At 38.0% G+C, this 144,179-nt stretch overlaps 1 protein-coding gene across 3 annotated transcripts; it reads left to right on the top strand.

Annotated features, from left to right (window-relative positions):
• Positions 1–27,206: 27,206 nt before the first annotated feature.
• Positions 27,207–120,578, top strand: SACK1B (scaffolding CK1 anchoring protein B). Of its 3 annotated transcripts, none has more exons than XM_089333106.1 (5): positions 27,207–27,336; positions 48,668–49,171; positions 100,438–100,602; positions 101,567–101,691; positions 117,795–120,578. In XM_089333106.1, the coding sequence occupies exons 2-5, from the start codon at positions 48,716–48,718 to the stop codon at positions 120,091–120,093; spliced, it is 3,045 nt and encodes a 1,014-aa protein (XP_089189232.1). In that variant the 5' UTR covers positions 27,207–27,336; positions 48,668–48,715; the 3' UTR covers positions 120,094–120,578. The 3 variants fall into 3 exon arrangements, with proteins under 3 accessions (XP_089189232.1, XP_051710587.2, XP_089189233.1); XM_051854627.3 differs by lacking the exon at positions 27,207–27,336 and adding an exon at positions 27,615–27,791; XM_089333107.1 differs by lacking the exon at positions 27,207–27,336 and adding an exon at positions 28,306–28,415.
• The last annotated feature ends 23,601 nt before the right edge of the window (positions 120,579–144,179 follow it).

Raw genomic sequence — 144,179 nt, 5'->3', positions numbered from 1 at the left:
ATTACTTAAATAAGTAACAAGAATGTGTTTCACAGATAATGTGATTGTAGATGTGATGAATTGACAGTGATAATGTTGGACATGGAGAAAGTATCAAAAGTAACAATGAAATTGTTTCTCAAATCATCTTAAACTAATGACAGAAACAAAAAATATACATCAATTATACATCTCTACAGTGATGTATAACAACATCGTCGCACTGATGAGGGCATATGTAGTAAGTCATATGAGTATTTGAGGGAAAGGCATTCCAAGTATAAGAAATTACATTGTGCAAAGGCACTGAGATGTGATTTAAGTGCATTAGTAAAGCAAGAGATATGTGTATGTAGAACAATTAGTGAGTATGGCCTGAAGAGAGGGAAGTTGGGACAAAAAAAATAAGAGAAGTAGGGGGCCGGCGCTGTGACTCACTTGGTTAATCCTCCATCTGCCGCACCTACATCCCATATGGGCATGGGGTTCTAGTCTCAGTTGCTCCTCTTCCAGTCCAGCTCTCTGCTGTGGCCCGGGAGGGCGGTGGAAGATGGCCCAGGTGCTTGGGCCCTGCACCCGCATGGGAGTCTAGGAGGAGCACCTGGCTCCTGGCTTCAGATCGGCGCAGTACCAGCCAGAGAAGCCATTTGGGGGATGAACCAACGGAGAAAAGACCTTTCTCTTTCTCTCTCTCTCTGTCTATAATTCTACCTGTCAAATAAAAATAAAATAAAATAAAAAAATAAGAGAAGTAATCAAAGGCAAATTTTCATAGGACTTTGTAGGCTATCATAAGTACATAAAATGTCACTCTGAGTAGAATGAAATACCTTTAAAGTTTTTATGATGCCAGCAGGGATACCTTCCTACCATATCGGAGTGCCTGCATTCAATGTCTGGCTCCAACTGCTGACTCCATCTTTGTGCTGATGAGGATCATGGAAGGCAGCAGTGATTGTTCAAGTAATTGTTACAGCTGCTCATGTGGCAGATCCATATTGGGTTCAGGGCTTCTGACTTCAGCCACATGAGGGGTCCATTGCAAGTGTCTTGGAAATAAGCCAGAGGATAGAAACTCTGTCTCTCTCCCTTTTCTCTCTCTTTCTCTCTTCCCTCCCTGTCTCTCTGTCTCTCAATCTCTCAATAAATATATAATTTTTAAAAAAATTTTGTGATGACTAATGATATGAGCAGATGCATTTTTTTAGCTTTCACCATTTTTAACTTTTATTTAATAAATAAAATTTCCAAAGTACAGCTTTTGGATTACAGTGGATTTTCCCCCTCATAACCTCCCTCCCACTCACAACCCTCCCATCTCCCGCTCCCTCTCCCATTCCATTCACATCAATATTCATTTTCAATTATCTTTATATACAGAAGATCAATTTAGTATATACTAAGTAAAGATTTCATCAGTTTGCACCCACACAGAAACACAAAGTGTAAAATACTGTTTCAGTACTAGTTATAGCATTAAATCACATTGAACAACACATTAAGGACAGAGATCCTACATGAAGAGTAAGTGCACAGTGACTCCTGTTGTTGACTTAACAAATTGACACTCTTGATATGGCGTCAGTAATCACCCTAGGTTCTTGTCATGAGTTGCCAAGGCTATGGAAGTCTTTTGAGTTCACCAACTCCAATCTTATTTAGACAAGGCCATAGTCAAAGTGGAAGTTCTCTCCTCCCTTCAGAGAAAGGTACCTCCTTCTTTGATGGCCTGTTCTTTCAACTCACTGGGATCTCACTCGCAGAGATCCTTCATTGAGGGTTGGGGTTTTTTTGTTTTGTTTCATTTTGTTTTGTTTTGTTTTGTTTTTGGCCAGAGTGTCTTGGCTTTCCATGCCTAAAATACTCTCATGGGCTCTTCAGCCAGATCCAAATGCCTTAAGGGCTGATTCTGAGGCCAGAGGAACAGATGTATTTTTAAAATTTCTCTCTGGCTGCTCTTTGAATATAGAAAAGAGCAAATAGACCAGCTAAGAGGCTTTACAATAATTAAGGTGATGATTTCTTTTCATTTATACAGAGACTAGGTTTGCGGATGGTTGTTCTTCCTGAAAACAAATAGACATCCTGAAGAATACACTACAACAAAGTGTGGTAGAAACTGCTTTACTCTCTCAATGTCTTCTCTTTCCTTGTTCCCTGGAAACAGAACCCTGACATTTAGCTTGACACATTGCTGGGAAGATTTTCATACTTCTTCACTTCACTTATAGTCAGGTATAGTCAAATGACAAGGTTCTGGGCCAAGCAAGATTTAAATAGAAAATTTATACAAGAATTTCTGGAAATATTTCTTTTTTTTTTTTTTTTTTTTTGACAGGCAGAGAGGACAGTGAGAGAGAGAGAGAGACAGAGAGAAAGGTCTTCCTTTTTCCGTTTGTTCACCCCTAAATGGCCACAGTGGCTGGTACGCTGTGGCACGCCCACTGCACCGATTCGAAGCCAGGAGCCAGGTGCTTCTCCTGGTCTCGCATGGGGTGCAGGGCCCAAGCACCTGGGCCATCCTCCACTGCACTCCCTGGCCACAGCAGAGAGCTGGCCCGGAAGAGGAGCAACCGGGACAGAATCCAGCACCCCGACTGGGACTAGAACCTGGGGTGCCAGCTCCACAGGCGGAGGATTAGCCTATTGAGCCGCGGCGCCAGCCCTGGAAATATTTCTTATAGGGTGAGGTAACCCCTTTTTTGGATTTTCTTCCCTCTTTGTTCTTCAAAATGCAGATTGGCACTTAGATAAAGTACCCACATTAGTTAGTAAAGCAATTCTCTAACAGGATTAAATAATGAAATAGTAGGAAACTTGGTCTCTGAGATATGTGGTTGTTTTGTTTTGAATTTCTGTCTTCTTCATAGCACTACTGTGCATTTTTATTACGTATTATGGTGGAATATGAGCTTCATTTCACATGAAGGCAGGCTGACCAATCATTGGCTTTTGTAGTTGTATAAGTGGCCAGGATTTAGAAGTAGCATAATTATTGTTAAGTGATGTGATTCAAGACTTTACTTTGATATGTTAGTTTTACATGCGACTATATTTTCAAGTAGAACTATGATGGAGGCTTGTGACAAATGATTTTTCAGTTCAAGGGCAAGAACTGTTCTGGAAATACAATTACAGACTTGAAACAGATGATTTAGGGAATAGCACAGATAAAGAAGAGGTCAAGACTGAGCTGAGGAACTCTGATGTTTGCAAGTCCAGAGGATGATAAAAATTAGCTACAGAGGCTTGTACGTTATAGGGTCATGTTTCCAAGAGGAACAGAATAGGGTCACCATTGTGGCCACCACTTGTAGCATCGTATATAGGAGTGCTAACTCCAGTCCCAGATGCTCTGTTTCCAACCCAGCTTCATGCTAATGGGTTTGGAAAAACAGCAAAGGGTGGTCCAAGTGCTTGGGCCCCTGCCACTCATGAGTGAGATCCAGCTGATCTCCTGGTTTCAGTCTGGCTCAGCCCCTGTTGTTGTGGCTGTTTGGGTAATAAATATTCTCTCTTTCTATCTCTGTCTCTCTCTCTCTCTCTCTCTCTCTCTATATATATATATATATATCACTGTGCCTTTCAAACAGATAAATAATTTTTTTATAAAAAGAGACTTGATTAATCTAAATGCTATTGATAGATCCTGCTAAGTAAAAATCAGGAACTGACCATAGGATTTGGCAATATAAATGATATCAATAGGCTTATCAAGATCTGTTATGAAGTGTAGTGTCAATAGGAGAAGGTTGGGACTAGAGAATTCTGATAAAGACAGTGCTTTTTTTGAAACTTTGTTTGAAATAGGAGGAGTTTCATGAGATAGATTTGTAAAATTTTCTTATAGATGAGAAATATTATAACACTTCTAAATGTTCATGTGAGAGATTCAGTAGCGAGGATCTGTTGAAGTGATGTAGCTGGAAATAGAGGAAACCAAATCCTATGTCTGAGGGATTAAATTGAATGAACATGAGTTGGAGCTGACCTTTGTCATGAGTGAGAACAGTCATGTAAAACATAGAGCGATATTTGTTTAATGCATTTGTTTAGTACTTGTTTAGTACTTCTGGAATGTTGGGCATTTTCTTTTTATATCATTGATCTTTCAGTAAAATAATCACCAAAGTCATCAGCTAAGAATGAAAGAGATACTACTAGAGTTTTAGGGCAAGGTGAAAAGAAGGGAAACAGGAAAAAGTAGGGAGATTAAATTGAACCAAGAAAGTGTAGTGGAGGAAAGTTGTATTAAGAGTTGCTGGAGTTGGCTGGCGCCGCAGCTCAATAGGCTAATCCTCTGCCTGTGGCGCTGGCACCCCAGGTTCTAGTCCTGGTCGGGGCACCGGATTCTGTCCCAGTTGCCCTTCTTCCAGTCCAGCTCTCTGCTGTGGCCCGGGATTGCAGTGGAGGATGGCCCAAGTGCTTGGGTCCTTCATCTGCATGGGAGACCAGGAGGAAGCACCTGGCTCCTGGCTTCGGATCAGCGCGGTGCGCCGGCCACAGCGCGCTAGCCAGAGTGGCCGTTGAGGGGTGAACCAATGGAAAAGAAAGACATTTCTCTCTGTCTCTTTCTCTCACTGTCCACTCTGCCTGTCAAAAAAAAAAAAAAAAGAGTTGCTGGAGTTGGTAATCATACATGTAAACTGAGACCAGTCCAAATGTGGTAGATTTTTCTCTAGTTGTATTCTCTCCTTGAGTGTAGCTACAGAATAGAGAATTATATTCACCCAGGATTGGGCATTTGGCCAGAAGAATACAATGGAAGAGAGAAGGAATAGAGAGTATATAAAAAGAAAGGATTGTAATAATGGACCTGGGATCTATACAAGATAGGACATTGGTGAGAAATAAGAGAAGGCGTGAAAGAGGAGTGTTAGACTCAATGAAATGAAGGTCTTCTGGGGTTTAAATTTTAGGCATCTGAAGTCTAGTGGGAAGACTAATCATAATGAAAATAGTGATTAGAGACCATAATGCTTAGAATTAACACTATGGGGGCCAGAGCTGTGGCATAGTGGGTAAAGCCACCATATGCAGAACCTACATCCCATATGGGCACCTGTTTATGCCTCAGCTACTCCACTTCTGATCCAGCTCCCTGCTAATGTGCCTGGGAAAGCATCAGAGGATGTAACAAGTTCTTGGGTCCCTGCACACACATGGGAGATCCAGAAGAAGCTCCTGGCTCCTGGCTTCGGATCACCTTAGCTCCAGCTATTGTAGCCATTTGGGGAATGAACCAGCAAATGGATAATCTTTCTATTCTCTCTCTCTCTCTCTCTCTCTCTCTCTCTCTCTTTTTCTTTCTGTATCTGTGCCTTTAATAAATAAATCAATCTTTTTAAAAAGAATTAATGTTATGAAGATGGCATCATTATTAGTAATGGCAAAGTATAGGATATGGCCATGGGAGTGGTTATGTGATCATGGGAGGAGTAACCTGGGGTAGGTTGAAGATTATTAGAGAAAAAGTAAAACACAGCAACAACAAAAAATCCTATTTACCAGGGTCTTGAAAAGATGGTGTATGGATATTGTTCCTCACCAAGAATTAGAGAGCAAACCAGTTGCTAGAACCAAGAGATCTGAGAGAATAATGAAGTCAGTATATGACAACAGGAGTAAGAGACAACAGATGGCCAATGTCTTCATGGCCTTCTTAAAACTGTAGTCTTAGGTATGTGAACACACCAGAAACTTAAGATTATCCTTAGTTTGATATAACATTAATTTACATGTTTTTTTTTGTTTGTTTGTTTGTTTTTTGTTTTTGTTTTTGTTTTTTTTTTTTTGACAGGCAGAGTGGACAGTGAGAGAGAGAGACAGAGAGAGAAAGGTCTTCCTTTGCTGTTGGTTCACCCTCCAATGGCCGCCGCTGCAGCTGGCGCACCGCGCTGATCCGATGGCAGGAGCCAGGAGCCAGGATCCAGGTGCTTTTCCTGGTCTCCCATGGGGTGCAGGGCCCAAGCACCTGGGCCATCCTCCACTGCACTCCCTGGCCATAGCAGAGAGCTGGCCTGGAAGAGGGGCAACCGGGACAGAATCCGGTGCCCCGACCGGGACTAGAACCCGGTGTGCCGGCACCGCAAGGTGGAGGATTAGCCTATTGAGCCACGGCGCCGGCTTAATTTACATGTTTTTATGAAGTGCTCACAATATACCAAGTACCAAAGGAAAAATAAAGGTGAATAAGATGTTACAGTTGCTGATACCAGAAAATCAATCTAAAAGAGGAGACAAACATGATCAATCTAGAGAAGACAAACATGAAAAAAAAGGTAATTCATTTTAGCAGTGTGTCAACATTAACAACATGATTGCATATTTGTGATAAATTGTTCAAATGAAAATTTTCTTTTTTTTTTTTTATTTGACAGGCAGAGTTAGACAATGAGATAGAGAGACAGAGAGAAAGGTCTTCCTTCCATTGGTTCACCCCCCAGATGGCCGCCACAGCTGGCGTGCTGCACCAATCTGAAGCCAGGAGCCAGGTGCTTCCTCCTGGTCTGCCATGCGGGTGCAGGGTTCAAGCACTTGGGCCATCCTCCACTGCCTTCCCAAGCCACAGCAGAGAGCTGGACTGGAGGAGGAGCAACCGGGACTAGAATCCGGCGCCCATATGGGATGCTGGCACCCCACGCAGAGGATTAGCCAAGTGGGCCACGGTGCCAGCCCCGAAAGTTTTCTGGATCACATATGAGGCACACCAGGTTGAAAATTAAAGTTATACCCCCCTTACATTGATTTCTATCCAAAATATGTAGTCAGTATTACTTAAAAGTGTACAAAGTGCAATGGAAGAGACAATGATTTATTATATTATAGCCCTATTAAATTACATTATGGTAGGTCATGCCATAGTTAAGATTCTCCAGGGTTAATTTTTTCCCAGACTTTTTATTTAGGCTCTCAAGTGAGTTCTGTTCAGCTAGGGGCAAAGTTGTTCTTTCATGTTACATCAAATTGTCTGAGTCATGTAAGCGTTTGTTTAACGTTTAAAGTCAGAGCGTCAGCTAAAAAAATATCAGGGGAAAACAAAACTAGATACTGAAGACAGCATAAACTTTTATCTCTTTGAACATATTTACAAGGTGTTTTCTGAGAACTTAAAAACATGCTCAGTGTAAAAAAGACAATGAATTTTTTTATTTCTGTTTTTTTTTTTAATCAAATAATAGTACATGTTCGAATAACTCATAATACTACTTGATGGCTGGTATTTACATCCCAGTAACAGCCATGCCATGCTAATGAGTAACTGATTCAAAGAAGAGAATTGTTACCTTCCTGGGATTTTCCTCATCTTTTTGGTTGGAAGTTTATTGTGATATCACAGTTTACTTACAGGAACTCAATATCTATTGATTATTTAATTTGATGTAATAACTTCCCTAAATAAAATTTTCAGATAAATATGAACTATGTTAGTAACAATATTTATCATCTTATATTAGGTGTAGTAATAGTATCTATTTTATAAGGTTATAGTGAATATTAAATGATTCATAAAAACCTATGAAAGTGTTCACTTACATGTTAGCTAACATTGTTATTATTGCTATGGTAATCATCATTGCAACTATTCAACTGTTTTATTTTGAAATATCTAGTTGCAAGTTTACAGAATCTAAATAGTATTTCAGGCCCAGAATGAAACTTGTTTACATTTACAAAGACAGAGGATGAACATAAGGCCAAGAATGGAATTGTGCCTCAGAAGGCAAGGAAATTGGAACTGGGAAAGCCAGAAAAATTCTACTTCCCTTTCTTGTTTATTTCTGTATACTGTGTCCATTTTTCTATTGCCTAGAATAACTTTCTCTGATTCTCTTCTGTAAGATTGTGCTTCCTGTCACACGTCATGATCGACCAGTTGACTCTGAATCCCATTTCTATATAGGAGAGAAAATGGTGTCAGTTAAACCTTGTTCAGTAATCCCCTGACCTTCCTAGGACTGAGAAAGGGCTGATATCATTTTAAAATGATGCCAAACTCATTCTTCTGATGTTTGGTATCATTTCTACAGAAAGGAGCATTCTTGTTAATATTGCAAAGAAGACCTGATACATCCTGCTCTTGATTGCTCAGCATAGAATCCATGCATCATTTTTACATAATATTCACTTTCAATTAACTTTGAAGTATTCTACGTGTTTCTTTCCATATATCCAGTGATAGCCTATTCATAATTCCAATAATTTATGCACAGCAGAAGACTCAATTACTCCATAACTGAATGAACCTGAATTTGTTTTGGTCATAGGCCTACACAGAGTCACGTGTTATATTAAGAAAATGTAATTCTATCTGTGGTCAAGTCTATGCAATGTATTTACCTCTGATGCTGGGGTATATTGATGGAGACAAAGACATACTCTGTGGCTGACAACCCCAATGGAACCATACAAATCAGGAAAGACTGACTCCACAAAGGTAGAAGTGCTGGGGTGGGCATCAGGGCACTGTGAATTAAGCAGCTGCTTGCAACACCTGCAATGGTTTGAGTCCCATGCCTCCTCATCCAATCCAGCTACCTGATAATATGTCTGGGAATGCAGTAGATGATAGCCCAAGTGCTTGGATTCCTGCCAGGCAGATGGAGTTCTGGGCTTCTGACCTCAGCCTGAACTAGTATTTGGTGGCATTTCAAGAGTGAACCAGTGGATAGATGATCTCTGTCTCTCCCTTTCTCTCTCTCTCTCTCTTTTTTTTTTTTTTTTTTGACAGGCAGAGTGGGCAGTGAGAGAGAGAGAGACAGAGAGAAAGGTCTTCCTTTGCCATTGGTTTACTCCTCAATGGCCGCTGCGGCCATCCTCCACTGCACTCCCAGGCCACAGCAGAGAGCTGGCCTGGAAGAGGGGCAACCGGGACAGAATCCGGTGCCTCGACCGGGACTAGAACCCAGTGTGCCAGCGCCGCAGTCGGAGGATTAGCCTATTGAGCCGTGGCGCTGGCCTCATTGTTTTTTAATACATAAACAAGCAAAACTTTTTAAAATAAAAGATAGAAATACTGATAAAATATTTTCTGACTCATTGCTATAATTCCAATCCCATCTGAACATTATTAATGTTCATCTAGCAAAGCATAATAATTACAATTACCACCAAATTTACAAAAGCCCTTCTCCAAAAAGTTAATAAATTAATAGAAACTCCAGATAACACATCTGTGGATGTGTATTCCCCTTGATTAAGTGCAAATGTGGTTCTCCACGTTGTATCTAACCATCCACCATCTAACAATCCCCCATGAGAACTGCAGGGAAGAAAATGGCAACTGCAACAGCCAGCTATGAGTCTTAGTATAAATCATTTTATAGGAAGGTGTTGTAAGGACCCCAGGCTTGTTCATGGAGAAAATTCTAGTCTGTCTTTGCTTTGACTGTTAGGGAGGTTGTGAGAGTCCGTTTTCTTCCATAGACATATTGGAAAGCAGCATATGGTTGAATTTTTCAATGTACAAATATAATTTCTTTGGCCACCCATTTTTAATATATGATTATAATGGACTTTGTGTTGAATTAATACTGGAAGAATAACAAATCTCTGTGTTCTGGGTTTGAGGATTCTCTGACTGTTAAATTTTCTAAAATACCCACTCTTTGTTGGTTGATTATTGCTAAAATCTCAACAGTGTATCAATCAGCATTAGAAATCCTGCATTAACAGCAATGAATCTAATCCCACTGATGTATCTTCCAATAATTACCCTTAGTGCTCTACTGGTTTCTTGAGGCCACTGTTTAAAGGTTTCCACTGAGCCCAAAGCTTGTGGTGATTTAGACAAGCCTATCTCTGCCCTATCCTTCTTCTTACTGTTTCCATGGTATATAGTGTTTGATAGAGCTATATAGATGATAGATAGATAGATAGATAGATAGATAGATAGATATAGAATGATAAACAGATAGATATATGATAAAGAGGGATTTAAGAGCAAAGATTAAAGGGTGTAGGAAATACATATTCAATGATTCAAGCTATTCTTGTATACCAAACTTATTTTCCCACCTACTTGCTTTTTCTTCTTCTGCATTTGTGCTTTAACAAGTAATTCATTTAATAATTTGCAATGGACTTGTTTTCTATCTCTTAGCCACACACTGTATTGTACTTTATTGACAAAGCTTAATGGTGTTCACTTTCTGCAGATACCTGGCTTAAAATCTAACCGTATTTCTTTCTCCCAAGATCTTACTGGAGGTTGCTAAAAGTGAACAATATTTACCAATATTGTTAGCAATTTCTTCTAGGTCATGGGAAAGGCAGAAGATTTTGCTTCATTAAAAAAAAAAAAGACAACTGAAGCACTTCTACCTTCCTATCAAAAGGTACAGAAATCATGCTTGCTTACAGTGACATTTGTACTCAGATCCTTTACCACTTCAGATATTTGTTTCCTGAGATATTCCCTCTCAAGATAATCATTTAGGTAGCAGAACTGAGGGTTATAGATACAAAACCCAACTCATTTCAGACTTGGGAACTGGATTGATGGTTTTAGATTTGGCTGTGTCCAGAACTCCACAGATTTAGTAAAATTTCCTCTTTCTGCCTGCTTCTCCCTCCAGTTTATTTTCTATCATAAATTGGCTTCATTTCTTCATGCTTAAAATATCATTCCTCCATGCAGTTAGGAAAGGTGGAGGCCAACACTCCAGGCTATCTTTTCCCAGTTTAACATTACATTATTTCTTACATATTTTAGTATGGTCAAATATTTTATCTATAAAAGTAAAAGTAATTGATATTAATATTGGGATTTGGGTTCCAGACACAATTTCTGATTGGTCTTGTTTGCAAAGTTTGAGTATCCTAGCTTCTTTTAATATATATATAATATATATAATTATTATATTATATAATTATTATATATAAGTTTGAGTAGCCTAGCTTCTCTTTTATATATATTATATAGAATTATTATTATTGTCATTTTAATTTTAGTATTATTTTATGTATATTATACATACATAAGTTTATTATGTATGTATATATATATTTTAACAACATGTGAGAGGCTTGTCATGTGCTGATCACTGTAACTATGGATAGAGTAAGGAAGTACTTTGGTTCCCAATTACATTGCATTCAAAAGAAATAGAGAGCATATGGCTTTCCAAAGAAAGGGGTATGAACCAGACAGATAAGTGAGTTATGACTATTCCCACTCTACTTTATTCTAACTCTGTCCAGATATAGATTTTCACCATCTTATATAACATATCCTAAAACATCTTATATACCACATCCTAAAAATATAAATTTAACTATGGACAACACACATGAACAACAATAGTGAGAAATAAAAAAATAAATTTTAAGGTAATAAATTGTAATCTTTTCCTTATTCAGTGTTGTTCAATGCCACCAACAAGGGGAACGTGAGGAAGGTTCCTTGTGTGGGTGTGTGTGCTTGCACGTACCCGTAAGTATGCACTGCTTACTTCCTAGTGATGTTTGGATTTGAGATTCACCCAAGTTGCTAATATCCACCCCATTATGTTTTATGATGGGTCACAGTCTCTAGAGTTTCGTACTGTCTTGAAAGTCAGGGGCTGGTTTCTGATATTATTTTGAGGGACTTAGTTTGCTAAAACAATTTCTGGGAGACACTACTCGTAAAGACATTCCTCACACCCTATTTTACATAAAAGCTTCCTGCCTATGAAAAATGTCACCCGAGTGCAACAGTCAATTTTTCTCTTCTGATTGAACTCAAGCACAGACCATGAATAGGTAACAGTGGGAGGGGAAGGAGCCTTTCTTACCATGATCCTGCCCTGGCCCTTCCTCTTGACAAGGCAGTGATGTCATGAGCTTTGCAATGTAATGAGGAAATAATTATTACTGAGAATGAATGTTATAAGACTGTTTTAAAGACATTAGGAGAAGAGAGCATGGTCATGTTTGATATACACTCAACATTAAGGTTCTTTAGTGTTTCAAGAAACATCAATCTTATCCATGTGACTTCACCTGCTGTAATTCATTTGATTCATGATTAAATTTTTGCCTGGACCTCAAGTATTTAAAATCAGTGATCCAGTTATTTTTCATTTTTTCTGTAATTTCTTTGCTATTGAGCATAGGCAAGGTGTGTCTGGTGCTAAAATTAAAAATCTCCAGGTACAAACAACACACTCCTACATATGCAGTTATTTGCTATTATTTTCACTAAAGTTTCTTTATTGGTTAGCACTCAATCTAAGTCCAAAAAGACAATAGATAACAGCTTTATCAAATACCTCTCTGTGGTTTGCTACAGAATTTCCCCCCTTGGAATGAGAGGACCCTCCCTGGATCACAACCTTATTGACTTAGCCAGTTCCACATTATTTGAGAATCTGCTGTTCTAGTCCCTACACCTGATACTAAAATAAGTTGCTACTTATAATTCTTTAGGTTACAAATAACAAAAACTAGCTTTGGTTAAAAATGTGGGAATGAGAAATATATTATGAGGGTGTATGCATATCTTCCAGAGCTTATGATAGGATCATGTTCAAGTTCTCAAAAAAATCTGGACCTGGACGTGGAAAACATTTAAGACTCAATGTCAGGTTTGTCTTATTTTGCCATGTGCCTTTATGTACTCATCTTCTTTGCAGACCAACTTTCTTTGTTTCTCTATTTATATAATGAAATACTGCAACTCCATATGTTGATTTTATAACTCTAGACACATGCTAAAGTTGTCTCTAAATTCAAAGAAAAATATTGTTGTATTGTTCCAATGAAAATGACTTCCTACAGTTTCTAGGTTCTGCTAGGTAAAAACTTAATTTTTGGTGGAGTGAGGGCCATGTTTTGAAACATTAACTAATAACTTTGGAAAATGATCATCCAAGGTAAAGCATCAGAATGGAATTTTGCCATGTAGAGAATAAAACTCCTTTTCCGTTCTAACTCATCTCAGAGCTTGTCTCAGCTTTGATGTCTGAAATACATATGAAATGTCTGCAGCAATCATAACCATAATAACATCAGACTTTTGTGTGATAATTGCAGGTTTCCTAAGCTGCTCAACATCTCTTTGAGGTCGGTTAGCATTGTTATAATTATACTAGATTTAGGGCCATAGATTTTAAGTCATATGAATTTAAGCTGCTGTGCTAAGGAGTCATGACAAATGCATAATAAACTAGGATTTGAAATAAAACCACTGGTTCTAAAACTTCGGCCCAACTTTAGTAATGTTATTTGGTTTCAAGATCTATTTCATTTGGACTTCTGTTTTCTTTTCATCATTTCTCCTTGCAGATGCTCCAAAGTCCCAACCACTTTTCATAATTTCTTTTATTAAAAAAGTTTGTTGTTCTTTATACAATAACAAATAGCAATGCAATCTGACCATCTACAGCAATAGTATTCCCTATGTCTCTGTAAATATTTTAGGCTAAATATATTTAATTACTTTTTTCAGTTTTTAAATTTCTTTTTTATTTTAATTAATTTATAATAGATTCAATCATTTATATACACACGTCTAACAAAATAATATTCTTTTCCTTCTGTCTTTTCTTTCTTCTACCTTTCTTTCTGGCTTTTTTTTCACTTTTTGAGACAACATATTTAATGATCATAGTGATTATTATGACACTGGACTTTAAAATCACAGTGGTTTTATTTTGCCTTCATTTTTAAGTGGAACTGGTGCTTTATAGAGCATCTGCTTAAATTTAGTATTTCAGTGGGGGCTCCTATTTAATCCTCACAAAAAGATTATAGCTATTTTGGAATATCAGTGACAATGAAGGCAGAAAGGAGCATTGTTCAACAATGTGTCTTGGAGTGAGCATTTTCTCTACACGATTGAGACACCTGGGTTCCATATCAGAGTGCCTGAGTTTGATATCTGTTTTTGTTTCTGACTTCAGTTTCCTGGTAATGTTCACCCTGGAGGCAGTAGGTGATGACTCAAATAGTTGAATCTCTGTTAGAGACTCAGACTGAGTTCCTGGTTCCTAGCTTCAGCCTGATCTGTCTCTGGCTGCCTGGGATATTTGGATTGATGGGAGATCTTGATCTCTGTTTCTCTCTCTGTCTCTTTCTGTGTCTGTCAAATTTTAAAAAGTGGGGCCGGCATTGTGGTGTACTGTGATGCCAGCATCCCACATGGGTGCCAGTTTATGACCAGAGTGTTTCGTGTCCTAGCTGTTCGAATTCTGACCCAGCTCCTGGCTAATAGCCTGGGTAAAGCAGCGGAAGGTGATCCAAGTAGTTGGGCCCCTGCTACCCACACAGGAGATCTGGAAGAAGCTCCTGGCTTTACCCTGGCCCAGTGCTGTACACAGACCATCTAGGGAGTAAATCAGTGGATGGAAAGATTTCTCTTTCTCTAACTCAAAATTAAAGCCTGTCTGTCTGAGGTTTAAATGTAAATAATTGCATCATAGTCAATAAAGCAATGATTAGGAAGTACATTTTGATATTAGTAGTTTGATATTAAGGAATGTAGATGTTAAATTATTTGAAACTCAGGCTTACATTTAATTTTTAATCATTTTCAATTATCTTTATATACAGAAGATCAATTTAGTATATACTATGTAAAGATATCAACAGTTTGCACCCATACAGAAACACAAAGTATAAAGTACTGTTTGAGTACTAGTTACACCGTTAATTCACATAGTACAACACATTAAGGACAGAGATCCTACATGGGGAGTAAGTGCACAGTGACTCCTGTTGTTGATTTAACAATTGACACTCTTATTTATGACGTCAGTAATCACCCGAGACTCTTGTCAGGAGCTGCCAAGGCTATGGAAGCCTCTTGAGTTCGCCAACTCTGATCTTATTTAGACAAGGCCATAGTCAAAGTGGAAGTTTTCTCCTCCCTTCAGAGAAAGGTACCTCCTTCTTTGATGGCCCGTTCTTTCTGCTGGAATCTCACTCACAGAAATCTTTCATTTAGGTTTTGTTTTGTTTTTTTTTGTTTGTGTGTTTTTTTTTTTTTTTTTTTTTTTTTTTTTGCCAGAGTGCCTTGGCTTTCATGCCTGAAACACTCACATTGGCTTTTTAGCCAGATCTGAATGCCTTAACGACTGATTCTGAGGCCAGAGTGCTGTTTAGGACATCTGCCATTCTGTGAGTCTACTGTGTATCCCGCTTCCCATGTTGGATTGTTCTCTCCTTTTTAATTCTATCAGTTATATTAGCAGACACTAGTCTTGTTTATGTGATCCCTTTGACACTTAATCCTATCATCATGATAAATTATGAACTTAAACTGATCACTTGGACTAGTGAGATGGTATTGATACATGCCACCTTGATGGGACTGAATTAGAATCCCCTGGCACATTTCTAATTCTACCATTAGAGGTAAGTCCGATTGAGCATGTACCAAACTGTACATCTCCTCCCTTATTCCCACTCTTATATTTAACAGGGATAAGTTTTCAGTTATATTTAAACACCTAAGAATAATTGTGTTAATTAAAGCATTCAATCAATGGTATTAAGTAGAACAAAAAAAAATACTAAAAGAAATAAAGTAGTAAGTTGTTCCTCCACAGTCAGGACAAGGGCTGATCAAGTCATTGTTTCTCATAGTGTCCGTTTCACTTCAACAGTTTTCCTTTTAGTTTCTCAGTTAGTTGTCATCGATCAGGGAGAACATATGATATTTTTCTCTTTCGGACTGGCTTATTTCACTCAGCATGATGTTTTCCAGATTCCTCCATTTAAATTTTAATTAATTTATTTGATGTTTGTGTGTGTGTGTGTGTGTGTGTGTGTGTGAAACAGAGAGAGAGAGAGAGAGAAAGAAAGGGAGGGAGGGAGGGAGGGAGGGAAACAGAAAGCTCCCATCCATAGGTTCACTCCCCAGATGCCCCAAAGGTGGGAGCCAGGAACTCATATGGATCGTCCAGGGATCCACACTACTTGACCCATCACCTTTGCCTCCAAGAGTTTGCATTAGCAAGAGGGCAGAGTCAGGAGGCAGAGCAGGAGATCAAATCCAGACACTGATTTATGATTCAGGCTTCCTAACCAGCATCTGAGCTGTTGGGCTAAATGCCTGATTCCCTCTTCTTGGTTTTTAAGCAAATATTTTGTAATGTCCTCATATTACACTCAACCTTAGTGAGATTTATTGATAATATAATTTAACCTACCCCATATAGTTTTAGAAGTAACATCATGCTCTAATTATAATTTAAATAAAAGCAATTTACAGCAATGCTGTTTATTTTGATATGTAAATATTCACATGCAACTATAAGAGAAGAGATGAAAATTGTCAGACTCTTGGCCTATGGATGCTGAAGGAGACTCATGCATTTTCTTGATGTTCTGAAGTAGTTGTTAGTGTTGCCATTGACAAAATTATGAACAATTCTTTGTTAAATATATAAATTAAGCAAAATGTATTATAATCAGATTCCTTGAATTCAGTGTATATTAAGCTATGCCAAAATTCTCTTGTATTTGTATGTAAAACACAGAGAAGTTGTAGATGTAGGTAATTATCTCTGACAAGATTGTTGTTATTTGCTCAAAACAAACAATTATCTATTGTGTTGAACACTTTAGAGGACAGTCAGTTACTGCCCCCAAATACCAGCAGGACCTTCAATAATTAGTATTTTTCAAATGTCTCCTCTTGACCGGTCTGTTGAGAATTATGGAAGATATGACGCTGGTAAAGTTAAATTATAGCAGAAAATCAACAAAGGGGATATTAGAAAATTATATATTGTTGGTAGAGAAGCGGTAAAGGGATTAAGTATTTTGCATTATACAAAGTCCACACTAGTTAAAGCTAGAATTACATAGGGTAGGAACGGAACGGAAATGAATTTTGAAGAAAGGTAGAGGAGGAATAAGGAGGCAACAAAGACGAGAGATACATGGATCAGAGGTGGACAAAAGTGTGATGGGCACCAAAGTTGTGATTGCAAATCCACACTATTTGAGAGCCAGGGATCCAGAGTTGCTGACAATCTCAAATCAGGTCTTCCAGAATTCATACAACACAGGGTAGCAATGGATGTCTGCAATTATGTTAATAACTTTGATGACAATGGCCTTTAGGTTTTGCTATGTTAAAATATCAGTGTGACAATGATAAATAGCCAATGACTTTCACAAATTAGGTTTAATGTCCTAAAAGACATTTAAGGAGGACAGTTTTCATATACCTGAACAAATACTAATAACAAAGGACTAATGGGTATTTTGAAAACAGAAGAATTAAAATAACAGGCATTTCATTTCAAATATCTTTTCTTAGCTCATTCTATGTCCTGCCTCACAATCTAATTGCATTGTTGTGTATTTTCCAGTAAATATGAGCAAGATTTTTTAAATTATTTATGAGTATTAAAAAAACCTCAGCAGCCTAACATTTTCATGAGTTTGATCCCCCCCCCAAAGAAGAGTAAATGCATTCACAAAGGGGTAGGATCTAATGAGATTAGCTATTTAAAAATAAAGGACCATGATTTTCTGCTCTTTTATAATTAAGTCATTTTATTTCTCTCTACCTGAGTCCCCCAAGATAGTTTGTTACAGTTACCTAATCTTTTACAGATGTACAGATTGTAAAGTGCATCATAATTTTGAAGAGTAAAGGAAATACAAAGGATAATATGTTTCCAATCTTTCTTTAGATTCCTTTAGGAGCTTAGTAATTAAAAAAAAAAGACAAAATTTTCCTCATCTACACATCTAGCTAATTCTATTAAATTTTTGTTTACACATATCTTTTTTTTAACTTTTATCTAATGAATATTTCCAAACTACGATTTATGGATTACAATGGCTTCCCCCCCATACCGTCCCTCCCACCCACAACCCTCCCCTCTCCCACTCCCTCTCCCCTTCCATTCACATCAAGATTCATTTTCGATTATCTTAATATACAGAAGATCAGCTTAGTACACATTAAGTAAGGATTTCAACAGTTTGCTCCCACACAGAAACATAAAGTGAAAAATAATAGATGATTTTTTTTAAATGATGATGAAATCAGATCAGACCTATTGTCATGTTTAATCCCAGTGAGAGTCAAGTTGGGAGTTGATAATTTCTTTTTTAAATTTTTTTCTTTTTTACAGAGGATCAGTTTAGTATGCATTAAGTAAAGATTTCAACAGTTTGCACCCCCATAGAAACACAAAGTGAAATATATTGTTTGAGTACTCGTTATAGCATTAAATCTCAATGCACAGCACTTTAAGGACAGAGATCCTACATGAGGAGTAAGTGCACAGTGACTCCTGTTGTTGACTTTACCAATTGACACTCCTGTCTATGGCATCAGTAATCTCCCTATGCTCCAGTCATGAGTTTCCAAGGCTATGGAAGCCCTCTGAGTTCTCCGATTCTTATCTTGTTTAGACAAGGTCATAGTCAAAGTGGAGGTTCTCTCCTCCCTTCAGAGAAAGGTACCTCCTTCTTTGAAGACCTGTTCTTTCCACTGGGATCTCACTCACAGAGATCTTTTGCCAGAGTGTCTTGGCTTTCCATGCCTGAAATACTCTCATGAGCTTTTCAGCCAGCTCCGAATGCCTTTAGGGCTGATTCTGAGGCCAGAGTGCTATTTAGGACATCTGCCATTCTATGAGTCTGCTGAGTATCTCACTTCCCATGTTGGATCACTCTCCCCTTTATTTATTCTATCGGTTAGTGTTAGCAGGTACTAGACTTGTTTATGTGCTCCCTTTGACTCTTAGTCCTTTCATTATGATCAATTGTGAACTGAAATTGATCACTTGGAATAGTGAGATGGCATTGGTACATGCCACCTTGATGGGATTGAATTGGAATCCCCTGGTATGTTTCTAACTCTACCATTTGGGGCAAGTCAGCTTGAACATGTCCCAAATTATTCATCTCTTCCCTCTCTTATTCCCACTCCCATGTTCAACAGGGATCACATTTCAGTTAATTTTTAACACTTAAGAATAACTGTGTATTAATTACAGAATTAAACCAGTCATATTAAGTAGAACAGGCAAAAAATCTACTAAGAGGGATAATGTATTAAGTTGTTCATTAACAGTCAGGGCTATGCTGATCAAGTCACCGTTTCCCATAGTGTCCATTTCACTTCAACAGGTTTCCTTTTTGGTGTTCAGTCAGTTGTCACCAATCAGGGAGAACATATGGTATTTGTCCCTTTGGGACTGGCTTATTTCACTCAGCATGATGTGTTCCAGATTCCTCCATTTTGTTGCAAATGACTGGATTTCGTTGTTTCTTACTGTGGTATAGTATTCTAAAGAGTACATATTCCATAATTTCTTTATCCAGTCTACCGTTGATGGGCATTTAGGTTGGTTCCAGGTCTTAGCTATTGTGAATTGAGCTGCAATAAACATTAGGGTGCAGACCGCTTTTTTATTTGTCAATTTAAATTCCTTTGGGTAAATTCCAAGGAGTGGGATGGCTGGGTCGAACGGTAGGGTTATCTTCAGGTTTCTGAGGAATCTCCAGACTGACTTCCATAGTGGCTTGACCAGTTTGCATTCCCACCAACAGTGGGTTAGTGTCCCTTTTTCCCCACATCCTCGCCAGCATCTGTTGTTGGTAGATTTCTGCATGTGAGCCATTCTAACCGGGGTGAGGTGAAACCTCATTGTGGTTTTGATTTGCATTTCGCTGATTGCTAATGACCTTGAACATTTTTTCATGTGCCTGTTGGTCATTTGCATTTCCTCTTTTGAAAAATGTCTATTGAGGTCCTTGGCCCACCTCTTAAGTGGGTTGTTGGTTTTGTTTTTGTGGAGTTTCTTGATCTCTTTGTAGATTCTGGTTATTAACCCTTTATCTGTTGCATAGTTTGCAAATATTTTTTCCCATTCTGTCGGTTGTCTCTTCACTCTCCTGACTGTTTCTTTTGCAGTACAGAAACTTCTCAATTTGTTGCAATCCCAATAGTTGATTTTGGCTTTGACTGCCTGTGCCTCCTGGGTCTTTTCCAGAAATTCTTTGCTTGTGCCAATATCTTGAAGGGTTTCTCCAATGTTCTCTAGTAACTTGATGGTGTCAGGTCGTAGATTTAGGTCTTTAATCCATGTTGAGTGGATTTTTGTGTAAGGTGTAAGGTAGGGGTCTTGCTTCATGATTCTGCACGTGGAAATCCAATTTTCCCAGCACCATTTAGACTTAGACCCCAATACAATAGTATTGGGGGACTTCAATACTCCACTCTCAGAAAAAGACAGATCAATAGGACAGAAGATCAACAAGGATACAGTAGATTTAAACGACACTATAGCCCAAATGGATCTAACAGATATATACAGAACTTTCAATCCTACAGCTAAAGATTTTACATTCTTCTCAGCAGTACATGGAACCTTCTCTAGGATTGACCACATACTAGGCCATAAAGCAAGTCTCAGCAAATTCAAAAGAATTAGAATCATACCATGCAGCTTCTCAGACCATAAAGGAATGAAGTTGGAAATTAGCAACTCAGGAATCCCTAGAGCATATGCAAACACATGGAGATTGAACAACAAGCTCCTGAATGAACAATGGGTCATAGAAGAAATCAAAAGAGAAATCAAAAACTTTCTGGAAGTAAATGAGGATAACAGCACAACATACCAAAACTTATGGGACGCAGCAAAAGCAGTGTTAAGAGGAAAGTTTATATCAATAGGTGCCTACATCAAGAAATTGGAAAGGCACCAAATAGATGAGCTTTCAATTCACCTCAAAGATCTAGAAAATCTACAGCAAACCAGACCCAAATCTAGTAGGAGAAGAGAAATAATTAAAATCAGAGAAGAAATCAACAGGATTGAATCAAGAAAAACATTCCAAAAAATCAGCCAAACGAGGAGCTGGTTTGTTGAAAAAATAAACAAAATTGACACCCCATTGGCCCAACTAACTAAAAAAAGAAGAGAAAAGACCCAAATCAATAAAATCAGAGATGAAAAAGGAAATGTAACAACAGACACCACAGAAATAAAAAGAATCATCAGAAATTACTACAAGGACTTGTATGCCAGCAAACAGGGAAACCTATCAGAAATGGATAGATTCCTGGACACATGCAACCTACCTAAATTGAACCAGGAAGACATCGAAAACCTAAACAGACCCATAACTGAGACAGAAATGGAAACAGTAATAAAGGCCCTCCCAACAAAGAAAAGCCCAGGACCAGATGGATTCACTGCTGAATTCTACCAGACATTTAAAGAAGAACTAATCCCATTTCTTCTCATCAAACTATTCAGAACAATCGAAGAAGAGGGAATCCTCCCAAATTCTTTCTATGAAGCCAGCATCACCTTAATTCCTAAGCTGGAAAAAGATGCAGCACTGAAAGAGAATTACAGACCAATATCCCTGATGAACATAGATGCAAAAATCCTCAATAAAATTCTGGCCAATAGAATGCAACAACACATCAGAAAGATCATCCACCCAGACCAAGTGGGATTTATCCCTGGTATGCAGGGATGGTTTAATGTGCGCAAGACAATCAATGTGATACACCACATTAACAGACTGCAGAAGAAAAACCATATGATTATTTCAATAGATGCCGAGAAAGCATTTGATAAAATACAACACCCGTTCATGATGAAAACTCTAAGCAAATGGGTTTGGAAGGAACATTCCTCAATACAATCAAAGCAATCTATGAAAAACCCACAGCCAACATCCTATTGAATGGGGAAAAGTTGGAAGCATTTCCACTGAGATCTGGGACCAGACAGGGATGCCCACTCTCACCACTGCTATTCAATATAGTTCTGGAGGTTCTAGCCAGAACTATTAGGCAAGAAAAAGAAATTAAAGGGATACAAATTGGGAAGGAAGAACTCAAACTATCCCTCTTTGCAGATGACATGATTCTTTACTTAGGGGACCCAAAGAACTCTACTAAGAGACTATTGGAACTCATAGAAGAGTTTGGCAAAGTAGCAGGGTATAAAATCAATGCACAAAAAACAACAGCCTTTGTATACACAGGCAATGCCATGGCTGAGGAAGAACTTCTAAGATCAATCCCATTCACAATAGCTACAAAAACAATCAAATACCTTGGAATAAACTTAACCAAGGACGTTAAAGATCTCTACGATGAAAATTACAAAACCTTAAAGAAAGAAATAGAAGAGGATACCAAGAAATGGAAAAATCTTCCATGCTCATGGATTGGAAGAATCAATATCATCAAAATGTCCATTCTCCCAAAAGCAATTTATAAATTCAATGCAATACCAATCAAGATACCGAAGACCTTCTTCTCAGATCTGGAAAAAATGGTGCTGAAATTTATATGGAGGCACAAGAGACCTCGAATAGCTAAAGCAATCTTGTACAACAAAAACAAAGCCGGAGGCATCACAATACCAGATTTCAGGACATACTACAGGGCAGTTGTAATCAAAACAGCATGGTACTGGTACAGAAACAGATGGATAGACCAATGGAACATAATTGAAACATCAGAAATCAACCCAAACATCTACAGACAACTTATATTTGATCAAGGATCTAAAACTAATTCCTGGAGCAAGGACAGTCTACACATATCTTTTTACAAATTTTCACATTATCTTTGTGGCCCTAAAATAATATTTATGTTTTTTTCATCTTTACACATATATGTACAAACATAAGGCATAAGGTTGGATAAACAAAGATTCATAGTTACGTTATTTACTATGCTTTATTAATCTTTCCACCCTGTGTCCCAACCGGTGCCTAACTATATTACCCATAGGAAATTTCCAACAAATGTATGCAATGAAAGACGAATGACACATAATAATTTATATAACAATTTAAATATGACAGCTATAAACTGATTATGATATTCATTTCAATAATTTTTAGAGTAGTTTTAGGTGAAATGTCTAAGCCTATTAAACTAATGTGATGATTCATACAGTGGTAGGGGTTTCCAATGGTAATAGGAATTTTGCCTGTTAACTTCTACAAACTACTTTGGGGAAAAAATGCTTTTGGACAAATGCCTCTATTTTCTTGTTAGATGTGGCATTCTTTTGGAATTAATAACTTTGTTAGCCTGGAAGTTATTGTCCTGCATTAAAGCATATCTACTTTAAGGCTCCTGAAGCAATTAGAATCTTAGGGCTCCTTTTGTGTACAAGTAATGACTGAGACTTGATATCCAATTGGAATACCCACTTATCATATTTCTATGAATTTTTGAAGGATCACGTGCTTGTTATTAGCAATATAAAATGATTGAAAAAGAAAAAGGTCATCCAAAATATAATTTAGTGGTTTTTCTCTCTTCAACAATTTCTATTTATTTTTATCTGTATTTTAAATCATTATATCTGGATATTTTAGATATTTTGCATATATTATTCTCAGAATTATTCCGTTTTATATATATTCTATTTCAGTTAATTTATACAAGTACCTTGAGGGCAAGGAAAAAACCCTGATGCAGTTTCAGAAACCTGTTATGTATTTGAACTTAATATAGGAGGTAATCTGATGAATGCAATCTAATATTTCCACTAATTTGTTCTTGGACTTCTGGTTGGATAAGGTGAAGGTGTAATAAAGATTGAATTGTTTTGTCTTGGGAGCATGTTATCATGACTTGTATATTTGTATTTATCTAATTAGTTCCTTTTTAAAAAAGAGATTTATTTATTTGAAAGGCAGAGTTAAAGAGAGGCAGAGGCAGAAGGAGAGAGAGAGAGAGAAAGAGAGAGAGAAAGAGAGAGGTCTTCCATCTGCTGATTCACTCCCTAGATGGCCACAGTGGCCTAAACTGAGCCAATCCAAAGCCAGGAGCCAGGAGTTTCTTCCAGGTATCCTATGCTGGTATAGGGACCCAAGAACTTGGGTCATCTTCTACTGCTTTCCCAGCCCATGACATAGAGCTAGATCTCAAGTGCAGCAGGTGGGACTCGAGCTCGCGTCCATATGGGCTGCTTGCCCTGCGAGTAGTGGCTTTACCCAGTATGCCACAGCTCCAGCCCCTAATTAATGCCTTTTAAAATATTAATTGTAAAATTCTAGTTTTAACTGCTTCCTTCAATATAACATATGCATTTAAAAACATAGAGTTGAGAACTTAATTAGGCATATTTTTTATGTGGAGAGTCTTAAGGTTTTGTTTTGTTTTGTTTTGTTTAAAGATGAATTTTTTTTTATTTATTTGAAAGGCAGAACGATAGAGGGAAATGGAAAAACAGGGAAGAAAGAGATTTTCCATGTGCTGGTTCACTCTCCAAATACCCATAACAGCAGTGCTAGGCAAGCCTGAAGCCAGGAGCCAGGAATTTCATCTATGTCTCCCACATGGGTAGTAGGATCCAATCACTTGTGCCATCACCTGCTGCCTCCCAGGTGCATTAGTAGGGAGCTGGATCAGAAGCAGAGCAGCTGGGACTTGATAATGGCATTCTGATATAGGATGCAGGTATCCCAAGCTGCAACATGACTTACTGTGCCACATCACCTGCCCCTGAAACTCAGATTTTATGCCTCCCTTTCTGTACCATATGGACCTTGTTTCTGTACCATGTGGACCAAGATGTCAGAAGTCCCGACATCTTGAAAATAGCCTTGCACATGCCCCCTCTTCTACCTTTTCCTATTTTTCTCATGCATAGCCATTTTCTATCTTTTCTCTACACCCATTGATTATTTTTAACTGCTTGAAAACCACTGTATGTTTTATTTCTTTCCTTTTAATGGATACTTTCCATCTAACTCAAATTAAATTACTCTTCAATGTCACTGGTTCTCAAATTGATCTCCTCCTTTCCATCTTCACTACTTTCCTCACCATGCTTCTCATGCCAAAGTTAAACATTACTGTTGTTCCTGACTCCACAGTTATACTGAAGGGCACCAACTTTGAGATTAGTTATCATATCCTCATTAACAGACGTTAAGTCCGTATTTCTCAGCTTGTAGTCAGTGTTTTTCACAATCTGCTCCCAATTTAATAGTAGGAGTCACTTATTATGAGTAAACTATGTATCAGAAGCTATAAGGTCATACATACATAATTTGCAACTCACACGCTTGCAACATTCTTAGATTACAAATAATACTGTGAATGGGAAAATTACTCCAAACTTTATTTCAATTCTTACTTTCCACAACTATGTTATGTTTATGGCCAAATCTGAAAAATGGTTTGTATGAACCTGGAACTGAGTTTCCGTTCTCACCTTTAGCATTTACTCAGCTCTTCCAGCATCTAATCACATACCAACCACCTTTATTCCCCTCTAAGGTCTGCTCTTCAGTTGGGAATCAACTCAGATTGTACCAGTTCCATGAAGTCCTGTAGGCATTCCTTTCCTTCCTTGCAGGTTCCTTAAGGGGTAGGATCAGTTTTCACTCACATTTGCCTCTCATTTACTTGCTTTTAGGAGGCCAAAGCCTTATCCATTAGGCAACTGGGGCTTCTTTACTTGGTTTTAACAATTAACTCTCTAATATATATCCTTCTTATTCATAAGTACATTTATATCTTAAAATTAGACTTCCTAGAGGCCCATTGTGTTTGGTCTAAATAGTCCAGCTTTAAAAAAAAAAAAAACAGGTTGAATGTATATTTATAAATGCAGTCTCAAAATGCTCATGATACTGTACCTTTAAGAAGCAGCCATGGGCACGCATTGTGACATAGAGGGTAAAGCCGCTACCTGTGATGCCAGCATCCCGTATTGGTGCCTTCTTGTGTCCTGGCTACTCTACTTTTTATCCAGCTCTAGGCTAGTGGCCTGGGAAAAGGAGTGGAGGATGGCACAAATGTTTGGACCCTTGCCACCCTGGATGAATCTTCTGGCACCTGGCTTCGGCCTGACGCAACACTGGCAATTGTGGCCATCGAGGGAATGAACCAGCAGATGAAAAGATTCTCTCTCTCTCTCTCTCTCTCTCTGCGTGTGTGTGTGTGTCTGTGTGTGCCCTTCTCTGTGTGTAATCTTTCAAAATAAATATTTAAAAAAAAGAAACATCCAGCTTTAATATTTTTAAAGATTTTATTTACTTATTTGAAAGGCAGAGTAGGGGTGTGTGTGTGGTGGGGAGAATAGTGCTTCTATCCACTGATTCACTGCCTCTGATTCACTGCCTAAATGCCTGCAACAGCTAGGCTAGGCCAGGCTGAAGGTAGAATCCAGGAACTCCATGTGGGTCTTCCATGTGGATGGCAGGAACCCAAGTACTTGGACCATCATCTTGGTGGCTCCAAGTGCATTTGCAGAGATCTGGATTGGAAGCACAGGCACTGAGTTGCAGAGCCTTCCAGGCCCTGATAGGCGATGCAGACCTCTCAAAGCAGCAGCTTAACCTGCTGTGCCACAATGCCCATGCCCAGAACTAATTTTGAAGGCTGTGGAAGCATACCAGTAAATGAGGTACCACACAGAGTACAAAAATTAAATGCGTCAAATAATTGCATGTCAAAAATGAAGGCCAGATTTGTGAGAAAACTGAAAGTGAGATAGGGAGACTAGCAGAAACAGAAGAAAAAAATTAAATGTGTCCAACCAGACAGTGTTCTAAATTCTTTTGAAGAAAACAAACCATAGATCCCAGATTCCTCTGTCTGGAAGCTGAGCTTTGTATTATCTTAACACTCACTTTCACTTCTCTGCCTGTGGCTGTTGCTGCAATGTTTCGGCATCTAGACTTTACGTTTTACTATCCTGTCTAAATCAGCTCATTCCTCAGGCCTAACTCAAATCCCAGCAGCTTAGCATTTCCCCCAAGTGTTTTATTCAGGGCTAAGTAGCCATAAAAGTCATTTTTAAGGGTCAATTCCACTTCATGGTAATTTAAATATCATGCTTGAAGCTTTAAATATTCCATTATCCTAAATTTCATTCTTCTTGTACCAGGCTGCATTTTTAACATTTGCTGAAAATGACCCTATCTTGAAGACTAGTGATTGTACAAGTTACTAAGATGTATGAAAAAAAATGAAAAAAAAAATTTAATTACTGTGCTTTCTGATACAACCAAAATATGTCTACTTCCGTAATATTGTTCTACATTCCCGCCTAGACTGAACTACTTTTCCCACTTACATCCCTATTTTAAAGAGGGTCTCTTCCTCCCAAATAGAAACTGGTAGCCAATCTTTGGTGATATTTGAAATTCTTCTTTTACGTAAAAATGGTTACTGCACAAGCACGTTTTCTTCCATTTTTTTTTTCCACACTCCTGAGAACACTCAGGCTGTTGGGCTGGGATTTGCACTGTGACCTGCTGGTTGAAATGACCTACCCTGGGCTGAATCCGCCCCTCTCCCGAGGGTGGCCCGAGCTTTGTTGTTACCCTCGAGCCCAGAGCCCAGGGAGGACGGCCCCCTGGACCACCACCCCGCTCCGTCTCAGTCCCTCAGCTTCCCAGGTGAGCGTCGCTGTCCTGCGTGTCTCTGCACACCCCAACCCGGGTGCCGGGACTCGAAATTGCCCCGTATCCCTGTGGTCGGGCAGGAGAGTGTATTTTTTTGTTGGTGGTGTTTTTTGTGTTTGTTTTTAAAATACACTTCGCTGGGAGAGGCTTAGGGTTTTTGAGTTGAGACAGGTTCCTAGGCGCTTTCCGGCTGCGCGGGCTCCGGAGTGACAAGACTTGAGACTTGCTGCAACTCGTCCCCACGCCCGCCCTCTCCCAGGCCCGCACCTAGTCGCCAGGAGGCGCGGTCCCGACAGGAGTCAGCTTCCCGCCGCGGCCCTGACGCGCCGCAGGTAACTCCCTCCGCGGCCTCGCCCCGCCGCTTCCTGGGAGGCGAACCGTGGGCGCGGGCGCGGCGCAGCGCGGTGCGGTGCGGCGCGGCGCGGCGCGGGACTCCGGCGCTGCTGGCTGTAAGTGGGCTGCGGCTCGCGGGCCGGGGCCGAGGGGCTGGGGAGCTTCCGCCGGGTGGGCGCGGGGTTAGGGCTCTTCTCCGTGGTTTGTACTTTTTTGCTTCGCGTAGGCGCGAGTTGGAAGTTTAAGTTGGGAAGTTTGAAGGAAACTCTTAGGCGGGGCGCGTTCAGATTCCCGAGGACTAGCGCCGCCCACCGAGGACGTTGGATTTGTTTCCGAGACGGGCGGGAGGAAGCGGGAAGAGAGGGTCTGGGAAGAACCCGTCGGGGAGGAAGTAGGGGGTTGGAAGTGGGTTTGTGCGTGGAGGGGAGGCGAAGAGCAAGGGTGACAGTACGTGGAAGAGACAGGGAAAAAGTGGAGGAGTTTCGGCTGCAGACGGACGTGATTCTTGGGGTCTGGATTGGGGAGCAGAAACTGAAAAACAAAATTTTTCCACCTCAAACCACTTGTTGAAACAGAATCCTGTTTCTGAGCGGCTCTGTTTCCCCCTCTCTCCAGGAGGTTCTGGCACGGACAACATTTTGAGAATTGGTGTCTCCCCAGGAGGCTGCTCCTGGAAAGGAACCTGGAGACTTTAAAGCCTATTGTGTGGGGGTGTTTGGAGGACTTAGTAGCTGCAGCAGGTGGGTGAGGAGGCAGAAGCTGTGCATGTGTTAGTGGCTGGAATCCTGGGAATGAAATGAGACAACAGTGCTTTGTAAAGGAGACTGGGAGGTTGTGGGAACACAGCATCTTGGTTATGCTTGAAGAGGTGGGGTAATAGGGGGATAGGGGCTCCTATCTAAAAGTGGAAATAAGAAGTAAGGCAGCCAGAACACTAGGAAGCAGACATGCTGGTGGACAGCAGTTAAGGCTAGATTATAGTGCCCGACAGCTCATGTGCTCATTTCCAAATTCTCCTTGCTAAACTCCTTGCCAGGTTACTGGCAGGCACCTCCCTTCTTTCCCTTTCTCATACCAACAAGTGCAAGAGCCCCAAGGAAACCTGTGAGTGAGGCTGAATCAGTGCTGACTGGCAGTAGGACAGGGATGGTGTTGAAAGGGACTTGGAAGAGAAAGCTTGTCTTTTGGTTTTTCCAGATCACAAAAGAATGGGAATGGTGTGAGAAACAGGATGAAGGAAAAGGTGTAGGTCTTTATTTTGTTTGTCTTTACCTATCTTCTTTTACTTCCCAGAGTGGTAGACATCCCCACACCTTCTAATTGCTTTTGGGGCAAGGGCACACATGGTGTATACACCTATTAAAGGCACTGGCTGCACCCTGCGGAGCCTGCCTGAGGGGCTGGGTGGATCCCGCCTGTAAAACTGGCAGGCAGTAGCCCACAGATGGGCAGAATTTATTGTGGGAAGCCTCCCCAATTGAACAGTTGCTGAAAGGGATTGCGTAGATGAACCACCACACCTCTGGTGCTGACTCAGTGATGTCTTTGTGATTAGGCTCTTGAGGTTATTATTTTATAACTGATTAAACTACTGAGATGAATTAATTAATTGTATTATTCTTTCCATTATATCCCCTCCTGTTACCACGTCACCTTCACAGATTATAGTGGAAATTCATTCACTGAGTATTTTTTTGACCTTGACTTTTTCAGCACATAGTTTACCTACTTGTTTCTCATTCAGTTACATCATATGGTATGGGGCTTCCAAGATGTCATATTGTCGTACTTCCAAATCTGCACAGAGTATCGTGGTAAAACTGATTTCAGTAAAGAAGGCCTCTTCTAAAACCCAAATCTACTTGGAGAAGATCTTTGGAAAAGGCCCCACTTAGTTGAACTGATTATTTATAAAATTACAAGTTGTCCTTGTTTAGCTAGTTGGGTAAGTTTGCATGTCTGTCGCTTTGCAGCTTGCAAAGTCGTGTCCCACGGATGTTTCACAATTCAGTCTGTTAAACACAGTGTATCTGTTACTTCTGAAATGTGCTTTCATTTATTTAATATCTAATCTGGAAGTGAGGTATATTTTAGAACTTTGTTGGTGAATTTTTCCTTTGAAAATCAGAAAATCCCCACCACCCATGGAAACAGTTTTAAATGGTTATTTGTAGCCCATAGATGAAATTTTGTATAAATAGTTGAATTGTATTTAAATTTATATACATAAATATAAATTTGTATAAATTGTTAAATTCAGTCAAGTATCAAAATCACCAACATTTCTCTGTGAAAATATGTTAGAACCTTCAGAAGGAGTTCCTTCCTATTGAGATGGGCAGGGAGGCACGGCCACCATCTTGAGGGCTCCCAGCCCACAAAGGATAAAGCAGGAATCCTAGGGCAGGTGGACACTGCTGTTCCTTGGCAGGGTAAGTGCTGTGGGCTACCGATATAGGAGCTGGGGGAAGGAGTTGGCTCCAGTGTACAGGATCTGTTTGCCATGTCCGGATTTGTTGGGGATGGTGGCAGTGGCAGAAGTCACATTAGGGAGTCAGGGTGCTAACATGTACAGGGCTCAGGAAGCAAACGATGTCTTCAGTGACTGTGTGCTGCTATGAGGAAGATGAACCTGGGTGGGGAGATGATACAAGTGATATTCCTGGGGCACATCTGTGTTGGGAAGTGCTTGCATGACGTGATCATGAGCGATATAGGGAACCTTTCCTTCTGAGGACATCTGATTACTCAGTTTACGTTTTGTGGGGCCAGATGTCTCCTAAAGGCACATGACATTTATCTTTTGAGCTGTGTGTTGAATAATTTGTAGATTACCCATCCTCAGGGAAGGTAGAATGGTAATGGTCAGGTCAGCCTCTCTTGAATACAGGCATAGGCTCAGCTGTCATCACCATATCACTGTCAGGGGCCTGTATTAAAGAGTTTATGCAAAATTTCCATGGTAATGATGATATCTCATGACTGCAGCTTTCACACCATCCACTCATTAAACATATGTTTTTTGAACATTATCCACAAAGCAATGTGTTCTTCTCTGAGGAGAGGAAAAACTACAAGTTACTCTTCCTGGATCTAAAGAGGCTCTTAGTTTACAAACCCAATAAAAAGTATAAATACCAACAGAACTGAAAGAATCAGACCCATTGATTTAGTATTCCCTTCGTATTCTCTGTAAGTACCTGCAGGTACTGTACAAGTTCATTTATCGTTTGTGATTTTGAACGTTAGCTGATCTGGGTTAGTCGTGATTCGGGGCAAGTACTTAAATTCTGTTGGCTTCTCAGATTTTTCACTAACTTTGTGAAAGATAAGGTCTCCCCAGAGTATCACTGAGAAGCTCATTATTTCCACTTCTTTTGTCAAATTTTCATTTTGCAGGGTTTTAGTTCTCCACTTAAAATCAAGTTGCTTCTCTAATTGTATAAACATTATTCACTTGGGGAAGAAAAGACTGTTTTTAAAACAACGTAGCGGCCTCTTCCACCTCCATACCAGGATCATTCAACATGGCATGTTTGGGCTATCATTTATATACATGCACAAGCAATGACAGCTTTAATTCTTCACAGCATGTTGCTCCAAATACTTAATCTCATCTGACTCATTCAACAGCTGTTTCCTCATTTAAAAAATATTTTTCTACCCTCAAATAAATACAACTTCTGAGTTATTTTTTGGAGGAAGGTGCAACACAGCAGTTATTTTCAGAGTAACTGTTGACTGTATTCCCCTCATGTTTTTTTTTTTTTTTCCTAGTCTCAAACCTTTCTTTTGCTTTTCATCTTTTTTTTGTCCCACATACTCCTCTTTGTCTCTACTCTTCCATCTCTCCCTCTGCTTTTTCATGCTTCTCTTTCTTTCCTTTCCTCTATTTGTTTTCCTTTCTCTTCACTTCCTTCCTTTATCATCTCTTCTTTTCTTTTCAACCCTATTTCATCTTGTTCCTTCTGTTCCATTCCCTACTCCAGGGCTTTTTGCCATCTGTACACATATTTATTTTTTATTTATAACTTTTCTATCTGTCATCTCTGATACTGCAGTTTTCTACTTTGGTACATTATATTTCTAAAAATCTACAAAAGTAAAATTATTTGATAATAAAATAATAAATAGGGGCCAGTATTATGGCTAAGCTGCCACTTGTGACACCGGCATTCAATATTGAGTGCTGATTTAAATCTTGGCTGGTTCACTGTGTGTCCAGCTGCCTGCTCATGCATCTGGGAAAGCAGCAGAGGACACTCCAAGTACCTGGGCCCCTGCCACTCATGTGGGAGACAGAGATGGAGTTCCTGACTCTTGGCTTCAGCCTGGCCCAGCCCCGTCTGTTGTGGCCATTTGGGGGAGTGAATCAGCATATGGAATCCATCTCTCTCACGCTCACTCTCTCTGTTTTGGTGTCACCCCCTCTCTCTCATTCTGACTTTTAAATAATTAAATAAATCCTTAAAAATCATACATAATACCCTGGGGATATTGTTCCCTATAGATAAAATACATTATAAATAAAATCAGCAATTAGTTTCAGTGTTGGGTGAGGTATTTAACACTACATTTCTAGCAGTTTATACATTCAAAAAGTTGTTTCTTCACAGTGGAACAAGTGTATACAATGTCATCTGATTACAGCTAAATATTTGCTTTTTCTGGCATGCCCAGTGATTTCTATCTGTGCTTCAATTATACCCAACATGAGATAAACCTCTTATCACTAAAATCAAGGATTTCATTTTTCCATTTTCAAAGTTCATTGCTTTAAAATATTCAAATACATGTGCAAATAAGACAATAAAATAATGAAAAAAGTGAAAGAAGAGTATTATCAGAATTATATGATATTCTGACAGCCCTACTGTTCGGTAATTTGAAATATTTGATAATTGATGGGTGAAGAATGTTATTATCAAAGGAAGGTTATTTTCAGTGTCAGTGTTGGATGCAGAGAAGTTCAAGCTGTTCAAAGGTCAAAAGAAGTAAGTGGGAAACCAGTGATGAATAGAGTTGAACTTAAAAAAAAATACTCAATAGGAATATGACCCTGAAGAAAGTTAAAATTATAGTGTAAGTCTACAATTTCCATATTAATGTCAGGCAGAAAATAACAGTTCCCATGCATTGAAATAATACAAAAATATTTTATTGATAAAGCACTTATAGTGTGATATTAGTCCAATTCATGCATACCCAGATTAAATATATTCTTTGGGAAATCAGCCACTTTTGATTCCTGCTGAAAGCCATGACTCAGAGTTCTGGTAATAGAGGGACATCAAACAATTTGAAATTCATATTTTGTTTAGAGGGTAGATTCACCCCTTTTCAACATAAGTCTTGTATGTAAAAGAGTTAGATTAAGACATTTTCAAGGAAAAGAGAATAAAACATCCCTAGGAACATTGGAAAGAAGATAATATTTCCCAGCATGTTGAGACAGGAATTCTTAAATATCTCAGGTAGGTGTGTAGGGGTATCGCACATGGATAAATGACTTGATAAAATCACGAATTATTTGAGTTAAGGAAACTAATCGTTATCTTTGATTTTAATATAGCAACATAGTGATGCTAGTCTCCCCAAAATAATTTAGTTTATTTTGTATACATTTTGTCTGAATAATATCTTGATTTATATAGAGGATGGTTAGAACTGAAGCAAAGACAAGACAGTATTGGATAATGTAATCTGATGATACCATGGTCAGCTACGAGGGTCTTAATACCTGATGATTTAGGAATTGGTAAAGATCAGCTGCATCTCTTCAGGAAAATGTAAATTGAGATACTAAGAGAGGAGTTCTGCTTTAAAAATCGTGACTTCGAGCTTCAGAGGATTGGAAAAAGCAAGATTTATAGACCTGCATGTATGTGAGTACACACACACACACACACACACACACGTGTCATGGAGGGAAGCTAACCAGTGATAGTCACAGCACTCTGTGGCCATGCCCCTTATTGTTACACTGGAGTGGGCCTTAAGGACAAATGAAAGTAAAACCAAGGAGCTACCAGGTGTATTTCCGGGTTCAGGTGTGGTGTAAGCAACTGTGACACTGTTCTGTAAACATAGTTTTATGTCACCACTACCACAGTTCAGGCTAGCCTCTCTGTCAAAGGAGTTGAACACAGTTATGAAGAGAGACAACACAGACCAAGGTTGCTGTTCAACCTCATTTTCACAAGAACTAGAGAGCCATTTATATAAATCCAGGAGCATTTTATATATTGCAAAGATGGGTCTCTTATTTGTCACTTACTTATTAAACTCAATATGTTCGAGTGCTGCCTAAACAAGTGAGAGGAGCCAGTCAAGAAGGTTATTTAGAAAAGGATAAAAGGATGGGCTCATTTTCTGATCAGATTTTATTGCTAGTTCCAGGGGGAAAAATGAAAAACACGTTATTCCATTGTTAGGTAGATGTCTAGTCAGGCTTGATTAAAAATTAATCCTCTGATATGGGACATAGATATCTTAACTGTTAGAGCAAATACTTGGCCAATGCTTTAACTTTTTATAGCTGTGCCCAACTTTTTTTTAAAGATTTATTTTATTTATTTGATAGAGTTGCAGAGAGAAGTAGAGACAGAAAGGGGCAGGGGGGACTGTCTTCATCTGCCAGTCCACTCCCCAAAAGTCTCCAATGGCTGGAACTGAGCCAATCCAAAGCCAGGTCTCCCATGTGAGTTCAGTAGACCAAGGACTTGGGCCATCCTCTGCTGCTTTCCCAGGTGCATCAACAGAGAGCTGGGTTGGAAGTGGAGCAGCCTTGACTTAAACCAGCACTCATATGGGATGCTGGTGCTGCAGGCTGGGGTTTTAACATGCTGTGCCACAGCACCGGCTCCCCAACATTTTTTAGAAGATATTTTATGTGTAGTGTTTTGCCTTTTGATAGATGAGATACTGCTTTTGTTAACGGTATTTGAGAAGCCATTTTAATAGTTAATAGTTCATATTGGAGCATGTATTTCATTTTAAAATAATTATTTATTTGAAAGGCAGAGAAGCAGAGACAGACAGACAGACAGTGATAGAGATTTTCCATTCACTGGTAAACTCCACCAAATGCCTATTACAGCCTGGGATGGGCCAGGCCAGAACCAGAAGCCATTAACTCAATCCGGGTCTCCCACATGGGTGGCAGGGACCCAAGCAATTGAGCCATCATCTGCTGCTTCCCAGGGGCAACATTAGCAGGAAGCTGGGATAGGAAGCAGAGTTAGGACACGAAACCAGATACTGTGGTATGAGATACTTCCTGAGCCAATCAGTGTCTTAACTATTGTGCCAAATGCCCATGCTGGAGCACATATTTATTATGTTTACCTGAGTCATTCACTCTGTAAATGTCAGTGTACCAAGAATGGCTTTTATTGTCTTAAGTAGAATCAAAAGGTGCAACTAGAGGGTACATGACAAGTTCAGTGTTTCAATCCATAGGGCTCTTGTTGATGCCAGGGTTTTTCTAGATATATCTTTGTTATAAATGACAGTAGGTACTGAAACTGAGTTTGAAAGGCCTTGATTCCCACCTGCTGTAGAATTAAGGGAATTGGGGATGGATATTGAGTGGTGAGAGAAGGAAAAGCAGGTCAAACAAGCAAGGAGTAGGTTATAGATCCCTATGTATTTTTCTTTTATAATTACATAGTGAGGGAGGAACTGAACACACTTGTACTGTGAGAGAATAGGCTTTTTCTAAGATAGCAATGCTACTAAAAATGTGGAGTCATCAATACAATAGGGTACAAATAAATTAGAATATACCCCTTCAGTGGCCTGTTCTAGGGAGAAGGATGCAGACAATGGCAAGTAAAGAAATAAATGCCTTAATTATTTCACATTGTAATTTCTTGGCAGAGAGGGCTTGTTCTATTTAAAATGGGTGCTCTGGAAAAGCTCTTTAAGGAGATGACATATAAGTAAGGAGTGAAAAAAGGAACATTCCAGGCAAATGGGATAATGAGTATAAAAACACTAAGGTGTAGATTAACTCAGGTTGTTAAGTGGAAAGAAAGAAACTCAGAGCTGTTACATACCAGTTGGATATGGTGTCTAGAGCTTAGGGGAACAGTCAAGTGCAGAGAGGTGTGAGTCATCCTGGTTCTAAGATTGGACCTTAACCTGGGTGGAGAAATGAGATGGAAGATTCAAACAGAGATAAGCAGAGCACCCAAATCTAAACTCTGACAACAGGAAAACAAGTAACTGATGACATTCAGGAGCAGTTCTTAGCTTTTTCTAGAACCCAACATTCAGCATATATCAGCAATGATTTTCATATACCATTGGTGCTAACGATGGACATTATTTAAAAATAATTTCTTCTACTATCTAGTATTTTCAAGAAGAGTTTTTCTTTTTCCTTTTTTTTAAAGATTTATTTATTTATTTGAAAGGAAGAGTTAAAGAAAGGCAGAGACTGGCAGAGAGAGAGAGAGAGAGAGAGAGAGAGAGAGAGAGAGAAGTCTTCCATCTGCCCTATTCACTCCCCAAATGGCCACAATAGTTGGAGCTGCACCCATCTGAAGTCAGGAGCTAGGAGCTTCCTCCAGGTCTTCCATGCAGATAAAAGAGCTCAAGCACTTGGGCCATCTTCCACTGCTTTCCCAGGCCATAGCAGAGAGCTGGATTGGAAGTGGAGCAGCCAAGTCTTAAACCAGTGACTATATGGGATGCTGGCACTACAGATGATGGCTTTACCAACTATGGCACAGTGCAGACCCCGAGAAGAGATTTTCATGTTGCATGTTTTGTCTTCCTTTTGAGACATATGTCTTTGATAACAAAATCTGTGTTCATATGTGTATGATTTATTTGACAAATAGAAGTCTGATGCTGCTCTGTTGTATCAAGTAATAAAATATAGGTTTTTCAAGTTCCCAGGGGCTTCTCTGGAATAGTGTTTCCTCCATTTCTACTTTAATGATATACCAAGCATTCATAATCATGATTCGTTTAAACACCCAATTAATCATTTCTTCCCACTGAAATAAATTTCTGTAAAAATGAAACTGATATCAGAAACGCAAGAAAAATGAGTCATGCTTTACGGCTAATTTGTATCACTGTTTGTGTTGAAAAACCCAAGCATTAAAAGTTTCATTATGATTAATTTAAATGCACAGCAAGTAACAGTTTGCAAAATGACTTTAACATAATTAAATGATGAAAAATGCAAACTTTAGGAACAATCCCCAAGACACTTGATATCATATCTATTCTGAAAAAGTACTCATTTGAAATTAATACTTAGGTTTTTTGATATAGACCTATCAGTTTATGTAATTACTTTGACAATAATCAATGGAGTTCTGATTATTATTGGGGCCACCATTGTGACATAGTGCATAAAGCTGCTGTCCTTAATGCCAGCATCCCCTTATGGGCACGGGTTCCAGTCCCAGCTGCCACACTCCCAATCCAGCTTCTTGTTAATATGCCTTGGAAAGCAGTGGAGGATGATCCAAGAACTTGGGCCCCTGCCACCCATGTAGGAGGCCCAGATGAAGCTCCTGCCTGCAGCCTGGCCCTGTCCCAGTCATTGTTGCCATCTGAGGAGTGAATCAGCAGATGAAAAATCTGTCTCTCTCTTTCTTTCTCTCTATAATTCAGACTTTCAAATAAATCTTAAAAAAATATAGTTACATACTGAGCATTAAGAATGGTGCTAATTAGATGCATTATTTCCTCACAGTGCTAGTAATCCAGTGGGAAGGGTAGAGAAAAATTCACTTAAATAATGTTGGAGAAGTGATAACATGTACATAGGATTGCTGTGGGAGCTCCTCGCAGTGGCTCTAGCAATAGCTCTTCGAAGTTTGTAATGATGCTGTGTCAGTGAGTTGCTTGCTGAGCCCTGATTACGTGTATTTGGTTATTTTATTTTTTCCTTTATGATCCCTGTTCTCAAACACCTTTAGTTTTTGACTATTCTGTACTTGTTCATATGTTGCTCTGTAAGAATTATTAAACTGCTTTATATGTAGGGCTTTGTGGCACCAGTTGCAATCTCTTAAGTATATGAATGAGAAGACATGAGGCTATTCTAAAGTCAAAAATAATTGTTGAAATGCATTTATTACATATGGAAAAATGAAAAGAAGTTTTAAAAAATCATCCATAGAGCTACCAAAGAAAACCAACTTTGTTGTGTGTGTTTCCTTTTGTTTTTGTGTTTTCTCATTCATAATTTTACCAATTTAGTTTTATAACCTGTTTGTTATTCACATAACACCATGATAAGAATTTCCACATGCTATAAAAACCACCAGAAGAAACTTTCTATATCCTTGTTTTGTGCATTGGGACACACAGGTATATAATGTTGTCTGGTTAACTTAAAAAAAAAATGAAATGAGAACTACTGAGTTGGTGAACATGCTGACTTTTTGCAAGGCTGATATTCCATAGAGAGAGCTTGGAAACTTGCTATTTTCCCTATTCTGTATTCTGTGTCTTATGTGTCTTTTCTGTTTGGCTATTCCTGTGTTATATCCTGATAAAAAAAAAAAAAAAAAAAAAAAACAAAAAAAACAGAAAACACATTGTGAAGCTGAGTCTAAAATGTTTTTGGAAATGAGAAAGGTCTAGAATATCTTAAGCAATGTTGAAAGAGAAGAGCAAAGTAGAGAGCATGTACTACTTCAAGACCAATTATTAAGCTAAAGTAATAAAAACTGTGTAGTATTTGGCTCATGGGATAGATGTAGAGATCCCTGGAACAGAAGAAAGAACCAAGAAATAGGCCCTCAATTATGTAGGGATGTAATGTCGAACAAATGTATGAAGACAGTCTACGAGGGAATAGACATTTCATGTGTATGAAAAAACACTCAAATATTACCTCATCCCATACACAGAACTTAATTTGACATGAATCATATACCTTCAGTGTAAAAGCTTCCATCATAAAGGTACTTGAAGAATGTTCTATGAAAACAGAACTGTTCTGAACATGTTTGCTGCATGTCCACTGCAGAACTTCCTGAGCCTCAACTCCTCGCTCTTGTTCTTGACATTCTCTAGGAGTGTGTGAGAATATCATGGTGATTTACATTATTGGGAAATTTTTTGTAAGGTGAGAATTTAATGTTAAATTCACTAAGTTGCTGCAAAATGCCCCAATGTGCAAAAGACCTTATCAAAATATCTATTACTCATAGAATGAAGGACTAGTCTACAATGTGATCCCTTGGGTTCTTTATGGATCTAAATATTATGTGAATTTATAAAACGAGTTATGAATCCCATGTAAAATATTCAAGATTCAGAAGCAAATCTCTCAGAATCTTGTGTGAGGCCATAATTTTGAGAAGGTATGGGCCTATCCAGATTGCATGGCCACCTGGGCTACCGAAAATGGGACACAGGAGAAGGGGAACAATAGGAGGAGGTGTAGCCAAGCAGCTTTGGAATTTTATTGGGGTGAACTAGTACATACTCTGACAACAGTGAGGGAACTGCACCTGCCTTAGAAACTGGGATTGTGGGAAGAATCCTAAGTGACAGTAAACAAACCTGAGTTCTTACTCAGAATGTGTCACTGTGCAATTTGAGTCCATATTCTCCCTGGGCATCCAGCTTCCTCATCTATAAATTCAGGGATCTAAATTGATCAATAATTTTTTTGCTTTTGTTAAGCTTCACATCTTAATTAAATAGATTTTAATAAATGAAGGCAAATGTTGAAGGCTACCTCAGAGGAAGGGACAGTGAGTAGTTTCTGGCACACCAGTGCAGGAAACACTTGACTAAACCTCCTAACCTCACAGCAATGTTCGCACACATCATAGATCCTTTCAGAGGGCAAAGTTAAGTATCGCTGTAGAATTTCAAAGCTAAGAGCATTCAGCTTGTTACCCTATAGGACACCATCTAAAAATTCTGTCCTCTTAATGCATACATAAAGAGGAAGCTTGGTGAAATTAATTTAAACAGTTTATTTTTAAATAAAATCCCATCCCATGTTGCTAACAAAAATTTTCAGCAGTTTTTGTAACAAATACAGACTTGGCAGCTTTCATGTTATTTAGACTTCAGAGAAATCTTTTGAGGTTGCTGCTGTTATTTTGTTTGTTTTGCTGGTGACAAACTGATTTTAGAGCCCTTACCTAATGTGACTGAGGTCTTATAACCTGTAAATGGTAGAGCCAAAGTGAAAACCTGAGCCACTGTACCCACTAAGCAGCGAGCCAAGCTGAGAGTTGACACTTAGTCCTTAGGATTATTTGACTTTCCTGCTTCCCGTAACTGAAGACTACTGTGCATCTTCTTTAGTGTTCTTCCTGGATTGAATATTTTGATTTTTCTGCTGTTCTTCCTGACATGGTAGTCATCAAATCCTGCCCAATTCTGTACTTCAAAATAAACTCACACCTCTGAATTTATTGAATTAATATTACTCATCGTGATTTATTGCTTCACTACTCTTACAGAATTTTGAATGTTCTGGCACATTATATATATATATATATATATATATATACACACACACATATGCTAAGTTCTGCAGATTGTGTCACTGTTTCTATTCATTTATCTAAATGATTGTTGCACGTCCTTATCAGAGCCAAACCAAGAATAGCACATCTTCATTAGGACAGCCTTGCTCCATGCATTGGAGCTTCTGGGTTGCTAATATAGTGGTAGGAAGCATTTCAGCAAAGTCTAGGTGTTGGCAAGAGAGTAACTTACCTTGATTTCACTTAGAATTTAAACCATCCTTGGAGTAATTCTCTAGAATCTGACCATTCAGTAGTTGTTCTCTCAGTAAATGCTTTGTTTTTCTCATGAATTTCTCTATAGGAATTACTCAATACATGCTTGCAAATGACAGTGCATCTAAATGTTCTCATATCATTAACATATATTAGAAAACTTTTTCTTTTTTTCCTGATATCTGAAATTACTGTTCTTCAGATTGGTGCTGAAAAATATATTGAATAACAGTTCCAACAAACTCTGGAATTATATTGGTGTGAAAATTATATCATTACCTCCACCTTCCAGTGTAAATAGATTAAGGAAATTAAAAAAAAATTATTAAGTACAGAGCAAATGGATTTTCCACTTAAGATTTATTAAAATGAATGGCAGTTATTTAGGTTTGTCCCTTTCACGAGTTTGATAACATGAGTGATTCTACTGGCAATCCACATATGGAGCTGTTTGTACCCAGCACCCTGTGACTAAGCCATTTGTTCATGTGTTACTTGGCCTGCTGGAAATCATACTGTGTGAATGACTGTAATCTGTGCTAGTGAGCCATTTTGTCAAAAGTGTTATTAAAAAGCACATTAGAATGTTTTAATGAGTCAACTATCAAATTGCACTTGACAGCTTGAGTATTATAGTTAGTTTTTAATTTAATAGTGGCTTCTTTAATTGTCATCTTAAATTTCTGGTAATCAAATTAGAAGAGAAACAATACCAGCAGCCAAAAATTTGGAGGAGGGGGATATCCATGATTTTTCTACTGCTTTGGTCATAGATCATGATTTTATCAGATAACTATTTTCAAATTATTTTTACGAAACATTCCCTAAGATTTTGAGTAGACATTTCAGTGTATATTTTGCAATAATTCAAATATTGAGACAAAATTCTCAAATCAGTATTTCTTTTAAATTAACTGTATGCATATCAAAATGTGTATCCAAAGAATGTGAGGAAATGTCTCATAGAGGATAGTTTGAAAATATCTGTCTGATAAAATGAGTGTATGAACAAAGCAGTTGAAAATCATAGATATCCCCCTCCTCCAAATTCTTAGCTGCCAATATTGTTTCCCTTCTAATTTGACTACCAGAAATTTAAGATGACAATTTGATATACATATAGTTAACTTAAGAAAAAGATTATATTGATAATTTTGTACCAGTATTGAAAATATACATTTAAGTCATATCAGAAAACTAGTTTTATGATATTATATAAAGTAGAAAAAACATTTGAATATTTTCCAGATGATAGATTACTTATTTATTTATCAAGTTCCTTTATTTACAATATTTAAGGTTTAAAAATACTAATAATTTTTTCATGCATTTATATTAGCTTTGCACTGCTGCTATAACAAAATACTGCAAAATTTGGCTTAAAACAAAAAGAAAGTGTTCACAGTCTGAAGGCCAGAAGTCTGGACTCAGATTATCAGCAGATCCATATCTTTGGAGTGCTCTGGTGAGGGGTCTGGGGAGCGGAGAATCTCTCCCATGTCTTTCTGTTATCTCTGGTGTTGCTGGCAGAACAGCATTCCAGTCTGTCTCCCTAGTTATTTGGAGCTCTCCTGCTCCTGTCTGTGTCTCTTCTCTTGTTATAAAGACAGTCATGTTGGATAAGACCTACCTCCAACCATTTTAACTTGATTACATCTACAAAGATCCTATTTCCAAATAAGCTCATCTTTGTGTTAGTGAAGATTAGAACTTCAGCATATCTGGTGGAGGACAAAGCGGAATCTATAGCAGTGTTTAGTAGTTGAAAAGAACCAGCCTTAGACAGGGTTAGGAAGGGAACCATAGCAATATTAACACCTTTGATCTTTTTGCATTTCTTTCAAAGTCTTAATTTTGGGTCATCTACTCACATTTTAGGTAATTATAGCCTCAGATTATCTGTGATTTTAAAAAATTGTAATTTGTCTTTGAAATATTTTCATAATTTCAGAAATCTTTTCAGTGAGTTTGTTCAGATCAGAAACAGTAAACAAATTGCAACTAAGTTTAGTTGTTAGTTTTATATTGTACGTGATGAAATAGTTACAAATTGTGTGACATTGCTAATGGTAAGACAGAAGACATTCCTGTTTTGAGAATATTAAATAAATTGTTATGACCAAATTTATTTTTATCTTTATAGTAATCATACTAACAGATTGTGAAAATGTTGATATAATATAATAAACATAATGTTAAAAACTAAATATTTGAAGTGCAGTTCCCTACTTTCCTTAGAATATCACAATTAGGTAAAGACTGTTGCTACCCTTCTTTCTACACATGTGCAAACTTAGGCTTGTAGGCACCCGTGGCTTGTGCAAGAGGTTCATGGTCACTGATGAAGCAGGATTTTTCTTTGCAGTTTTATTCTACAGATGAGTTCTAGCATTCTGTGTTTTATATATGTGTATGTGTGTGTTTATATATATATATATATACACATTTGTTGTGATATACATATACGAATATATGTATATATTTGATATTTGTTTTTCTATCTAAGGCTCATGAAACTGCTCATCAATGTGATTTTTAGTTAAATTTTTATTTTGAGATAATTGTAGAATCACGTACAGATGAGAGAAGTAATACAGAAAAATTCTGTTTAGTCCTTACCCAGATTTTCCCAGTGTTATCATTTTGCAAAACTATAGTACTATATCACAATCAGCATATTGATGCCAATGCTAACAAGATACAGAAAATTTCTATCACCATAAAAATCCTTCTTATTGTCCTTTTATAGCCATGCCTACCTTTACCTCCACCTGAGCTCCCCATATACCTTTCTTCTCCCTGGTAATCACTAATCTGACCCCCATATCTATAATTTTATCATTTCATGAATGAAGCATACACCACGTAACATTAAGGGTTCCTGTGTCTTCACTTAGAATAATTCCCTCAGATTCAGTCAGATTGTTCCATATGTCATTTATCCATTCATTCTAGCACTGAATAATGTGCCCAGTTTTGGTGCACAGAGTTGAATTTTCTCTTGCTAAGGGGCATTTGCGCTGTTTCCAGTTTGGGATTGTTATGAATAAAGCTGCTATGAGCATTCAAGTGCATGCTTTTTTGGTATTTTTTTTTCACTTTTTGGAAAAATCCTATGTCTTCAGTTGCTGTATCATGTTAGTTTGTGTTTAGTTTTTTTTTTTTCTGAACCTTTTTTATTTTAAGATTTATTTATTTATTTGAAAGAATTACAGAGAGGCAGAGGCAGAGAGAGAGAGAGAGAGAGAGAGAGAGAGAGAGAGGTCTTCCATCCACTGGTTCACTTCCCAGATGGCAGCAGCGGCCAGGGCTGCACCAATCCAAAGCCAGGAGCCAGGAGCTTCTTCCGGGGCTCCTATGCTGGCAAAGGGGCCCAAGGATTGGGCCATCTTCTACTGCTTCCCCAGACCAGAGCAGAGAGCTGGAGTGGAAGTGAAGCAGATGGGACTTGAACAGGTGCCCATATGGGATGCCGGCACTGCAGGCAGCAGTTTTACTCACTGTGCCACAGCAGCGGCCCCGGGTGTTTAATTTCATAAATGAAACTGCCAGACTGTTTTCCAGAGTAGGCCATGAATTGAAATACATTTTTCTATGCTTTATTTTATATACTTTGCATTTATAAAGATTAAATTTGGAATTATCACCAGCCAGTAATGACCCTAAATATTCAATATCAAAAGCAAATTGTGATATTTGGAATGAGTCACTTAACTGATAGGTAAGCATAGTGGTCTGCTCAACTTTTAAGTCATGGTGAGAATCTTTTTATCTCTCTACTTATTAACTCTACTGTATGTATTAAAAGAATATACGCTTCCCAGAAGTGTTCTGCAGTTTTTAATAAAAATGATACCTGTTTTTTTTATATGTTGAAAGGCATACCTAAATATTTTATCTCCAATAAAACCTTCCAAATTTTCAGTGAGGCTCTTGGGGGTGCAATACTAAGTCTGGAACTAACTGCAGATGCTGTTGTATTGTAGTAAGCATCTATGCAACTGACTTTACTTTGCTGATCTCTGTTAAAAGTTGTTTGTAGATGTTTGCTTCACAAGCATCCCTTTGTACATTGGTTGTGTGATAAATGAATTGTCAGTAGTTGGTAGCTAGAAGAAAACTTCTCCCACAAGGCAATATCAAAGTTATTTCGTATCCTAACTCTTTCCATAATATCTTACCTCATTGCTTATGGCTGTTATATTATTCCTATAATATGTTTTTCTGCATGGCAGCTAACATTGACTATTTGAATAGTCCTACGTCATTTCACTTTTTTTCTCATTTGCAACTGTTTTTTTCTTCCATAATTAATTTTTGTCAGTATCATTTTGGTTTTATTTTGCTTTCAGGGATGGGCATTAGGTATAGTGGTAAAGATGTTACTTGCGACACCTGCATAGCATATTGAAGTACCAGGATTTCAGTCCTGGCTCTACTCCTGATCCCAGCTTCCTGCTAATGTGCACTCTGGGAATGTAGCAGGTGATTGCTCAAGTACTTGGGTGCCTGCTCCACATGTAGGAGACTTGGATTGAATCCTTGGCTCCAGGCTTCAGACTGGCTCATCCCCAGATATTGCAGGCATTAGGGGAGTGAATCAGCGGATGGGAATTCTATTTCTTTCTATCTGCCTCTTACTCTGTGTCTTTGCCTTTCAAATAAATAAATACACAGTCTTTAAAAATGAATTATTTTACATTGGCTGAATGTTTTATTTGCAAAGAAAAATATCCAAAATAATATTTAAAGGACTAAAACTTTAACTTCAAAATGGGTCACAGACATTCACTATTACATGCCCTAGGAATTCAAAAGTTAAATTTAAAAATTTAAAGAAATTAATCTTTTTAATTAGCAACCAATTTAACAATTATGAATAATAGATGTGATTTCTTGTGTAACCATGGATATTCTCCATTTGTGGACTAGAAATAGCAAATCAGAACCACACATCTCTTAAACTTAGGAAATTATGTTTAAGTAAATTGATTGATTCAAGTGACTACAAACTGTTTCTTTGTTAAAAATGAGCATTATCACAAAAGATAACTTTGATGAATGTTGAAAAACGATCAATTAGTAGTATGATGCCTTGCCATCCTAGTCCATTTTCTGTTGCTATCACAAAATACTTGAAGCCGTGTAATTTAAAGATTTTTATTTAGCTAAGAATTCTGAAGGCTCAAGGGCATGGCGCTGGCATCTGCTCAGCATCTGATGGTGGCTTTGTGTTGTGTGAGCTCGCAGCAGAATAGCAGAAACCGGAAATGGTTGTGTGTGGAAGCAGCACACGTGAGAAAGAGGAGAGGGAGGCTGAGCATCTTTATGAAAATGCACTCTTGGTAATCAGTCCAGTTGAGCTACACCTGACTCACTCCCAGGAGACCTTATCCAGTCTTGAGAGAACTAACCCAGTCTCTTGATAAAGGCATTAACCCTTTCATGACAGTGGTGCTCATGTAACCTAATCTTCCACTGATCCCAACTTATAAAGGTCTCATCCTCTCTCAATGTTATTACATTACATACCAAGCATTTAGCAAAGGAACCTTTGAGGTGAAACCATATATAAACCATAGCACATGTATATGCAATGAATGACTTGAGGATTTCTCAATTGTAATATTATTGACATTTTGGGCCAAATAATTCCTGAATGTGTGTGTTGGAATACATTTAGCAGCATCCCTGGTCTTTCTACTCATGAGATGACAATAACAGTACCCATTCCAGAAAGTGGTTACATTTTAAAAATCATAAGATATTGTCACCTGGATGACAGATCTCTCCTGTTGTTAACCACTGATCTTGAATAGAATGTTATTGGGAAAAAATGGCACCTTCTATAATGAAAGAGAAATTTATGGAAGCTTCAGCTTGTTTCTCTGGTACAGGTCAATAAATGAAGTTAATTTTAGTTAGATAATAAAGGCATTTTCCCCCCACGCTTTAGGCTTCACTGTGGCAGACAAGAGTTCCTTCTTTTGTCTTTTGAGGAGAGCATTCTTGTGCAAAGTCCCACCATGATACTGTTTAGGTCAGGAAGATTGCTTCATCCAGATCCCAGATGCTGCACTGCAGGGCTCAGGATCCAGGGATGGTTCTAGTTGCCTAGGGTTTTTATCAAGCTGTGACTCAAGCTGTGGGCCCTGCAGGTGACAGAAAAGAACACATTTTGCTCTTGTTCTTATATCAGATTCAATCTTTAAACTTTCTATACTGTTAGAATGTTTCTGTAAAAATTCTGAGTCCAGAGATGGAGACTGATTGTCTCTACTAAAATGATACAGTGAACCACCCTTTGATTTCCATACTCTATGGTTCTGTCTCGTCAGATCCTGATTTTCTGATTCTTACTCCTGGGTAAAACTTACGACTCTGTTGTGCATTCCTGCGTGACCATGATATATTATTAACTACTGACTCCTTTTACATATTTTGAGCTCAGGAGTTAACAAATGGTAGTGGCTTTCTGTGTTACACTCTCAAATTAGATGTGATTGTTGAAAGGTCTGAGGCTGAAAAATCTGAATTAAGTGGAAAATTGTTTTAAAAATATTTCTCTTATTTATTTGAGGTAGAGTGACAGATAGACAGAGGGAGAGACAGAGAGACAGAGAGACAGGTCTTCTATTCACTGGTTTACTCCCCAAAAGGCTGCCAGAGGCCAGAGCTGGGCCAGTCCGAAGCCAAGAGCCAGGAGCTTCCTTTGGGTCTCCCATGTGGCTGCAGGGGCCCAAGCACTTGGGCCATCTTCCACTACTTTCCAGGCCATAGGCAAAGAGCTGGACAAAGAGCCAGGACACAAACCAGCACCCATTCAGGATATTGGCACTGCAGGCGGAAGCTTAGCCTTACCATGCCACAGGCTGGTTCCCTTGAGTGGAAATTTTAAATCAGGGCAGGACCATGGATAAAGGTGTTTTTTGGTCAAATTAGCTTTTTAGTGCTTTACATGCCTCAGAGAGTTAAATTTTGTGTGAATCTACACAAAGGTGATGAGGATTTCAAAAGACTGGGAATTCTGTTATCTGATTAGGTAAATTCCAGCCTAGTGTCTCCCATGGGGAAGGAGAAAGTCAATACTTGAATGAGTAACATTTGGTGGTCATTGTGAACTGCAAGTGTGAACTTGGATTGGTAGATTTCCATCTGATGTCTTAAATGTCTTTATCATCTACAGTCAAGTCCCCAAATCTCAGATGTTCTTTCTTTGAACTATCCCTTGATGGTTCTTATCACCTTCCTCACTGGGTTTTTAAACACTGTAAGACTTTCCTTTAAGCTACTTGTGTGCCCTCTAGTTCCCTGCTGCCGCTAAACTAATTGTCTTAGACACAAATTTTCCTGAATCACAAAAATCTCCTGGTCCCTCCAGCTGGCTCCATTTGTTCAGCTTTATCTCCCACTCAGCAAAAGGACCCTGTTTTCCAGCATACCAAGATCTACTTTTGCTAATTCTGTGCTTTGGTTTATATTATTCCCTTGCTTGGAGTGTGCACACTTCTTTTTGCCATCTTCTTAGGTAGGTTTGTACTTATAGCAACAGGTTTAGCTGGAGCCAACTCCCGCACAGGAGTTTCCATAACTCATTTATTCCTCAATGACCCCTACTTGCTTCTGTCCTTAAAGCACTGCATATAGACATTAACTAATGAGTATGGATATATAATACTCGTTTTGTCCGTTAACGGTATATGTCTTGGTTCAAAGAGGCAACTAATAGTTTTGTGTGTATTTTTTTCTTTCAATTAATAAATTTCTAGAATACTGTGGTTTTGTGCTGCTTACATTTCATCCAGCATATTAATATATGCATAATAATTACTCAGTAGCAACTTGTATTAATGGCTGAGCAGGCATGGATTGTAGTCTAATTCTATTTTAAAACCAAACCAAAAAGACTTCTAGAAACTGAAACCAGTATGTATAGTCCCAGATTAAACTTAAGAAACTCTGGATGTCCTGGAGAAAGGCATGTTGTTTTAAGTGGGAAACTGACTGGAAGTAGAGATATTTTGGCAAAGGAAATTCAGCCAGCGGTCTGTGAATGAAATCTGTTTAGCTTATTTGTGATAGATATGTGGTCTATGGTTCTATCACTGTCATTTTGTATATGAAATACATGTCATTTTGAGCTTTTAGTAATAGAAATGAGTACATATAAAATTAATAGTTGACATTTGTGGTAAAAGCATTTGATTACAGAGTTATAACTGTTGTTGATTTCTTTCTTTTTAAATACCCAGCTACCTCTCACCACTGCATGAATGGACATTTGAAAGTGCCGTTGTAAAATGCTTGCCAGCATGGAGACCTCATCGATGCTGTCCTCCTTGAATGATGACTGTAAATCTGACAACTACATTGAACCTCATTACAAGGAATGGTATCGAGTAGCCATCGATACACTGATTGAACATGGGTTAGAAGCATATCAAGAATTTCTTGCCAAAGAACGAGTTTCAGACTTTCTAGCTGAAGAAGAAGTTAATTATATTTTGAAAAATGTCCAGAAGGTTGCACAGAATACAGCGCATGGTACTGATAACTCCTGCGATGATACCTCATCATCAGGGACTTACTGGCCTATTGAGTCTGATGTGGAAGCTCCGAATCTTGACCTGGGTTGGCCATATGTGATGCCTGGAATCTTAGGGAATACCCATATAGAACTCCTCTTTCATCCACCAAGAGCACACCTACTTACAATAAAGGAAACTATTAGGAAGATGATAAAGGAAGCAAGAAAGGTAATAACATTTCTATTTTGAAAATTAAAAATTTGAAATAAGTGGGAAAGTACAGAGAGTAGTATAACAGATATGCATGTTAATAAAAAGATCTCTGTATGTGTCAGCATGCCTATTTTCATGAAATATACTTATGGATATATGGGAAGGCTGTTAATTCCCATTGTTTGCATTTATCTGAGTAGGTGGCAGTAGGTCCCTGCGAAAAGTGGAGATTTCCTTCTCTTTATTACATACCCAAGAAACCCATCTTGAAAGGCTAAGAAGTATGGACTGGGAATAAGATGACTAGACACTTTCCTAAGTTTAAAGCAATTATTTTTTTTCTTAATCTCTGAAAGGAAATATGAGTATCTTTAGGGTCTGGTAAAATTTTGTCTTTTCTCAACAGGTCAAAGTAATAATTCTTGCTGTGGATATAATTTACACTATTAAATAAATGTTCATTTTACTTGTTTCCTAAGTTGTATGGAAGCAATATAAAATTAACATGATAAAGTAAAAATTTCAAGTAAGGTCTTAAAGTAGTTAGTATTATAGGGCTTTAGTGCTCTCTATCTGATATTGATAGTGGTGTTTAAACTTCACAGATCTATTTTAGAGCTTAAGTGAAATTATAGAAATGTTATCAATCATTTAGTAGAAGTTATTGGGGATTTTTAAATTTATATGCTCAGCTCCATGGTAGGCACTCTGGAAAATACAGCAGAATTTCCCAAGTTCAACTTAGAGTTTTAAAATATGTGATTTTTAACTATTAATTGTCTATTTATTAGTTACAGGAATTATCTGATATAGAAGTTCAGGAAATATATATGGTTTATAAAATGGACTTTATGATGCACACATATATGACATTGCTTTCTTCCATGTCAGTAAGACAAACAAATGCTTTAAAAAGCATGTTTTTATGAAGTACAGATATTTCAGACCCTTGAACTTTGTAGTAACATGGTCATTTGCAAGACAAAAATCCTAACTAAAATCCTAACAATCATGTACTGGAGAAACAGTGTACTGAGGCTAGTGTTGAATGTAGGCATTGTGAATGTAAGGTGATTTCCCCCCAAACCCTTTGGAATGCAATGATGTGATGTTTTAGCTCTAATTTCGTTAGCAGGATATTGTTGAAGGAAGTACTATTCTATTCCAGTTTTTTTAAAAAATTATGGTGCAGCAGGTAGAGCCACTGCCTGGAACTCCCACATTTCTTATTGGAGTGCCTGGTTCAAGTCCTGTATAGTCTGCTTCTGATTCAGCTTTACACTGGTGGAAAAAGATGATGGCTCAATTACTTGAATTTCTGCCACCCATATGAGAGAACTGGATGAAGTTCCAGGGCTCCTAACTTCGATCTGGTCCAGCGTTTGGGGAAGGAACCAATAGATGGAAGACCTTTCCCTCCCTCTCTCTCTTGCTCTTGCTCTTGCACTGGCTATTTCTGCCTTTCAAATAAAAACAAATAAATAAACATTTAGAAAGGTGCAAAGTTAGATACAGAATCAGGAACACAGTAGGCAACCAAACTTACTGATGAGCTGAACTGTCAGTTCAGCTTTTTGAACTGAATATTCAAATTTTCTGAATTTGAGTATTCAAAAAAATTGAGTATTCAACTTTTCTAAATTTCAGTCCTCAAAAAAACTCAATAGAATTTTCTGAAATGAGCATTTGAAATTATACTATCCTGTTCTCTGAGCAATTTTAATGCTGTATAAAACAACAAAACAAAATTCAAGAATATGTATGAGTACTTGTAAAAGCAACAAATATATTAACATTTGCTAATTTCTGGTTGGGGACTTGATATGCTGTTGGGTAGTGTTAAAGGAAAATTTAGAAATGCATTTGTGAAGATTGGGGTTGCTATTGTGGTGACTCAATAGTTACATAATCATCAGCCTACACCATAGCTAGATTGCATTTCTGTGATACAAAATAGATATAATTCAGGAGATATCATAAATTTGGGGCCTGACACTCACTGGCAACCGAACATTAATTTTATCCCTTGGTGTATTTTTCTTCCTAATATGACAGCTGGGTATCTAATGAGACAAAGTAATATACTCTCCCTGGTCATTGTTGGCTGGAAACTCCCACCTAAATTAACATTCTGAGGAAATTAAAGTCCAAACCATAAAGCAATATAATGTCCTGTTTCCCCTCCATAAAATCAAAGTGGTATACAGTAAGAAATACAATTTTTCCCTTATTCAAGTTGAACTCAAACAAAGAGTGTTATTTGATCTTAAAACTGAGTGAATTACAGTTGAGTATAAATCATAGCAGATAACTTTGTTGCCGTTATTTCGAAACCATTGGGGAGTGTTCTAAATTTTACCCAGGCGCAACAAGTATTGACATCAAATTGGCTATATGTGCATGAAATGTGTATTTAATAAATATTTTGTAAGTTTCTTCATATGTCAGTGTAAAGATTTTTGCAAGATTCAGGAAAAAGCTATTGACTTCATTTAATAGAATTATTTATCCTGTAATTGGACAAGGTCTTGTGAAAAGTTTTAAAAGAATAAGAGCAAATGTTATGAAATAAAAGCCTGTCAGAACACATTGCATTTTAAAGATTAAGTGTGGTTTTCACAACTATCGTTTACTCAAAAGCTAAGTCACTTTCTTATTATTCTGCACAGTCAGTGGAAGCCTATTCATCATCAGGATAAACTTTCTGTTTTATAAAGTGTTTTAGAGACTAAACCCTCTTAATTGGTAGCTCAGTGAATTGTCATGGTATTATAAAGGGAGTGATCTCTTTTAACATAAAATGTTCGGTAATGGATATTTTAGTGGATAAAATAAAGTTTCTTGTCTCCATATTTCTCAGGGACGTGCTTTTGGTAATCAGCATTGTAAAACTTTGTGCAGATATGAAGCCAAACAGGCAGGACTAGGAACCAGAAAAGCAGGACCCAGAAGGTTTCTCATAAGTGAATTTAAATCTAGTTCACTGTTCTGTGTGCAATTAGATACAGTACTTAGGAAAATAAATACCATATTATTGAAAAAATCATAAATTAATGAAAAGAATCTAAACACAATCTGCTTGGAGTTCCACGTATTTAGTCTGAACATAATACCAAGCTAACCTTGGAGTCCCTTGAGAAAAGAATTTAAAGTGATACTATATCACATCTGTCTTTCCTATAAAATTTTGAAATATTTTTAACTTTACTACTACATGCTTTTGTTTATAGTTTAAGTTATAAAATCCCTGAGTCATTTTGCTTTGTTAGGCAGAATAAGATTTTTATAGTATTTTAAAAATCTAGATTTTTCTTTGCACTTTTGTTTGAGAATTTTTCTTTGGTAAAATCCAATTTTAGATTATACTTTTCTTAAGCCCTAAAGGGACATATTTTAATTTACTGGCTCTTTTTCTAACCTCTTGTGTTTTTCACTATGTAGTTGACATAATTACATTTGGGTCAAGTTTGTAAAGTGTGATAGTGTCTGATAAGACTTTTCCCAGGTAATTATTTGTCTCTCAACAAGTGTTCCCAAGGTGATATATGTGTATTTTCCTAATTACTGTGGACTCCTCTTATGAAAACATCTCCTTTAATTACTTAAAAAAACATATTTCATTGAAATAACTTTGTTTTAACCACTCAGAGGTACACAAAGTTATAAATTCTGAAGATCTTGAATATGTACATGTTTAACCAGAACATTGTTTGCATCTCTGTTTCCTAATTCTAGGCTAGCCTCTTTTGTGAGATGTGAATCTCACTCTTGCAAAATATGGAATCAAGAAGACACATAAGCAAAAATCTATTGAGAATTAGGGCAGAGTAATTCCTATACCACATCACCATGTTCAGGTCTTGGTTCCTCCCTGAGTCATTATTTCTGGGTGTGTCTGTTATGCCTCAGGAGTTGTTAGTAATGCAGAAAAATATTAACTACTAGCTTGCCCCATGTATGTAAAGGAGAAGGTGAACAAATGATTGGAATGCTAATATTATAAAAGTGATATTGAATTAGGGACTTGGACACCAGGACTCCACATTAACTAGTTGTGGTATTGAACAAATCATTGCTCTTCCCTGGGTGTCTTCATTTACTTAGTGAAAGACATGAAGGAAAGATTATAAATATAGAACTTAATGCAGACATCCGATACTGTGTAAGAATTCAAGATTGTTTTAATATGTTATGCTCTTGATGAATTCATTCATGGTATGAATGATTTTATATTGTTTTATTATATTGACACATTGAATTGTGTAAGTTTCATCTGCATCATGGTGCAGCCGTGTTTTGCTCAGATAAGTGACATTTACCAGTGGTCTCCTAAAAGTACATGGGAAATGTGTATTGTGTAAAAGTTATGAATGGATTCCAAAAATGCTTGCACCAATATGTTGTAAGTCCATTCTCCACACACTTTGTGAGGTACTCTGTGGTGTGTTTATCAGTGCCTTTATTAGACTAGGATCATCTCTTTCCTAATAATCCAATTTTTATTAAGAATTTCATGTCTATACTATCTTTTCCAAATTCCTTTTTTTATATCTATGGAATTTTTAATAAATAGTGCTTAACACAAATACAGAAAAAAGGGGCCAGCATGTGGCACAGCAGGTTAATGCCTTGGCCTGAAGCACTGGCATCCCATATGGGTGCAGATTCTAGTCCCAGCTTCTCCTCTTCTGATCCAGATCTCTGCTGTGGCCTGGGAAAGCAGTAGAAGATGGCCCAAGTTCCTGGGCCCCTGCAGCCACGTGGGAGACCCAGAAGAAGCTCCTGGCTCCCAGCTTCGGAATGGTACAGCTCTGGCCATTGCAGCCATCTGGGGAGTGAACCATCTGATGGAAGACTTCTCTCTCTGCCTCTCTTCTCTCTGTAACTCTGTCTCTCAAATAAGTAAAATCCACAGCAAGGTTCAAGCTGATGCTGCAAGCCTTGCTGGATTCATGGATATGTGTGAGATGGAGCAAACATCAGCATCAAGCCAACAGGTTTATCTTTTCCAAATTCCATCGTGAGTGGTTTCACTCTTTCAATTTGAGTCAAAATTAGTTTCTTGCTGAAGCAAAAATTAGTTTCTTTGCTGAAGCAAAAAAATAAAAAAGCAAAAATATTAAAAAATGCAAGTATTGTATAAGGCCTTCAAACATATTGTACACAAAATCATCAGTAACTTAAGCATTTCACATGTTGTGCCAGGCAGTATATTATCAAGTAATATTTAAAGATCATTTATGACTTTTAATGTTAACAAATGTTCAAATTTGTTTAAAATTTAAAATTAAATTTAAAATGTTAAAAATTGGCAAATTAGAAAAGAATTTAGGTTTATAAAAGTTACTTACACATGACAGTAAACTTATCAGACATTCCCTTGGCAATACTGTCCTGTGTATCCATTAAGAGTGGGAAAGAAGCAATTTAAAAAATGAGTTATTTTGGGGTGCATATGATTTATCTGGTTAAGGAACATGTCTTTCAACCATTTTCCGTACTTCATTACTACTATTTATTGCTCCTAAATTCTCTTCTTGCCAAAGTAGACTGAGAAACAATTCTTTTAGAGGCTGCATATGATGTGTATAATTCTTCTATTGAACTTTGGGAGAATATTACTTATTATAGAGCAAATATTAGTATTTTGAGATCCCTGAAGGTTTATCCATATAAATTATTGATATATATTAATATATAGTGTATAAATAATCATTTATATTTAACTCATTTTCTTTCCTGTTCACAGGATTAAGTAAAAGCTAAGCATTTATTTAATTACTTATTGATATGTGTAATATTTTTCTATGACACAACTTTAGTAGTTTGTTGGAATGGCAAAGCTAATTTTCATCATAAAACATTATAAAATACTGAGTTTTCTAATGCCAAATAAAATCAATATTCCACATGGATAGAATTTAGCACTTTTACAAACACAGATATTGCTATGGCTAAGCCAGAAAAATAACTCAACAGACAAGAAGGGGGCAGGTGGTATCCTAACAGGAAATGAAAGGCACATGGGCTAAGAGAGAACTTGACCCTACTGTAAACATACTTATTTAAAGTAATATGTAAATAGCTAGTTTGGCATCCTAAGAAGTATTACTTCCCTTTACCTGTCTGGCCTCTCAATGAGATGTGAAAAGTAACAGATGTTTGCTGTTGGAGCAAGCCCCTTTGAGATCATGAGACTGTGTATCAGACTGGCATTTTGTATTTAAAGGACTCTGCCTGTTCTTCCATAATGATAGATTTATTACATGATATATGTGTTTATATCAATTATCAGTGTCTTTTTACTGGTTATTCACAAACTATCTTGAACAAATGTTTGGCATCAGGGCTTGAACTGGCATCCGGTTTTGAATATGCATCTACATGATGTCATCTAGTAACATTAGCAGGTAATATTTATTAAGCATTTATGCGTCAGGCACTGTGTTAAGCACTTTATGGGCATTACTTTAAATTAACCTTCACAGCATCGCTTTGGAATGTGCACTTTTATCAACCACATTTTACTGGAGAATGTGCTTCTTTGTGATAAGTCTAGTTCATTCAGCAGAGTATACTAAAATCCTTACTGGAAACTATTCATTAATGGAGCTGTTAGAAGACCTGGTTGAAAGGATCTAGAGTGGATAACCTTGGAGATGTGGGAGCAGTGGTTTCTAAACAGACCAGACAGAAGAGCATCATGGAGTTGTTATTAAAATTAAGAAGTAACTCATCTAGAATGGACAGAAGTTAGAAGTTGATGAGGTGTGACACATCAATGAAGACCTAGTTAGGAGGTAATGAAAGGAAATTTGTTCTCTTGATTCAACTATAGGAGAAATTTAAAGAGGGAATAGGAGGATAGTCACATGATGAAGTTAACCTTTGGGCTGCACTGGGTCCAGCTATAAAGGAGATCAGTCAGTCTTTGGCCAGCTCTACTAGTTAGGAATATGCCAGCCCTTTCACTCATGTAGCAAATATTTATCTAGTGCCTTCTATATATTGGGTACTGTTGTAAGTTCTGGGAATATATAAGACAGTGAAATGCCAAAGAATCTCTGCCTGCCTTTTATAAAGCTCACATACAAATGAGGAGAGGTAAATAATAAGCATAAAAAATGAAGAGTGCTACGGAAAAATAATGAAACACAAACATACTTGAATAAGGGGAATTGGGAGAAATGGTGGTGTAGTTTGCAGTTTTAAATAGGGTGTTCACAGTAGGCCTTAAGGAACTGACTGTGACAAAAATCGAGAAAAGAGAGAATGAAGTATTTATTAATTTGTGCACTGAACAGACCAGATATACGGGAAGCTTTTGGGTAGGCACAAGGCTCTTTGTTAGAGGAATGACAAAGAGGCCAATTGCTAGAGCCAACAGAGCAAAGGAGGTGGGGGCAGAGGAGAAGATGAACTCAGTAGGGTAACATGGAGGCCAGACCGTGTGGTTTCTAATGAAAAATTATAAGGAACTTGACTTGTATTCCTTGTAAATTGGGAATCCACTGGAGAATTTTGAGCAGAAGAGAAGCATGTTCAATTTCAAATGTTCTATATGTTTAAAGAATACCTATGGCTGCAGTATTAACAGTAGGGGGATAATTGAGCAAATATAAGATGCTATTAAATTACTAGATTTTGATGTGCTTTGAATATAATATAGGCTATGAAATAATCTGAAAAATACAAGACCACTGAGAATTTTTAGCCTGAGCAATTAGAATGATGACATTGTCATTGGGGAAGAGAGTTGGATCAGGAAGGAGGGACAGAGACCCAGTTACAGAGGCATTTAGGTTGTCACTTTCACTACAGCCTTGAGGTAATTGATTCATAGCCCTAGCCATGGAGACTTAGGCTGCAGATTAGAGTACAGAATTAGGGTTCACATTGGAACAATGGTCCTGATCCCATGGGACAGAGTTGGAAGATACTTGGAGAAGATTTAGATGCAAAGCAATTGGCAGGTGAAGAGTGGGAAATTAGAACTGGACTGATTGGACCCTGACCTAGAACCTAGTAAAACTGTAAACTGTGTACCCTGCTGAGAAGCTGAACACAACATCACTTTTGCAAGCAAACTTTACAGGCAATTATTAAATAATTCTTCTAATGTTGGGTCACGTGAGTGAAAGACATACAGTAAGAATCTGAACAGGTGTCACATAGGTGGTTATATTTTTAACAGGAGATTTGATGAATACTTTTTGAGAAGCAGAAGTTATGTCATAGAGATCTTGGCATTTTCTGACCACAGGGAATGTGGAAGAAGTCTACTGAGGTGGGGAGTAAGGCAAGGGATGTTGAAAAAGGTAGATTGAGGACAGACTATGGAGGTCTTTTTATCCAACTTTGTGGAACTGGCCAGTGAGAAGTCATGAAATGGTTTTGATTCAGACAATGAACTTTGACAGAGTCATATTTTGCTTTGATTAGTTAAATTGCAGAGAAAATGTGAAAACAATGTAGAAGGCACTGGAATAATGATTAACAAAAGCTGGAGTCAACTAAAGTTCACTCGAAGACTTAATGTCTTCTTGAAGGCAGATAGCTTCAAGTTACTGCAAGACCAAGGGAAAACATAACTACTTAATCCTGTATCATAAGAAGGTCCTTGTTTTGGGGGCATTATACCTATTTTAATGTGTTTCAATTATCTGATTTTAAATTGATAAAGTTTATTTGTTTATCTGTAGGCTCAAGTGTGTGTGTGTGTGTGTGTGCGCGCGCACGTATTACAGTTTTATTTGATACATGTTTATTGAGTGCTTGCTATGTGGTAAGCACTCTGTTAAATCATCAAAATGGAAAAAAAAACCATTTCTATGCATGGGTACTATATAATTAAAATTCTGTAGAAATGTAGGTATTATCTGCATACCCTATGTTTTAGAAAAGGTCTGGATTTTCTTTTTACTCTTTAAGTATCAGAAGATGAAAGATACACATTCTCAAGTTTCAAAGTAGAAAAATTATGGTACAGGTTAAATACCTACAAAATTATTATTAGCAAACTTTCTAGTTAGTCCAATTTACCAGCCCACAAATTGTATATATTAATGGTCTATTATGAGAAATACAGGAAAGGATTAAGGAAATAAAATTTAACCATAATCTCTGAGTAGGAATAATCGCTGTTGCTAATACTGGAAATGTTCTTCCCTGCCATAAATAAATGGATAAATAATATATGCTCACAAGTTTGTATATATCTATGTATTTTAATACCTTAACATAGATTTCTGAATTACAGTGCTAATATGTGATATATTTGAGACTATATTACATATGTTAATAAAATCCTACTGCCTTTCTCCTTTATAGTTTGTTTCATAATAAAGTAATTGATTTCCTCTACTGAAATGTGATGACCAAAAGGTGCGGGGGAAGTGGTGGGAGGTATCTTGTCTGTAAAAATTTAAAACAATAATGAGAATGACTAGGAGGAAGTCTGCTTTTTATTACAGCACATGCTGGAAATTGTAAACAGAATTCGTGATAATATACTCCTCCTTATCACTGCAACCTCCACCCATCGGTTACTCATCCCCACCCCTTCCTATACCAGTGCTGGAATAATGACAGCCTCATGGTAATATTCCTTTAGAAATGAAGAAAATTTTGAAACTGTTGTCACATAATTACTAGGCATTAAATAATTAGTTGCCTCTCAAAGCTTTGAAGTAGAAAAATATAGCAACTCTCCATTTTCTTTCTTTCTTTCTTCCTTTCTTTCTTTCTTTCTTTCTTTCTTTTCTTTTCTTTCTTTCCTTTTTTTTTTTTTTTTTTTTTTGACAGGCAGAGTGGACAGTGAGAGAGAGAGACAGAGAGAAAGGTCTTCCTTTTCTGTTGGTTCACCCCACAATGGCTGCTGCGGCCGGCGCACTGCACTGATCCAAAGCCAGGAGCCAGGTGCTTCTCCTGGTCTCCCATGTGGGTGCAGGGCCCAAGCACTTGGGCCATCCTCCACTGCACTCCCGGGCCACAGCAGAGAGCTGGACTGGAAGTGGGGCAGCCGGGACAGAATCCAGCACCCCGACCGGGACTAGAACCTGGTGTGACAGCACGGCAGGTGGAGGATTAGCCTATTGAGCCATGGCGCTGGCCCCCATTTTCTTTCATAAACCAAAATTTTCCTTTGGGATGTATTAATTTCTTATTAGTAATCACATCTTAATCCTCCCAGGAATTAGAATACAGGATATATTTTTAAACAAGTAAAGAAATGTGAAAGGCAAATCATTGCTATTTGGCTGAATATCAATATAATATGTGCTGCTAAAAAATCCATATTCATGAAAACAAATTAATCTTTGTCATGATGCTCATATTTAAGTCTGCTAAAATTTTGGAACAATTACTGAAAAAGAAATAAAGAAAAAAGAATGTGAGATTTATGACCTCATAGTCTTTTTACAAATAGGCAGAGAGAAATTGTCAAAGTCCAAAAGTCCACAGTTACCCAACTGTGTGGTAACCATAGGAACTGATGGTATTCATGTGTCTCAACTTGTATTCTAAGGCTCTATTGTCCCTGTTATACCATGTGACTTCACTAGTGTGAACAAGAATTAAATTCTTGATTATATTAATAATATCTAGTGTTTAGTGAATGCTACATACCTGGCAGTGTAGTAGACACGTTTTATGAATTAACACATTTACCTTCTCAACAGCCCCCTTTCAAAGGTGAAGAATGAAAATATTAAATAACTTATTTAGGTTTTAGAAGAAGGAGACGGGAGGTCTGGTATTTGAGCTCTGGTAGTGGGCTCAGACAGAGCCTGGGTTTTAAACCATTATGATGCTTTCCTCTGATAGACAACTCCAGGCTGGCACCATGCAGTCCAGCTGAATTCTCACAACAGTGCTACAATGTAGGTTCTACTACAGTTGGTTCCTGATTGTCTACCAGATAGACTCATGAGCATGACGTATACAAGGCTTTTCATTCTGAGAGTCCTTATCTTTGGGATTTCTTTTCTTCCACCTTCTACTCATTTGCACTCTAGTACTACCAAATTGCCATTCTCCGGGCTGTTCATGGCCGAAGGTATTCCTTCCTGCTCCTTGGAGCATCCTTTGTCATCTTTTTACCTCTCATTTGTCTTTTGAAATCCATGGCAAATCTTCAGTCAATTCCCTTTCGAGAATTCCATCATTCATCCTCCATAGTATTGTCACCTTTACACTTCATTTTGTTTTTAGATGCTAATATAGTCTCCATTCTATTTTAAGACCAGATATTCTTTAGTTTCTTTTTTGATAGGTTATTTGTCTTTTTAAGTTGATTTGCAGGGTGGGTATTTGGCACAATGGAATGCCCATATCCCATATTAGTTAACTTGGTTCCAGTTCTGCTTCCCTTTCTGCATCCAGCTTCCTACTAATGAGCACCATTGGAGGCAATAGTTATGGCTCAGGTATTTGGGTTCATTTAAAAGGCATCTTTCCCTTTTTATTTAGTTATGTTTCACTTCTTTCTGTAATATAGTATCATTTTGCATAGAGTCTTATGTATCATTTGTTTTATTTGTTTCTGATTATTTTATATTTTGGAAATTATTGGAAATGCTATTTTATTTTGGTTTTTCTTTCTGTTTTGTTAATTTATACAAATATCATGTATTTTTGTAGATTGCATTGAGTCTATTGACTAGATAATTTATTCCAATAAATATGTGTGGATTATTTGGGAATTTTCTAGATATATCATAATCTATAGTAATGATAATGATAGCTTTACTTTGTCTTTTCCAACCCATGTAACTTTTATCTTTTCGTTATCTTCATACATTGACTAGATGTTCCATTATAATGTTGAATATAATATTAAATGTAAACAATTTCTTGCTATAGAGTTTTTAAAATAAATTGTCATATAAAGGAAATTCTATTCCTATTTTAAGACTTTTTAATTATTCTATCTATATAAATATAGATGAGGACCAGTGTTGTAGTGTATTGGATTAAGCCATCAGTTGCAACATTGACGTCCTATATGGTAATGCAGGTACAAGTCCCAGCTTTTCCACTTCTGATCCAGCCAGCTGCTAATGAACCTGAGAAAGGAGTGGATGATGATCCAAGTACTTGAGCCCCTGCCACCCTTGTGGGAGTCATGAGTAGAGTTCTGTGCTCCTGGATTTGGCCTGGCTCAGCCTTGTCCATTGTGGGCATTTGAGGGGTGAAGATGGAAAATCTCTCTTTCTCTCTTAAGTAAATATGTTAAAATAGTCTACATTTATTAATATTTTATACCTTTTATATTTATATTGAAGCAAAAATACTGGCTTATAATTTTTATTTCTTGTACATGTCAGTTTTATTAGGGTTATTTTGCCTTCATAGAATAAAAAATTTTTAAAACATCATTCTGTGGAAGAATTTGCCTATATTTAATGTTATATCTACCAAATACCTGGAAAGATTTGCCAATAAAGCCAGTTGGGCTTGAAATATTCTCTCTTGCTCCTTTTTTTTTTTTTTTAATATTTCTGTATTTATTTGAAGGCAGAGTGACAGAGAGGGAGATCTGTCTCTTGGTTCATTCCAGGTGGCACCATGGCACCAGCCCCAAATTTATTATTAAACTCACATATTCAGTTCTTAATGGTTGTGTTTTTCAGTTCTAAGATTCCCATTAGTTTATATATTGAATTCTATGTTGAAATTTTCCTTCTTGGCATCTATTTTTTTGAATGCCTCAATAAAAAGAATGCTTATTTCAAAGCTTGTTTCTGATAACATCCAATGTTTGGATCACACAAAGGCCTGTTTCTAGTGTTCTACTGTGTTCTGGTGGTTTTTGGTCATTTGGTTCTGTCCGCTCATGTGCCTAAAAAGTTTCTATTGAAAGCTGTTACAGCATTTAGTTTCCTTGGATTGGCAGTTATTCCAGGCACGATCTGAGATTTTATGTGGCTGAGATTTAGTCCTTGAATAGTAATCTGTACTTAGTTTTTGCTTACTCTTCGTGTCATCCTTCTGAGGTCTCATTTAAAAACCTAATGTCTTTATATGGCCCCTCTTTCTCAGAAGAATGTGAACTTTAGTTTTTTTTTTTTTTTTATCTTCCTGGTATAATTATCATAAGCTTTCATAAGCTTTTCCTGCTCTTAAAAACTTCCTTCTTAGCCGGCGCCGCGGCTCACTAGGCTAATCCTCCGCCTAGCGGCGCCGGCACACCGGGTTCTAGTCCCGGTCGGGGCGCCGGATTCTGTCCCGGTTGCCCCTCTTCCAGGCCAGCCCTCTGCTGTGGCCAGGGAGTGCAGTGGAGGATGGCCCAGGTGCTTGGGCCCTGCACCCCATGGGAGACCAGGAAAAGCACCTGGCTCCTGGCTCCTGCCATCGGATCAGCGCGGTGCGCCGGCCGCAGCGCGCCGGCCCTGGCGGCCATTGGAGGGTGAACCAACGGCAAAGGAAGACCTTTCTCTCTGTCTCTCTCTCTCACTGTCCACTCTGCCTGTCAAAAAACAAACAAACAAACAAACAAAAAAACTTCCTTCTTTTTGGTTTCTCATCATTTTTGCAGTTTATGATTTGGAAAATGTCTTCAGGGCCCTTCAGAGTGGACCTTGTGCCACTCTGTTGTGATCCCATTTGCTCCGTGATCCAAGGTCTTCAAGTCCTTTCTGCTTTGCCAGTACTAAATGCTAGATTTTTGTTCTCTTCCTTCTACAGAGATCGATGGAAACTTTAATACAGTTTAAAATTTGCCCTCCAGTGAAATAGGATCAGAAAAAAAATTGAGCTTACCTAAATGATCCTACTTATCTGTCATTTTGGCCCCACAATTCCTTATTGTTTTCAATAGGAGAATATGTTTTATACGAGCTAGCGTAGTCTGAAGCAGGAGTTATTTTTATTTTAGTTTGAATGAATTAGTATAATAAAATATTATGAAAGTGCATGTGGATTTAAGAAAGAATATGTGTACATTAGAAATGTATGAAAAGAGTTTAAAATACAAAAAATGATAAGCTGTCACTATTTTAACCTTTGGAAAAATGCTTACATTTATTTTAATTACTAAAATATAGATATTCCTCATTCAGCAAATCAGTTAAGAACTGTTTATATCTCACTCTTATTCTGAGAATTTCTAAAATTCTTAAGGCAAAAAAAAAATCCTGCATTTTATTTTCCTTCTCCCTACATGTCTCCATGTAGGGCACATTATGAAGCTTATCATTTTAACTACTATCCCAGTGGAATTTTGTTTGTCTAAGCTATTTCTCATTTTAAAACAGTATTAAAACAGTATGGGTGAACACATGTGTATGTATGGCTAACCCTCTGCATGTAAGGATAGATGCACATGTCTATGTAGAGAACATAAAGCCATTTGTGGTGTCTGTGGAGCATGTGTTCCAGAGCCTCTGTAGACACCAGCGCCTATGGATGCTCCAGTCCCTTTGGCACAATGGTGTAGTGTCTGCATGTGGCCCGCACCGCCTCCTGGGTGCCTCACATCACTCTCAGACCACTTACAAGTGGTCTTCAGAAAGTTCATGGAAAGTATGCACCTTGAAAAAACTGTACATTCCCCGTAAATAAACTTATCTATCTTCAATTCCATTTTCCATGGTTTTTAAATAATCCCTAATATCATGCCTAATACACCATAAATGCTGTGTCAATAAGTATTATACAGTATTGTTTATGGAATCTTGACAAGGAAAAGCACCTATAACGTGTTTAGTGGAGGCACAAATATTTCCCCCAAACATTTTTGACTTGTTGTTTGAACTCACAGGTACAGAACTCATGGATAGGGAGGAGGACTGTTTTATATACAAGTACTAAATTTTTGTTCCTCACCTTTCAAATTTTAGAGGAAAAAACTCCCAAGTTCTTGATTTGTACATATAAATGCTTAACTCTATGGAAAGCTTAATAGGGTTGAACTTATCTTGGTTTTAAAGTGTTAAATAATTAATTCTATGTGTGTGTATTATTAAAATGGTACTATAAGTACCACACCGACATATATAATTCAGTCCTAAGGTCTTTAGTTATATATGTATCTTTTATATATTAACTATGTATATTAAACTTAATTATTTAAACAAAAGTACAGAATGTGTAATCCATTCAAAAATGAAGATGAAAATGAACAACCATAACGGAAACCAACTACATGAATTTTATAGCATCATGATCTTTACAGCTATTCAAGAAAGTAATTTTATCCTAGAAAACAGTTTGAGAAAGTACATTAAAAATTCTTCAAGCTTGTGTTCACTGAGCCTTTTTGTCGTATCACTTGCCACACTGAAAGCAAAGTGTATTCATTGAGCCTGTCGCTCCCCGTCTTCGTGGAGGAACGACACAGGACCCTGCGCTGTTCTTTCATCTGCTCGGCCCTTCCCGGGTTTGCTGCTGGTTCTTCCCGGGTTGGCTGCCGTCCCTTCCACCTCCGTGGAAGGGCGGTTCCCCCTGCCACATTCCCCACTTCCGCGGGGGAGCGGCACACCGCCGGCCGGCTCTCTTGGGGGCTGCTCAGATGTTCCTCAGGTGTTCCCCCTAGATGTTCCCCTTAGATGTTCCTCGTGCATGTTGTCTCTCTCCTCCTTTATAGTCCTCTTCCACCAATCCCAACTCTGCTACCCACACGCCGAGTACGCTGCTCTCCTCCAATCAGGAGCAGGTCCCACAGTTTATTGGTTGAACTGGAGGCAGCTGTGTAGAAGCTGTTTCCCTTCTCAGCGCCATATTGTGGGAAAGCAGATGCATAGAATAAGTCTTAATTCCAGTAACTTAGTCTAGTCCGAGTTGCTCCCAGTTGCTCCCCACAGATCCCCCTTTCTTTTTATTTTTGGCGTTGATACGCGCCTGTCTTCGGTGCCCCGCGGCACACACTCTGCTCTGCTTGCTAGAGTTGCCCACAGGTTCTTACAATCCTATCAATCAGGCAAACCGAATCCGGGTCCTCTCTTCACCATGTTGTGAGGAGGTTTTTAGGCGCTGATGCGTGCCTGTGTTCGGTGCCCTGCAGCGCATGCTCTGCTCTGCCTGCAGGTGCTTACAAGCCCTAGCAATCAGGCAAACCGAATCCAAGCCTTCTCATTGCCGTATTGTGGGGAGACTTATTGGTGTTGATAACGTGCCTGTCTTCGGTGACCTGCGGCGCATAAGCTGCTAGCCGCCCGCAGGTGCTCATCGCCTCACTAATCAGGCAGACCGAATCCAAGCTCTCTCATTGCCATGTTGTGGAGTGGCCTTTCTATTTCTCTATTTCTCTATGTCCGGGCATTCCTATTTCTCCCATTTTACTTCTATCTTCCAGCATTCCTATTTCTCTCATTTTACTTCTAAACTTCTGTTTCTCTTATCCCTGCTGCTTCCCGGCGCCCGCCCCGAGGCTGCTTCTCGGTGCCTCGCCGCCCCGCGGCAGCTTCACGGCTCTGCGCGGCTTCCCGGCGCCTCGCCCCGCCGGTGGGCTCCCGGCTCTGCGCGGCTTGGCTTCGCGCTCACACTCCGCGGTCTCCACGCCCTTCGCGTCTGCACCACGGCCTCGCGCCAGCCCCTCGTTCCCTATCCATTCACGCCCCGTGCTCTCTCTGCACGCAGTGGCTTCCGCGAGTCACACAGCGTAGCTTACGTCTCCGCCACTAGCATTCAATCCAAGTTCCCCGGACTAACCTGGCGAATTCCAACCTGGCGGCCCACGTCTCTGCCTCTGGTTCCAGATCTTCGCCTCTTGCTCCCCGGGGTGACTTGAAGAATTCCAAGATGGCTTACGTCTCCGCCTCAGCCTGCACTCACGGCTTCATCCTCCCTAACATTTTTCTCTACCCGGTATGTTTCCCTAAGTTTTCTTCCAACAATATTCCTCCCTCATTTCTCCTGGCCTCTCCCCACAGTCCGTATCCAAGTCTAAGTTTCTTATAGGTTTCACTTTCACTTTCAACCTGCAGTCCGTATCTGAGTCTAAGTTTCTTCTTGCTTTCACTTTAAATCCTAACTTCTTTCCCACAGTCCGTATCCGAGTCTATGCCTAGGCTTTCAATAGCTTCTTCCGGCACCTTTTCCGTCCGGCTTTCCCCTAGGCTCTTCTAGTCTCTCTCTCCGGTATTTTCCCATTTCTTCCCGTTTCTTCCCTCCTAGGTTTCCCTATCCGAGTCACGGCACCATTATGTCGCTCCCCGTCTTCGTGGAGGAACGACACAGGACCCTGCGTTGTTCTTTCGTCTGCTCAGCCCTCCCCGGGTTTGCTGCTGGTTCTTCCCGGGTTGGCTACCGTCCCTCCACCTCCGTGGAGGGGCGGTTCCCCCTGCCACATTCCCCACTTCCGCGGGGGAGCGGCACACCGCCGGCTGGCTCTCTCGGGGGCTGCACAGGTGTTCCTTCAGATAGATGTTCCTGGTGCATGTTGTCTCTCTCCTCCTTTATAGTCCTCTTCCACCAATCCCAACTCTGCTACCCACATGCCGAGTACGCTGCTCTCCTCCAATCAGGAGCAGGTCCCACAGTTTATTGGTTGAACTGGAGGCAGCTGTGTAGAAGCTGTTTCCCTTCTCAGCGCCATATTGTGGGAAAGCAGATGCATAGAATAAGTCTTAATTCCAGTAACTTAGTCTAGTCCGAGTTGCTCCCAGTTGCTCCCCACAGAGCCAAATAGGCCAACCTGTTTCTCTCTCAGTTATACATTCAAATACTTTTTTCAGTTGTTAACTTGATTGTGGGGCTTGTTCCTAAAATAAAAGATAGCTTAATCAACTGACTGTATTTTATATAAAAGTAGACCAGTCTGATTCAATCAACTGAATTTTGAAGATTTATTTACAGAATTTCCAGTAGGAAAATCCCTGGAGCCAGAGTCATAGATTTTCCAGAGCTTAGTTTTACTTTAATATGTATGACCACAGTTTTAAGAGTCAGATCAAAGAAACTGGGAACCCAATTTGTAAAATATATTACTACAGGAAATATAACCAAAAGAATTCAGTCACCAATCACATTTGTGATAACCCTCCCAATTTCAGAGGTAGAAATTGTCCAGTATTTTTATCCTAATCACTACTGAAGAGACTATTACATTACCATAACCAGTGTTTCAATGCATCCATTTTATATAATCAGTAAGAAGAAGCAAGTGATAAGAGCAGTTTAATAAATGGCAAAAGTATCCTATATTTTAACATGTAAGACTGCACTGAATGTCTTTATTCTCCTTTGCTCCAAAAAAGTATCATGCTTCATTCCTGACTGGGAATTTCCATTAAAATTCCTTTATGCTTCCCAGTTTTCTTCTAATGCCTGAATTCAGTACCTTCTTTCTTCCAGGCTACTTTTTCAGAAAGGAGATAAAACAAAACAAAACAAAACAAAACAAACAAACAAAAAACTGTGTTCTTGAGCCCTTTGCCAATTCCGTGACTTTACTTTTCATTTTCTTCATGTGGTTACTTTTCCTCTGCTTTTGCACACGACCTCCCTTTTTCAGAGGGTGGCTTGTCTCCCTCCTGCTGTTAGCTTATGAATCCAATCTTCCTTTCTTACTGTTTAACCATTGTATGTCTCTAAGAAATGGTTTTTATCAAGTCTCTCCACTTCCCTATGTCTCTTTCCTCCCAACCCTGCAGTCTGAATTTCTCCTGGATTCCTCTCCTGGCCCCTGTTGTACGTGTGGTTAAGGCTCACCAACAGCATTTTAATATCTCTTAGTTGCATCCACTTCCTTCTATGTAGGGTTCGGCTTTAATTCTCTTACTATTTCTTTCTATGATATTTCTCTCTTCATCCTTTTCCTGTCTCTGCTGTTGATGTTGCTTACTCTTTGCTAGCTCATCTCCTCAAAGTTAATGTTTCAAAGCTCTGTATCCTTAGGTCTGTTATGTTAATGCCACTTTTACTTCCGTGTATCAGACAGGAATGCTGTTTACCACCATGGTGTAGCCTATCTTCTGAGTGCCAGCCTGAAATTCTAGCTGACAGTCCAACTACATTAGCTGCATTGCCAACAGCTTAGCTCCTTTGCCCCCTGGGCTCTCAAGTACAGCGTGTTCAAAATAGTAGAGAGAAGTTTAGAACGTTCACTAAACCTTTTCACCTGCCTGCTCTTTGTGTTGAAGGCATCCTCACATTCATAGCTACCAGGGCCATCAGACTTTGCAATCACATGATTCATCCCTCTTTCACAACCAGTTTTGTCATCACCTCTAGGGTTTTGGACTTTTGCTATGTGCACGTCCTCCTGATGCTCTCCATTGCTGTCACCCACCTTCTGCCCTCTATTCATGTTTAATTTTAAAGGTCCTCTTAACTCATCTTGCTACATAGAAGTTTTACTTTCTCCAGTATTCCTACAGTCACTGGCTTGAATGATCACCAGCCATGCCTTCTGAAAGCCACAGAAGCACTGTCCTCATCCCACGCCTGCCTTTTTTAATCTGATATACTTTTCTCAACCTCTGAATATTTGCCTTTGCCCTTTCTTGTTCCAGGAATACTAGTCTCCACTTACTAATACTAACTGCATATTTAATGTGACATACAATAATGTTAAGATATACCCACAATTCTTCCCTTTTAACAGGTGGATCTTGTCCTCTCCCCTTTAAGTGTGGACTGGGCTAAGTGACTCCCTTCTGATGGGAAGAAAGTGGCAGAAGTGACGGCATGATTGGGTTAGAGAAAGCATCATGCTTCTTACTGGTTCTCTTTTGGATTACCAGTTGTGGGGCAACAGCAGCTGTGCCAGAGGTCACTTAGCAGCTTGCATAGAGGCCCTTGGGGCAAGGAGCTGAGATCTCCCAACAGTAACCATGAGACTGCACTACCCTGGACATAGTTGATACCTCTTCCTAGCCTGCTTCAGATGATGGCAACTTTGATTCTGAAGAGACTCAGAGATGGTACCACCCAGCCAAGCTTCTCTCATATTCCTCATTCACATAAACACATAAAATATTTATTGTGTTAAACCACTCAATTTTAGGAGTAATTTTTATGCAACAATAGATGGCTCATACAGCACATTTTCTAAGTCTTATCTCCACTTGTGAGATGATATTACTCTTGAGAATTATTAATATATAAAACATATTCCTTATCACAGTCTGTTTGTCTTATGGTTATTTGATAATACATTATATAATTTGGTGTATTAGAGCGAATTTTTACATCTAAACTGTTTAGTAAATAATGTGAATACACCCAAGCTTAAAATAGGAACCATTTTAATAGTTTAATTCTTCATTGTTTGAACAAATAATTTTTAAAAATTTATTTTGAAAGAGAAAGAGAGAGAGGTGAAAGGAGAAATTCAGGGAGAGGGAGAAGGAAGGGGAGAGGGGAAGGGGAAAGGTCTCCCAACCACTGGTCACTCCAACAGCAGGGGTGAAGCCAGGAGCTAGGAACTCAGTCTGGGTCTCATGCATGGATTGCAGGGACACAACTACTTAGGCCATTATCTGCTGCCTCCAAGGGTGTGTGTCAGCAGAGAGCTTGAATTGTGAAAAATGCAGCTGGGTTTCCAACACAGTCACTGTGATGTGGGATGCAGGCATCTTAAGTGGTTTATTAACAACTATGGCAAACACCCACCCCTGAGCCAAATTTCTACTATAAATTTAATATTCTAGTATTTTATGTTTTGGGATATTTCTACATACACATACACACACGCAGAGATATGTTTACAATCTGTTTCTTTTTCAGCATCTTAAATTTCATGTATCTCATGATATATGTCCAGTAAACGTGAAAAAGTTAAGGCATTAAGAATCTTCTAAATCTGGGACCAGCATTTTGGCATAGTCGGTAAAGCCACCACATGAGACTCTGGCATCCTGTGTGGTCCATGTTCTGGCTGTTCCACTTCCTATCCAGTGTCCTGCTAATGACCTGGAAAAAGCAGCAGAAGATGGACCAAATGTTTGAGCCCCTGCCATCCATATGGGAGACTCAAATGAAGCTACTGGCTTCTACATTTGGCTTGGCCCACTGCTGACAGTTGTGGCTATTCGGGGGGGTGAGGAGTGGGGGCGTGGGGGGTGAACCAGCAGATGGAAGATCTTTCTTTCTCTCTCTCTTGCCATCTCTCTGTCTCTCTCTGTGCCTCTCCTTCTCTCTCTGTAACTCTGATTTTAAAAAAAAGAAGTCTTGAAATCAAACTGCATACAGAGCCAGATTCTAAATTAAATCTAAGGTTGAATATGGATCAGCAAAGTAATATAGAGGGAAAGGGATTCTTTTTTATAGGAAACTTCTAATATTTGGCTTCAAGAAGTGTCCTTTGATGGTATTTATGTGCAGAGAAATATAAAAGGGGCCTCAAAGAGTACTTTACAGCACAGATGTGTGCATGTATGAAGCTTCAATATTTATCACTTAGCCATCCTCCTCCTTTCCATTTTGGAAGTGTTTTGACATTATAATTACTTTAAGTATTATAAGTCTTATAAAATCTTTACGTTTTATAAGTGCTAAAAGATAATTGATTTCTTCTCACTTTAATGTAAATCGTTATGTTTGGATGGGGGCCAAAGAATAGTACTTTAATTGTCACAAAACTCTTCTTTTCCATTTGGTCTTTTACATTTGTCTCTAGAGAGAAAAGAGTTCTTTCAGGGCATATATCCATATTAACAGTGTGCATCTTTCACGCTTTGATCACATAAATGTGGTATATTTGTGGCATGCTTTTCAGTGGCTATAAGGTCTATTGATTTACATTTTCCATATCTGAACCCAGAATACAATGGACTTCCTGAGAGTTTGCAAACAAATTATTATAGGACTTTTTTCTTTTTTACATGATAGAATATACTCACATAGTACAGGTAGTCTATTTAAATTTTGATGAATCTGTTGATTTTGTTTAGGATGAGAGTCTCATATATAAGTTGGGAAGATATGATCTACTTTCTGTAATTCAACATGTATGTTTTGTCTGCCAAGAAAATGCACAAGTATGTACAATGTACAAGTATAAACTAGTTTTTGCAGGTGTCTTAAATTGGAGAGAACATACTTGAATAGAGTTTAATTAAAAATATGTGTCCTCTTAAGGAACCCAAGGATCAGAACTCCACAGGGGTTTGTCACTGACCATCTGGTGTTTACATTAATATTTTCCCCCTATTTGAACTAATTGAATAGAATAAAAAGCCTTTCCAAAAGTTTGTCATTTTGTAGATATGTTGAAAAGGGTATCAGGGTCTTTGAATTTAAGATTCAAATTCAGAATGCCCTTATTTGGAAAAATAAAGTGTTATGAATAGTAAATCTGCTATTGTGCCTTTTCTAGAAGGAAACTGAAGAATACGCAGATGTATGAGGGAGGGTGAGGCAGTGTTTCTGAATGTGAACTGTGGACTGTGGATGCAGATACCTGCCTTTGAATCTCAGCTCTCCTGCTTAGCTTTCCCTATTTAATATGCTGCTGCCTGCTGAACAGTGTATTTCACTTGATCCTTAAAACCAGCTTGGGGTAGGCGTTATTTTCCTTTTTTTTTTTTTTTTTTTTTTTTTTTGACAAGGAAACCGAGGTTCCAAAAAAATTAAGTAATGTGAACAGGATCAGCAGCTGGTACATGATGGATCCTAGTCTCTGACTTCAAATCCTAGGTCTTAATTCATATTTTGCCAGGGCCTTTAAAAATGCTTTATTGCGTAGACTCTGTAACTCTCAGTGGATTAAGAAAGCAACAAGAATAATGTCCAAAACCTGGAGCAGTGAGGAAGAACATTATGAAGAAATATTGAGGAATTTATGAACTGTTGAGTCCAGAGAGAACAAGTGTGTGCCTTAGCTGCAGTGGCCATGTTTCGGGGACTGTGGGAGCAAAGATTCAATACCATTTCAAGGTCTCTTCAGTCCTTATCATTTCAGCCTGTAAACAATTCTATTGTCCTGCCCTGGACTCCTTGAGAATTATTCATTTCTTTTTGTAATATCTGTATCTTTTTTATATCTTCACTTACATATGGCAATTTGGTTCTGACTTATGCTACATTTAAAAATGTTTATTTACTTTTATAAGCAATGTATATTCCAATACAGTTGTTGTATTGGAGAGTTTTAGCACATACATATCAATGCATAATATAAATTGAAAATAAACATGGGGAGTCATGTTCATAGTTTTTTTTTTTTTTTTTCTGTGTATACAAGGGATATGCTCTTTATGATGACTGTTTTTGTTACAAAGAGCTTCAGGTGAAGTAGAGAAAACTGAGTTTTGAAACAAATAATCATTAGCATGACACAGGTTAAAATACATTGTTTCAATTACTTCCTCAATTATTTACATGAAAAGTCTGATCCTAATATGATATGATTATGTATATGGCTGCCTGGTTGTAGTATCCCTATAGAATGTTGCAGACAACCAAAAATAAGTCAACCCTAGAGGAGCCAAAATGGAGAGCAAAACTAGTGCTTATTTAGCTAGCAACTTCTTCGACCTATCCTAGAGCCCACTTACCCTTATTTTAGATCCAATTCAAATAAGATCCCTAAGTCTTCTTTGCAAATACATAACAGATAACAAGTGTTAAATTAGAACATAAGAAGCTATGTAGACCAGAGAAGGAAGTCTAAAATCCAAGAGAAAACTCTATGAAGCACACACAAAAAAATACCTTAATCATAGAGGAATGTGGCCCAAGAAAATGGCAACTGCCACAGTCAACAACCTTTATAATTATCATTACTTTAGAGTATAGTTAAATAAAACAAAATTTAAGTCATATTCTGTGTACTGTTTTTGTAAAGCCAGGAAAGAATATTCTATAGTTAACAATGTTTCCAATTGAAATTGACAGAAGGAAAATAGCGAAGATATTTTGGTGCTTTGCCATTACATTTCTAAAACTGTCAGGAAAACTGACTTTGACTTTGAACATTTTAGCCAAAATCCTTAGAAGGAACATTTTTTTTATACCCATTAATTATACTTGTTGAAAATTAAGTTTGGGTACTGTAGTCAAGTCTAGATTCTTAGAGGTCATACTGAAACAGCGCAGATGCACAACAGTGTGAAAATACATTTGATTCTATCCTGTTAATATTTATCCAGAAGTGATATCTGTATTTCCTTCCCTGGCCTCTTGTTTTTTTTAATTGTTGTTACCTTTGTTGTTGTTATCACTGCCACACTCCTTTCCTTTCTCTCTCTCTCTGATATCCTTTAGGCTACTCAGTACTCTCTGATGAGTCTGGTCTAGTTTTGCCAGCCAATGCTGCTCCTTTGGTGGTATAACAGCAACCCATGATGTTACTACATAAGATAAAGAATATACCATCTGGCTATTAAGGAAACCACAGATGGGAAACAGTCATGGGTAAAATGATTATTTTAAAGTAATATTTATGATCATCTAACTGAGAATGAAAATCTTGATAGCATTATTATGTATTCTTAGTAGTTTAAGTGCTACACAGAGGAAATCTCTAAACTGAGGCTAGAATTTTCAACTTTTGCTTATATATTATTTTATCTCCTACAAGTAAAATAATGAGAGAAAGGGCTCAGAAATTTTCTTGGAACTTTTGACACACTCCTAACAATTTCTATCTGAAAAGTTCTGAGTATGTCTGGGAAAAGGGAAAACAACACAAAACTCTGACTGTTAAGTTAACTGTCAAAAGTCAAAGCATTTCATCTTTTATTTGGTAGATTTATATTATGGAATTTCCTGGTCACGTTCTCTTTGCCTGGACCAGTAGGCTAATGAGTCAATAGAAATGAAAGATAAGCAACACTAAGTTGTCTAGCACAAAGAAGAGTGAAACTAGCTGTATTGGTCAGACTTTTCTTACTGTAGCTAAATACCTGAGGAAATTAATAAGGAGAAAAAATTATTCAGTTGGCAGTTTAGGAGGTTGAAGTCCAAGACTGGGCAATCTCATTGGTTTGGCCTTTTGTGGGTGGCAGTGGTGGAGCATGTCTAGAAGAATGACCACATGGCGACCCACGAAACAGAAAGAGAGACAGGCTGCATGCCACGCAGACTTTATAGGCAACCCTCTCAGGAGAATTACCTCTGGAGGGCATGTTTCCCCTGACCGAAGGATCTCCTGTAAGACCCACCTCCTACACACTGTATTTGGATTGTTTCCACCCTGTAAATATCATTAACTTATGACTTGAGAGTTTAATTATGTGCCCATGTTCAGGAGCCACATCATGTTCAAACTATAGCACTGGTTACTCACCAGTTTATAAGCAGTAATGCTTTTGGCAAACAGGTAGGACTAGACAAGTATAAAATAAAGTAAGTCCCTGAACTATTTTCTTATCAACAACTCTAAGACTTAAGGAACTTTATTGTTGTAATTATAGCATAACCAGGTGAACCAATGACTTTGTTCAAATATGCAACCTGGGTAAATAAGGAAACTATCTGAATTATTGCTCTATTTACTAGAATTATCAGAATTTCCAAAGGTTGTGATATGATTTTTACTCTTTGGTTGTATGGAACTAACATATTTCTTCTTTCTCCAACCAAGGCTGACCATCCTTGGAGTGGCTACCAAAATACTTTTCCTCCCTTTTTGTGTGTTTATCTAAAATTTCTGGTTCACATTGAGTCTCCTAAGATCCACTATAGCTTTTTGTATTTCTCTTAAAATTAATACCTGAGAGGAATAAGGACCTTCTGGCACACTTGGATCTGCCAGTTGCTGCTTTCTGATGCTCTTCTTCCAAGTTGTCTCTAACTCAGAAAGGAATACTCTTCTGATCCTTGTAGCTCTAGGGGAATAATCAGATTCCTGGGGAGACTCATCACTAACTCTGTTCAGGTTTGGCTGGCATAGGCAGTCTCACTTTTCTGAAACTCAGAAATGAAAGTGGCTGGTTTTAACAAGCCACTTGTCACGTGCTGAGAATTGGAACCAGAAAGAATGGAATGCTGCCTTTTATCACGAGTTCATGACTTCTGGTTATCACTAGCTGGGTGTCCCATAGACGCAAACTTGGTGCTTGCTACCTTGCCTGATCTCTGTATCTACTCAGCTTCCAAAGTGGATGTTGCATTTATATTTTCTAACAAAGATAATGCTATCACTATGTAACCATTTTTTTAAAAGTAGCAAACATGAAGTAGTTTTTAAAATTCTCTTTTCTCCCCATACCTTCCTCTGATCCCATCCACATATTTTTCAAAACTTGTTGAGTCTAAAGTAACATGTAGTTGCTTGCTTCTGTCTTCTCTGTCCCCAGCATCATATGCTCTGCGTCAAACTTGCATGACCTCAACTCTGCTCTGATTGAGGAAACTGTTAACTTACCTGTTGTTCTCTTGCAATGTTCTGTTGTTTACTTCTTAAATTTTAAGTGAAATTTCTTTTCCTTTAAGCATTCCCAGTCTTCTCGTGTAGTTCTATGTTACCTACCATGATGCTATTCACATTATCTGTAGCACTTAATCATGCAGTGATTCAGATCTGTGACTTTGAGGATCTTTTTGTGTCTTAAAATTCCTAGCACATAGTAAATATATGGCATAGTTCTTAAATAAAAATAAGGAATAGGAAAGTGGCTTCTGATTTGTTGTAAAATCCAAAATCAGTGGTATTAATTCAATAAAATGGAAATTGAGAAACTTTTATTATTCTTTTCAAAAGAGATGTTTCTGTAACACCATGTGAATAGGAAAATAGATTCAAGACTTTCCCAAACTTTTAGTTGTTTGAAAAATCTCAAGCAAGGGTTAATTTTAGGATTCTTGAGTTGTTGTAAATCCAGCAGCAACTCTGTGCCTTACACAAAATGCACAGTTTATCTTTTATCTAGGCTTTTTCCTCATGACCTAGTCACCACACAAATGCCCTATGTCCTGATACCATCATTTTAAAGGTTAGCAATTCAACATGTGTATCAGGGGTTATGTGACCATAGCGGTCAAAGGTTTTTGTGTTCTGTTTTTTTCCAATAGCTAGTGAGAGTGGACCAAACTGAATGATGTTCAGTTGTTTATCCTTGGATTTTAGTGACTGAAGCTTAAGGTGAGTTCTGGATTCAAATCATATTCAGAACATAGTTTTTTTTTAATATTTATTTTATTTATTTGAAAGAGTTACAGAGAGAGGTAGAGCCAGAGAGAGGGAAAGAGGTCTTCCATTCCATTGGTTCATTCCTCAAGTGACTCCCCAAGTGAGCTGATCTGAATCCAGGAGCCAGGAGCTTCCTCTGGGTCTCGCACACGGGTGCAGGGGCCCAAGGACTTGCATCATCTTCTGCTGCTTTCTCAGGCCATAGCAAAGACCTGGTTCGTAAGTAGCACAGCTGGCACTCAAACCAGCACCCATGTGGGATGCTGGCACTGCAGGCTGGGGCTTTAACCCACTGCATTACAGTCCTGGCCCCAGAACAGGATCTTAGTGATCATAAAATTTAACTATTCAGGTTAAAATATAAAACCTAATATATATAAGCAAGTTAAAATAACCTGACTGATGATATGTAGTTTGCATGTGATTAAAAAACAAAATATTGCATTCAGAATGTCAAAATGGACATTTGTCATTCAAAATACAGTTTTGTGTATGGAGTGATTGTTACAATCATTATTATAGCACATTTAAATTTGATAGTAGAACTTTACAGTATCTTCTTATAAGTACAAGGCACATGGTAAAAGCAAGAACAAAGTGCCAATCTATTCTTAGATCATTTCATTTAAGTGGGATGGAGTGATGAGAAAAGAATGAAGCGGTCCCAGCCTCATCCTACCCCCTGCTAGCATGTCAGAATCCTTGGAGGGCCTTTTCATACTGTGCATTCTCCTTGGCCCCAGTAGGAAACACCAGGTGTAATGAGAGGTCTTACTTGATGGCACTGTGCTATTCCTGAAGAATACTGAGGCAGAAAAAGATGAGAGCATTGTGGAAGACAGAAACCAATAGTTAATCTTATTTCTATTTCATATCTGAAAAATAGAATAATAAAATGATGTATTTTTAAAAACTCAAAATATTACCAACAGTTATGCTGTTGCTACCAATCAAACAAGTTTTGGTGATTCAGGGTAAAAAAGGAAGACCAAAGGTAGTTGTAAGTATGTGAAAGTGACAACATAGATATATGTGAGTATACACAAAGTGTACATAGAAAACCCAGTTCTTCACTTAGGAAGGCTGAACTGATACCATATCTGTCAGCTACGAGATAGTGTATCTCAGCTGGCGCCGCGGCTCACTAGGCTAATCCTCCGCTTTGCGGTGCCGGCATACCGGGTTCTAGTCCTGGTCGGGGCGCCGGATTCTGTCCCGGTTGCCCCTCTTCCAGGCCAGCTCTCTGCTGTGGCCCGGGAGTGCAGTGGAGGATGGCCCAAGTGCTTGGGCCCTGCACCCGCATGGGAGACCAGGAGAAGCACCTGGCTCCTGCCGTCGGAGCAGCGTATTGTGCTGGCCACAGCGTGCTGGCCGTGACGGCCATTGGAGGGTGAACCAACGGCCAAAAGGAAGACCTTTCTGTCTGTTTCTCTCTCTCACTGTCCACTCTGCCTGTCAAAAAAAAAAAAAAAAAAAAAAAGAAAGAAAAAGAGATAGTGTATCTCAAATAAGTTCCTCTAACAAGAAGGTGAAGAATATCACAACCTATGGGTGTAATAGACTATCTCATTCTGGTAATAAAGATTAGGACATGCAGGGATAGAACTACACCAGCAATAGCTGTATGTGAAACCACTTAGTAGCTGGCATTGGTGTGCTCAAAATTCAAAGCAACTGTCAGACATTCAAGAGTGACCATAGGTCAAAATTAATTTTTTTCAGTAGAACATGACTGCTATTGAGACTGTAAACCTTTGCAGAGGTGCTGGCCAAAAGAAAAGCTGTTGTTGACACAACACATGTGTTGAAATAGCTAGAAATCTGTCCTTTATTTAGCCAGACCAGAATTCTTGAGTAGTCTAAAGAGGCTCATGGATCTGTCTCAGTCTACAGTTTATATTTTTACTAATCTTCAGGCTGTCATCCCTGAGGACTGCTGCCCTACTCCTTTGCTTTTTTAAGATTTATTTATTTGAAAGGCACAATCACAGAGAGAAAGAGAGATCCATCCACTAATTCACTCTCCAAATGGCTGCAATGACCAGGGCTGAGCCAGGCCGAAGCCAGGAGCCAGGAGCTTTTTCCAGGTCTCCCACATGGGTGCAGGGGCCCAAGGACTTGGAACATCTTCCACTGCTTTCTCAAGCGCATTTGCAGAGACCTGGATCAGAAGTGGAGCAGCCAGGACTCAAACTGAGCCCAAATAGGATGCTGGTGCTGCAGGAGGGAGCTTTAACCCAGTATTCCACAGCTCGGGCCCCTGTTGCCCTACTCTTACATCCAACATGCTTTCCTACACTGTAAGCACTAATGGGAAATTTGATAGACATCTAGCTAAGTATAGAATATCAGTAAGTAAAATTGTATCAAGTATATAATGCTTTTTATGTTTATAAAAATTTTTATATTGTTATCTTCTTGTATAAATGTAGTAACAACCTGTCACAATAAGGCAAATAGAGGTGTTACTGTCATCCACTGAAACCACTGTTAAATAATTCCCTGTCACATGAAAGATGATGTAACATATCACGTATTTACTGAGACTTTTTAAAAATTCCAGTTTCACAACATCGCTATGACATCCAAAATTAACAAAAACAATTTATGTAAGTTCTTATTAAAAAGAGCATTGCTTCATTTATCCATCCCTTTATTATAGAAATGTAAGGAAAACAAGCAGTAATTACTGGCTGAAGTTATGCTGTCAGCTAAGATACAAAGTTCTTACTTGGGATGACCTTGTGGAGAATTTAGTATTTTACATTCAGATCATTTTATTAAGTGGATTTATAAAGAAGTAATTTCAGGTAATTAGCACTTTAATTTTGACAAGTTGATGCTATTTAGTGACAGGTGTATCATTGTGTGACAAGTTGCTAATTTTAAGACTATATTCCCATCCAGTACTGACCTTCCTTGTTCTCCCTTTGAAGCCTTTAGATCTAGCCAGCTATCTTCCCAACCCTGGGTCGTTTTTATGTAGGGATCATGTGAGACTGATTTATTTTCATTCATAATTAGCACAGTTATATGTTATTTCATCTAACGTGTAGCAGAGCTATTGAATTATTGAATCAAGCATTATTTCCTACATTTCAGTGTTTTGTTTCTTTTATTTTATTTATTTATTTTTTGACAGGCAGAGTGGACAGTAAGAGAGAGAGACAGAGAGAAAGGTCTTCCTTTGCCGTTGGTTCACCCTCCAATGGCTGCCGAGGCCGGTGCACTGCGGCCGGCGCACCGCGCTGATCCGAAGGCAGGAGCCAGGTACTTATCCTGGTCTCCCATGGGGTGCAGGGCCCAAGCACTTGGGCCATCCTCCACTGCACTCCCTGGCCACAGCAGAGAGCTGGCCTGGAAGAGGGGCAACCGGGACAGAATCCAGGGCCCCGACAGGGACTAGAACCTGGTGTGCCGGCACCAAAAGGTGGAGGATTAACCTAGTGAGCCGCGGCGCCGGCCTGTTTTGTTTCTGACACTGACATCAAGCTGCCTCTTTTGGGATTCCAGATTGATTGTGTTCTATATGTGAATTCCAAAAAGTAAGGTCATGCCCCTGAATGCCCCCAAATTCCATTTCTGAGGCGTTTGCAAATCTATAAATTATCAATTCATTTTTAATAATTCTTGGTCATATTTCTATTTTTTGACTTTACCAACTCCACAGGTAGAAACTTCAGAGATTCAGTATCACCTGTGTGAAAATTCTTCCTGAGGCTATGTTATTGCTAATTGTCCAGGACTCATAATTTCCATTTTCAGTTCTACTGTGATCATGGACTTTCTAAGAGTTCTAATCAGTTTGTCTTGTTTTGGGGGGAGGCTATACATGCCTTCCTTGATTATTATATTATTTTTGTTTTATCTTATTTTTCATATCTAATCACATCTTTGTGTTTTCCATAAGATAGAAGACCCATAGAATTTCAGGAAAAATCTTCTTCTATATTGTATAAAAGTCAAATTCTCCTTATTTTATTTCTAGCACTCCTTTAATAATGCCCAACATTTTATGTACCTGTAACCTGTAACTCACTCAGACATAAGAAAGTCTTATTAAGATAGAATTTTTAAAGGAATACAGATTATTGTGTTTGTGGTCAATCTGAACAAGAATATTGAGGGGTTCTTTCAAGAATTTCGTGAATAAGAAAAAATGAAATTTTCAGAATGACAGTCCCTGATGTGTAACATGAGAGTTACAGTTTGTTGCATCCAATCAGCAAATTCACAAGAGAATTTTGCATAACTGCTTTCCTTCTCTCATCAGTGGCCATACTTATGTTGCCCTTGATCAGTTCAATAAGAAAAGCTAAAGATTAGATTTTTTTATTGAACTGCTTCACATGTAAATAATTGGTTAAATTTCCCTTTCCTATGACTACCTGGATGTTTCAGTGCCCATCTGATAAAATTTTCTCTGGCAATTTGTGTGTTTTCAAAAGTGAAGCCTTAAGAAACCAAATTAATACATTCTTAGATTGTCTTGAAAAGATATCTCTCGCCCATACTGAAATTCCAACTTGAATTTTGCGTGCTATAATGAAAGTACCTTTTTAATTCTGTTTCCTTTTTATGAAAAATGAGATTATTCAGTTTTAGAAATACCTGAAACTTGGGCCTGCAATACCAGCATCCCATGTAGGCGTTGGTTTGATTCCCTATTGCTCCACTTCTGATTCAGCTTCTGCTAATGTGCCTGGGAAAGAAATGGGAAATGGCCCAAGCACTTGGGTCCCTGCACCCATATGGGAGACCCAAAGGCTTCTGGTTTTGGCCTGGCGCAACTCTGACTATTGCGGCCATTTGGAGAGTGAACCAGAAAATGGAAGATTCTCTTTCTCTCTCTGTAACTCTTCCTTTCAAATAAAATACATGAATATTTTTTTAAAAAGCCCTTAAATCTATGTAAGTTTTACATTTTGATACAATCAACTAATTTAATGTATTACTCTAAGACAATATTTTAAAGATTTATATATTTATTATTTAAAATGCAGACTTAGAGGGAGGGAGGTGAAGAGAAGAGCTTCCATTAGTTGGTTCATTCTCCAAAAGTGTGCAACTGGTGAGTTTGGGTTGGGCTGAAGCCAGCAGCCCAGAATGCCATCTGGGTCTCCCATTTGGGTAGCAGAGGTCCAAGCACTTGGGCCTCCTTCTGTTGCTTTCCCAGATGGATTAGCAGAGAGCTGGATTGGAAGTGGAACAGTAGGGACTCTAACCAGTTCTCACATGGGATGTCAGCATTGCAGTAGGTGGCTTAACCCACCACTCCACAGTGCTAGCCCCTCCTAAAGAATGTTTAAGGGCACAAATAAACTTTTAAAAATGTTTATTTATTTTTCAAAACATTTATATATTCATTTGAAAAGCAGAATGACAGAGAGGAAGAGACACAGAGAGAAAGAGTTCTTCCATCTGCCTGATTCTCTTCCCAAATGCTACGCTGGCCTATATTTATTTATTATATTTAATATTTATTAGAGAGAGATGGGGGGAAGAGAGAGAGGATCTTCCATTTCTCTGGTTTACTCTCCAAATGCCTGCAGTAGGTGGGACTAGACGAGGCTGAAGCCATAAAACCAGAACTCAATCCTGTCTCTTATGTGAATGGCAAGGATCCAACTATTTGAGCCATCATCCGCTGCCTTCCTGGGTGTGCTTTAGCAGGAATCTGGAATAGGAAACAGAGCTGAGACATTAACCTAGGTACTCCAGTATGGGAGGCAGGTGTCCCGATTGGTATCTTCACTACTGGGCCAAATGCTTGCCCCTTCATGAGAGTTCTCTGTGGCTTTTCTCCTCCATTGTGTCCTCTTAATGTCTTCCTCTTCTTTAATCATAAACTTTTCATTTTGCTGTATTTATAGCTTGATAGAAAGCTGCTTGAGGGTATATTTATATGGAACTTATTTTTTCAAATGACATATCTACTCAGAACATCAATCACGGGTGATGCATAAGGACATGAAAGTTCCTTAATTTTATACATAAAATGATTTGATATAATATAATGAGAATGTCTGGAATATATATGGCTATTTGAGCTTTTCAAATAGGTAATTAAAATTTAGATAAAATATCCATTTTTTGACATAAAGTGTGTCATAACTAGAAATAGCTTTTCAATCCAGAACATTTCTGTTTCTTTTTATGAACTTGCTTTAGGAAAGTAAATAAATTTTATTTTATATTTTCCCAGCAGAAAAACTGATTTTAACAATGATATATTAAACAGATTTTGAGGACTTGAAATTATAAGCTGCTAATAAGATATAAAATCTGTATCTTTTAGCCTAACTGAAAAACATTTGTTATGTTTTATGTATTTGCTATGTTTACATGTACAGCATGACTGTACTAGGGGTTAAAAACACCTGAGAAACCTGAAGTGTGTGTTTCGAGGGAGGGGATTGTTCAGTTAGTATTGTAAGTAACATGTTTAAATTTGTTCAACTTTGCTAGAGGGTCCCTGAAAATTATTGTCCATATTTCTTAGCTTTCAGGACAATTGTTTCTTACTGCCAAAGGTATGCCCTCTTTCAACCTAAATTCTTCAACGTAAAAAGTAGGGACCAGCACTGTGGTATAGCAGATAAAGCTGCCGCATGTGTTGTGAACATCCCATATAGGTGGCAGTGCAATTCCTGGCTGCTCCACTTCCAATCCAACTCCGTGCTAATGCACCTGAGAAGGCAACTAAAGATGGCCCAAGTGCTTGGACCTCTGCACTGACATGGAAGACCTGGAGGAAGCTCCTGCCTCCTGGCTTCAGATCAGCCTTGCTCCGGCAATTGCAGCCTTTTGGGGAGTGAACCAGCAGATGGAAGATGTCTCTCCCTCCTTCTCTACTTCTCTTTCTTTTTCTCTCTCTGTCTCTCTTTAACTGTGTCTTTAAAAAATTAAAACAGCAACAACAAAGTAAAAAATCATACACAATTTATCGAAGCTAATGGTGTGAAAATAATCCAAGAAGAGAAGCAGGAGTAGCAGAATGAAATGAAGGATTAAGTACATATGAGCTGACTCTTGGGTATAGACACCAGAACATATTATATTAAGTATAAAACTTCTACTTTAATATTTGTAAGTTTAATGTAAGCCCTTTATTTTTAAGTTCCTTGTTAAAATAGAAATTACTACAGAATGAATAGAACTCTTATTTTTTTCCATATAGCATATCAATTTCTTTTATGCTGGGTTAAAATATTTATAATTGTTGTCAAAGTAAAGCAACTATCATCCAAGTGAGGATGCACACTCTTAATATCAAAATAGGAAGTTTTCTTTTGTTGTATTTGTTGTTGTTTGGTTAAGACCACCATCTTTTTTTTTTTTTTAACAATAGTGACTTGAGAAGTGTGAACACTTTACTCATCTTCTCTTTGCTTCTGAGGATATGAAGTTCTGGTCAAATGTAACAAAAGTACTCTTCAAGATATGTTATTATTAATAATTTCATTAATAATATAAAATATTTAATGCTCCCTTCACGTGCCAAACGAGATCTAACAACTTGATCTTGATCATCTCCATCTTCCCAAATATCCCATGTGCTGGGGTTTGGTATTGATTTTATAGAAAAGGAAATTGAAGATTAATGATACTTGCTGTCAGTTCACCCATCCATGTAGTGGCAGTCCAGAATTCAAATAGAGATGCAGAAAAAGGCAATTATGAAAGAAAAAGAAACACTGAAAAGTGACAGAAAGAATGAGGATAAAAATAGAGATGGAAAATGTAGAAAGGTTATATGAATTAAAAAGAGATAACAATAGAAAAATGAGAAGGAATAAGGTGTATGGAGTGAAAGTATAAAAAGCTATTTTGATGATTATTACCTTGTTATAGAAGTTTTCAAGCATGTAAAAGGAAGAGAGACTAACATAGTGTACTCTCTTCTATGCCTTATCCAGCTTCAGTAATTAGACATTTGTCAATTTTGTTTCTTCTTTACCTTTCAAACTTGCTCAAATATGTTAAAGCCAATTTTATGTATCAAATAATTACATGTCAACAATATTGTTTCAATATGATTGTCTCTAAAGATGTAAGGACTTTTTTGAAAAAAATCACTGACATGTAATTATCAAACTGAAAGAACAACAAAAATTAATATTATCAAATAACCAGTCACTGTTGAAATTTTCCTGATTGTTATAGAACTTGTTATTATGGTTGTTTCATTGATATCTGAACATCAGGTCCTGATATTGCAGCTGGTTGATGCGTTTCTTACTTTTCTTTTAGTCTGTTTCTCCCATTTTTTGGTAGTGTAGCATCTTAGTTATTGAACATTATGTATGTTGAAGCAGGAGAAACCAATTGATGTGTTCCTATTAATTTTAATCAAGTAATGTTAAAATTGGTAGTTATTGATGTAGTGTGAGTTATCTAATACTGCTGTTGGAAGGGACAAAACCTTAAGTTTATTTTACATATCAAAAAGACCAAGTCACGTAACATAATAAAAATAACTAGTTAATTTCTATATCCAACCGAGCATTGACTTTTCTGTATCATTTGTGAAGATCACATTTCATTAAACTACCTGGAGTTGATTTTTGCCTTTTTGCTGATTCTTGTCTTCTCTGTGTTCTTCTGATCAACCCATCAGTCTCTTCGGGTGACACAACCCAACTCCCTGACAGCCTAAAGAACCCCTTCTGCTGCTTCAACCCCACCATCTGCTTCCTCTTCTATGACTCCAAGCATTTCTGGAAAATGTCTCAAAAACTGGTTAACATGTCAACTTCGAGTTACATTTTTTAAACTCAAGCTGTCAGTGTTAGCTGCTGAATTCTTAATTTGTTATTAAGTTGTTAGTGTATTCCTCAGAGCAACTATTCTGAATCATTTCATTCCCATGCAACGTCACTCTCTGAACCCTCACTGACTATGCACCCGGAAGGATACTTCATCTGCAACCTTAAAGTTGAAGTTGAGAGCATCAAAGAATAAACACCTGAATCTGTTTCCTTTTCCTTATTTCACTGTATCTTAAACACCACCGAAAGGTTTCTTCCCATTGTCACCCTTTCTACTTTTACCTGTGGTCTTAGCATATTTGTATGTAAGTCTGAAGCAAACTCTACCTCCTGTGCTTATTTATATCTCATTTGACATCACTGAATTCTTTTTTTTTTAAAGAAAGATTCCTTCCCAATTTGTATCCCTTTAATTTCTTTTTCTTGCCTAATGGCTCTGGCTAAAACTTATATGTATGTCCAAAATGGTGCCTGCTCTTTGTCTTGCTTGCCTTTGAGAGGTGAGCAGAGAGAAACTCGTGTCCCTACCGTTTTTTGTTTTGTTTTTTTTTTTTTTGCCTCTCTCCTCTAGTTAGCCTGGTGAACTTTCCCCCACGGGGCTTCAAGCCTCGTTCCCTCTAGGCTCCTCCTTTCTCTTTCCCACCGGTGTCTCGGGCTACTGAGGTTTGGCTTACCTTGAGTTCCAGCGCTGGTGTGTAAATTCCGCTGCTGGTGTCCCGAGCTGTGGGCTCCCACTCCCTCCACGCAGGTCCACCATGAATCACTAGTTCTGGAAGAGTTTCCTCTGCTGTTTCTTCCCCAACTCTTCCTGGAACCTGCAGTATCTCCACTTTTACTAAACTGTCTCTTCCCGGACTATCAGTGCGCTCCCTTCCTATTCCGCCATCTTGCCGCTTCCCGCAAGAAAGGTTTTATTTAATGAATCATATGTCATAGGTACAGCTTTAGGAATATAGTGGTTCTTCTCCCTGTACCCCACTTCCCACCCCAACTCCCATCTTACACCATCAACTGGATCACCTCTTTCCCATTTTTTTTCTTTTGGTGTTTACACACCTTTTCCTGCATGCCTAAATATCCTTAAATTTCAGTAGTGAAAAAGGGACATAGATAGATGACTGGCTGGGAGGACAGGTAAACAGGAAGAAGAAACAAAGAACACTTCTTATCAATGTTTGGAATTAGTCTGATGACTTTCCTTAAAAACAAAGTATTCCTTCTGAATTTTAAGATTTCTTATGCTGGAACAGTAATATTCCATGTAATTGTCTCTAAACGCTGCAGATCCCTGTCTGTCATTTCTCTGTGTTCCTCCACAGTTAGCGAGTGAATCTTGTCAAATTGTTCATTACACTTTACCTCCTTCTTTTATATTCCTGCTACCACCATCCATACTGGGATTTTTTGATAAAGACTGAAACATCCTCCATCCTCTATCTGCTGGTATAGATTTACATTTTAGGGCTTCTCTGTACAATCTGAACCAAATTTACCTTTGTCATTGTTTGCAATGCTGCTGTGCCTCTATGTCTTTCCATTCCTTCAGGTCCTATTGCCTCTCCCCTTGTCCTGTTCATGTATTATTCCCCTAACATCTGGATTCTCACTTTGATCCTCTTTCTTCCTCCTTCTGACTTAGTGCCCTTTATTCATAACAGACATTGTTTTGAACAAGATAATAGCTATCCATGCCTACACAGGATTATGCTATCAAGAAATGACCAGCTTCCAACCAGTGTCAGAAAAAAACAAGGTCCCTTCATCAGTTTGACAAGATCTGGATTCTGGAGCCTAGACTATAAATTAAAAGCCTGATCCGTAAACTTAGATTGAATAAGCTTGGGACATTTTTGTCTGACAACTAGATGCCATTTTACAATCCCAGTTGTGAGGCTCAGTGTTCTAACAGGTTTGAATTGTCTGGCTAGGACATTCTCTTTACAGCAATATACACAGTAAGACCCCATACATTTAAAGGCCATAAAAGAAAGACTAGAGACACTCACGTTTATAATGCATTTGACTCAGATGCCATTTTTAAGCCAAGTGTACCCACCAATCTCACAGAACGATCAAGTTCATGCCTTTGGGTAACCACCTTCCCTTTTGGACAGTACTAAGAAGAACGTGGACAATGTTTTGTGCCTTTGACTTCTCTTTATTTTGGTGGCTTACCAATCAACAACGATAGTCTTCTACTGATATATCTACTTTTGTATGTGATACGATCATTCATCTGGCAATGGTCATGTCTTGCAGGCCTCTCTCTGCTAAGAGAATTCGTGTGCCAGGGCTTTAATTCACTGTCTATTGGTATTTAATTCTTAGATGTCAGTCTCATTTCCCTTATTAACAAAATCAAAGAAGATGTCTCACTCCCTGTAGGCTCCAGGTGCTGATGACACATAATTCTTAGTCAGAAGCAATTGTTCTCTTACAGTAGTTTAACAATGATTTTTTTATAACAAGCACCACAGTGAGTTATAGTGCTATGAGGGAATCTGTAACAAAAAGAGTATTGACATTAAGAAACATGTAGAAACTGCCTTCCAACAAAAATTTATTTGACCCTTGATATATGTCAGCTATACCCACCTTGGAATCAGGTGTAATAGAGGAAATACACTCAAGTTATATGAATTAGATAATGGAAATATGTAACCCAGTAATTGGAAAACCCAAATTCAGAAAGGTCAAATATTTTATAGTCTAACACAGTGGTTTTACATAGAACTAAAGTCTACAAATTACTTTTAAAATGATATTTTTAAAATGTCTACTCTATAACAACAACAAAAAAATAAAAAATAAAAATGTCTACTCTACACATTTCCTTCCCAATGACTGTTTCCCATGTTTTAATTATTCTTTAATCATTTCTCATTTTAATACCATGCTTGTTTTCATGATTAATGAAAATTAAAAATCCAGAGAAAATTTAAAAAACAGTGATGATCTACCTTTTGTCATATTTTTACCTCCTTGATCAGAAATTTAAGTATATTTCCTTGGTTCAAACAAATGGTTTTAAAAATATTTCATGATTTATAAATTAATTCATTTTCTCCAAAGTAAGTTTTCTTTTAAATAGCACCAGGGTAAAAAAACAATTACACATACAATTATAATGCAAATGTGCAATGTTAAGAGTAAGCTATTAAGAAATGAAGTAGAAGAGTGGGTGCTTGACTAGGCAGCTAACAACTTCCATGCCCCATGTCTGAATGCCTGGTTCTGATAACTGGCTCTGGCTCCAGACTGCAGCTTCCAGCTAACTATGGGAAGCAGTGGTGCTGGCTCAGGCAGCTGTATTCTTGCCACCCATGTGGGAGACCTGGGTTGACTTCCTGACTCCAGGCTTCAGCCTGGCCAAGGTTTGGCCATTGTGGGCATTTGGGGAGTGAACCAGTAGATGTGGCTTCTCTGTCTTTCTCTCTTCTGTCAAATTTTTTTTTTAAAAAGTTAAAAATGAAAATGAAATTAAATAGAGAAATGTGTGTAACTTTTTATTTTGACCTCTGGAAAAAAATCTTTTTGTTTTAGCAAGATGCATTATACATGCTCAAATTATCCTTTGATTTTTTGTATCATTTTTGAAAATTTTAATAATAAAATTGAGAAAAAATTGAAAAACTCATACATAATTATAACGTTTTGGCACTCAAATTCATTCACAGTGAGGTAATGCTACTATATGCCTCACATTTAAAGCACTATAGCGTTGTCTTTGAAAAATTATGAATGCTACATAGTTTCCTAGAAAATTCTAGGATTACTTTGAATGAATATGTAAATTTAACTTTGTCTTTCAGTTTTACAGTTTTTGCCAGAATATGTCTAAAACATGGCCCTGGATCTTCAATATTAGCAATTTTAAAAAGATTAGCATTATGGTCTGATATGATACAACATAAATCTTTGTTTCAAAGAGCATCCCTCTAACACACCTTGGATCAGGCTGTGCACAGGGTTTAGGGGCAACATAGCTGTTTACTGGTTGAATAGAATCTGCTTTAGTTCTCCTTCCTGTGTCTTCCAGTCCTTCAAAAGTGTAGCTCTCATAGAGTTTGTGTGATCACATCCTGCATATATACTAGTCTGGGAGAGGTGGGGGATATTGTGTTCATTTGGGGGATCCTGTGCTAGGGAAATATGACACACCGAGTTTCAGAAAAAGTCACTTTCAGGGAAGTCTTGGGGAAGTGGGAACACGTGATGGTATTGACTCCCTGAATTCAGTAGGAGGACAATGGCTTTTCTTTGCAAAACTTTCAGTCCTGCTCTTTGTTCTTTCTTTCCATCTAATTTCTGTTTTGATTCTTCACTAGAGTAAAAGTTATTAGGTGGATATTTGGCCTAGTGGTTAAGAGTACAGTTAAAACTCCCACATCGTGTGTTGGGATACTCGAGTTCAGTTCTAGGCTGCGGCTCCCAATTCCAGCTTCCTGCTTATGCAGACCCTTGGAAGCAGCAGTTGATGGCTCCGAAAGTCGGGTCCCTGACATCTATCTGGGAGGACGGATAAAATTTCTTTTTCTCAGGTTCAGCCCATTCCAGACGGGTTGTGGACATTTGAGAAATCAGTCAGTGGTTGTGAGCTCTCTCTAACTCTATCTTTCTCTCTCTCTCCGTCTCTCAGTCACCCTTCGTCTTAAATAAAGAAAAAGCAAATAAATAAAAGAAAATATCTTTTTCTACAAAAGCAAAGATGACTACTTGCACAGAATTGAGACAAAGATTTGCTTAAGTAGGAAAAGGTAAAAGCATATTCATTTTTGTGATATTCAGTCATATTGTCATGCAAGGAATGCAAAGAAAAATTGTTGTAATTTCTCTGTTGAGTTGTCATACATAATTAATTCTCAATTAATACTGTTGCCAAATAGAGCCCAAACATTTCCCTTTATATCACCTATTGGGCTTTATTGTAAGACAGTAATTTTTTCCCGCTTTCACCAAGTTGTGTTTGGCCAGATTTTTGTATGCTGTGTGCACCATACCTTTAGTCTAGTTGAACACTCATGTGATACAGTTACTTGCATATCCTAGATAATTTGAATTATAGGTATTAAATCTGATGGATCTCTCTAATAACAAAAGTGCACGAATTAATTTTGAATAAGAAGCTCCCAATATGCATGATATGACTTAGTTATCTTGTTTTATTATGTGAGAATGAAGCTCCTTGGCATTCTTTTATGATAGAGGTTGAAATCCATATCTATTAATATTATTCTAGCCATTATCAAGAGTGAATGAATGGTTAGTGCCACGAAGAATTTTAGGACTCAGTACATGCAAAATGTTCACTGGTTTAGTTTACTTATATTTATTATATGAAGAATCATTTGAGTAACTTCCCCAAGATCTCTTAATTTGTGGCAGACCAAGCCAACTGATAGCACAGATATAGCTGTTAGTTCTTACTTAAGCTGAAGAAAGATTAGTATCAAAGACACGTATTCTTCATGTCAGCCTTTTTTTTTTAAATCCATTTAGCACATTGCTTTTGACAGATTTTATGGCCTTAGAAATATATACCCTGTAAGTGATCATTTCCCTTTATTTCTATTACTCAATTCTTAAAAGTTTTCCAGTTGTGCTGAATTTTATTATAAATGCAGTTATTATAGAGCTCCATTAATCTTTTTTCTCAAATTTGAGCATTTTATTAGTTTTTCTGTTGGAAAAAATAAATCCTCCTGTCTCTACTCAGGCAATTACCAAGGAAGTCTGAATTCCTTCAAATGAAGCATAAAAGGTATAATATACCATTTTGAGAGTAATATTGACAGTTGTTTGACTGTAGAACATTAACCCAAGGTACGCCCATATTTCATTAGTTATCTAGGTCATACAAAAGCAGATTGCTAGAACTTTGTATCCTGATAGATTACAAGTAGGAAAACAATGGGGCTCAAAATAAGATACTGAAGACGGTGAAGCATATTTCTAAGGAATTTCAAGTATTCACTCTATATTGTGTTGCACATTTTCTAGCAGATCTGTCATCAGGCTTCAGTTCCTTGCTCTTCATTTGTCTTATTACTGGTTTCTACTGAACTTTTTTGGTATTTCAGTGGATTTATAAATATGAACAGTACAATAAAAGTTATAAAGAAGGTTCCAGAATCTTCTTCAATAATATGACCCAATAGAATTAAACCTACATTCAGAATGCATAGTACTATCAGATATATTTTCCCAAGACTGTTTGACCAAATATCTTCTTTTTTAGAATTTATTTTGTTCTCAAGATCAAATAAAAACATATATCATAGTCTCAGGATCTTTCCTAATCTATATAAATTTATCTAAGTAAATTCATTCCATATTTGTAAGCATAGTGACTCTTGTGTTTAATTCAATAAACATTTGTTAAAATATTACTATCATTTACATGCTCATCTTTGCCTCTGAGTCTTGCAATATTCACCATCCAGCTTCAATGGCTAAATAATATTTTTATTATTATTATTTAGGACTTATCCCATGAGCTCCCAGTATCTATCGCATTCTGTGTACTGACCTCTAACAACTATATACATACAGTGTGATTTTTTTCTCTTTCTCTGAATTCTTTTACAGATTACTTAATACCTGAATATGTGCTCCTCTAAATGTCCTTAATTGTACTTTTATTTTTATTTTTAAAGATTTATTTATTTATTTGAAAGTCAGAGTTGCACAGAGAGAGAAGGAGAGGCAGAGAAAGGTCTTCCAACTGCTGGTTCACTCCCCAATTGGTCGCAACAGCTGGAACTGTGCCTATCCGAAGCCAGGAACCAGGAGCTTCTTCCAGGTCTCCCACATGGGTGCAGGGGCCCAAGGACTTGAGCCATCTTCTGCTGCTTTCCCATACCATAACAGAGAGCTGGATTGAAAGTGGAGCAGCTGGCTTTCAAATCGGTGCCCACATGGGATGTTGGCACTGCAGGCAGCAGCTTTACCTGCTACACCACAGCACCAGCCCCATAATTGTATCTTTTAAAAACAGATATATTTAAGGACTGGTGCTGTGACATAGTAGATTAAGCTTTATGTGCCAGCACCCAATATGGGCAATGGTTCATGTCTGGCTGCTCCACTTCCAATCCAGCTCTCTGCTGATAGCCTGGGAAAGCAGTGGATCACAGCTCAAGTGCTTAGGCCCCTGCACCCTCGTGGGAGACCAAGAAGAAACTCCTGGCTCCTGGCTTCTGACTGGCCCAGCTCCAGAGGTTGCAGCCATTCGGGGAGTGAACCAGTGAATGGAAGACCTTTCTATGTCTCTCTCCCCCACCTCTCCCTGTGACTCTGCCTCTGAAATAAATAAATACATCTTTTTTAAGATGTATTTATTTATTTGAAAGGCAGAGGTAGAGAGAAAGAGAAAGATCTTCCATCTGCTTGTTCACTCCCCAAGTGGCCACCAATGGCCAGGACTAAGTCAGGCTGAAGCCAGGAGCCAGGAGCTTCATCAGATTTCCCACCTGGATACAGTGTCTCAAACACTTGGGCCATCTTCTGCTGCCCTTCCAGGCCATTAGCAGGGAGCTGGATTGGAAGTAGAGCAGCCAGACGTGAACTAGCATCCATATTGGTGCCAGTGTCACAGGTGGTGGCCTTACCTGCTATGTTGCAATGCCACTTAAATTGTATCTTGCATATGAATTTATCAAAGTCCATCTGTGGTATTTATATTATTTTAATTCAGCATAATCTCCAATGTCTAGGCCAGTTTATGAAAATTTAGTAGTGTACCATAGGAAAGATAAATGAAGATCAATATCCTTGAGTAGTTCTTTGAAACTATTAAGATACATGAACTTTCACTCAAATCTTAAAAAGGACCTGGGGCATCTTCTTATTTTTTTTCTGTGTCTCGAGTATCTGATGTATGTATTTATTTATTGATTTTTCAGTTTAGAATGCAAGAATGTAAAAATAATGAAGACTTAGGAGTAGAATATAAGTAGTATATACTATCATGGCAGTTTAAAGAATGCCATTTAATGTAACTGGTATCTGTATTAACATATAATCAATTTGCATACCTTTTGAAAGGCTGCATACTAATCAGTATGTGACTTTTCTTTGATTATATATCTCCGTTGTCATTTCTGGAGCATGGTGGGATTTAGATAAGTAACTGGACATGTGATAATTTCATCTCAAGTTTTACTTACCTCCTTTCTAATTCTTTTTTTCCTGGAATGTATGTAACCATCCATTAAAAATAAAAAGGGGGTTATTTTGCCTTTCTTGGTCCAGCTGAAATTTTCTGTATGTTTTATGTGATTTCAACACATTGGGTGAGGGTTTAGGGGAATGGAAGCCATGAGAAGCAGACTGACTTGGTTGACATCAGGTAAGCTTGTCAGAGTTGTACAATTTAGTGACATATTTCCTGATATAGCGTTTTGTTATTCATGCAAGAAAGACTGTCATTTGTTCTGCCTTTGCTGATAGAATCATTCATTGGCTGAATGACTTCAATTACTTTTTGCAAACAAAAACCTTTATGTATCCTGATAATGTGTGTTTGTTCATTTACAGCATCCAAAATAATTTGTTACATGAGACCGTCACCATGTTGTGTAATGTGTATTTTAAAAAATCATTTCTAGCTTAAAAAATAAATACCAGGCTGCACCAGACATTTATTTTTAGTAATTATTTTGTAAAATAAATTTATAAAATCAATAATGTATTTCCTTTATTGTAGTATCCATATATCATTACATCAGTCATAATACATGGTGCATGCATTCAATTAATGATTGTGGATACTTTTACACATATTCAATGTTATGAGGAATATTTTCAAGGCACAAGCGAGGTTATTACTAGTTTCTCTCTTATACTGGCACTTAATGACATTTATAAATTAGAAAAGGAATGTATTAGGTCACTAGAATGATTTATGATTTCTACAGATGGTTTTTAAATTTTATTTATTAAGAAATTTATCTATATAAAGGGAGAAAATTTTGTATATTTCATATTCACAATTTTAAGAGCATTATGATACTTCCCAGCCTACCCTCCATCCCTCCCGCCCTCCTCCCTTTCTTATTTTTGTTTTAATTTTTAATGGCATACTTCCAGTTGACATTAAAATCATATTTAACCCTTCGCTAAATAAAGAATTCAACAAGTGGTAAGTAGAAAAACCGCTGTTCTTCAGGAATTTAGATAAGGCCTACACTCATACGTATTAATTTTTTTGTACTCTGTATATTCGTTACCACAAATGAGGGAAAACAGATGACATTTCTCTTTTTGGGACTGGTTTATTTCATTTAGCATACTGATTTCCAGTTCATCTATTTTGTTGCAAAAGACAGGATTTCATTCTTTTTTATTTTATTCTTTTTCATTCTATTTTTTCATCATATATTTCTTTATTCATCAGTTGTTGGCCATCTGGTTTCGGTGAATTTCCTTTGGGTAAATTTCCAGGAGTGGAATGGCTGGGTCATATGGTAGATCTATTTTCAGATTTCTGAGGAATCTCCATACTGACTTCCATAACGGTTGTACTAGTTTACAATCCCACCTACAGTGTATTGGGGTACCTTTTCCACACATCCTTGCCAGCATTTATTTTTATTTTATTTTTTTTTGGATGATAAACATTCTGACTGGGATGAAGTGAAATCTCATTGCGATTTTCATTTGTATTTCCCTAATGGCTAGTGATCCTGAGCATCTTTTCAGGTAACTGTTGGCTATTTGTATTTCATCCTTTGAAAAATGCCTGTTCATGTTATTAGCACATTTCTTAACTGGATTGTCTGTTTTACTGTAGAGTTTCTTGGGCCCCTTATATATCCTGGGTATCAATCCTTTATCAGATATATGGTTTGTGAATATTTTTCTTCCATTCTGTCAATTGCATCTTTACTTTTTTGAGTGTTTCCTTCATTATGGAGAAAGCTTTTTAGCTTGATATAACCCATTTGACTGTTTTTGCCAATATTGCCTGGGATTCTGGAGTCTTATACAAGAAATCTTTGCCTATATTAATCTCTTGCAGTGTTTCCCCTGCTTTCCTCCAGTAATTTGATGGTTTCAGGTCTTACGTTTAGATCCGTGATCTATTGTGAGTTCCTTTGTTCCACAGGTGGTTTTAAGAATGTCATCAACTGATTTCATTTGAGCATATTCAACTATTTTGTTTAGACTATTTTGTTTAAAATTTAAATACAAATTTCATATATTATCCATGACTTTGCCCATCTTCTAATTTATTTGCACTGTATTCATTACATTATCCTAATGTTTTTTTCAGGTGCTTCTTCTGAGGTCATTCTATTCCCACTTTATTTCTGTACAATTTCTATTTATTTATTTATTTATTGGAAAGGCAGAGTTACAGGGGTGTGGGGGAGAGCTAGAGAGAGAAGTTTAAGTATGCAGACCATCTTCTGCTGCTTTCCCAGGCTCATTACTATGGAGCTGGATCTGAAGTGGGGCAGTCAGGATTTCAACTACCATCCATAAGGGATGCCGCATCATAGATGACAGCTAACCCTCTGCACCACAATGCCAGCCCCTCTGTCATCTTTCTGACACTGTTCTTGTCTGAATTTATGGCTGTTTAAGTATACATGTAAGAAACCTTTCCAAGGATCATTTCCTAGCTATTCTTTCCTCTCATGATTTTGTTTTTGATGTACGTAGGGCACTGACTCCCAATCATATCTATCATTAGCATTAGTATCATTAGCCTATAACATGCAGATCCTGCATTAAGATAACTTAATTCATATATCCCTATCTGACTTCCACTTTCATTTACGTTTCTAGCTTTCTGTCTCTGGTATCTCTCACTAACAAATAAACTTTTTTTAAAATTTTTTAACACTACCCTTACATATAGTCAACCAACTTTAACAATGACCAGTAATGGCCAATTTTGTTTCCTATATTATAAAATAAATACAGGGGAAGTTTTTTTTTAAATATTTATTTTATTTATTTGAAAGGCAGAGATACAAAGAGAGAAGGAGAGACAGGACTTCCATATGCTGGTTCACTCCCCACGTGACCACAATAGCCAGAGCTAGGCCAGCTAAAGCCAAGAGTCAGGAGCCAGGAGCCTTATCTCAGACTCCCATATTGGAGCAGGGGCCCAAGTATTTGAGCCATCTTCTGGTACTTTCCCAGGAACATGAGCAGGGAGCTGAACTGGAAGTGGAGTAGCCAGGGCTTGAACCAGTGCCCATACGGAATGCTGGTGTCACAGACACTGGCTTTACCTCCCATTTTACAATGCTAACTCTAGGGCAAGGTGTTTTTTTTTTTTAATTAATTTATTTATTTGAAACTCAGAGTTACACAGAGAGAGGAGAGGCACAGAGAGAGGTTTTCCATCTGCTGGTTCACTCCCCAGATGGCCACAACGGCTGGAGCTGCACCAATCCAAAGCCAGGAGACAGAAGCTTCTTCCAGGTCTCCCAAGCGGGTGCAGGGGCCCAAGGACTCACGCCATCTTCTACTGCTTTCCCAGGCCATAGCAGAGAGCTGGATCGGAAAAGAAGCAGCCAGGACTAGAACCGGCGCCCATTTGGGATGCTGGTGCTTCAGGCCAGAGCGTTAACCTGCTGTGCCACAGTACCGGCCCCAAGGTGTTTTAATCTGTAACTATATTAATGTGTACATAAAAGAAAAGATATCTATTAAACATTTTTTATTTGAAAATCAGAATTAGAGAGAGAGGGAGAGACATGCAGAAAGAGAGAGCGAGAAAGAGAGAGAGATCTTCCATATTCCGATTCACTCCCCAGATAGCCGCAATGGCTAGGGCTGGGCCACGCCTAAGCCAGGAGCCAGGAGCTTTTTCCAGGTCTCCCCATGGGTACAAGGGTTCAAGCACTTGGGCTATCCTCTTCTGCTTTCCCCAGGCCATCAGCAGGGAGCTGGATGGGAAGTGGAGTAGCTGGGATGCCAGCACTGCAGGCAGCAGCTTTACTGCTATCCCTCAGTGCCAGTCCCATAAACTCAAAAGTTTAGCAACAGTTCTCTAATATCTATCATTTAATCCCAGCAGGACCTCATTTCACTTCCTCTCACATTCATGACAGCCTCTCTCCTCTATATAGCTTAAAACCGAGTGACCCAACATTTCAGCCTCTCCTTCTTACATATACCCTCAATTCCCCTGCTCTCTCTCTCAGGATGCTAAACTTTGGTGTCAGAACTACAACCAAGGGGCCAGTCCTGTGTTGCAGCAGGTTGAAGCCCTGGCCTGAAGCACCGGCATCCCATATGGGCGCCAGTTCTAGTCCTGGCTACTCCACTTCCAATCCAGCTCTCTGCTGTGGCCTGGGAAAGCAGTAGAAGATGGCCCAGGTCCTTGGCCCCTGCACCCACATGGGAGACCTGGAAGAAGCTCCTGGCTCCTGGCTTTGGATCTGCTCAGCTCAGGCTGTTGCGGCCATCTGGGGAGTGAACCAACGGATGGAAGACCTCTCTCTGGGTCTCTACCTCTCTCTGTAACTCTGTCTTTCAAATAAATAAAATAAATTAAAAAAAAAAAAAAAACTACAACCATGTTTAAATACAGTTGTCAGCCTACTCCATGCCTGCACCTCTGAAGCTGAACTAGGTTGACGAAAAATTCACAACCATATTAACTGGTCCAATATTAAATTTATAACATGGCAATAATAAGTAAATAAATATATAACCTGGTGATGTCTAAATGCTAAACAGCAATCTTGCTTATTTCCTTAATTTATTTCCTTTCCTGCCTTTCTACGTAACTATGTTAAATACTGCTTTCCTCAAATTTCTAGGTATTCAGTCTCAATTGAAGACTTTGCTTCCAACCACACTCAGAAAATCAAAACATTCAGAAGAGAACTTCCACGGCCATTCTTCTAATAGCATCTACACTTCTACACATGACCTCCGATCTCATATTACAGATGGTCATTTATTGGGCTTTTCTCTCCGTGCTACAGTTCCTTTATATTTGCACTACATTCTGTTCCTCTTTGTTGACTCAAAGGCATTGCTCTCCAATCCCCCCTTCTTACCTCCTACCTTCTCTTGCATCATTTTCACTTTTCACTTGAGCCTTTCATTAACACAAAGATGTGTGGTTATTTCTCTCATCCAAAACCAGAACAAAAATACAGCTTCTCTTGACTTACACTGACCTATAGTCACTGCTCCACTGCTCTTTGGTGTAGCCAAATTATACACAAATAGTTTTCTCCATACCTGCTATACGCAGTGTCTTTCCTCCCGTTCTGTCCGTAACACCTTCCAGTAATGCTTGTGGTGTTACTACCCCACTGAAGAACTGCACTTGGTCCAGCAGTATGAGCTGATCCTTTTGAGCTCACCCTCCTCCTTGATACACTGCCTTTACTTGACTTTGGGATGCTGTCCACTTTTATTTCCTCAGTTTCCTTTGCTAGTGCTTTGTCTTCTTTTAGATCTTTCCACTATGGAGTGTCGCAACACGTGGTCTTTGGTCTTTTTCCCCTCTCTCACTTGATGATTTAGATTTAATTATCATCTTTGTACCACTGACACCTGATTTAACCTCTGGCCCAGACTTTTCTACTCTGTATTCCAAGTGGACATCTAGGCCCTTTACACTCACTCAATGTTTCTTTTTTAACATTGTACCTAAAATATACTGCAGCTGTTGACAATTCTGCCCTCCGTGTAGGTGAGGCTAAACATCTTACATTCATCATCTTTTCTCCCTTTTCCTCTCTTACCTCACATTCAGACCTTCTGCAAGCTCTTTTGGCTCACAGGTAATCCACTAGCTATCCATTTCCCTCCATTTCTCACTTTCCCATCCTGGTCCTAGCCATTGCCTCCCACTTGAAATGCTGCGATAGTTCTTAACACAATAGCTTCAACAATTCTTTTCAAACATAATTGGGTCATGTTAATACTTCAGCTTAGAACCCTCTCACAATAGCTTGAAAAATTCCTTTCAAACATAATCGGATCACGTTAATACTTCAACTTAGAACCTTCTCGTAGCTTACAGTTTTACTCGGAATGAAGACAATGAAGGCTTTATAATGCTTCCAAGGCCTTGTGAAAATCCTTGCTTGTTGGTGTCTTTCCCACCTTCTTCAGTGTGCCACAGCAGAACTGTGGTTTGCTCTACTAAGAATACTCTTCCCCAGGATATTGATGTGGTTATCTTCATTTCTTTACGTCTTCACTCAGAGGACACTCTTGCACGCCAGTTCTAAGAAGCCCAACTCTTTATTCTCAGTTTTTAAGAACCCTGATCCTCCTCTATTTTTCCCACAAATCTTAGCATCTTGTAAGTTATACACCGTTTAATTTTTTTATTATGTTTATTCTTCCTGGAGGAGAATGTAAGCTTAACAAGGACAGGGTTTCTGGTTTCTTGTCTGATACATAAGAAGTGGTCAACAAACATGCCTGGCACATAGTAGGTATTCAGTAAATTAGGCAATTTTTTTCTTCTTCTGGCATTATTTCACCCTTACAGAGTCATTAATGAGCTGTTTCCAACAATTAGCATGGATTCTTTCCATCTTAGGGACCTGTTCCTTAGCACATTTTCTCTTGCATTTCTCTTTTCAATCATACACCTTTTTCAGTCCATTTTTTTTCTTTTGATGATTGTGTCTGCTAAGCTGTTTATAGGCTCATAGATTTAATTTTCTCATCTTCAAGTTCCCTTGTTGCCTTTCTCCTTCTTTTGTCCTTCCTAGATATTTCTATTTCTGGATTTGTTTTTTCCATCCCAGTTTTCCAAGACCATTTTCTCTTTAAAAATAGTTTCAGAAATCCCACTTTCCAATGGAGAGGTCTCCCGAGAAAAAAATGGCATGCTGATTTCCTCCCTGTCCTTTCTGTCAATCAAAGAAGCAACCTTGTAAACCATAGTTTGGATAGTCTTTTTACTGAAAATCACACTGAAATGCAGATTCTCCCTAAAATAAAGCTAATCTGAAAAATTACTTAGTGTTAAAAAGTTGTATATAGACACTTGTTTGTTTTAAAAAAATTTTATAAGATTTATTTTATTTGAAAAGCAGAGTTGCAGACATAGAGGGAAAAACAGAATTCTTCCATCCACTGGTTCACTGCCCAAATGGCCATAGTGTCCAGCGCTGGACCAGGCAGAAGTCAGACGCTTAAGACTTCATCTTGGTCTGACATGTGGCTGGCCAAAGCACTGAAGCCATCTTCTGCTGCTTTCCCAAGCACATTAGCAGGAGCTGGATCAGAAGTGGAGCAGCCAGGACTAGAACTGGCACGATGCAGGCATCAAAGGCGGTGGCTTAACCTGCTACACCAAAACACTGACCCCTTTCACAATATTTTTGCCTTCTATTTTAGAAGCCTGTAATAACATTTTTGTAAAGATTTATATTTATGTATTCATGTATTTAGTTTTTTTCTGTGGTGTCCAAATTTTACTGAAGTTAAACAATTTTTTAATCTTTCTCTCTTTAGATATTTAAAATTATTTTATATTCTTTTAACAGGTCATTGCTTTAGTAATGGATATATTCACAGATGTGGATATTTTCAAAGAAATACTGGAGGCATCGACTCGTGGGATATCTATATACATTCTGCTTGATGAGTCCAATTTTAATCATTTTTTAGATATGACTGAAAAACAGGGATGTCAAATACAGCGTCTCAGGGTAAGAATTCTTTTTTTCTTCCATTTTTTTTTTGTGTGCCATTTTTATCTCAGTCAAGGAAGATTACTGCAAAAAGAAAATGTATTTTGATGATTGTTTTGTAATTCTGCTCCTTAAGTTTGAGTTAACTTTGCTTGCCTTTATTTTATTTTATTTTATTTTATTTTATTTTATTTATTGGGAAACACAGAGGTAGACAGACAGATAGGACTTTCATCTTCTGGTTCACACCCCGCATGTCTGCAATGGCTGAGGCTAAGGCTGAGACAGACCAAAGCCGGGTGCCATGAACTCAATTCAGATCTCCCATGTGTGTGGGCAGGGACCACATGTTTGTGCTGTCACCTGCTGCTTCCCAAGGTATACATTAACAAGATGCTAGAATTGGAAGCAGAACTGGAACTGGAGCTCAGGTACTGTGATGTGTCATATGGGCATCCCAACTGAAATTTTAACCACAAAATCAAATCCCCCCTGCCTACCCATCATTCTTAATGTTCCAGTTTTGCATGCATAAGTTTGAAACCACTGACTCAGGTGATCTTGTGATATAACAATGTTGCTTATTAAAACCAAATGACATAGTATTGATTTTAGTTCTGTTTGACTTTTCAGAAGAAAAATAGATTTTTATTTCAGATATCTTGTCATCAGGATACTGTACTCTAAAAGGATTTTTTTAATAGTGGGATCCTAAGTGACTTATGAAACCATTCTGTATAAATGTAAAATGCTACCCTTTATTTAAATTATGTTAAAATGTATGTTAAGTAATTATTTTCATTGACATATTTGGGATAAATGTTTTTAAATTTTCTTTCACTTAATTTTTTTCAAGTAAAAATGTATTTTTCTATAAGGTTTTGATATTAAGGTTTTATATTATATAAAAGTGTATATTTTTCTTCTCAAAATGCCTCTTTCTATCCATAATTTTTTATGAACTTTATATTTTATGCACTAGAATGTTCGAGTACGGACAGTGAAAGGACAAGATTATCTTTCAAAAACAGGAGCTAAATTCCATGGAAAAATGGAACAGAAATTTTTATTAGTTGACTGCCAGAAAGTAATGTATGGCTCTTACAGGTAAGATCTTTGTGTGTATATTGCCAGTCATTTAAATAACTTATTAGTTATAAATTTTAATATAATTGATTTTTTTCTTTAAACAATTTATTGATTTACTTGAAAGGCAGAATTTCAGAGAGAGTGAGAGCTTCCATCCTCTGGTTCACCTCCCAAAAGGCCACAACGGCCAGGGCTGGGCCAAGCTGAAGTCAGGATCCAGGAACTTCATCCAGGTCTCCAATGTGGATGCAGGGTCCCAAAGAATTTAGCCATGTTTCACTGCTTTCCCAGGTGCGTTAGCAGAGAGCTGGATCAGAAGTGGAGCAGCCAGGACTCAAACTGGTGCCAACATGGGATACTAGCATTGCTGGCAGAAACAACCCACCGTGTCACCATGCCCACCCTCGCTCATTTTGTTTTTTAAGATTTGTTTTATTTGAAAGGCAAAGTTACAGAGAAAAAAGGAGAGAGATAAGCGTATCTGCAGTTTGCTCCTTCACTCCTTAAATGTCTGCAACAGGCAGGACTGGGCCAGGCTAAAGCCAGGAGCCTTGAACTCCATTTGGGTATCCCATGTACTTGAGCCATCATCTGCTGCTTTCCCAGGCACATTAGCAGGGAGCTCTGCTCAGAAGCAGAACTCTAATACCAGATGCTGGCATACCAGACACCAACTTAAACTGCTGTTCCAAAACACCAGCCCCTGTCTCTTTCTTAAAAATATGAAAAAAGAACACTTACACACCGGCCTGGAGCCCTAGGTCTTAGTTAAGGCTCTGAGTTGGAAGAACCTTAAGACATTAAGTAAATCACGTAACTTCCTTCATTTTCGGTTCTTCATCTGGCTTTAGAATATGAAAAGTGCTTGTGCTCCTTATGAAAGCACTACATACTGTGGATTTAATAATAATTACACATAAAAATAAAAGCTTTTTATCACTTTGAAGAACATGTGAAATGAATTTTTCGTATTTTACTTTTATTGAGAATGAATAAACCAGAACAGGCAGCCCAATCCAAGTCAGACTGTTTGAGAGTATAGATACTATCGCCATGCTCCCTAATAACTCCCCACGTCGGTTCTGAATGAGACCCATAGTGAGACCATGTGAATAGCAGATCAAAACACCAGGAGACACCTGTGAGTGAACCGCTAGGCTCATAAGGCAGGGTGGGTTCATTATGAAAGACCGAGCGGGGAATCCAAGAGAGCTACGGATGTACTCCAGACAGTGTGAGGGGAAACCTTTGTCTCTTTTCCTAACACCTAAAAATGTCCATGAGAAAGAGGTGACGCATGGTAATGGATGTCCTTGAGCAAATTACTCAATTTGGTTACACTTTAGTTTGCTCAGCTGCAAAATGAGAATAATCATAGAACCTACCTCATGGCATTGTTATGAGGACTAAATGAGTTAATGCACCCCAAACCCCTAATGTTAGCTATTACTTTAGGCCTCATTTTAACAGTTATTTTCTGTTCACTTCCTCTTTAAGCTAAGGGAGTTTTTTTTTTTTTTCAATAAAATATTGTTTGGCGTTCCAAATGGAAACTTGTTAAGATCTGAAGTTGCAACTAGTGCTTAAAATTAATTAGTCCTTTTAAAGACTAACTTTATGTGTATGTATTGTTCGGAACCTTCTTGATTTTACAGAGTTTTCAATTAATATTTTAGTTAAAATTGAAACTTTAATTGACTTACAGAATGGTGTTTCTTATTTAAGCTCATCATAATTCATGCTTTTTATTTCTGTAACTTTAATTTTCAGATTCTTTTTGGTCATAAATACACCTAAATTAGTTTTGCTGTCACTATGTATTAATAGGTAGAATTTTTTTAATTTTAAAACCTGGAACATAGGCAGGAGGGACAGTAGGGGGAAAGTACCACTATGTTCTTAAATCTGTATATATGAAACTCATGAAGCTTGTATAACTTTCATAAAAATTTTAAAAATCTATTTATTTGAGAGAGAGAAAAGATCACTCTCAATATCTGGTTCAGGGCCAGTGTTGTGGTGTAGTGGATAGGGTCCCCGCCTGCAGTGTGGGCATCCCATGGTGGCGCCGGTTTGGGTCCCGGCTGCTCCACCTCCATGCCACTCTCTGCTATGGTCTGGGAAAGAGTAGAAGATGCCCTCAAGTCCTTGTGCCCCTGCACGCACGTGGGAGACCGGGAGGAGGCTCCTGGCTCCTGGATTCAATTGCTCAGCTCCAGCCATTGCAGCCAGTTGGGGGGTCAATCAACAGATGGAGGACTTCTTCCTTCCTTGCCTCTCCTTCTCTCTCTGTGTAACCCTGACTTTCAAATAAATAAATAAGTCTTTAAAAAAAATATGGTTCACTCCACAAATGCCCTCAACACTAGGCCTGGCAAGGCAGAAGTTGAGAGCGGAGAACTCAATCCAGGTCTTCTATGTCAGTGGCAGGAATGCAATTAACTTTGGCCACCACCCTTACCTCCCAGGGTCTGCATTAGGAGGAAGTTAGAAATGGGAGCTTCTCTCTGTCTCTCTCTCTCTCTGTCTAACTTTGCCTGTCAAAAAAAAAAAATAACAAAAAAAAAAAAAATAAAAAATAAAAGAAATAGGAGCTGGAACCAAGGTATCCAGTGAGGGACTTGAGTGTCCTAACCAGTGAAATAATTCAAGTGCTTTGGTGCTATGCTTTGAGATGACTGCAATTGGTTTACTTTTTTTTTTTTTAAGATTTATTTATTTATTTGAAAGGCAGAGTTACAGAGAGGCAGAGGCAGAGAGAGAGAGAGAGAGAGAGAGAGATGTCCTCCATCCACTGGTTTACTCCCGATATGGCCGCAATTGCTGGAGCTGAGCCGATACAAAGCCAGTAGCCAGGAGCTTCTTCCCAGTCTCCCACATGGGTGCAGGGGCCCAAGGACTTGGGCCATCTTCTACTGCTTTCCCAGGCCATGGCAGAGAGCTGGATCGGAAGTGGAGCAGCTGGGAATAGAACTGTTGCCCATATGGGATACCAGCACTGCAGGTGGCTACACCACAGTGCTGGCCTCTTGAATTACTTTTGATTTATGGAGGAGTGTGGAGGGGGAAACAACAATGACCAAAAAATTTTTTGTAAACTTTTATTTAATGAATATAAATTTCCAAAGTACGGCTTATGGATTACAATGGCTTCCCCCCCATATCGTCTCTCCCCCGCATCCCTCCCCTTTCCCACTCCCTCTCCCCTTCCATTCACATGAGGATTCATTTTCGATTCTCTTTATATACAGAAGATCAGTTTAGCATACATTAAGTAAAGATTTCAACAGTTTGCTCCCACACAAACATAAAGTGAAAAATAATAGATGATTTTTTTTTAAATGATGATGAAATCAGAGCAGACCTATTGTCATGTTTAATCCCAGTGAGAGTCAAGTTGGGAATTGATAATTTCTTTTTTTTTTTTTTTTACAGAAGATCAGTTTAGTATGCATTAAGTAAAGATTTCAACAGTTTGCACCCCCATAGAAACACAAAGCGAAATATACTGTTTGAGTACTCATTATAGCATTAAGTCTCAATGTACAGCACATTAAGGACAGAGATCCTACATGAGGAGTAAGCACACAGTGACTCCTGTTGTTGACTTTACAAATTGACACTCCTGTTTATGGCATCAGTAATCTCCCTATGCACCAGTCATGAGTTTCCAAGGCTATGGAAGCCTTTTGAGTTCACCGACTCTTATCTTGTTTAGACAAGGTCATAGTCAAACTGGAGGTTCTCTCCTCCCTTCAGAGAAAGGTACCTCCTTCTTTGAAGACCTGTTCTTTCCACTGGGATCTCACTCGCAGAGATCTTTTGCCAGAGTGTCTTGGCTTTCCATGCCTGAAATACTCTCATGGGCTTTTCAGCCAGATCGGAATGCCTTTAGGGCTGATTCTGAGGCCAGAGTGCTGTTTAGGACATCACCATTCTATGAGTCTGCTGAGTATCTCGCTTCCCATGTTGGATCACTCTCCCCTTTATTTATTCTATCGGTTAGTGTTAGCAGGTACTAGACTTGTTTATGTGCTCCCTTTGACTCTTAGTCCTTTCATTATGATCAATTGTGAACTGAAATTGATCACTTGGAATAGTGAGATGGCATTGGTACATGCCACCTTGATGGGATTAAATTGGAGTCCCCTTGTATGTTTTTAACTCTACCATTTGGGGCAAGTCAGCTTGAGCATGTCCCAAATTGTACATCTCTTCCCTCTCTTATTCCTACTCTTATGTTTAACAGGGATCACATTTCAGTTAAACTTCAACACTTAAGAATAACTGTGTATTAATTACAAAAATTTTTATCTTTTTATTATCATAAACCAGAAGCTGAAATAATTTATTATTTACAGAAGTGAGTATGGAATTCTCAGGCCATAGATATATTTAAGAATCTTTTTCTGGCAACTGTGTTCTCTGTATTGTTTCAAGTTCTTTTAAAAGATCAGTGGTTGTCAGTCACTTTCAATTTTGTTTTTCTTGGTGAATTATCATGGACCTTTCCTATTTCTACCAATATTCTTTTTTTTTTTAAAGATTTATTTATTTATTTGAAGTCAGAGTTACACAGAGTGAGGAGGTTGGGCAGAAAGAGAGAGAGAGGTCTTCCATCCGATGGTTCACTCCCCAATTGGCTGCAATGGCTGGAGCTACGCCAGTCCGAAGCCAGGAGCTTCTTCCGGGTCTCCCTTGTGGGTGTAGGGGCCCAGCGACTTGAGACATCTTCCAATGCCTTCCCAGGCCAGGAGAGCTGGATTGAATGAGGAGCAGCTGGGACTAGAACCGGTGCCCATATGGGATGCTTCAGGCCAGGGCGTTAACCCACTGCACCACAGCGCCGGCCCCGTATACCAAATTTCTAACGACCTCTAGTACAATAGTTATCAATCTATCTGGGTAAAAATGTATTGCCTTTGTTTAGCTATAGCTTTAGTTCTTCATTTACTAGTTTTGTCATTTTCCTCTTTGTGAAATCGAAAATGCCTTCTCTTTTAATTCAAAATTCTTTGCCATGGGATATCAGTGGGTTCTAAAGTCTCAGAATTCCTAGACAGGCCTGGAATCTGTATTCACTGCACTCACGTATTGTGTGACAACTCCCTCATCATTTTGACGGTTGTATAAGGAAAACACAAAAGGAATTTTGCCATAACATGAAACTACCATTGATGACATCACAAAATAACTCTTTAAACTTTTTAATCAGTGTATCTAAATGATGTTATGAATTTGATAATCTCATCTGAAACCATTACCTGTAAGTCCAGAAGATATTTTGTAAAGTATAGCCCATTATTGGACTAAGATAATGTCATAAACTTTTATTTTTTATATCTTATGATAACTGTAAAAGTTACTTGGAAAAACCAAGTTTCTCTCAAGTTGATTCTTCCCAGGTGCCATTTTTGATAATGCATTAAGATTGTCACATTTGAAAACTGTACTGTGTAGTCAGTGTACTGCCATTGGTTATGTGTTATGGTCTTTACTCCTTAACCAATCAGAAACTCAAGAGTTATTAAGTGCGTGTTTATTCAAGGTGCTAAAATAAGTTATGCAAGTAAATGCAGTTATTTTTATTTTTATTTTTTATTTTTTATTTTTATCTTTTTTTATTTTTTATTTTTTTTTGACAGGCAGAGTGGACAGTGAGAGACAGAGACAGAGAGAAAGGTCTTCCTTTGCCGTTGGTTCACCCTCCAATGGCCGCCGCGGCCGGCGCGCCGCAGCCGGCGCACCGCGCTGATCCGATGGCAGGAGCCAGGAGCCAGGTGCTTTTCCTGGTCTCCCATGGGGTGCAGGGCCCAAGCACCTGGGCCATCCTCCACTGCACTCCCTGGCCACAGCAGAGAGCTGGCCTGGAAGAGGGGCAACCGGGACAGCATCCGGCGCCCCAACCGAGACTAGAACCCGGTGTGCCGGCGCCGCTAGGCGGAGGATTAGCCTAGTGAGCCGCGGCGCCGGCCCAAATGCAGTTATTTTTAAAAATTAAGTATTACTTGATATACAACTCAAAACATCAGTTCTTGTTCTCTGTCTCTAGCTATTCTTGTCCTGACATCCTGAAGCTGTTATCCACTTTTCTTTTCACAAGTTCTAATACTTATTACATTTACTTAAAATTGTGATCAAATGATTATTTCACAATTTAGCATACTCAGATTTTATCTCCTGGCTTTTCATATCATTATTAAGAAGTTATATTTCCTACCCATCCATATCCACTTTTCCTTCTCGTCCTATTCTCCCAATATAATTTTATCACAAGTTTGTGTAAGTGAAAAGTCCAGATTTGCATTTTTGAAACTGTGTCAGAATTCATCTTTGATGAGCCGTAGAGTGATTTATGATGCCTCCTTCTTTATAGTAAAGATAATAGTGGCTATTTTGGCTTTGTTTTTATTCATTGTCTTTGTTTTCTACTTAGTTATTGCTATTTTTTTCTAGTTGACCACACAGATTTGAAGCACATGGATGACTTTCCCAAATGTTCAGTTACCACCAAAAATCTGTGATGTACAATCTGGACTAGCACGTTCTAAAAGAGGGAACACAGATGGGGCCCTAAAATGTCCCAGGTTCCTGGGTGATTTGACTCATTGTTTCCTAAATTCTCCTTTTCATTGTTTCTGTTTCCAAGTTTCAGTTTTTCTCCCAAGTTTCTTAAGTTCACATTAAGCTTAAAATTTCATAGTTCTAGGTGATTTGTGGTTTAACTTGGGATGGACTTTAAGCTCAATCATTTCCCTATGATACCTAATACTTCCCTGCGGGAGATATTACCTTCTAATAAAAATTATTATTAAGAAGGCACAATCATTATTTTCATTCTTTTTGTGTAATCATTGCTTCTTTCTCTAAAGTAGGATTTCTTACCTCTTTTTTATTAATAGGTTTTCTTTAGTTTATTGAGATGTACATTTCGATTGCTGATTTGAGATCTTTCTATTTTTAATGTATAAATGTCCTTCTTAGCAGTGTTTTTATTACATTCTGTAAATCTGGTATGTTATTCATTTTCATTTTTCTCAAAGAATTTTCTTATTTCCTTCATAGTTTCTCCTTTGATCCATTGATTGTTCAAAACAGTGTTTTTAATTTCCATATATCTGTAAATTTTCCAGTTTTCCTTCCTTGTGTTACTGATTTGTGCTTTCAATCCATTTTGATAAGAAAAAATACTTTACATAATTTAGATCATCCTCAATTTGTTAAGATTCTGGTTTTTGTTCCAGATGCACTGGAAAAGAATGTTTATTCTGTATTTGTCGAGTGTTTGGTTGATCTCTATTAATTCCTATTGGTCTATGGTGGTGTTCAAATTACTCATTTTTATTGATTTTCACTTTTAGTGTTTTATCCATTATTGAAAGAAGTATATTGACGTTTCTTACTAATAAGTACTGCTATCAATTTCTGCTTAAACTCTGTCACATTCTTTCTTTGTATATTTAGGAACAATAAGGTTTGGTATAAATATTTATAATTGTGTCTTCTTGGTGAATCAGTCATTTTATCATTATATGTCAGTACTTCAAAGGTATTTGAAAATGGACTTAAATGTTTATTTTAATGCAAAAATGTTGAAATCCATGCAAAGTTCATGAAAATGTATGGTATGAAAAATTTCATGCATTTTAAAACTTTACACCAAAAATCAATTTTATTAAATTTGTTTTTCACAATTTTTTTTTCCTGGTGTTGCACTGCTTTATTTCCTAATCCATGTTTTGTTGAACAGGTTATGCCCTTTGCTAGACGCACACTTGTTGGGATTTCAGAAATGGCACTATGTTCAGCAATGCAGTCCCAATTGTTTTCGCATACACATGTGTTTCTTTTGTTATGGGCCCTTTATAGTGTTGACTTGCACAGACCACACTTGAGTGGAACATTGAAATGACACAGTGCATATTGGTCAAATGACTTCTGTCAGTAAGTGATTTGATTTCTGTTGTCATTATGGAAAATACATAAATTATCCACAAACTTTTTGAAGTACTGTCATAGAATGTTCTTTGTCTTTTGCCCGATATTTTTATAGCACCTATTCTTTTGGGTACCATTTACCAGACACATCTTTTTCCATCCCTTCCTTTCTGCCTTTGTATGTACTTAGATCTAAAGTGAATATCTAGCAAAGAGCAGATACTTGGATCTTGTTTATTATCTATTCAGTGCATAAACATCATTTGATTTGGATAAGTTTAATCTGTTTACCTTTAAAATAATTTCTTTTAGGGAAGGACTTATTATTGGTATTATTTTTGTGTATCTTGTAACTTGTGTGTCCCTCCTTTCATCTCTTATTGCCTTCATTTGTGTTCAGTTGAAATTTTTGGTGATGTGCTTTGATTCCCATCTAATATACTTCTGAATATTCTGTAGATCTGTATCTTTTTTATTACCATTAAAATTAAAGAGCACCTTAAAGTTGTAGTGTTCTCTTTTAAACTAGCAACATCCTAACTTCAGTCATGTATGAGACTATTCCTTTGCAATTCTAGCCCACTTTTTATTGAACAGTGCAATGATTAATTAAATCCTCCAGCATAATTATCTAGGAAAATCCTAATTTCTCCTTCATTTAAGAAAATATTTATTTTATTTGAAAGGTAAAGTTACAGATAGAGGGTGAAAGACAGAGAGAGAGAGAGATCTTCCATCCGCTGGTTCATGCCCCAGATAGCCACAATGGCTAGGGCTGAGCGAGTCGGAAGCCAGACGCCAAAAGCTTCATCTGGGTCTCCCACGTGAGTGCAGGGGCCCAAGCACTTCAGCCACCTCTACCTGCTTTTCCAGGCTCATTAGCAGGGAGCTGTATCAGAAGTAAAGCAGCCGGGACTGGAACTGGCATCCATATGAGATGTATGCAGTGGCTTTACCCACTACACCACAACACCAGCCCCACTCCTTTATTCTTGGAAGACAATTTTGCCATCTATTAATCCTTTCTTATAGCTCTTTAACTGTATAATCTTACTCCCTTCTGCCCAGCAAAGTTTCTGCAGTTAAAGTCACTGCTGATCTTATGGAAGCTCTCTTATATGTGACAAATCACTTTTCTTTTTATCCTTTCAACATTCTTTTCCTCTAGATAGTCTTATTATCTTATTCATGGTATGGTAATTTTTAAGTTTATTCTGGCTGGAGTTATTTGAGCTTCTAGAATCTGCATATCAATTTATTTCCCAGATTTGAGAAATTTTAGGCCATTATTCCTCAGACAGTCTCTCTTCTCTTTCTGATATCCCCATACTGCATTTAATCTATCTGCTTGGTAATCCCATGAGTTATTTAGTCTCTCTTTGATTTTCTTCATTACTTTTCCTATTTTTGCATCTCTGGCTCGATGACTTAAAAAGACTTATTTTCAAGTTTACTGATTATTTCTTTGCCTGATCTAGTCTGAAATTGGACCTTTGTAATTAATTGTTGTTTGGTTATCTTTTTATTTTTTTCATTTCTGCAAGTTACTTTTGGTTCTTTATAGTTTCTCTTTGTTGGTATTCTTATTTTTGTTGATGCATCGTTTTCCTTTATTTTCTTGAGCTGTTTGTGTCATTTTTTAATTCTTTGAGCATTTTCATAACTCTTACTTGAAATTTTTTGTCATGCAGCTCATAGCTCTACATTTGTTGCTGAACAGCATTCCAAACTAGTTGCAGGTGTTGCTATAGAATCCCCCACCCCCAAACTGGGTTTGTTCATGCTATGTATAGAAAGCCATTCCTTGACATCGGGGTGGTAGAAGAGAATAGATATTTACTGCAAAGTGGAGAATAAGGAGCCGGGAAGCTATTGCTTAGTTCCTGTGCTTCCAGAAGAATTAGCAGTGAAGGTTTTTATAGATTGAAAGTGAGGCTGAGAGGTGTGTGATCAGCTTATGTCCAAGTTCCTAGTTGTTCATTGGTACTCCTTATCTTTCTTTTATTGGTCAGTGAAGCAGTGCTCTTTAGGGAATTTATGTTGACCAGATGGCCATCAGTTGGTCTGGGGTTACATGAAGGTGACTGCTACATTGAGCTTGGACCTGGAATTCCCCTACACAAACTCCTCCGGATAATACTGGCCATCAAGTTTCTTATGTATTGGAGAAACAAATGACTCCTGATGAGAACCTTGTAGGGTCAGCTGTATGACTCCCTCAAGTCAATGAATTCTTTTTGATAAAGGACAGGTAAGGACATCTTGGGCTATGGGAGATAGACAAGAGGCTGGGTCCTTGCTTTAACATTATAGGGGCTCTGTTTCACATTTATTTGCAACAGCTTCTGAATTTATTTTGTTAACCTCATTGTGCATACTTTCCTTGCTTCTGCATATATGTTGTAATTTTTGGCTAGTATGTGAGCACTTGCAAAACAGTCGTCTCTCACAGCCTTTGTATGTTGTCTTCATTCAGGGGGCAACCTTCCACCAGTCAGCCCAGTTGGAATTTCTAGGACTGCCCAAATCTCTTATTTGCTTGCTACCTTGGTGTCATCCTGTGGAAATGCAGCTCTAACATACTGAACATCTGTTTTCAGTGGTTTCCAAACTCTGATGCCAATCCTGTCAGCATTCAACCAGTCAAGACAGATGCTAGTTTCTTTTGGAGCCCTTTAGGCAAGCCAGAATGTTGGATGCATTGTCTGTTTTATTTCCATCTGAAGGGAGGAGCCCTGGTGTAGAGAAGATTCTCTCCTGTTGCTCTATGCTACAGCCTATATGGATACTGTCTCCGTGATAAGTATCACTCTTAGTCCCTAGGAAGAGAGCAATAAAGAATATATGCTAGATCCCTGAGGTGCAATGATTTTTATATTAACAGGCAAAGAAAACAGATGATTAATAAAAGGAATGTAGGAATCAGATTAGGAATATATGATAAAGCATGTTCAGGTGGATATTTTGAAAGGAATAGTCATAATTGTCCTCTAAAAGGATGTCCGTCAGGGACTATCAGAGGGTAGCAAAATATTGCAGAGGGAACAGCAAGTGCAAAGATCTTTGGGCAGGCAGCTGAAGAAAAGAAAAAAGGCCAGTGTTCTAGGAGCCTATTAGGCAAAGGAAGAGCTTTCCACAGTAAAACTAACTGAAGAGCAGGCAAGAAGGAATTCTCTTAGTCCAGGTAAGGGCTTTTATTTTAAGCGAAATGGAAAATTCTGTGTAGGAGTATGACATTACTCAACTTTTTTTACAGGCAGAGTGGACAGTGAGAGAGAGAGACAGAGAGAAAGGTCTTCCTTTGCTGTTGGTTCACCCTCCAATGGCCGCCGCGGCCGGCGCACTGCGGCCGGTGCACCGCGCCTATCCGAAGGCAGGAGCCAGGTGCTTCTCCTGGTCTCCCATGTGGGTGCAGGGCCCAAGGACTTGGGCCATCCTCCACTGCCTTCCCGGGCCACAGCAGAGAGCTGGCCTGGAAGAGAGGCAAACGGGACAGAATCCGGCGACCCGACCGGGACTAGAACCCGGTGTGCCGGTGCCGTAAGGCGGAGGATTAGCCTACTGAGCCGCGGCGCCAGCCATTACTCAATTTGTATTTTTAAAAGACCATACCTGCTGCTATGTTGATTGAAAAATGAGCACATAAAAAATCTAGGAGTCAGATTAGGTGATGATGTATCAGACTGTGGTGGTAAAAGGGTAGAGAGATTTGTGAGAGGTTTTGGAATCTGAATCAACAGACCTGTTGAATCTAAGAAAGAGCATTCAGAGGAGACTCCTCATTTCCATAGTGATCTCCTGAAAATGTAGTTAAGTCACTGACTTCAATAAGTAAAACCGGGGAAGGAACAGGTTAGGGGAAGGGGGTGTTGGAGGAAGTCTTGGTATTAGGTTTGTGAGGCCCATTAGAATTCCAAGTAGAGATTGGAATGGATTCCAGGAATAAGGAAGAGGTCAGCACTGATAATCCAGACTCAGGCTGTTGGCCTAAAGCACCTGGAATGACAGAGGAGCACAGTTATTTACCCCAAACCCCAAGGGATGTCTGCAGGCTTTCAGATTTCCTTAGCGAACATTTTATTTAGTGTCTTCCTGTCACCTGAACTTGTATTATAATATTCTGATTTACCAAAGCAGGAAACTGTTTCCAATTGTCACACATTCACCAGTACCAGTATCTTCTGAGTTTCCTGAACTCAGTACCTGGGGGATTATTTTTATTTCATAAACTGTGAATAGCCTCTTTGAGATCAGATATTCTAATTTCTTCTTGCTACTGGATCAACAGTTTCACTCATTATCCAAATTTTTACTAAGGTTTCTCTTCTAATCTTATTCTAACTACACTATTCTTTGTAGTAAGTGTAATTCCTTATCTTTCAGATCTGACAAATAGCTACTAGAAAAATAATTTCTCAAACATATCTTTCTAGTGTAATTTACCCAAACATGCAGACAAATCCTACACAATCAAACTTTGTGATTTGCATTCAATATTCTCTGCCACTATTTCATAAATCACTTATATAGCTTCTTTACTAGCGCTAAATATAACCTTTTTATTTCTGTGTTCAACAAAAACTCAGCCGTTATTGCTTACTTCCCTTTTCCATATATTTCTTCTTCTACACAAATTATCCTCCCACATCTTTTGTGTGTGCATTTCTGAGTATCTAGTCTATGTCAAAATACTGCTAAGCTACCACCTTCCCTGGGGATTTCCACACACTTACTGTCTGACTACTTATTCCACTATTTGATATTTCTAACATACTTTATATTTGTATCTTCAGTCAGTTTGAAATTTCTCTACTTACTCACTTTTATAGCACTTATTTTAATTCAGCCTAGTGATCCATATGGGTTCACATAAAGAAAACCTAATAACTATTCTTCTGTATTGTGCATTCAGTGGACGTACTAGATAAAACTGAACATATCCAAACAATTATAGTCTCAAATTACACACTAATGTGTATTTTTAAAGACTTATTTGTTTGAACATCAGAGTGACAGATGACAGAGAATTCCTGCATCCACTGGTTCACTTCCTAAATGGCTGAAACAGCTGAACTGAGATGGGCTAAAAAAGGAGCCAGGAACTCCATCTGGGTCTCCTACATGAGTGTCAAAAAATAAAGTACTTGAGCATCAATGACTGCTTCCAAGTTGTGTTAATAAGGAGCTTCATTAGAAACAGAGTAGCAGGAAATAGAACCAGCATTCCAATATGGAGTGCAGGCATCCCAAGTGGACTTAACCTGCTATGCCACAATGTCCACCAGTTCTACAAATTTTATGTATTTTAAAGTATTAGTCTATAAATTATTTTAATCTTTTCACCTGCATTTACTATTGTCTCATCTGTATAAACAGGAAAATCCTTCAGTATGTAGAGTATGTCTCATTCTCCTTCTGTATTTATCTTCATTGTATCATAAATATTATTATCCATATAGCACATATGGATAATAGCATATAGCATATTAGCAGGGACTTTCTTTTTAAGTTCAGATTCATCATATAAGTTTTCAAAAATAACTTTCAAATTTAATATCAAATTTCAAGATAGCTCTCACTTCTAAACTCTAGGAAAGGAATCAGAAATACCAGCAAGTACTGTAAAGTCATTGAAAACTTCAAGTTCTGGAGACTGTGTTCAATATAAAAAGACCCTGATTGGCCAGCGCCACGGCTCAATAGGCTGATCCTCCACCTGCAGCACACCAGGTTCTAGTCCCGGTCGGGGCGCCGGATTCTGTCCTGGTTGCACCTCTTCCAGTCCAGCTCTCTGCTCTGACCTGGGAGTGCAGTGGAGGATGGCCCAAGTGCTTGGGCCCTACACCCACATGGGAGACCAGGAGAAGCACCTGGCTCCTGGCTCCGGATCAGCGCTGTGCGCCGGCCGCAGCGGCCATTGGGGGGTGAACCAATAGAAAAGGAAGACCTTTCTCTCTGTCTCTCTCTCTCACTGTCCACTCTGCCTGTCAAAAAAAAAAAAGACCCTGATTGGCATTTGACTGACTTGATTTATGAGGACTATATTTATCAATCCTTTGTACATTAAGTACAGTGAAGTCCACCCATTAGTGATTGAGGCAGCTTCCCTCAAACCCTCTGTTTATAGTTTTTGTTTGTTTGTTTGTTTGTTTGTTTGTTTTGACAGGCAGAGTGGACAGTGAGAGAGAGAGAGACAGAGAGAAAGGTCTTCCTTTTGCCATTGGTTCACCCTCCAATGGCCGCCATGGCTGGCGCGCTGCAGCCAGCACACCGAGCTGATCCAAAGGCAGGAGCCAGGTGCTTCTGGTCTCCCATGGGGTGCAGGGCCCAAGCACTTGGGCCATCCTCCACTGCCTTCCCGGGCCACAGCAGAGAGCTGGCCTGGATTAGGGGCAACCAGGACAGAATCTGGCGCCCCGACCAGGACTAGAACCCGGTGTGCCGGCGCTGCAAGGTGGAGGATTAGCCTAGTGAGCCGCGGCGCCGGCCCTGTTTATAGTTCTTGACATACTAAATTACAGTTACTGAGTAAGCCGTAGAGAGAACAGTTTCAAGGCATGGAGACTTAAAATATGTGTATTAGGACAGAGCCGCGGCTCACTTGGCTAATCCTCTGCCTGTGGCTCCAGTACCCCGGGTTCTAGTCCCGGTTGGGGTGCTGGTTCTGTCCCGGTTGTTCCTCTTCCAGTCCAGCTCTCTGCTGTGGCCCGGGAAGGCAGTGGAGGATGGCCTAAGTGCTTGGGCCCTGCACCCGCCCCGTATGGGAGACCAGGAGGAAGCACCTGGCTCCTGACTCCAGATCTGCGCAGCCATTTGGGGGGTGAACCAACGAAAGGAAGACCTTTCTCTTTGTCTCTCTCTCTCTGTCCAACTCTGCCTGTCAAAAAAAAATGTGTATTAGCACAGCGTTAGCTTGCATTGTAACATGTTTGAACCATATTTTTTTAATATTTTATTTATTTATTTGAGAAACAGGGTTAGAAAGATAGGGAGACACAGAGAGAAAGGTCTTCCAAATGCTGGTGACTCTCCAGATGGACATAATGGCCAGAGGTGAGCCAATCTGAAGCCAGGAGCCAGGAACTTCTTCCAGGTCTCCCACACAGGTGCAGGTGCCCAAGCACTTGGGCCATCTTCTGATGCTTTCCCAGGCTATAGCAGAGAGACGGATCAAAGAGGAGCAGCTGGGACATGAACCGGTGCCCATATGGGATGCCGGCAGCCACAGGTGGAGGCCTAGCCTACTATACCATAGCGCCGACCCATCATAAGGTTTTACAGCTATTATGCTGTCCATGTCTTCGTTTTAGGCAGAGGATTGTGAAGCCAAAACTCTTAAGACTACAGCCAGTCTCCTAACTTGTCCTCCAATACTGACTTTCCTACTCCTGGCCAGGTGGTTTATGTGAAGCATAATATCAGTTTCTACTCTGTAGAATCCTGGTAGGCACAGATGGAAAACGCACTACAAGCTTTTCTTGGAACCTCTGGGAAGGACTGTATGAAAGGAGATAGATTCAAAGTCATAATTTGTTATTATTTAAAATACAAATAAAGAATAAAGAATTTTTTCTTTGCTTTTTTGTAAATTTTATTTAAGTTGTACAAGTTTCATGTATTTCATATATACAGATTTAGGAACATAGTGGCACTTCCCCCACCACCACCTTCCCTCCCATCCACATTCCAACCCTTCCTCCCCCTCCCTCTCACATTCTCACACTTAATTTTACAAAGATCTATTTTCAGTTAACTTAAGGATCCTATAGTTAACATACTCTTAAGTGAAAGAGTTCAACAGATAGTATGAAGAGAAAAAAAATTGTTCTTCAACATAAGAGGCAAGGGCTGTAAACAATCATTGAGTCTCAAAATGTCTGCTTCACTCCAATCCATTACTTTTCAGGTACTCTATTAATTACGTCCGATCAGGGAAAACTGATGATAGCTGTCTTTTTGGGCCTGGTTTATTTCACTAAGTATAATGGTGTCCAGTTACATGGTATATATATACACACACACACTATGAAGTACTGTTCAGCTGTAAAAAAATGAAATCCTGTTTTTTGCAATAAGGATATTTTTGTGCACATTAATGACATACTTTAAATAGAAGTATGTGTTACCACTAATCTTTTAACTTTGTGAAATTAAAGTTTTCCAATTTTCATTTTTTTTTTCAGCTATATGTGGTCATTTGAAAAAGCTCACCTCAGTATGGTTCAGATAATTACAGGACAACTTGTTGAGTCTTTTGATGAAGAATTTAGAACTCTCTATGCCAGATCCTGTGTTCCCAGTTCATTTGCTCCAGATGAATCAGCAAGGGTGAAGCATGGCAAAACACTCTGGGAGAATGGCGCTTACCAGCGTTCACTGTCCTCATTAGCTTCCGTTTCCAGCCAGCGCAACCTTTTTGGTAGGCAAGACACCATACATAAACTAGATTCTAGTTACTTGAAAAACAGAGGGATATATGCTTTAAACGAGCATGACAAGTATAACGTAAGAAATCTCGGGTACAAACCTCATTTTATTCCAAACTTTAATGGTCCAAACACAATCCGTCAGTTTCAACCCAGTCAGCTAAATGAAAATTGGAAAAGGCATAGTTATGCTGGGGAGCAACCAGAAACAACACCGTATTTGCTGCTTAATAGGACTCTGAATCGAACCAATCATCCACCTGGTAATTGGAAAAGGCCATCAGATAGTCTCAGTGTGGCATCTTCATCACGGGGAGGCTACACAGGCCACCATAACACTCCTGCTCAAAGTTTTGCTGATCGACTTGCTCAAAGAAAAACAAATCTTCCAGAAAGAAATTCAAATGTGCGAAGGTCTTTTAATGGAACTGATAATCATATTCGGTTTTTGCAACAACGAATGCCAACCCTTGAGCATACCACAAAATCGTTCCTACGTAACTGGAGAATTGAATCTTATTTAAATGATCAATCAGAAGCTCCCCCTGATTCCAGCGGATCGGCCTTGGGTGACCGGTTTGAGGGCTATGATAGTCCTGAGAATTTGAAAGCCAATGCTCTTTACACTCATTCTCGGCTTCGTTCCTCTTTTGTGTTTAAACCAACTTTACCTGAGCAACAGGAAGTTAACAGTTGTACAACTGACTCCTCCAATTCAACTATCACTGGTTCCCAGGGAAGTGATACACCTAAAAAGATCCCAGACATCCCTACAAGTGTAGAGCATTCAACAGACAAGCCTATGCCAGAATCAATCCCCAAGCTGCAGCCACAATCAGAGACATCAAAAATGCATACCTTGCAGATTCCTGAAATTCACTCAACAGTTTCAAACCAAACTACAGATGGCCGTACAGAGTCCAATAACTATATATATACAACCTTGTGTTTGAATAAGCAGACAGAAAATCTAAAGAATGAACACAATGAGAACCTGCTTAAAAGGCGAAGTTTCCCATCCTTCGATCACTCTAAAGCTAATTTAGCTCATGGAAATAGTAAGCATTATGTATACAGCACACTTACCAGGAATCGAGTTAGACAACCAGAAAAACCCAAAGAAGATATGTTGAAAAGTTCTAAAAGCATGCACAATGTGACCCGTAATACAGAGGAAGACGAGGAGGTAGACAGTAGAGCCCCTCCCAATAGCACTGCTACCAAATCCATCTCCATTGCTGCTTTACTTGATGTGAATAAAGAGGAACCCAACAAAGAACTCACTTCGAAGAAGGAAGGTAAGGGTTCCCCAAGTTTTTTGAAGAAGGGATCTCAAAAATTGAGGTCCTTACTTAGCCTTACCCCAGAAAAGAAAGAGACGCTATCAAAGAATAAAGCACCTGCCTTCTACAGAATGTGTAGTAGTTCTGACACTTTAGTTTCTGAGGGTGAAGAGAATCAAAAGCCAAAGAAATCAGAACACAAAATTGATTCATCTCCTAGAAGAAAGCGTTCTTCCTCATCAAATTCTCAAGGCAGCGTTCACAAAAGTAAGGAAGATGTAGCAGTTAGCTCATCTATGGGAATAAATTCTCCATCAGATGAAAATAATAAAATAATTACTTCTGCAGCTCCAGTTGAAAGGAAGTTCTTAGAAAGGGCAGGAGATGCCTCTGCCCCAAGGTTTAACACAGAACAGATCCAATACCGAGATCCAAAGGAGATTCATGCAGTTGTTGTTCCTGAAAGGAGGTCAACTTCTTCTCCAAGGCCAAAGCCCAATGAAATCTTAAGAACTCATTCAACTGACCGGCGTGTTTACAGTCGTTTTGAGCCTTTTTGTAAAATTGAGAGCTCCATTCAGCCAACAAGCAACATGCCAAGTCCTAGTATAAACCGCCGAGAAATTAAACCCACAACTATGGGTAACAGTTACGGCAGGTCCAGCCCAATGCTTAATTACAACCCTGGTGTTTACCACTCGTATCAACCAAATGAAAATAAGTTCCGAGGATTTATGCAAAAGTTTGGAAATTTTATAAACAAAACTAAATAAAATGCTGTAATGTCAAATGTCTAATAAAAATTAAAAAGCAGCTATAAAATTTCATTAAAAACCTGTAGTTTCTTTAACATGCCAGTAAGCTTCTGTAGGGGCAGAATTATAGTTGTGATGTATATGTTCACTAGTGTGCTAGTGTACAGTAAAGTTATTGTTCTGACAAAGTTAATTGTACTTAATTACACTGTAGATGGACTGTCTCTGTAAAGACAGTATTTCTCAATAATAATGGCAAAAAAATGGATCCAATTAAATTGTTTTCTTTAGACTAAAAATTTTAAGCCTTAAAATTAGTAGCTTTAGTGGAGAGATTCTGTATGGATTTTAAGTATTCATTCCAAAGTCTTTCCTTTAAAGAAAGAATGTACTTCTATCAATGAACCTTTATAATATGTCTTTATGGTGTTTTCATATCTTCAAAAATGTAAGAAACTGGGACAAAACCTTGCTGTTTTTAATTAAATTTATACTTAACAAGATATCTTATTGTATTTTATTAATGTCTTATTAATTTTCCTCTAGAGCATTTTGCAAATATTTGGGCCAAACAATACCCTTTAAACTACATAGCTCAGCATAATTTCTATTTTGTCTAAAGGATCTGCAAATTAAGAGTCTCATGTACTACAGTTACATTTGTAGGAATTTATTTCCCTAATCATCTGAAAATCCCCTGGGATGTGCTTCTGTTGATACAGGGAACCTCTACTCCAATCTTTCTTTAGTTTCCCATTTTTTTAAAAGATTTATTTTATTTATATCAAAGGCAGAGTTACAGAAAAATAAGGAGACAGAGGTCTTCCTTCCGCTGGTTCACTCCCTAAATGACTGCAATGGCCAGGGATGGACTAGGCCAGAGTCGGGAGCCTGGAACTCCATCTGGCTCTCCCATATAATGGCAGTGGCCGAAGCATTTGGACCATCTTGTATGCTCCCAGGTGTATTAGCAGGGGGCTAGATTGGAAGTGGTGCCCATATGTGATGCCAGTGGTACAGGTGGTGGTTTAACATTAACCCTGGGTACCTATATTTGACAGTCACTTCTTAAATGTGTATGGAGATAACACAAATGTAGAAAACCAGAACCATTTCTCTCTACTTTCTAATATTGATACTTTTAGAATTGTAAATTTCAACTAACATTTTTATATTGAGATAACATTTCAGTCCAAGATGTTTTGCTTGCAAAATTTGCTGCTCTTCTTAAAGTTGGAAAATATGGTGTGACTGCATAATGTTTCCATAAAAGTACAATAGTGACAATGAGAAGTGATAATTGACCTAGTTCTTCCATGACCATATGGCCTGGTTGAAGGTTTTAAATTTCAGTGATACCCAGGTTATACAACAAGTTTTGCTTTTCTTAGAGTAATAAAAAATTCCATATCCTTCAGAGACTTTAATTTGGCTTTCTGCATTAACAAAGAACAGAATTCAAGAAATATTTAATCATGAAAAATGTGAAATGATTTTTAGACTTTAAATGTATTACTTAGTATCTAAACTACTGGGAGGGGCAGTGTAGTGTTTTAAAATGCAAGATTCAGGCAAATATTAATATTTATCTCATTAAAACAGGATAATGGCATTGAAATATATATGTCTTTAAAATAATTTTTCATATGAATTGTGGTAACAATCAGAAAACAAACATTACAGGAGAAAATAGACAATAGATAAAAAGCAAACCTAACATTTATTGAATAGTTAATTCTAAGCCATCATGTCGTAATCTTGAGTTGCCACAATATTTTGTGAGTAGCATTATCTCTGCTGTTTTCAAATTAAGACTGAGATGATGATCAAGACTCAGAAACATAATATCCTGTCATTTAACCAATAAATGATGATTCTAAAATGTCTGTAATATCATATCACATTTCCTGGCACACATTGATTCACTGCATTCCTCATCCAATCTGATGAGAATTAGTGTTTATTTCCTGATTCAATAGCAATCAACCAGGAAAGGTTTATTGGAAGTTCATCACACAACAAGGACACATGGGGCTTAAACTAATCATAGTAGGTGAGATTAAAGGATTACATTGAGATTAGTTTCTGAATGCAATCTAGTAGTGCCAGTGTTAATTGTTACCAGTCATATTGATGTCCTTCCGGTTGTCCTGCCCCATGAGATCAAGGAAAAGGGAACAAGAAGTGAGTTGTGACTTCTGAGCTTTTGTGGTAGAGAAAGGAGTTCATTAGCTCAAGAAGCTATGTAGGGAGTGGATCTCAATGTTAAATATATTATCTCATTAAATATTTACAATAACGTTGAGAAATAAATGCATCCTTGTTCCAAAAGAAAAAAATCAAGCTTCAAAGGAGTTAGCTAGTTTTCCAAAACTTACACAGCATTGAATTGTCAGAACTGGAGTTTGAACACAAAGCTTATATTTTTAATACTCATACACATCATGCCTCCTGGCTTCTCTGGTATACTTGACAGTATTTGTTTGACAGTAGTTGTTTCTCATGCTCCCTTCATTTTACAAACTGCAGAAATATCCAAGTAACTGTGCAGCAATCACATTTTATAAATAGAAATCAATAGAATATTACTCAGTTTTACATCATTCACAAAAGGTTTTTAAACCTCTGGGTTATCACAAAGAAAATTCCCAAGTACTGCTATATGGAATTGTATTGGTTTTGGAAAGCTGAACATGATTGATATGAAATTTTTCACATTCCCTAATAAGTTACTAGCACAAAAATAAAACTTTGAGGGCATATTTATTTATCACAGGAAAGGTAGGCAATTCACAGCATATTTTACTTTCAAAAAATATAACCTTAGGAATATGTATTGCTTTATAATCAAAGAATTCAGTTGTGATACAAAAATGTTAATTATTATTGTATTAATTTTTAGAGTTATATAGACATTGTATGATCTTCTTAACTTACTGCTAAGTTATTTAAAAAGCATTCGAATTGGGACTCTGTGGAAAGAAGAGATTATTCATTTGACTCTTAACAAAATTCACTCCATGTTCCAAAGTCCAGAGCCCACAGTTAACCAAACTAGATTGACTTTAATATTACTCATTCTTTGTTAACATTGGATGGGGACTATGTCAGAGCTAAGAGGATAATGAGTTAATTGTCACTAGGCAACTCTGAAATGGAAAGCCCTTAAGTGTGGTGCAATGTAACTTTAAAACTGACATGATACCACTACTAAAATTTATAATCATGTTTAGTTACTAGCAAAAGTCTGTTGCTTATTTTATTTTATTTGAGAAGCATAGAGACAGTCGGCATTCGCTGATGCTATGGCTCACTCCCCAAATGTCTGCAACAGGCAGAGCTCAGCCAGGCTGAAGACAAGAGCCAGGAACTCAATCCAGGTTTCCCACATGCATTTCAGAGACAAAACTAACTGCTACCTCCATGAGTACACATTAGTAGGAAACAAATTGGCAGTTGCACTCCAACATGGAATACAAGGGTTCTAAATGGCATCTTAACCATGGAGTCAAAGGCCTGCCCCACCAGTTGTCATTATGTACAACTTCAATAATTTCTGGAAACTTGGACTGCTTATTGCAACACCATTTAATTCGTTGTTGAGCTCTTTATCTTAAGTGGAATTGGTGAGTACAGATGCTTTATTTAAGGAAATTTAGACTTTTGCGTTGCATATTCATTCTTTACTGCTTTGTTTCCTTGATTAGGTTTCTCCAGAAATACCTGTTATGTCATAATCCATAGAGAATTTCTTTCCAGAATTTCTAAGAAATTCCAGAGGCTTAAAACTTAGGAAGCACCTAACTTTTTTTTTAAAGCTAAACGGCATTTTAGTTTTAAACAGATTACCAAAGTTCATGGATGTGATAGCTTCAAGAAAATTATTTTCTCTCATTTTGTCCTCAAATTAATATTAGTGAAAAGATGGTCACTTAGGTGTACTTGGATATCAGAAGTTTCACGATGCAGTCTTACTCTCTATGTATACATAGCTTTGTAAGGAAAATAAATATGATTTCAAAGTAATTTTTGGTAGATGATTTCAGAAGTATGAGTGATCTTGTGTCCTGCACACACTGATGACCTTTTATTATAATGACTGGAATTAACTACAATTCTGACATGGTATGTTGAAGTGTGGGTGTACATCTGTACTCATGGAAGCAAATACCTTGTTTCACCGAGATGTCTAGTATGATCTGACAGACCATGTAAAAATGGTTGAATTTTGATTTCATTCTATTTTATTTCAAGATCTACCCAGTAATTAAGCTACCATTCCACAAATAATTATTTTCTGTTGGTATCTGTTGATTTCTAATGTGCTATGAATTAGGGATACAAAGTAGATTCATGGTTTCATGTTAACCATGTTGATGGATATGTGTGATAATATGTAACAGACATTTTATTATATTATTTAGTTGTAGAGCATTTAAAAAAAGGATCAAATGAAAAATCAAAGCTTCAATTTCTTAACTTTTATATACATATTACAAATATGTATATATATTATAAAGAAATAGTCTTCCAAATTAACTCTTATTTTAGGTTAACAAATTAATATTAAATAATTTTTACAAACATCAATAAATTATAAATTTTTCAAAATCTTCATTCTGTAGATTTCTCCATTTAAAAGTCAGCCTTCTGTTTAATTATCATAATAATTTAAGATTATTACAAATTTTGGGGGCTGGCAGTGTGGCATAGTGGTTTAAGGCTCTGCCTGCAATGCCAACATTACTTATGAGCACTGGTTGCTCCACTTCTGATCCAGCTCCCTGCTAATGCACCTGGGGAGGCAGCAGAAGATGGCCCAAGTGCTTGGACCTTGGCCACCCACATGGGAGATCAGGATGGTGCTCCAGGTTTCTGGGTTTCATCTGGCCCAGCCCTAGCTGTTGTGGCTATTTGGAAAGTGAACCAGCAGATGAAAGAGTTTCTCTCTCTCTCTCTCTCTCTCTGTCTCTCTCCCTTTGTAACACTGATAAACAGACAATTGTACATTTAAAAATATTTTTCATGAAATTTGAACTCAAAACAGTTGTTTTGATTTGCATTACATATCATCTAATAATTTACCCATATTTGATATTAAATAATAAATCTTCTCCCTTAATATCATAAACATTCACATACTGCTTGAAGACTAACATACATATGACAGTGATCCCATAAGGTTTCAATAAATTTCTATGAGTAGCTTTGCTCTTCTTTCTTATGTTTGGGTGTATCTGGATATTCAGCTACTGACTATTGTTTTACAGTTGTCTATAGCAGTCAATGCAGTAACAAGTATGACAGGTCTATAGTCTAGGAGCAATCAGTTATAGCAGATGGCCTAGGTGTGTAGAAGCTATACCATGTACGCTTGCGTAAATGCACTCTTTGATGTTCACACAATGATGAAATTGCCTAACGGCATTCCTCAGAATGTATCCCTGTCATTAAGCAGTACATGACTATACCTACATTCTCTTTAATTATATCTCTTGAATTATAGTAGTTATTTAAAATAATTTCTATAGAATATTCCTTTGCATAACATGGTAGTATTTGATTTTGAGAAAAATATTCTAAAGATGCATCTGTATTAATGATCTTAAGTAACCCACCATTTGAAAGTTATTTGAAGTCCTTGAGGCCAGGGGATATCACTGATTATGAAGTAGCTGAAATTGTGTTAGCATTTAAAAACGGTGTCTTTTTAAGGTTAAATGTGATTTTTGACTAGTTAAGTATAATAATACAGAAAATTAATCATAAATGCTAGTGTTTAAGAAAAAAAAATCTGGGATCCAGTGTGGCATAGCAGATAAAGCAGCCACCTGTAACACCAGCATCCCACATGAACAAAGGCTTGTGTTGCAGCTGCTTCACTTTCAATTCAGCTCCCAGCTAAAAAGCAGTGAGAGATGGCCAAAGTACTTGGGCCCCTGCCACCTGCAACCCGCTACCCACGTGGGAGACCTGGAAGAATCTCCTGGCTCCTGGCTTCAGCTTAGCTCAGCCGCAACCATTGCGGCTTGAGAGTAAACCAAAAGATGGAAGATATCTCACTCTTACTCTCAATCTCTCTCTGTCTTTCCCTCTCTATATCTTCCAAAAATAAATAAATAAATACATCTTTAAAAAAAGAAAAGATACAAAGGAACTATGTAAACTTTCACTTTCAAAGGTGCCCTAAAGGAAATTTATGAGTGGATTCTATTGGTTTAAACAGCAAAGACCATTCCGAGGTCAGTGAATCTGAGAGATGGAAGGGCATTAAAAGGAATTGTGTGTACATCTTCTCTGGGAAAATGATCACAGAGGGGAAATCATCTGAGCTGATAGCCATGAAAAGCAAAAGCAAAAGATATTTAGAGGAATACATTTGAGTTAACAAAGATAAGGATACTGTGTTAGGTTTGACATTTCTCCCATAAAAATTTGTTTGTACAGTGTAGCTTATTTAGTTAACACTTGTACTGATAACCTGGTTTGTTTCAAGAACATAGTTATGGTACATTTTGATGTAAGAATTAAGAGGAATGTCTGGATAATCAGAGGCTGCCAGCAAGTTTCCATGGTTATTTTTAAAATGGCCTCACAGCAAAACCCCATGTGCTACTTGAAGGCTATTTATCTTAACTTGTGTCGTTGAGGTTCTGCTACAGTCTATCCAAGGGTACACATAAGAGATGCCTGATGGATATTTCATATGTGAATCCAGATATTTTCTTGGCTGCTGTTGTAAAAGATACAGTCCATTAATATCCATACACTGAGTGGACATTTCATAATTAGCTGAACAGATATTTGTGTTAAAAGTCATAGGTAGGTTAATGCAGCAGGTGTCTCAGTTTAAATGTCAACCACACTAAGCCTAGAATCTGGGCATCATTAAAGATCAAGCAGTGCTATTCTTCCCAGGATAGTTCTTGTGAAGAAAAGAAAACATAATGAATTCATCACAAAGGGAAAGGGAATAAAGCCACACAATAGGAGGGAGGGGCAATTTTGTGTTGGTCATTTAGATCGCCAAACACCACGAGTCTATAGTGTGAGAATGCAAGTGAAGAATGTCTTCTCTTCAATTGACATGGTGCACGGAGATAGTCAGTTGTGGGACAGACAGCAGCAAGCACCTTCCCTCTGGATTTTAAAAACCTCAGCCTCCTGCCTTCAATATTAATCTCTCTAATATTGAAAAGTTATGGCAAGAATTGTAGACTCTAGGCATATATTAATGTATTTGACCTCTACATTTCTCTTTTCTAGTTCTAGGCATAAAGATTTCAACAGGTTGTTGGGTCTTATCTCAATCTTCAAGCAGATTCTCTTAGACTCAATAGCCTATATTGAAGAAACAAAGTAGTTTTTACTGCTTTGAATTTTTGTTTAGTTGTGTGTTTTAAAAACTATCAATAATTTTAGCTAAATGCTAAGCCTAAATCAGATATTAATTAAAATAAACATTCTAGTTAATGAGCATATACCATAAAAGCTCGTATTTATAAATGTTTCCATAAATGGACAACCTAAAATACTTGAAGTTTGATTTTTCATTTTTCTCCTCCACTTGTTCAGTCCTAAATGCCTGCAATAGCCAGGGTTAGGCCAAGCTAACCTAGGAGATAAGAGCTCAATCAAGTTCTCTTATCTGAGTGGTGGAGACTCAACTTCTTGAATCACTACCTTCCACAACCCAGGGTGCAGATTAGCAGGAATCTGGAAGTGGGAGTGGAGCTGGTATTCAAACCCAGGCACCCTGGAAGGAATCCTGATGGTATCTTAAGTGCAATGGCAAAAGCCTTCCCTGAAAAACATTTTTTAAACATTTATTTATTCATTTACCTGAAAGACAGAGTGACAGAAAGAGAGGCAGAAAGAGAAATGTTCCATGTGCTGGTTCACTCTCTAATTGTCTGAAACAGAGCTGGCCAGGATGACAGGTTCTAGCAACTCCCTTTGGGTCTCCCGCAGGGGTGGCATCTGCTGCCTTCCAAGGAGCATTGGAAAGAATTTGGACTGGAAGTAGAACAGCTAGGACTCAACTCAGCATTCTTTTTTTTTAAGATTTATTTATGTATTCAAAAGTCAGAGTTACACAGAGAGAGAAGAGGCAGAGAGAGAGAGAGAGAGAGAGATATCTTCCATCTGATGGTTCACTCTCCAGTTGACTGCAACAGCCAGAGTTGCACCAGTCTGAAGCAAGAAGCCAAGAGCTTCTTCTGGGTCTCCCACGCAGGTGCAAGGGCCAAAGAACTTGGGCCATCCTCTACTGCTTTCCCAGGCCATAGCAGAGAGCTGGATCAGAAGTGGAACAGCTGGGACTTGAACCAGCACCCATATGAGATGCTGGCACTGCAGGCCAAGGCGTTAACCCACTGCACCACAGTGCCAGCCCCATCAACCCAGCATTCCGAAATGGGATGCTGTTGGCACAATTGACCTTGTAACCTGCTGTACCACAATGCTGGCCCACAGAAAAACATTTTTTAAAATGTGTTTCATATAACAAAAGAATCTTTGATGTGGTGAAGGTATTGGGTGAATGTTAATTTAATCTGATTTCCAGAAGAAAAATTTGAGATATATATATTTACATTCTAATCAGGATAAGGTGAGAAGTGTTGTTTTTAAATTAAGATTAAATGAAATAGAAGGAAAAGTACAGATGAATGGAAAGTTAAACATTTTCCTTCATGACAAACCGTTTTTTTTTTTATGCTGAATTTTATTATGCCTGGTTTCATTCCTATTGAATATAAATATAATATTTTTTCCACAGGAGTATACAAATACTAAAGATTTCTACCTTGCAATTTGGGTCCTCTTGGAAAAATAGAATGAAATGTGTGTTTCCTTACTACTTTCATCATCCCCTCCTACCATCCACTCTGGAGACCTGTATTGAGTTCTTGGTTCCCTATCTGGCCTCTGGCTATTGTGTGCATTTTCATCAGTCACCTCTCTCTCTCTCTCTCTCTCTCTCTCAATCCCTCTCTCTGTCAATCTCTCCTCTCCCTGCCTCTCAAATAAAAATCTTTTTTAAAAAGCTTTTGTTCAATTTTTAAAGCATCTACCCAATAATTATATTTTTCTACACTTAGAAATGTTCTTGTCCTTATTTCTCCCTATGTAAGAGTAAAAAAAATTAGAACTATAATAGGTTGTGGTTTTAATTTAATATGCTGACATGAAATTACCCAACATACATCAAAGTCTTCAACATTATAATGCATGGGCCTCAGAGACCATAAAATACATGCATGGACATAATATAAACACATAAGAACAATTACAGATGGCTAGCAATTATAAAATAATGTATAAATTTGTGTATTCATTTTAATAAGACTTCTGATTCTTAAATGTAGTAGTGTTGATGACTATTAGATACATAGATGTCTATATAGCTTAATAATTTCAAGAACATAGATGTATACAGTTTTTCATTGTTTAATATAATATTTGATTGTTTCACATAAGTAGGAAGTTTGAAAATAAGCTTGCAGTAATGCATATATTTGATAAGTTAAAATAGTTTTGAGGCTCCAGCTAAGTTGAAGGTGACAATAAAACATGGTTTAATAAGAATGTATAATTTTCAACTTTATCATTAAACTGTTTGCTACATTATAAAAAGTGTTTATTATTTGTGAATATCACCCTCTTGAGGGGCCTACCTTGTGCTATAAAAAATAAAATGACCTGGTGAATGGAAACATATTTAGAGATGCAAATGATATTCAGTAAAAATTCTTGGGAAAAAATAGTAAATAAATGTACAAATAAAAGCTAAGGAGTGACTTGTGGATGCCTGGAGAAATCTATGAAACTGGAAGTGTTCCTGTAATTTTAAGACTGAGGAATAATCAGAATGTGATACTAAAAAGACCATTCAAATAAAGGCAATTGCTATTGATTATATACAGAACAGAATGTAAAAGAGAGCATTCGTTTAAAAAGATTCTCCTTTCTTCGTGGTTCAGTTTTTTTAAAAAGGATTCAACTCAATCACCTAGAACAACATTGTTTTATTCAAAGAATGTATTTAGTCAGGAAAACAATTTTATGATGTCAATTCTAACATTTAGAGAAGCACTAGATGATAGAAAAGAAGTTTCAGAGCCAAATGATAAGGTTTCATATGTACCAAACTGAAGTGTAGACTTTATCTTGGAAGAAATGAAGCATATTTGAAGGTTCCTGAATATGGAATGACCTTTAAATTAAATCTCAGGGAGTGATACAATGATGGGTTAGAAGAAAACATAGTTACTTGGAGACTAACGAGGAAGCTATTTTAGTAATCCAAGAGATTTTGATAGATGATGAACTATGTAGTAGCACTGGGAGATAAACTGGGGGAGATGAGAAGTATTTTGGGATTAGAATGAAACCTTAACAAACCAATATACTATTTTACTGAAGAAATGGGATGAGTTTATAAATTCTGAGGTTATTATCTTAGGAAACTGCATTGTCTCCATAACTGACATATGGCTTATTAGAAGGAGGAGTAGTCTTGGTGTGTTTGTGTGGAGGCGAAGGAGGGGTAAATGTATAATGGTTTCCAGGTGCTACCATCTTGTTGCAAAATACAGGATATCATTTTTTTTACAGCTGAGTAGTATTCCATAGTGTATACATAGCATAATTTCTTTATTTAGTCAACAGCAGATGGACATCTAGGTTGATGCCATATCTTTACTATTGTGAATTGTGCTTCAATAAACATGAGATACAGCTCACTCTTTCATATACTGACTGAGTTCTTTAGGTTTGGGTAAACTCCCAGGAGTGGGATGGCTGAATCATATAGCAGGTCTAAATTCAGATTTCTGAGGTATCCCCATACTGTCTTCCACAGTGGCTGCACCAGTTTACATTTCCGCCAACAGCTGATCAGGATACATTTTCCCCTACATCCTCACCAGTGTTTGTCATTTGTCGATTTCTGTAGGCAAGCCATTCTAACTAGAGTGAGGTTAAACCTCCTTGTGGTTTTGATACCACAATGTCATGGTGGAAATATAAACTGATGCAGCCACTGTGGAAGATAGTATGGAGATTTAATCAAAACAAAAGTACTCAGTATATGAAAGAGTGGGCTGTACCCTCATGTTCATTGCAGCCCAATTCACAATAGCAAAGATACAGGATCAACCCCGACGTCCATCAACCTTTGAGTGGACAAAGAAATTATGGCATGTATACACTATTTATTTCCCTGGTGGCTAGTGATCCTGAGCATTTTCTCAAGTGCCTGATTGTTTTCTGGAGTTTCTAGTCTGTTCCGTTGGTCTACAAGTCTGTTTCTGTGCCAGTGCCATGTTGTTTTGATTATAAATGCCCTGTAGTATGTCTTGAAATCAGGTATTGTGATGCCCCGATTTTGTTTTTGTTGTATAAGATTGCTTTAGCTATTTGAGGTCTCTGTGTTTACATATGAATCTGAGCATAGTTTTCTTGACATCCTTGGTTAAATTTATTCCAAGGTATTTGATTGTTTTTGGAGCTATTGTGAATGGACTGATCTTAAAAGCTCTTTCTCAGCTGTGACTTGGTGTAGACAAAGGCTATTGACTTTTCTGTGTTGATTATATTTCCTGCCCCTTTAGCAAACTCTTATAAGATCCAATAGTCTTTTGGATCCTCTATATATAGGATCCTGTCATCTGCAAATGGGGATAGATTGATTTCCTCATTTCCAATTTGTATCACTTAAATTTCTTTTTCTTGACTAATAGCTCTGATGAAAACTTCCAAGATTATATTAAATAGCAAAGGTGAGCATGGGCATCCTTGTCTGGTTATGGATCTTAGGGGGAATGCTTCTAGCATTTCCCCATTCAGTAGGATGCTGGCCATGGGTTTGTCATATATTGCCTTGATTGTGTTGAGGAATGCTCCTTCTATACCTATTTTGCTTAAGATTTTCATCATGAAAGGATGTTGTATTGTATCAAATGCTTTCTCTGCATCTATTGAGATAATCACATGGTTTTTGTTCTTCAGTTTGTTAATGTGATGTATCACATTGATTTGCAAATGTTGAATCATCCCTGCACATTGACGATAAATCCCACTTGGTCTGGGTAAATGATTTTTGCGATGTGCTGTTAGATTCAATTAGCTAATATTTTGTTGAGGATTTTTTGCATCTATGTTCCTCAGGGATATTGGTCTATAGTTTTCTTTGTTGCATCTTTTTCAGCTTTAGGTATTACGTTGATGCAGGTTTCATAGAAAGACTTTGAGAGGATTCCCTCCATTTTGATTGTTTTGAAATCTTTTTTTTTTAACTTTTATTTAATGAATATAAATTTCCAAAGTACGATTTATGGGTTACAATGGCTTCCCCCCCCATACCGTCCCTCCCACCCACAGCCCTCCCCTTTCCCACTCCCTCTCCCCTTCCATTCACATCAAGATTCATTTTCGATTATCTTAATATACAGAAGATCAGCTTAGTATACATTAAGTAAGTATTTCAACAGTTTGCTCCCACACAGAAACATAAAGTGAGGAATAATAGATGATCTTTTTTTTTAATGATGATGAAATCAGATCAGACCTATTGTCATGTTTAATCCCAGTGAGAGTCAAGTTGGGAGTTGATAATTTTTTTTTTTTTTACAGAGGATCAGTTTAGTATGCATTAAGTAAAGATTTCAACAGTTTGCACCCCCACAGAAACACAAAGTGAAATATATTGTTTGAGTACTCGTTATAGCATTAAATCTCAATGCACAGCACATTAAGGACAGAGATCCTACATGAGGAGTAAGTGCACAGTGACTCCTGTTGTTGACTTTACCAATTGACACTCCTGTCTATAGCATCAGTAATCTCCCTATGCTCCAGTCATGAGTTCCCAAGGCTATGGAAGCCCTCTGAGTTCTCCGATTCTTATCATGTTTAGACAAGGTCATAGTCAAAGTGGAGGTTCTCTCCTCCCTTCAGAGAAAGGTACCTCCTTCTTTGAAGACCTGTTCTTTCCACTGAGATCTCACTCACAGAGATCTTTTGCCAGAGTGTCTTGGCTTTCCATGCCTGAAATACTCTGATGGGCTTTTCAGCCAGATCCGAATGCCTTTAGGGCTGATTCTGAGGCCAGAGTGCTATTTAGGACATCTGCCATTCTATGAGTCTGCTGAGTATCTCACTTCCCATATTGGATCACTCTCCCCTTTATTTATTCTAACGGTTAGTGTTAGCAGGTACTAGACTTGTTTTTGTGCTCCCTTTGACTCTTAGTCCTTTCATTATGATCAATTGTGAACTGAAATTGATCACTTGGACTGGTGAGATGGCATTGGTACATGCCACCTTGATGGGATTAAATTGGAGTCCCCTGGTATGTTTCTAACTCTACCATTTGGGGCAAGTCAGCTTGAGCATGTCCCAAATTATATATCTCTTCCCTCTCTTATTCCTACTCTTATGTTTAACAGGGATCACATTTCAGTTAAATTTCAACACTTAAGAATAACTGTGTATTAATTACAGAATTAAACCAGTCATATCATCAACGGTAGACTGGATAAAGAAATTATGGGATATGTACTCTTTAGAATACTATACCGCAGTAAGAAACAACGAAATCCAGTCATTTGCAACAAAATGGAGGAATCTGGAACACATCATGCTGAGTGAAATAAGCCAGTCCCAAAGGGACAAATACCATATGTTCTCCCTGATCGGTGACAACTGACTGAACACCAAAAAGGAAACCTGTTGAAATCTTGAGAAGAATTACAATTAGTTCTTCTTTAAATGTATGGTAGATCTCAGCAGTGAACCCATCCAGTCCTGCGTCTTCCTTTGTTAGGAGGGTCTTCATTACTGATTCAACTTCTCTCTTGGTTATTGGTCTGTTTAGGCTTTTCTTTTATCTTCATGACTCAATTTTCATAGGTTGTATGTTTCTTGGAATTTATCCATTTCTTATAGGCTTCCTAATTTATTGGCATACAGCCCTTTGTAGTAATTTCTGATGATGTTCTGTGGTATCTGTTGTTGCATTTCCTTTTTCATCTTTGATTCTATTTATTTCCAGTCCATTCTTTCTTTCTACAACTTCTGTAGCTACTAAGACTCATATGTTGGGTCCTTTGATAGTTTCCCATAGATCTCGAACACTGTTTTTAAGTTTTCTATTTTCTTCTTTTTTTATCTGACTGTAAGATTTCCAGATTGTCTTCTAACTCAGATATTTTTTTCTTGTACCTCACAAAGTCTGTTGTTAAGGCTTTCCACTGCATTTTTATTTGGTCTATTGAATTCTTCATTTTTAATGTTTCATTTTGATTTCTCTTTAAAATCTAAATTTAATGGGAAAATTTTCATTCATGTCATGTATGGTTTTCTTTAGTTTGTGGATTTGTTTCTGATTGCTTTTGAGTAGTCCTAAGATTAATTTCTTGAATTCCATTCTGGAATTTCCTCAATCTTTCCATCTTCATGTTCTAATATTGAAATGCTCTGATCCTTTGGGGGGTCATGATTTCTTCCTTATTCTTGGTTCTTTAATTTCTGCTCTTATTTTTAGGCATCTATGGAGCTTTTTCTTTTTCTTTTTCTTCTTCTTTGATGGCTTTTATCTTTGGACTATGCTTCTGTGGCTTCCTGGAATGTCTGCAGTTTCAGTGAATAACAGAGGTGTGTGGTGGGTGAGACCAGGGAGCTCTGGTCAATGATCTAAGGTGGGTCGAGTTTCCAGAGTAACACCCAACTTGAGTGTGGTAGATTTCAATACCCAGCTTTGCCTTGCACCTTTTTATGTAACCACTGAGTCCCTGATGTCTCAGCATACAAGGCTCCAACAGTTGCTGGGTCCAGAGGTTTCTTTCTACCCTGTTAGTCTGTCCACCAATGGAAAGGCAAATGTTTCCAGAGGCTGCTCTGCCTAGTTGTTTTGACACTGGGAGGCTGTGGGTGTGGACACCCCACCATCCCACGTAGCTGCCCAGCCACCTCCCAGCCAGGCTCAAAGTCAGTGGGGACTGCAGACCCGTTCCCTCCACAAGAATCTCTGGATCACGTGCACTTGCTAGAGCCACAGGCTGAATGTTGCTGCCTGTTCACCTCTGCTGCTGGCCCAGCCCTGGCTGGTGCAGCCATTTGAGGAGTGGATCAGTAGATGAAAGTTCTCTCTCTCTCCTTTTCTCTCTCTCTCTCCTTCTCTCTGGACCTCCACCTTTCAAAAAATAAATAAATAAATCTTTTTTGAAGGAAGAAGCACCCTTCATCAATAAAGAAACACAGAGACTGAAAAAGTGAAAAGATGGGAAAAGATATTCCATGCAAATGGAAATCAAAAGTGAGCAGGGGTAGTAATACACATATCAGGCAAAATAGACTTGAAGACAAAAAAGTGTGAAAAGAGAAAAAGAAAGTCACTATGTAATGATAAGCCATCAAATTAACAATAAAAAATGACTGTAGGAAATATGCATGCACCCAAGATTTGGACACCCAGTTGTAGATCTAAAAGAAAATGTACACTCCAAGACAATAATAATGGGGATTTCAACACCCCATTATCATCAGTGGACAAATTAGCCAGACCAAAAACTCAACAGAGAGACAACATAACTCATCTACATTATAGACCAAATGGACCTAACAGATATCTATAGAACATTCCACGCTATAGCTGCAGAAGATCAGTCCATCAGTCATTCTCTAGAATAGACCATAGAGTAGGCCATAAAACAACAAATTCAAAAAAATTAAAATCATATCATGTATCTTTTCTGACCACATAGAATGAATCTGGAAATTAATAAGAACAGAAACTCTAGAAAATAGGCAAATGCAAGGAGACTGAACAACAAGCACCTGAATGAATACTGGGTCAAAGAAGAAATCAAGAGAAAAAATTCCTTCAAATGAATGAAAATGAAAACACAACTTATCAAAACGTATGGAATACAGCAAAAGCAGTGCTGAGAGGAACATTTATAGCAATAAGTGTGTACATCAAAACATTGGAAAGGTATCAAATAAATAATTTAACGATGTATTTCAAGGGCCTAGGAAAACAAGAGCAAATAAAATGAAGCACTGCAAGACACTACACTGATCTAGACAAATAATTCTTGAGTAAGAAGCCAGAAGCACAGGCAATTCAAACAATGTAGACAATAGTACATCTGCACAGCAAAGAAGACAATCAATGAAATGAAAAGGCAAATAACAGAATAGGAGAAAATGTTTGCAAACTACTCATCTGATAAAGGATTAATATTCAGATATACAAGGAACTCAAGCAACTAAACAACAACAAAAGAAATAACCCAATTAAGAAATGGGCAAAGGATATGAACAGGCATTTTTTAATAGATGAAACATAAATGGTTAGCAGACACATGAGAAAATGCTCAATCAGTATCCATCAGGGAAATACAAATAAAACCACAGTGATGAATCACCTCACTCTAATTAGAAAAGCTGTTATCCAAAAATCAAAAGTAACATGTTGATAAGTTTGAGGAGGTGAAGATTCCCTACAACACTATTGGTGGGAAGGCAGATTGATATAACCAATATGGAAAGCAATATAAGTATTCCTGAGAACTATAAAAATAGATCTACCACATGACTCAGCTATCCCACTCTTCAAAATATATCCAAAGGAAAGAAAATCATCATATGAAAGATACTTTCACACTTTCATATTTATAGCAACAAAGACATGGAATCAACTTATATGTCCCTCAACTGATGACTGGATAAACAAAATATTGTATAAATACATGATGTAATATTTCTCAACCATCACAAATAATGAAATGCTGACATTTTCAACAAAATGAATGGAATTGGAGATCATTATGCTAAGTAAATGAATTAAGCTATACTAATAAAGACAAATTTTATGTTTTTTTCTTTTATTTGTGGAAATTACTATATTATTACTATAAGTAATAATATTTACTTATAAACAATGCTTCATTGAATCAGATCATATAAATGTCAATGTACCCTTCTTTCCCCACATTATGATCATTTTCATGAATCCTTCACACTGTGGTTTAGATCTGTTTTCAAGAAATATTAGTGTAATTATGTAATGTCTATGTTTGAAATAAATGTGTTGCAGGTTTTTAAGCATTATAAAATAAGATTGTATACTCAATATAATTGTAGATCATTAAAATCAAATTTAATTTGCCAATTGAGAATGAAATCTGTTTACCTAGTTTTACCATATTCAGTGACAAGGGGGATCATTTTCTATTGCTCCAAATCTCTTTGGTTGTAATCAGTTTGACTTGGTTACCTTAGAAGAAGAAAGACATTAGTGAACATTCTGAACTTCAGCTGTGAATTTTAAAGTTTTTGAGGAAACTGTGGCATCAAAGATAATTTGAATAATTTTGAGTAGTAGACAGTAAGGTGCATTTAACAATTTTATTCAATTAGTCTACTCTGTACCTATTTTTCAAACAATATTTTATATCACAGAAAAGAGAGCAATTGTGTTGATACTCTTCTGACTTACCACATTGGTAATTGTGAAAAACTATATTTAAAAAACATACTAATGCATATATATTGTGTTCAGAGTACTTAAATAAAATGAATTATAAGACACACTTGCCTATATCTTACTGCTTAAAGATGGGGAAATTAAATTAAAATGAAAAAGGTAATCAGAATTGATATTCTGTGTTTTGTTAAGTATGGAGAGAGAATGCCAAAGTCTCACACACTTTGGAGATTTTGCCTTTCATAAAGCCTCCTGAGTGGACAGTACTATCTTACTGAGACCAAATAACAAATTCAAATTCTACCCGCATTATTTATCCATTCAAAATTGACCCATAGGATAGGAGAGCCATAGCAGAGACAGTTGCATAACAGATCAAGATTGAGGACACTGAATTAATAGCTAGTATTCCCTGAGTGCTTATTATATGATAGGTATTTTAAATTGATTAGCTTCACTGATTTTCGTAGGAATTTTATTGGCTTAGTCCTGCTAACATACCAATTCACTCAATGAGGAAACTGAAACATACAGAACTTCACTAAGAATCTGTGGGTCAGGGAACCGGTAAATGGAAGAATCAAAATTTGAATTGAGACAATTAGCATTCAAAGCTCTTAGAAGAACAAAAAAAAAAAAAAAGGTTTTAAAACTGACTCATCTTTCATTGGCTTAATTGACTATATTTCAGAATACATTACATGCCCATTAGTGCCTTAACCACATAATCTGTTCAAACCAGATTTATTATCATAAATTATAATTGAATCATGTTTATCTATCTACCTCACCAAAATTAACTCAAGGCAGTTAGAATAAAAATGTAAATATAACTCCTATAAAATGCTATGCAAATATATTAAATGCATAAGAATAAGAGGGGAAAAGAGAACAGCATGCATGGATGCTGAGATAGTATCTGTAAGGAAGAAAGTTTATGTGTAACAGTGTTTTTAGGCTGTGTATTAGATACAGAGCTCCTACTATTCTATTTGACCTTTTCCTTGCTTGGAATTCCAAGCTCTTTTCAAGTCTACTCATCTTGCATTCCTTTGCAGTTCCCCTTTGCGTTTACATTTCCTATACAAAGAAAAGAAAGGATCAATCCCTTCTCTGCCTCATATTTATCTTTGCAAAGAATCAACACAAATCAAACAATGTAAATGGAAAAGTTGGCTTTAGTTTAACACAAGAAACTGTGTGGTGCCAATCTAATTTACCAGAATCTCAAAAAAACCCACACACCTTTCCATAGAATATTCATTTCCACAATTAAGTATTTTACTCAATTTGTTAATTTTTCTTGTTTATCATACATAGCCAGAAATAAAAATATCTTTTTAAGATTCAGTACTTGCTCCAAAGAGTTTATGATAGATAAGGCCACACAAAATGATTGAAGTACATAATTGCTGTAATAAAAGACCAAAAGTACAAAAGGCATGCCCATAAAATACTAAGAGGATTCAGAGGAGGGAGAAACCATACCCAGTAGTCTGATGATTTACTTACTATTTGAAAATCACTGAGGCCGGCACTGTGGCATACTGGGTAAAGTTGCCACCTGAAGTGCCGGCATCCCATATGGGCACCTGTTTGAGTTCTGGCTTTTCTTCTTCCAATCCAGCTCTCTACTATGGCCTGGGAAAGCAGTAGAAGATGGTCCAAGTAATTGGGCCCCTGCACCCTCATGGGAAAGCTAGAATAATCTCCTGGCTCCTGGCTTCAAATCGGCCCCACTCCAGCCATTGAGGTCATTTGGGAAGTGAACTAACAGATGGAAGACTTTCTCTCTCTGCCTCTCTGCCTCTGCCTCTCTGTAACTCTACCTTTCAAATAAATAAATAAATCTTTTAAAAAATAAAAGAAGAAAATTACTTAGTTTTGAAGTAATCTTTGTCTAGAAAATGAAGCAAAGATACTCAAAAATGTATGTAAAGAAAGGACAATATAGGCATATCCAATTTAATTTAATTTTTAAGCCAGAAATTTATGTTCTGTAATTTTCTAATAAATATGTCACCTCTTACCTAAAATTAAAATTAAAAAATAGTCTTATTATATTTTACTTTTCTACTTAAAGTAAATATTAGTCTAACAAAAGCAGTGTTCTTCCAAGCTGTGCCATTTTTCTTTACTGCCAAGTTATAAAAATAGATATCCTAGCATCCAACACAGCAATGATTGGAGGTAAAGCCTTCCATAATAGGGAGCCATAAAAAATGCAGATCAAGTGTTTCAATCTAAAGATCTTAATACTGCTGACAAAGTAGATAGCATACAATACTAAGCCACAAATTTGCAACTTCATATATCAGTGTAGAATCACAAAACTAATTATTGCCACTGTGTGCCAATCCATGCATCCCTGTTAAGTTAAAAACAGATGTCTCTTAATTCTTCATGTTCTTGTTAGTGTGGTCTAATATACTACAAGTAGTATCCCTGAATATTAGCCCTAGATTATTGTACTATAATATTGATACTGTAGAGAAAATGAACAAAAACAGACTGTATAATTATTTCAACCATTATACCTAGAATTTAAAAATTGCCAAGTTTCAAATTAATATAATATAATGCATTTTAAAGTGAATCTTAAAATGAATATTAGTTTCTAAAATGTTGTTTTATGAGAGGGATTTTACATTGTAATTGTTTTCCATTCATTTAATGGACTGAATCTTGCTGCCACTATTTCTGGCTTCTGAAACCAGAAAGGGATTTTTTTTTCTTTTTACTGGCAATTAACTGAATGTATAATTTTGAATAATCATTTGTAATTATTTCTTGGAAATGGTTCCCATACCTTTCATCCAATTCCAAAAGCCTAGCATATGTGCTGTGCTTTTGAAGTTAGGCTAGAAATGGAAGTGTTTATAATATGGAGATTGGCAACCATTCCACTTGAAATAGAACCAGAGTTTCACTTTGCCATACAGATGTCAGCAAAACAGAATGCTCTCCTTCTAAGTTCAGCAGCACATCATTTTGTAGAAGTGCCAGCAGTCATCTTTGGTGAAATATTTCTGCAGCAGTCAAGATAGAAAATACGGTTAAAGAGTTGATAAAATGTAACTTTCTTTTCTATGCTTGAGATTCAATGATTTCTTAACAGATTGTAGCAATAGTTAATATTATTAAAATATAATTTATTATTTCAAAAAGAATTAGGTTTCATTCAGCTCACCATTTATTTGGGCGTAAAGTTGGGTAAGTTAAAGAACTCTCCGAGTTTTTGCATCATTATCTATAAACGCAGTCATCAACATTTTCCATGCAGGATCAGATGGTAAATATTCTAGACTTGTGGGCCATAAAGTCTCTGTTGTAACTTCTCAGCTGTGTCTTGTAGAGCAAAGCCATCTATAGATAACATGTAAACTAATGCATGTGGTCATATTCTCATAAAAAACTTCATTCATGGATATTGAAATTTGGCTTTCAGATAATTTTCACATGTCACAAAATATTTTTTTCCCTTTGCTATTGTTTCAACCACTTAAAAACATATAAACCATACCTTTTTTTTAACTTTTATTTAATGAATATAAATTTCCAAAGTACAGCTTATGGATTACAATGGCTTCCCCCCCATAACATCCCTCCCACACGCAACCCGCCCTTTTCCCACGCCCTCTCCCCTTCCATTCACATCGAGATTCATTTTCGTTTCTCTTTATATACAGAAGATCAGTTTAGCATACATTAAGTAAAGATTTCAACAGTTTGCTCCCACACAGAAACATAAAGTGAAAAATACTGTTTGAGTACTAGTTATAGCATTAAATCTCCATGTACAGCACACTAAGGACAAAGATCCTACATGAGGAGTAAGTGCACAGTGACTCCTGTTGTTGACTTAACAAATTGACACTCTTGTTTATGGCCTCAGTACTCACCCTAGGCTCTTCTCATGAGCTGCCAAGGCTATGGAAGCCCCCTGAGTTCACTAACTCTGATCATATGTAGACAAGGCCATGGACAAAGTGGAAGTTCTCTCCTCCCTTCAGAGAAAGGTACCTCCTTCTTTGATGGCCCGTTCTTTCAACTGGGATCTCACTCGCAGAGATCTTTCATTTAGGTTTTTTGCCCCCCCAGAGTGTCTTGGCTTTCCATGCCTCAAATACTCTCATGGGCTTTTCAGCCGGATCCACATGCCTTAAGGGCTGATTCTGAGGCCAGAGTGCTGTTTAGGACATCTGCCATTCTATGGGTCTGCTGTGTATCTTGCTTCCCATGTTGGATCATTCTCTCCCTTTTTTATTCTATAGCTAGTATTTTCAGACACTAGTCTTGTTTATGTGATCCCTTTGGTTCTTAGTCCTATCATTACGATCAATTGTGAACAGAAATTGATCACTGGGACTAGTGAGATGGCATTGGTACATGCCACCTTGATGGGATTGAATTGGAATCCCCTGGTATGTTTCTAACTCTACCGTTTAAGGTAAGGCAGCTTGAGCATGTCCTGAATTGCACATCTCTTTCCTCTCTTATTCCCACTCTTATATTTAACAGCGATCACTTTTCAGTTAAGTTTCAGCACTTAAGAAGAATTGTGTATTGAATACAGTATTCAACCAAAAGTATTAAGTAGAACAAACAAAAAAAAATACTAAGAGGGATAACATATCAAGTTGCTCATCAACAGTCAGGGTGAGGGCTGATCAAGTCACCGTTTCTCATAGTGTTCATTTTTTTTTTTTTTTGACAGACAGAGTGGACAGTGAGAGAGAGAGACAGAGAGAAAGGTCTTCCTTTGCCGTTGTTTCACCCTCCATTGGCTGCCACTGCCAGCGTGCTGCAACCAGCGCACTGCGCCTATCCGATGGCAGGAGCCAGGTACTTATCCTGGTCTCCCATGGGGTGCAGGGCCCAAGCACTTGGGCCATCCTCCACTGCACTCCCTGGCCACAGCAGAGAGCTGGCCTGGAAGAGGGGCAACTGGGACAGAATCCGGCGCCCCGACTGGGACTAGAACCCGGTGTGCCAGCGCCGCAAGGCGGAGGATTAGCCTAGTGAGCCGTGGCACCGGCTCTTCATAGTGTTCATTTCACTTTAACAGGTTTCCTTTTTGGTGCTCAGTTAGTTGTCACCTATCAAGGAGAACAAGTGGTATTTGTCCCTTTGGGATTGGCTTATTTCACTCAACATAATGTTTTCCAAATTCCTAACAGGGATCACTTTTCAGTTAAAATTTAAACACCTAAGAATAATTCTGTGTTAATTACAGAGTTCAACCAATGATACTAGAACAAAAAAAATACTAAAATGGTTAAAGTATTACATTGTACATCAACCGTCAGGACAAGAGCTGATCAAGTCACTGTTTCTCATAGTGTCCATTTCACTTCAACAAGTTTCCCCTTTGGTGCTCAGCTAGTTGTCGCCAATCAGGGAGAACATATGATATTTGTCCCTTTGGGACTGGCTTAATTCACTCAGCATGATGTTTTCCAAATTCCTCCATCTTGTTGCAAATGACTGGGTTTCGTTGTTTTTGACTGCTGTATAGTATTCTATAGAGTACATGTCCCATAATTTCTTTATCCAGTCTACTGTTGATGGGCATTTGGGTTGGTTCCAGGTCTTAGCTATTGTGAATTGAGCTGCAATAAACATTAATGTGCAGATAGCTTGTTTGTTTTCCAATTTCATTTCCTTTGGGTAAATTTCAAGGAGTGGGATGGCTGGGTTGAATGGTAGGGTTATCTTCAGGTTTCTGAGGAATCTCCAGACTGACTTCCATAGTGGCTTAACCAATTTGCATTCCCACCAACAGTGGGTTAGTGTCCCTTTTCCCCCACATCCTCTCCAGCATCTATTGTTGCTAGATTTCTGAATGTGAGCCATTCTAACTGGGGTGATGTGAAACCTCATTGTGGTTTTGATTTGCATTTCCCTGATTGCTAGTGATCTTGAACATTTTTTCATGTGCTTGTTGGCCATTTGGATTTCCTCTTTTGAAAAATGTCTATTGAGGTCCTTGGCCCATCTCTTAAGTGGGTTGTTTGTTTTGATCTTGTGGAGTTTCTTGATTTTTTGTAGATTCTGGTTATCAACTCTTTATCAGTTGCATAGTTTGCAAATATAATTTCCCATTCTGTCGGTTGTCTCTTCACTTTCCTGACTGTTGCTTTTGCAGTACAGAAACTTCTCAATTTGATGCAATCCCAAATGTTAATTTTGGCTTTGACTGTCTGTGCTTCTGGGGTGTTTTCCAAGAAGTCATTGCCGGTACCTATATCTTGCAGGGTTTTTCCAATGCTCTCTAATAATTTGATGGTGTCAGGTCGTAGATTTAAGTCTTTAATCCATGTTGAGTGAATTTTTGTGTAAGGTGAAAGATAGGGGTCTTGCTTCATGATTCTGCATGTGGAAATCCAATTTTCCCAGAATCATTTATTGAATAGACTGTCCTTACTCCAGGGATTGGTTTTGGATCCTTGATCAAATATGAGTTGGCTGTAGATGTTTGGGTTGATTTCTGGTGTTTCTATTCTGTTCCATTGGTCTATCCATCTGTTTCTGTACCAGTACCATGCTGTTTTGATTGTAAGTGCCCTGTAGTATGTCCTGAAATCTGGTATTGTGATGCCTCCAGCTT

This window comes from Oryctolagus cuniculus, chromosome 5, assembly GCF_051225735.1.
Source record: "Oryctolagus cuniculus isolate XC-2025 breed Fujian yellow rabbit chromosome 5, ASM5122573v1, whole genome shotgun sequence".
Taxonomy (NCBI): domain Eukaryota; kingdom Metazoa; phylum Chordata; class Mammalia; order Lagomorpha; family Leporidae; genus Oryctolagus; species Oryctolagus cuniculus.
The sequence above is the reverse complement of the archived record's forward strand: the minus strand, read 5'-3'. Positions and strand labels throughout refer to the sequence as shown.

Bases quoted from the DNA above. Each gene is read 5' to 3' on its own strand.
- SACK1B (XM_089333106.1), top strand. From the start codon at position 48,716: ATGCTTGCCAGCATGGAGACCTCATCGATGCTGTCCTCCTTGAATGAT. The intron at 49,172-100,437 runs GTAATAACATTT...TTCTTTTAACAG, and splicing joins TGATAAAGGAAGCAAGAAAG to GTCATTGCTTTAGTAATGGA. The intron at 100,603-101,566 runs GTAAGAATTCTT...TTTATGCACTAG, and splicing joins GTCAAATACAGCGTCTCAGG to AATGTTCGAGTACGGACAGT.